The sequence below is a fragment of the Anas platyrhynchos genome, chromosome Z (genome assembly GCF_047663525.1).
Source record: "Anas platyrhynchos isolate ZD024472 breed Pekin duck chromosome Z, IASCAAS_PekinDuck_T2T, whole genome shotgun sequence".
Lineage (NCBI taxonomy): Eukaryota > Metazoa > Chordata > Aves > Anseriformes > Anatidae > Anas > Anas platyrhynchos.
Genome location: NC_092621.1, coordinates 51,306,538 through 51,450,716, shown reverse-complemented (window position 1 = coordinate 51,450,716; position 144,179 = coordinate 51,306,538). Strand labels below are relative to the sequence as shown.

Genomic DNA, 144,179 nt, shown 5'->3' with positions numbered 1-144,179 from the left:
GAATCACCTTTATGAGAACTGTCCCACACTGCGAGCATGGGTGTTGCAGTCAGGCCAGATATGTCCCTTCTACGTCAATACCAAATCTGTCAAGTTAAGAACATGGAATTAATGAAAAGGATCTGAGGTCACTTTTTTTTTTTTTCTAGACCAAGAAGAACCAGCAAAAGTCGGGTGAAAAATGAAATGAAAAATGTTAAGGCCAGGCAGCTTGCTCACTGCAAGTGCTAATCTGAAAGCAGATGGAGTGCATCTTCATACACTCCATCCTGAGACACTCCACTCAACAGGCCAGCCCAGCTGATGAAGTGCATTGCTGTCCTGAAGTTTCATGTGATGGGCTACTTTTAAGTCTCTTGTTTGTGCTGTAGTACTTGAGGTCTATGGCAGGACCACAGCACACTCTTATTTGTCTACCCTTCTTTCTTGATCGTGTGTGGGAAAGAGAGAACGTGCAGAGGCCCTCAGCCACATGTTGCACCTGTCACTCTGTGCAGCTACATCACTGAGCCCAAGTACCAAACTTCATGCTTGTGAAAGGACTTTACACAAACTACAGAAATCTAAAATGAAGCATCCAAACACTTACAGAAGGGTGGGCCCTCTCGATGCACCTCAGCGTGGGATCCACAAGTCCTCACGTGGTTTCATCCAGCACACTTCTCTGTCCCTCCTCGCTACACTTGCTCAGAGGCAGCTGTTACCAAGGTGTCACAGTGACATCATTCAATTCTGTTGCTGAAGTCATCACCGTAGGCCCCTGGCAGCGGCAACACAACACTCTCTGTTGCTAATGCGAATGTCTCAGAAACAAGTAGAGAAGTACCACTCTCCCCAAGCTGACTTGAATTGGAGTAGTTCCAAAATTATTCTCTGCCCCCCTACATCTGGGGAAGGTGTGTGAGAAATCTTTTCCTTAAGAAAGGATTACAAGCCAAAAAAAGCTTGCTTCTGATACGTTCCCCTTCCTTTTAGAGCTGTTCGCCTTTGATTTCCAAGTAAGAAAAAAGAAGGTGAAATCAACAATTCTCCTCCTCCGAGTTGGGAATACGAAATAAGCCCAATTATTTAGGAAGCCTGAAAAAGGAAACTATACATTTCCTTGTTAAACACCTTGTTGCTTCTGAAAACTTTTCCAGTCCTTTGCAGCTGCAGTGCTTTTCGGTGGGTGGGCAGCCGAGCTCCATCACGGCCACTCTCTCCCTCCCCCTCCTCAAAGAGAAAGGGAGAGAAAATACGATGCAAAGGGCTCAAGGGTTGAGACAAGGACAGGGAGATCGCTCAACAAGGATCGTGATGGGCAAAGCAGACTCAGCATAGGGAGACAGGAAGATTTCCGGCCTAACTACTACTACTCCCAGGCTAGACAAGTGAGAACCAAAGGAAAGAAACCAAAACCACCTTCCTTCCCCCCATCTGAGCTCTTCCAGCTCCTCCCCCCGTGCAGCGCAGGGGAACAGGGGGACTGGACTGGGGGTTGTGGTCAGTCTGTAGCACTTCATCTCCACCACTCCTTCTCGGTCCCTCTCTGCCCCTGCTCCACGTGGGCTCCTCTCCACGGGCTGCAGCTCCGGCCCGGGGCCTGCTCCTGCGGGGGCTCTCCATGGGCCGCAGCCTCCTCCAGGCCACATCCACCTGCTCCAGCGGGGGCTCCTCCACCCATGGGGGGGCTGCAGCGTGGAGATCTGCTCCATGGGGGACCCATGGGCTGCAGGGGGACAGCCTGCTCCACCAGGGGCCTCTCCCTGCACAGCCCGCAGGGGAACTGCTGCTGCCTGCCTGCAGCACCTCCTGCCCTCCCGCTGCACTCACCTGGGCGCTGCAGCTCTGGTGCTTTATTTTCTCACTCTTCTCTCCCAGCTGCTGTAGCACAGCAGTTTTTTCCTTTCCTTCAGTCTGCCCTCCCAGAGGCCCACCTAGCATAGCTCCCTGTCTCAGCTCTGGCCAGCAGCAGGTCCCTTTTGGAGCAGCTGGAGCTGGCTCTGGTCCGATGTGGGGCAGCTGCTGGGCTCTGCTCACAGAGACCACCCCTGCAGCTCCCCAGCTACCAAACCCTTGCCAGGTAAACCCAATACACATGTATGGCTGTAGGGCTGTGTTTTGACAATGTAAGTTAAAAAAAAATGTCTACATACATGTATATCTATATATGTCTAGTATTTGATTTGTTCTTGCTACACGCAGAAGTATTTTAGTTTCTTCCTTTCTAATTTAAGTCTAAAATAATGATATTCACTAAAATTGTATCCTCTTCTGTGTAATGAGGGCTTTTATTAGTGTTATTCAACCAAACCATATGCTTCACAGTATAATAATGGAAAGGATTTAGGACCAACACTTTATCAGTATACATGTATAGCAGAGAAGGACATACAGGGGATATGTTCTGACACTAGTTGGAATATCACCAGACAGAAAGTAAAGGCACTTATCTAGACCATGTTTTCCTTCTCTGACTCCTCTTCTTTACCTTGGCATTACAAACAACTACTTGTGTACTTGTGAAAGCACTGGGAATGCTCTTCGTTACATTTAAATAGTCTGTTATTTACTAATAATCAGTCCATGTTACTATACTATACAATGCTGCAGTAGAAAAAAGAACATGTAATGTAGAGAAGGAAGGCGTGTGCTGCTTTGGATTGACATGATCTAGCACTTTTTTCTGTCTTTTTTTATTCGCTCCAGCATGTAACTTTGCAACAAAATTTTGTGTCTTAGAAAGCAGGCATAGTTTCTTAAACTGTGTGGTATACTACAGTGGTTTAAAAGTCAGAGAGTTTTGAAGACAGAAGAACAGTACAAAACATCACAACGCCGGATGGAATTCTTCTGACTAAAGATTAAAATGACAGTCTGTGTTCATTGCTTTTAAAGGTACAGTTGGATTGCATGTCATGTTCCTACCTAATAATGGCTCAGGATATTTTCCTTTTTCTTTTTGTAAAGGACCTCAGTTAAGTCTATGTCCCATGGTTATGAACGCTTCCTTTACATTGACAATCCCCCCCCCCCTTTTTTTTTACAGTAATTTTTTGATGGTTTGTGAATTTTTTCAACCATTGTGCTTAGCCAGTTAGTTACACAAGAGTTACCAGGGGAGGTGGAAGAATACCAAGTTTTCTGTCATAAAGAATGAAGGAGGTGCTTTCAAGATAAAAAATTAAAAGTAAATAAATATATTTTAAAAAGAGCTAAGAATTGGTTCTATTTTTAAGTTATCTTGTATTTAGGGTATTCTGAGGCTTGGCAGTTGATTCAAAGTGAAACATGAATTTTGTTCTACACCAAAAATTAAAAATAATTTTTAAAAAAGACTTTTTATTTCCTCCTGGTTGTTTCTATGCACTATATTTCTCTTCCATAATGTTATTAGATATTGTCATACAGAGGAAGATGTCATGTTTTGCAACAACATATTTAGTAGAAATGAAAGTCACAAAAAGAAAGCTAGATTCTGAAAAGAAGAACAGGGTAGAAAGCAATGTATTTTGTTTTTAGGACTCTAGCCCAGATCTGTGGAGAGGTTATCTTGTGGGTTAACCATTTTCAAGTTGTATGCAAATTTTCAGAACTAGATAATCTCTTCAAGATGTTGACGCAATTATTGGCTCAATGCCTGAAAGAATTACTCAGATGTCTTTGAACTTTTTGAACCAGATGAGCAACTATTTGAACCTTCAAGAAATTTGGAAGAGAAAGGGGTTCTTAGAGTTTGCAAATGTAGTTCTAGAAATGCACCAGAGTTTTATTTTGCAGGCAGCATATCAATATCTTAGCAACTACCTTACTGGCATTATACTACTTTATAAGAACCAATTGGAAGCAAAGTGGTTTTTTTGTTTGTTTGTTTGTTTTGTGTTGTTTCTTTTTTTTAAGTCATTGTTATAAAAAGCTGTTTACTTTCCCATTCACAGGCTATTACAACACATCACAACTTTTATTCATTCAAGATTTCTTTCTAACTCTAAAATATTTTTTATCAGTAAGAGAATGTTAACTCAATACTTATGAAGTATTTTGTAGTATTATTTGAAGTATTATGAAGTATTACTCTTCAGCTCTTTGCGATGTTTAGTTCTATTTTCTGTTTCAATAATGCTTCAAGAGAAGTATGCAGTGTTTACTTCTGCAAATGAGTGCAGAATCAGGTAAGAACCTTTTATCGAATCTTGTCCTCTGCTGAGCAGAGCAGATTCCACTAAAGTCGGTGTGGATGAGCAGCCATTTATCTCTGGATGGAATTTGGCCCTTTGGCCATTTGGAATTAATACAAAAATCTCTTAAACCGTGAGGAGCTAAGCTTTAGGATTGCAAAAATTCTTCATGTGCCAGGCAGCCGATGAATGTAAAAAAATTTTACACTGATTCAAATAAAACTATTGCCCAAGAAAATGAAGAGTACCTGAAACTTAGGATGGCATGACTTAAAAACACTTGCTACTTGTCTAACCTGCTTGGAGAAATTTCTAAATGTAATGTAATTCTAAATGCAATTTCTAATGAGTAAGCAGGGAGCTTTGTAGTGTTAGGTGAACAGCTTTTGAATATGACTCAGAGACGCCTGTACATGCAAAAATGAAACTAATTTGGGGAAATTAGTTCAAACGGTGCCTACACATCTGGGATCACTAAGATTGAAATTCTTCATGACGCACACATAGATCATGATATTCGTAAGTTCAGTCTCTCATTTGATAAGAAGTAAAGTAAAGGAACACGAATGTATAAGCATACTTTTTTTTTTGAAATAGCATTCCTTGAAAGCAGTTGGTAGTTATAAAATGAAAAAAGAAATCCTATAAAGAACAAAAAGTCCTATACTTGGTCAGTCCCTTGTTAATTTAGCAACTAATGGGAGCGGTAGATGGCTTCTTCTGGGAACAAAATGGAGGCCCATAACCTTGGAAATCCCACTCAAAGCACGATGATCTTCAGGAGAAACCAGAACTTTCAAGAGGCAGCAGCTCTTCCTGGGACACACTGGGTACTGGGAGGCTGTCTTAGCGCACCTGGAAGCAGCACTGCATGGTGATGCATTCCCATCCCATCCCATCCCATCCCAGGTATTGCCACCCCTGAGATGGTGATGTCAGGTTGATCCAGAAGAGGTAGAGAGTGATTGACAATCATGCTCATCTACTCCTCTTTATTGCTAACAACTCCTGGCCTACAGCCCTTAGGCACAGCTGCATAAACCTCAGTGCTTGCAGCTTCGGATCTGACCTTTGGCTTCAGCCAGCACAGCTGTGAGTTCGCGAGCTGCTGGGGCTGTCTGGGAGCTCGGCGTTGTGGTAGGATGTAGTCCCCAAGAGAGGGGCATACGTGCACATAGACAGGTCAGATTTGTGTTGTTAATTTGTGGTTTGCTTCATCTTAATTATTCTTACCCCTCATTCATGCTGGGTTAATGAGCTAACTTTAATAGAACTTGCTTCCTGCACACTAGAGGCAAAAGCAATACATGATTTCAGTCACTGAAGCCAAATGGAAATAAGCAATACTTAATTTTCTGCAGTTTACTTCAGACATTCTTGCATCATATAGTGTAAATGTCAATGAACTGGTGGTCGGCCTCTTCTCACAGGTAACTAGTGACAGGACTGGAGGGAATGGCCTCGAGTTGCACCAGGGGAAGTTCAGGTTGGAAATGAGGAAACATTTCAGAACAGTCAGGCACTGGGACAGGTTGCCCAGGGAGGTGGTGGCATCACCATCCCTGGGGGTGTTTAAGGACAGGTTGGACGTGTCGCTTGGGGATATGGTTTATGGTTGACACTGGTGGTTGGACCAGATGGTCTTGGAGGTCTTTTCCAGCCTTAATGATTCTGTGATTCTATGAATGAAGGGAAAACATCAATAATTGTTATTTTATTTTATGAATGTCACTCATCTGTTGTTCCACAGAAGTCAGTTATTAATAAAAATGACAAGGTCAAGTCACTTTTCTTGAAGTACAAAGGATATGCACAATAAAACTCTGCATCCTAGTATGGGTCCTTCTTAACGAATAGTTTGCCCTGTACATATCAGTACAAAGAAAAAAGTGTGTGGTTTTCTAGGAAGTCTCATCAGGAAGAAAGGGCTGGTAAGAGACTCCTTGTACCCTCTTACTTTCTTCTAGCACACACAAAAAAAAAAATGTCTGTAATGACATTGCTGAGAATTTAAAAGGTAAGAACATGCTTGTAATTTCTGCACCTAATTAAAAATATACTTTTACATCCTTCTAGTGCGTGAAATATTAGTTAACTTCAATAGTGAATTCTTGGCCAGAAAGCTATATCACCTATGTACACCTCAATATCAACTTTCTCATCCAATAAACATTGATATGCCCTCATATGTATCAGTGGCTATTTATTGCAAGACATTTTTTACAGTATGACTCTTTGTGTGCACGTAGTGGTGAACGTACATAGGGGAGCAATGACTGCTGAAATCTCTACCAAGATTGCACTGGGTCATGGTAATGATTTCAGAGTGGCAGGGCCTAAGTGGGCTCTGCTCCCATACTTCTGAGAAGATTGCATCTTACCTCTGCTTCCATACAGATAATAAAATCCACTCTGAATGGCTTAGTGCTCCAGTAAGGTACACAACTAACATGCCATGTAGAAACCACAGCTCTGTGAGAATTAAGGGATTTTCTGAACTGCTGAGTTTGGCATTGGTGTTTCAGTAACAGAATTTCTGCATTCCAAGTCCTCTGCTCACATACACACATTGTCTTCACCATTCAAATTTCTACATGCCACAAGATAAATTCTTCTGCATCGCTCTTTCTGCTGGCCTTTATCCACAGGGTTAGAATCTGCATGCAGTTTGAGGTTTTTATCAGAATATAGCTCTACCTATTAATTACAACTATGAGCAGTGTGAAATTAAACAGTACTTCAAGTACCAACCGGTAGAACCTGCTTAGTAGAATCAGCATTTGACTTCTAAAGAATAATGAATAATAAAATAGTAAAATATAGGAATGTTTGTGTCTGCATTGCTTTCATGAAGTAGGAAGAATGCCAGAATGAAATATGGCAACAGTGAAAGAAAATGTAGAGGTCATACGCCATCGTGCCTTAAAGCATCTTTTCTATTTAATTTGGAGAGCTGAAAACATTCTATACTCACTTGTAATTACAGCATGCTATTCACAGAGCTCCAGAAATGAAAACTTAGTAGACAAAAACATGTTGCAACTTCCTACTGGTGTTTTGGTGAATCTTTTCTTTTGCTCTCTGTTGTGGTTTAGTCCAGCAGGCAGCTGGGAACTAAACAGTTGTTAGTTTACTCTCCAACAGTGGGATAAGGGAGACAACTGAATTTAAATTTTTATTTTTATTTTTTAAAAAGAAGTGCAAAAACTTGCATCAAAAAAATGATGCACAATACCATGGTGCCACAGGGTATGGAATATTCCTCTGGTCACAGCTTGGGCCATCTGTCCTGCTGGTGTCGCCTCTTGGCTCATTGTGTACTCCCAACCTCCTTGCTGGCGGGGCAGTGTGAGATGCTGAAAAATCCTTGGCTCTGTGTAAGTACTGCTCTGAAATAACTAAAACATCAGTGTGTCATCAACATTATTTTCATCCTAAATCCACTTTTTTCCTTGTCCAAGAAAGTGGAAATGATTCCACAGACAGAGGTAAAGCAACACTTAAAAATGGAACAGGTTATTATTATCAACTTGAGGAGTCTGGAGCAAGCCTCCCTTTTCTGAATTTTCAGAAGCAAAAAGTCATAAAAAACATAGGAAGCATTTCCATCAGAGAGATTGTTCTATCAAAGAGTATTACACTGCTAAGAAATGAGGTTTACTCTGGATTCTGCCAACTGCAATTGTACCAGTGCAGGAAGTCATAATGGACAGAAACGTACTGTTGCTGTTCTTGCATATGAGTTTATGTGTCTCAGTGTGCTGTATTTACCTCCCTCAATATGAGATCTGGAACATGTAGTACTTCTCTGTACTTCCATGTAGGCTAGAAATACAGGACTTAAGATGAAGTATTGAAAATTATGTTTTCTTGAGGATTTTAAACATGTGATTATCCAAGTATCATACAGTTTTAGTATTATGACGTGCTGTCCTATAATTTAATTTTATTGGATTTACGATTAATGCAATGTCTTAATGGTTGGTCAAAACCACTGACTCATCAAACCTATGTTCTTCAAGCCTTGTAAGACAAAAAAACACAAATGGTGATTTTTTCCATATTTTAACTACAACACTATTGCGGTCCAGCTATGAGTAATTAAAGAGTAATTAAATTGAGATTGTATCAACACACTAACCACACAGACACTAATAAAGAAAATACTAAAAAAAAATGGGGATAATGTTGTGATGTACCAGTGTGACCCCTTTGTTATCTCTTTGGCTGGCTGGATCCTGCTGCTATTGAATATACTGACTTCATCTGGAGCAGATTTGAGTCCTGGGGAAGAAGGAATTTACTGTTTGGTTTTACTTTGAGGGAATATCAGGGTGTTATGGGGTTGTTACTTGTTCACTATTTTTTCCCCCTTTTTGAAAAATGCAAAATGCATAGGAAGCAGACTAATCTTAATTTGCTATGAAATTGTTCTACCATTTACAGTATCTTCCTTGTGCTAGTGCTCCATATCAGAATCCCTTGACATCTGGAGGTAATCAGAGTTCCTAACTCTGAAATACAGTACAGTTCCTATAAGACTTCTTTGTGAATAACATTATTAAAGAAGAACTCTACACCCTAGACAACTTTAAAATGATATTGTCTTGTACTTTATTTTTAAAATGCATAAGGCTTTCACATGCTTCTAAATCTTCAAATGTATAAAGTGAAAACTGGTATTTCCAATGCCTGTATGGAGGCTGCAACACCCTTAGAACAAACACTGACACTCCTTATCTTCCCAGCCACATAAAAGAAGCTATTGGTATAAAACTAAATATAAAGGCATGTCAGCACCTGAAATTTGCTGCAGGTTTATTATATGTTGTGCATTGTCACGCACAGCAACTACTTTAGGAGCAGTCCATATTGTGGGATTTCAGCATTTTCACTGAAGGTCTCTAAAATCACTCTAACCCAGTAACTATCCTAACTACTGTTGTGGAGCCTGGAGCTGTTTCTGTTGGAAGCAAAGAAATCTTAATGCTGTGCATCAGTCTGAGCTGCCCTTCTTGTTCCATCCCATCATCACTGTGCATGAGTTAATGTGTTTGGGTTTTATTGTGGTTTTTCTGTGACCTTGCACTGGTGGGTTTTTTTGTTTGTTTGTTTTGTTTTGTTTTTGATGCTCTGTCAGTACAGAGAGGAGCCAGTCTGGTGAGCAGTGTGATTCATGGTATTAAATAGAGTTGGATATTTCTCCCATGGCTTTTCCAGGTGTTTATTCTCTTGAATAAATGAGCTCTGACTGGTGAGAGGGCAGCATATGTGAGTGAGCAGCAGGCTACTAGAATACATGTACAGTTTTCTGAAATTCAGTACTAAACTTGCTTGGAGATGTGGAACAGATAAACCACATGAGAGTCCACATTAATGCACAGAAACCAGGAAGCTCACTATGCCTACTGTCACCTCTCAGGTACTAATTTAAAGTCAAAGCAAGTGTTTAATTTTGTTTAATTAAGATGTTTAATTTTGCACTAACTCACACTTTTTTTTTTTCTTGACCACTAAAAGGACAACAATATTTTAACTAAAACTTTGAGTTGTGATTGTTCAGTGGAATTCATAATTAGTCTTTGAAACAAAAATAAATAGCTTTATTAAACTGATGACAAAGTCACAGAAGTTGGCAACAATTAATGTGTTCTCTTAGCCATTGTCCTTACTAAGTGAATTGGAGTTGTTCTGTCACCAGCTACAGCAAAGTGCTCTCATGTATTAGAATGGTTGATACCTCTGTAATTTTTCAGCAAAACGTTCTTCCCGAAGACCATTAATTCAGTATAAGCATAAGTCTCCTGTGCTAACTGGCATACTATTAAGCAAGGAGATTCTCTGTAATCTGTATTATAGCTGTTTGCCTGTGTGGAAATGGGATGTTTCTAGTTTTGCACAGAAGTTTTTAAATAGTCCCTAATAAGCTCTCAGCTCAGAGCTCACGTGGAGCTACATATCTTCAGTTCCTGCTTCTCTTTTACCATTTGTAGTTTCTTTCTCTCTGCTTTGGGGTTTTGCAATCACTGTGGGAAGTGACTTCAGCACGGACTAACAGTAATATCACTACATCTCTCCTACGTGGACTTCTATGCAGGGGGGGCGGCAGGTATAGAATATTCCCTGGACATTATCTCAGTCAAAATCAACCACCACCGTGCATTCCTTCCTCTAAACATGCATCACAGGGTGATTTTCTCTGCCTCGAAAACTCTAGGATCTGCTTGAGTAAAGAAAAATGAACAGTGGTGGTGTCAGTAATGGATACTGAGGAGCGCTACACCTCTTGCAACATTCTTTCTGCTTTGGTCTTTCCTGCACTGCTGCTTCAGGCTACATTCCCTTCTCCTCCCCTACCTTCATCAATCTTAGTGTGCCACAAGCATGCAGATGCAGCAAGGCCGCATCCCAAATACCTCTATTCATGCTATTTCAGCTTCTCCTGGAGGATATATATCCCACAGAACACAAAATAGTCTTCAAAAAACTTTCAATGCGATGGCTTCAGCAGAAATGAAAAAATACATATTTTTACCTTAAACAGTAACTGAAAGATTCCCAGAATCTTTATTTTATTTTATTTTATTTTATTTTATTTTATTTTATTTTATTTTATTTTATTTTATTTTATTTTATTTTATTTTATTTTATTTTATTTTATTTTATTTTATTTTATTTTATTTTATTATATTTATTTTTTGCATTTTGTGTATATGCAGGAAATACTGATAGCTCTGTTTGATCTGTTTGAATCCTTATGAGGTACGATTTAAAATTAATAATTTAAAAGTACTTCTTAGGCAAGGCTTTGAGTTATACATGAGGAAACTTATTAAAAGTAATGTAGTCGTACATGAGTTATTACAATACAAAGTAGTAATTAGAAACACATGGACCATGTAGACCTTACAGTTATCTGACTGGCATCACTTTTGCATTATCAAAGCCAAAAAAAAAACAGGGAAGAGTATTACTATTATCCTATCTGCTGATGTGACTAGTCTCCAGATTTTGCTGTCTTTCTAAACATCTGTAAACATACTTATTCCCTGCTTGCCACTTCCTCTTCCCTCCCAACCCCCAACGCTGCAAAGGGAAAATAAAGCAAGATTCTGTTTCAGAGTGTCTGTGTCCCCAGTAGTGGTCTTTAGTCAGCACTATATAGCCAAAGGAATTAACATTTTCATTGACTTGCCAGAATTAAATACAGTAATATTTATGATGCATAAATGATAACACGGGGAGAAAAAAAAAAAGGAATCTGCTGAAAGACAGTCTTTTTAGCACTTTAGTGTAAAGTTAATTGCACTTGGGATCAGGTCCTGATATGCTGTGCATACAAGTACAAAGTACAGGTTTATTTTGTGCTCCAAGGTTGTGAAAATGCTTAGCAAAGTTTCACTTACTTGATACTGACTGTAGCTGACAGGAACAGCCCTTCTAGATCCCTGCTACATCTAGCAGGACTGTAACTATTTTTTCTGTAACTTGTTGTTACAGAAAAATATTGGCATTCAATTTTTGTTGGTTTTGCTGGCTTCTTCAAAGCACAGACTGCAGGATTTACTCAGATGGACTCTTCTGTAGCAGACGTTCCCTGAGTGGTGTGGGAGTAGAAATGTTGTTTTTGCAGAGTTATATTGTTTAGAGGAAAGGAATGTGGTATTGAGATACGCTTACAGTGATAAGAAAGCTTAGCAGGCGACCTTGTAAAATACAAACAGACTCCTTAGAGCAGTTAGGTGAAAATCACAGTGTAAAGTCAAGTCAGACAAGTGAAGAAACATTACCACTTCAAGCAGTAAAAACTTCAAAAAAAAATTGAAATTTAACAGGCCGGCAACTAAAGGCCATGCATTGTTTGTGAAGCATCAGATAGATTGTGAACCTGGATTACCCCCTCAGTGGGGAAACAGGGGAGGGTCCTGTCATCAAAAAGTATATAAACTGTGTTTTGGAACTAGTAGGGGCACTCTCCTGCTCGTGGAGCGCCCGCCATTGCAATCGTGAATAATTTACTACTTCACTGAGATCCTCGTCTGAGTCTAAGTTATTGGCTACGGCGTGTTTCTCACAATTTGGGGGCTGGTCCAAGATCCAGTCACCTGCTGGGGAGCCCCACCGCCGCAGCAGCAGGAAGGCATGCCCCGCTGATTCCTGTGCATCGACGGTGGTGGTTCTGCGGAGAGCTGACAGAGGGCCTGAGACTGATGACAGAGGCAGGATCCGTGAAGTAGTGGGGAAAGGAAGAAGGTAGGCACTACGGGTTTTAAGAATCGATCCGGTCACTCTGTGCACAGACCAAGGTAAGAAATATTAAGTATTGCCTTGGGGGTCGGGTGAGACTCTGTGCAATGTGTGATTGAGACGTACTTTTGCGAGTGTGGAGTTTTACTGATCCGTGGCTCCGTAGCTCTGCAAGGGGCGAGGCCGGAGACAGACAAAGCGTGAGATAAGGGAGAGAAAGGAAGAGTCTCAGGAAATTTGGTGTACAGTAAGCCCTTGCACAGTGAAGTGCTTGGCAGTACACCAGCAAATCTGGTAAACTCAGAGGTGAGTTACCCGTAAAAAGGGTTACTGAAGGTGTTAAAGGTGTGGTATGTGGTGTCTGACAGAGCTGTTCCAAGTTGAATGAACAGGGAAAGAGAATGTAGGCGTTATCTAAGTAACAGTCTAGAAGTTTTGGTGTATTTGCTGTAGTGTTTGGTCAGTTGCCCAAATATCGAGAAAGGCGGGGGTGGGGGAAGACAGCCTGCTCCACCAGGGGCCTCTCCACAGGCTGCAGGGGGGTTTCGGCTCTGGCACCTGGAGCACCTCCTCCCCCTCCTTGGTGTCTGCGGGGAGGTTTCTCGCTCCTCTCTCTCCCAGCTGCTGTTGAGCAGCAGGTTTATGTTTGGTTGGTTGTTTTCGTGGATGTGCTCTCACAGAGGCACGGACTGTGTTGCTCATGGCTTGGCTCTGGGCAGCGGTGGGCGCCTTCGGGGCCGGATGAGATTGTCCCTTGTCTGCCACGGGGAGGCTTCTGAATTTTTCTCGTGGGTGATGGCACTGCAGCCTCTCCCTGCACCCCCTCCACCCCGAACCTTGCCACCGAACCCAATACACTGGGGCATCTAGGTCATTACTGGCTTGTAAAGTATCAGGGATTAAATTAACCAATGAAACCCTCAAAAGTGATGGGGGTAGAAGGGGCTGGGATAACAGTGCCACTTTTGGGGGATACCAAGCTGAGACTAGGGGATAAAATGATCACTGGGCAATTATTGTATGTACCCAAGGCAGGGACTAACTTGTTGGGAAGGGATTTGATGATGAAATTGGGCATTCAAATAGTAAATTGTTAGACTGGAATAACAGTGTTATTAATGGAGTGCTCTCAGGCCCTGAGAGCAAACATATATTCACCTCTAACTGGAAAGACCCTGAAATGGGGGTGGAAGCAACAATACAGGTGGACAGTTTTACCTTGGGTTTACAGGGCTGCCAATTTATTTGGGCAAGTTCTAGAACAGATTTTGGAGCAACGGAAACCTCCTGAGGAGGTGTTACTGTTACAAATATGTGGATGATTTTTTATGGTCAGGACAGGAAAAAAGAGTTGTGAATGAAGCTACTAACATGCTATTCAACTTTCTGGGAGAGCAGGGCTTGGGAGTATTGAAAAATAAACTACAATATGTAGAAAACGAAGTCAAGTATTTACGGCATCTAATGTCTAAGAGAAAACGAAGAATAAATCCAGAGAGGATTCAGGAAATTGTTGAAAACCAAGAAAGAACCAAAAAGTTTTAAGAGAAAGATTTTTTTTTTTAAGGAATCAGTTGCCAGGAAGTCTGAAGGAAAATGGATACTCCCTGATGGGAGAGAAATGCTGAATAAAGCACCAATGAGGCAAATATTAATTGTTTTACCTCAAGAGTCAGTGGGAGGTGCAAGCAACGTGCGATGTTGTGCTAAGAAAGTGTGTCTGTGTATTAATACACACTTTAGCAAAGCAAATATGCCATATATCAAAAGGTAAATAAAAAGGTCATCCGTAACCCACCTAGAGGGGGACGGGAGGCAGGGATCCTACATTTTCAAAGTATACAGGTAGACTTTACTGAATTACTTGTTTGTCCTAAGTGACCACGTGACTGTCTGGGTGTAAGCTTTACTGCAAGGGTTAAAGCAGGCCTTAGAGACTTAGTGGGATTTTCACACCCCCGGCACCCCTCCTCTTTTGGGAAGGTGGAGTGAATGAACCAGACATTAAAGAAGCAATTAACTAAATTAGTGTTAGAAACCCAACTTCCTTGGGCAAAATGCTTATTCCTACAGGTTCAAACAGCACCGAGAAAGGATATAGGAATTTCACCATATGAGATGCTGTTCAGATTGCCCTATCTGGGCAGAAGGGATGAGATACCACAATTCAAAACAAGAGAGTTTCCTTAAGAACTGCATTCTGGGGTTGTCCTCTTCTTTGTCATCTCTCAGAACCTGTGGGCTATTGGCTCTAACCCCACCTTTGGAATTCCCCATTCACCACCACCACCCAGGAAACTGGGTCCTGATTTGGACCTGGAAAGAATCAACTCCTGCCTGAATGGGAAGGACAATTACTGACCACTGAAACAGCCGTAAGAACTGTGGGAAAAGGTTGGACTCACTATACTCGAGTGAAGGCATACGTTGACCCTAGTACCTGGGAAGCTGTTCCTACAGAAGACTTGTTGGAAGTTGAAATCAAAGAGAAAACTCTTATAGTGGACTCTGAGCAGGATAAAAGCTTACAATTGTAAACTAACCTTTTATTTTCACAGGTAACTAATGAGTGTGGCTTGCGAGTGAGAGAAAGGAGTGGCCTATAGCAAATCGAAGTGCTCCCAAGTGGTTTTTGTTCTAATAGTACATATATCTTATTCCTTGTATTGATTATTATTTGGAAACCTAAGGTTTAAAAATAATGACAGGGAAAATTCAACTGTTACTTTTGTTTCTAGTAATTGTAGGCCTTGGAGAAGGCCTTGGTCGATTAGCAATTTGGAAAAGGCATGACCAGATAATAGTAATACGGGATACCCCATCAAAATATGGGTCACCGTGACAGAGGGTTATGTACACAGTCTGTCATGTTTGATGCCTGTGAGGTGTTATCTTGTAGAGATTTAAACGCCCAGCAATAACTGAGCAGAGAGAACAAATAACTGGGAGAGACCCAACAGCCAGATTGAGAACAGCTGTATGGAAACAATCCTCTGTTGCCATCAGAGAAAGGGAAAAACTCAAGGAGAAAACAGGAGGCCCTCTTTGAAATGTGATAGTTCAAACATTTGAGATTGAAACGGGGTATGGGGATGTGAATACCTGGATAGAATGGGTCAAATATACTGTCCAGAGTCTCAACCATAGCTATTGCTATGCTTGTGCCTCAGGATGATCATTTGCCCAGATAGTGCCCTTCCCATGGGGGTGGACCAAGGATTCCCAGGAGATGCAACATATGATTGCATTGTACCAAGAAAAGACAGCCTGGGGAAATGAGGCCTGTAAGTCTCTCTTTGCTGTTCCTTGCGTGATAGCAATATCACAGTTCCCCCTGCATTCTCTACAGCTATAGGTAACCATACAGCTTGCCTCTCACAGCAGGGTGTGGGTGCTACCCAGCATCTGGAAGAATTTGCCTTGTGCTACCAGGGACTTGATGGGAAACTGCTCAAGACTAGAGATCCCCAGGGCAGATCTCTGGTGGTACTGTGGAGGGAAGATCTTACGGTCCACCCTACCATCTAACTGGGGAGGCACTTGTGCACTTGTTCAATTAGCTATACCTTTCACCCTGGCATTTGAGAAACATCACTAATAGTTTATGTAAATTACTTTTAAGAGTTTTTTTTTAAATAGTTTAATAGCTTCCATAAATTACTTTTATGTAAAAAGTTTAGAAATGAAAACTTTGCTGTTAAATGGTGTGTGTTGGAAAGCTGAGACTTTTAAAATGAAAGGAACAAATGCTATATTATCTCAATGAAATATTTTCCTTGTTTAAGGGAGGGAGGTCTCAATGCTGTGTAGTCTGCTGTGTCTGTAAGATATACAGATGCCTGATATATATGATTTATGTTGGCTGTAAACGTATCAGACTGTGACGGTGGTATTTCAAAGCTGTGTCAAAGTTCTTGTTCAGAGATCAGTTCTAAGAGCTGCAAAGCATATCAGAGTTTTAATAAGCTGAAATCATTTTGAGTCAAGTTGTAAGCCACAAGGGTAAACAACATGTTCCTTTGTTTTGCTTGGCTTTGAGGTAGAGAAGACACTCCTGATTCCCTTGGGCAGCAGTCTGTAGGGATGGCAGTGACAATGCTCAGTCCTCTGTGGCTGTCTTGTGCCTCTGAGCAGTGACCCCTCTGGCTGACTTAATAATGGCACCTACCGGCTTCTCCACACAAAGGAAGCATACCACATATGTGGTTTCTATCAGGCCCAAGCTGCCAAGAGCAAAGGAGCAAGAACAATGTCGATATTCAGTTTCACAAGCAAAGTGTCTGACATCAGCCGAGGCATGGTTTACACGCTTTTCTGTTCGTATTTTCTGTCTCAGCCTAGTGGAACAAGATGAATTCAATCACATAAATATCAGGAAGAAATCTCAGGTGTAAGCAAAAGACAGGGAGCTTTAAATGTTTAAATATGTCTTTTTAATCTGGGAGATGAAATGAAAAACTTCCCATAACTCCTTTGGTAAAAGCAATATGCTTCACTTCAAGCACAATAACTGCAAATCAAATATGGGGAGAGTCGTAATATACATCTCTAAAACAGAATGAAAGCTCAGTGATTTAACACCCAGCGCTGTGTTAAATCTGTGAAGCAGACATAACCAAAACCAACGCTAAACACCTGCAGAGGGCTCAGCTTGTACACCAGTAAAGTATTCCAAATTTTACATGTCTCTTGTACTGCCTGTGAATACAGATCCTTTCACTCTAGTGCCAGCTGCAGTGTAAAACTACCTTGGGTCATAATCCTACTTTACTGACAATTTTATGTTGCAGCAGGTGCTATAGACATGAAATTCCTTTTTTTTTTTTTTTTTCTTTTACCAGCTGTTTTCACTCTTCCTAACCAGCTTTGCTGTTTTCCAAAGGGCTGGGAAAGAGAAGGTTGCATTAAAAGGCAGAGGAAAAAGGAAGAGAGAACAATCTGTGTCAACAACAAAGGCACCATGTAGGAAAAAACAGGGACTCCCCGCTGTGGCTAAATTACCTGTACTCATATAAGCCCCTCTGACTGGAATATATATATATATACATATATATATGTGTATATATATATATATATTTTTTTTTTTTTACTTGAGGGGATGCCTTTTAATAGTTGAAATTTGCAAAAATGATTTTGCTAAGGCAAACTGAGCTGAGAATGAATGTCTACGAATGGACATGCAGTCCCCAGCTTCAGATGGGGCCAACCTCATGTCCTGTGGAAAACTACCATTTTTTTAGCCTCTGCTTGTGGCTCCTTATAGCAAGAACCGTGTTAAATGAGGTAAGGGGAAAATCTTAGTGTTTTCCTGCCGTGAAGCCCTTGCTACAGGAGTTTGTGTGAGAAGAGCCACTGGGTTTCGAAGCGATCCTTCGAAGCGTTCGCCGAGTGGCCCTGGTGCGGACTGATTTACGGAGGCACAGCCTAGTTAGCCGTGCTTGTGGAGGGATGTTGCTGATTTGAGGCCATAAAGCGGACTTTCAGCAGTCCCCGCCGCCGGCACCCTGTGGCACCGAGGGAAGGAGCCGGCAGCCGGGGACACGACGCGCGCCCGGGGGAGCCGGGCTGGCAGCAGATCAGGCGCATCCACACGCCGCCACCGAAACCTGGCTGGAGCCGGCTGCGCATAATTACATTTTATTACACTGCGGCTGCCGCAACGCTTGGAGGAGCCGGGGGGGGAGGCAACAAAGGGCGGCGGGGCCGGGCCGGTCCCCTCAGGAGGGGTGAGGGGGAGGGGGCGGGGCGGTGCCTGACAGTTGCGGCCGGCGGCGGGTTTTGAATCGCGGCGGGCGCGCGGCCCGCCTCGGCGCGCCATTGGCTGCGGGCCGGTCACGTGGGCGCCGACGGAGGGTCGGGGGCGCGGGGCTGGGCGGGCGCCGGCCATTTTGCATCGCGGCGCCGAGCCCGGCGCTGCTCCTTGGGAGGGGGGTGTTGCCGGGGGGTACTGCCGCCATCGCCATGTCGTCGTCCGTGCCGCTGAGCCGTCGCTCGCGGGGCAGCGCGGCCGCCGCGCCGCTGAGCCCCACGCGCATCTCGCGGCTGCAGGAGAAGGAGGAGCTGCGGCAGCTGAACGACCGTCTGGCCGCCTACATCGACAAGGTGCGCGGCCTGGAGACGGAGAACAGCACCCTGCAGCTGCAGGCCTCCGAGCGCGAGGAGGTGCGCGGCCGCGAGGTCACCGGCCTGAAGGCGCTGTACGAGACCGAGCTGGCCGACACCCGGCAGGTGCTGGACGACACGGCGAGGGAAAGGGCCCGGCTGCAGATCGAGCTCGGCAAGGTGCGCGCCGAGCACGAGCAGTTGCTGAGCAGGTGAGCGGGGCTGGGGGGGGATGACCCTTCCCTTCCCATCCCTTCCCTTCCCGTCCCTTGCCATCCCTTCCCAGGGCTCCCCCTGCTGCTGTCGCCGTGCCGGGCCGGGCAGGGAATGAATGAGCGGGCGGCAGGAGGAGGCAGCGCCGCCCCGATCCGCCCCGGCGGGAAGCGGCGGCCCGGCCCCGAGGCGGGGCGAGGCATCGTAGCTACACATCCATCCCCCCTCACCCCCCCCCCTCCGATCCCCATCCCTCCAAAAAACCACCTAATGCCATCCCCCTGCCACGGGCAGGGCCGCCTGCCAGCCGGCCGGGTTGCCCGCAGCCCCCTGCAGCCTGCTGCTGGTTTTCCCGTGGCTCGAGGCTCAGCTCCCCGTTAACAAAAGGGAATTTGCTGCTTTTTTTTTTTTTTTTTTTTTTTTTTTTTTTTTTTTTTTTTTTCCTCACCGTTTGGGCGAGCAGGGCGCACCAGATGTCGCCCTGGGTATGCCGTACTTTACCCGTGGATTAATCTCGGAAGAAAAGCGAAGAGCCCTGCTTTTAACCCTGCTCTGCTCTCGTATAATCTGTTAATTTTTATTTTCAGCTGAGTGCAGTCTCTGTTCTAATTTTAATAATGAAAAAAGATACCGCGTGTGTACAGTACTTCCCTGACGTTTTCATCTGTCTGCAGACATCTCTTGCATCGTCTGGGCTCCTAATGTGCCTCACTTTGCATGCTTTATTGTGTGCTGCTAACCAGCAGGTCGTTGTGGTTGCTCTTTGTCAACCCGTGAAAGACTTCTATCACAAACAATATTGGCAGTGGCAGGGAAAGCAAAGTGCGGCTGCAGATGGGCATCAAAATGACTTGAAGGGCTAACCAGGAATTTCCATCTCTTTGTGACTTGATGGGGAAAGATATAATCTTCTCAGAAGCTGACAGATGAATAGGTGTAGGCTTGGGATGAAGACACAATCTATAGGAAAAGCCATTACTGCTGCTTCCCTTTCTGTGGCTGTAATTGAGACATTTTAATGATGTGAGCAGGAGGCTCTTCATTTTCTCATTTGCATTTTCCTGTGCACTGATAACCAGTGTAAAAAGATGACTAAAAATTGTTCTTGTGCTGCTGCTATGGCCTCTTATCAAGAAATATTACACTCATCTTCATATGAGTACCTGTCTGAGATCATCTTGTTGCACTACAAAGCACAACAAGATTTTAGTTCCGGGCTGGAACTACTCGGTAGCTTTGTGAGATGAACACTCGCTGCTGCATAACACTGCCAGATTCTGTGTAAGTGTGTCTGTGGTTATTTGTAGTTTGGCAGATCTTGCTATGGCATGTAGTTTCTTAGGCCATCTTTGGGTATTTTTAAGATGCTTATCTGTGACTCTGTTTCCAAAGTCTTCCAAAGAAAAAGTGATTTTTTTTCTTCCCACATGGAAAATTCCTGTATTTGGACAATACCCCCGATGGCTTCTTCATTACAGCTTTTAAAATGTCTAAAAACTGGCAAAAACACAGATTTCCATTTGCAAAGTGTAGTGAGAATTCACATTCTCTTAACACAAATTTCTTTGTTCTTTCAGAAAGCTGAGTGGAAGCATGGTGCACATGCTGGCTGTGGCTTAAATACTGGGTAATCAGCTGTACTAGTTCTTGCAGAGTATCTAGACCTTTGCAAAATACTCATCCTGGTCATCGGAGTGGGATTTGTCTCACCCCCTTTTGGTTGTGTAAGGTCGTAGATGGACACAAATGAGGTCATTGTGCTGTGTGTTTCTGTGGAAGGAAACAGTGCCTTATCGTCCTACCACCTTCCTATGATTCTGTCCTTTGTCTTGGTTATTCAGTTATTAATCTAGATCATTAAGAATGCAGAAAGTTACTCACTTCTGATGTAGAAAAGTACCAGGGCTGGCATATAGGGTGTTACTGAGGGCGAGGGAGAGGGGCAGGCCATGTGGGACTGTCTCTGCTGCCAGGCTGCAAACCATTCTCTTGGCTTGGGTGTCCTGGCGGCCACATCCTGAGAGTCAGACGAGTGGTGGCTGATTGTTTGGTTTCCTTCAGAGTCACTGGAGATGAATGGTAGAATGAATTCCTCTATTGAGTCATCTTGGGACTGCAGAAAGAGCACAGATGACTGGTTACTTAGTTGGCTGACTTTGGGCAAAATGATTTCATGGCCATCGTGCTCCGTTTGAATATTTCTGTAGGTGGTTATTGTTTCTCCAGATATACGCACAGCTCTGCTTTCTTTAGTTAGTACAAAAGACTTCTGCTGCACTTTTTATTATTCCAGTCCTCTTTCAGCCCCTTGATTTTCTGCCTAATGAGGGCATCAAACTGAATCTTCTGGTTACTTCCAAAGTTCTGCAGCACTTCCACATTTCAAGGCTCATTCACCTATTTGTTTTATTTCTTGTTAGTTGACTTCACTCTCCGATATATGGTGTGATTTCATGAACTCCGTTCTGTTCTCATTTTTAATCCATCAAGAAAAGCTGCATTTTTTCTAAAGTTGATGCAGCTATATATACTGGACTCTTTGCATGCTCTGCTTGCAGAGCTCCTGCCATGCAGTGGGTACTGCTGTAACTAAATGAATATGAAGGCTTCTCTTAACAGTTGAAATATTGAAGAAACGGGGGAAAAATGAGGTGAAGAAAATCAACTTACTCTGTTCTAACAATGGGGAAGGTAAGTTGTTTTCTGAAAAGCAAAGACAGATGTAAAAAGAAGGGAAATAAGCTGAAATAAATCTCCCAACTCAAGACTGTATTGTGGAAAAATCCACGTACTCTTGAGCTTACATGTACAAAACTCTGGGATAGCTCTCATGAGGTGGAAAAAAGGGAAATCTGTTTCTCACTTGTGAAAGAATTGGGAGAAGTTACTGATTTAACAGTATTTCCATTTTTTTTCCTGATTAGGCAAGACTTTACTGTATGCTTTCCTGTTGGTGATAGCTGTTGTAGAGAAATTCCTGCGTTTCCTTCCTTCCTTTAAGTAGAATGCTCAACTGTGATTATTACATCTCTGCATTCATGGGCTGTAGGAAATGTGATCTGTAGTTCAGCAACCTAAGTTCACTGGTAATTAAAACCAGAGTTTTGGGAACTGTGGAATCCTTGTTCTTGCTTCAATAGCCACCCACTTTTTTGTTTCACCCCTGTTAAAACAAATATTAGGTTGGCTATACAGTAAACTGAATTGGGAAGCTCAAAAATTAGCACCAAGCTTTAAGCTCAGAATGACCCTCCCACCACTGGGCAGCCTTGGCTGGGATTTTGGGTTACCACAGGTTTGGGGTGGGTGGAAAGACCTGAGCAGATGAGGCAGGCCAAGCAGGGAAAGAAGAGTTGACGTGAAATATCTAAAGATCATGCAAGTGACAGATAAATGTTGGGCTCCATCATTCCAGCATCCTTCTGACTGGATGAAGTTTCTGCCTTTGGGTGGAAGCGTGTCAGGCTTTCATAGCTTGCAACAGCTGCAAACCAGGGAGTACTGCAGAGCAAAACTTGAGGAAGAAAAGTCCTCGTGTAACTTGATTAATTAACCTGACAGCAGTTTGTGTTGTGAAGTTTGACATGGCTGTGTTACCTGATAATGTTAATAAAATACACGAGGACAGTTCAGTCCTGGGACTCGGTTTTGCTGTATCAAAGATACTGGTAAAGGGTACAATGGATTGTCAGCTGTTACAGAGTACAATAATCTGTAGTGAAGTAGTTGTGGCAAGGAACTAATTTTAAGCATTTTTAATATTAAAGAGGTTACCTCTATCTCTTTTGAGCTGTGTCTCAAGACAGAGAGTATACCCTCTCCATCCTTATTCAGAAGTGAATATTCAAGATGGGATTAGGCTGTAATAGCCTAATAAATATGGGTAATAACTATGTATCATCCTAACTGTTACTGCCATAACTGCTGTGCCAGCAGGCAGCACTGTGCAGCTGGTACCCCAAGCAATTGCTCGGAAGAACCATATTAAGGCAGGCAAAGTTGTAACAGCTGTTCAAGGGTCTCCCATGGTGCGCATGTGGTATGCTGCCATGAGCTAGAGGTGCAGTTTGGGGCAGCTGATTTAACACTTTTCAGTTTTTCTTGTGGTGGGTGGTATTGGGAAGTCGGATGAAGATGGGTGGTGTGGCTTGGGAGCTGCTGAGCTTTAATCAGAAGCCTGTTGCTGTTGTAGTGTCTCCCATAGAGACAGCATCCTGGAAAGGTAAGGAGGGGAGTAATTAATTTGTTGCACAAGAACTTAAAGCCAAATGTAAGCATTTTTCTTGAAGTGTGTCTTCCCTGCAGGGTAGGATGTAACGACATCCTGTGACTTGCTGTGAGGTAGGACATGAGAGCTGAAGGCTTGTTCTCAGATACCCGGACAGGTAATGATAAGTCAGAGAGGTAGATTTGGAAAGTAAGCTCTAGTGATAAATTTCAGCCATGTACAGAAATTGAGATCTACTGCTGTCTAAGATAGTGAAATTATGACAGAACGTTGTTTTATCAAATTCCTGCTGTATGTTGCTACCCTGCTTTAGAGTTGTTTAGACAACTGTCTGCAGCTTGTTCTTCAGCTCTTTTAAAAAGTTTTGATGCTTTTTTATTTTTTACCTTCTAGAGGGTTTTATTACAAACTCTTGACTAAGCAAGTTCTGCAGAAATTTTATGGGTACTACTGTCAGCGAAGAAATAGATTACTTGTAGCGTGGGGGTTTTAGTGAAAATTCAGGGTATGGTTGCACCTTGGAGCTGTAATCTAATCAGCATTTTGAAATACTTTGAATTGTTTACTCATGTTTTAAGATGTACTTGGATAGGATTATGATTGATTATAAATATATATATATTTATAAAAATCTGGCAAAGGGTTCTGCACAACTGTGGGACCTCAGTTTAATTTTGCTGCAGATAATGAGTTCTGTGTTTTAAATCAGAGGAGATTATTTTCGTTCCCACCTTAATCAGTTTTCAAAGGTTCTTGCACCTTCTAACTGGTGCACTCTCTCACAGCAGACCTACTGTTGATTTCTTCCTGCCTTTCTCACCTCAATTATTGAAAAAAGAAAAAATATATGGGAATTTCATATTAATCACATGTTTCACGTGTTCTTTCTAATAAACATGAAGTGCTATAGAAAAAAGACTGGATACCCTGTTCATCTGGAATGGTTAATCATGGGTAAAAGGGCTTCATACCACCCTCGTGGATTCACAGAATTGTAGGGGTTGGAAGGGACCTCAAAAGATCATCGGGTCCAACCCCCCTGCCAAAGCAGGTTCCTTAGAGCAGGCTGCCCAGGTAGGCGTCCAGATGGGCCTTGAATATCTCCAGAGAAGGAGACTCCACAACCTCCCTGTGCAGCCTGTCCCAGTGCTCTGTCACCCTCACCGTGAAGAAGTTCTTTCGCATGTAGGTGCGGAACTTCCTGTGCTCCATTTTGTGGCCATTACCCCTTGTCCTGTCCCCACAAACCACTGAAAAGAGGCTGGCCAAATCCCTCTGTCTCCCACACCTCAGGTATTTATAAACATTGGTAGGATCCCCTCCCAGTCTTCTCCAGGCTGAAGAAACCCAGGTCTGTTCAGTGAACTGGTCATCGGTTGTTGAATTCTGAGTTACCTTATGATTGGGCATATACAGAAAGAAGCTCATTGGATTTTATGAAACAATGTGTGCATATGCTTCTACACTTCTTTTTCAGATCCTGTAAAAATAATGAATTTTGAGCAGTGGCTTGATGCATGCAATACTTGCGTGAAGGCTCTGCCAAGACTGGTGGTTAGAGTAGTTGGATTCACGTGGTCAGCTGAGCTCTTCAAGAAGAGACATGGTTAAGCAGTAAGTGACTGGGGATATGCATTCAGCAGTAGTCTTAAACACTCACAATTTCCAGTCAAATAAACTGGATAAAATGAGAAAGCTGAAACCAAGTTACATACATTAGCTTACAGAAGTGGCAAATGTGTCCTATCACTCTTATTGGCATGTTGATATGTTTACAAAATCATTAATGCTTTCAGACAGGTATCTCTTACGTTTTTGTAAATTGTATCCTTGCAAAACACAGCTTTGTTTCCTCTCCTTTAGGGAAGAAGGAAAAAAACCACCACCACACACACACACAAAACAAACAAACAAAAAAAAAAACACAGAAAACAAATGCTTCATATTTTATTTACCTAGCCGTCAATGACTAGATTTGTGCTTTAGTTTTTCAAGTTTTTCCATAATTGGTGGAAAATGAATACAACATGCAATACCATCTAATTTTATAGAGAAGTAAGTATGGTCTGCGTTATCATTAGTTACAACACCTGTGTAGTTGTTTCTTGAATTAGCTGAAAACCAAATTTTTTTTGAGGTTACTGCTGGCAATGCTTTCCTTTGTGATCTAGCTGTCTAAATACAGGCAGAAATGAGTTCAGGGTTGCTGGGAGACTGGAAGGGATCTTCCCTAGGGTGCTTGGTGTCTTGCACACGGTCAGCTTCAAAGGAACTTAAAATCACACCCAAGCTCAGCTTAAGATCTAGCTGCTGACTGAAAGGAGCAGTCTTTCTGCTTCTCTTGTCATTGTGTGGTTTTATCTGACCCTAGGGGTCTATTCATCTTACTAAACTGGTATAAAATTATTTTTATCTGTTTGCAGGGTGGCTTTTCTGCTAGCTTAGTAAGAAATTCAAGGAGATTGCAAAAAGTTCTAGGGTGTTTCATGAACTTCAGAGATGAGGAAAGAGGAAGGGTTACTGCAAGAGCATGAAAAGGGAGCCTTCCTCTTTCATGGAGCTATTCAGTGTCTTGGCCATTCCACTGGTTTGCAAACCGAGTGGTCTAGTTAACTCACCAGAGTGGCAGCATCACCATGGCATTCATATTTCTGAGAGCTTTGAATTAGTCTTAAATGAGATGCCACAGGTGACCAGATACAGCTTAACCACAGTACCTTAGAGTTGTATGAGCTCATCTACATGTATTCTGTTTTACTGGCTACTTTGTGGGAATGGTGGGCAAATCAAACCATCTAGGACTCTGTGCATTGACTAGGCTGCATCTGGTGTGAGAAACTATCTTGTGTAAAGGTGTTGTGGGCAGATGAACTCCAGCATCAGAGTTGCTTGCACTCTAGAGAGTGGCACTGTGGCATGCTTGCTACTGTCAACTTGCTTGGGAGGTTGGAGTGTGCTGGGGAACACACATCGAGTTCTCTTGTAGTATGTGCAGAGCCTTTTCTAAAGCATTCACAGCTGCAGCTCTACTACTGAGAGCAGTGCTGGCAGTATCAGCTGAGAGGCATGCTGCAGAGTCTCTGTGAGTTGAGTGATACAGGTTACATTTTTGAAGTGCAAGTTCTCCCTGAAGTACAGAGAAAATAAAGGGGATCTGGCTTGTTTTTGGTCAGATCTTAGTTCTACGTTATTTTGATATAAATCACATGATTCCTTGGATAAAAAGATCCAACTGCTACAAAAAGAGAAGAGCAGATTTCTTCTTTGAAGAAGAGGCAAGCCAACAATTAATTCTTCACTTTTGTTTCTTTCAAGAGCAGAAGTACCTGAAGGAGCACAGTTCTGAACACTGCAACAAGAAGGTGTTTGGTTTTCTTTTTGTTTTCCATTTTCGTTTGTTTTGTTTTAAAATGCAGCTTCAGCATATCAACAGCTAGCTTTTCTTCCTCTACAGAAAGCTCAAGTTCTTCCTGTTGAAATTACGAAGTGTAAGGGTGAAGCATGTATTGGATACATTTGATCTTTGTTTTGATGATTCAGAGGTTTTTTTCTGATCTTGTTGCCCTTCTTTTCTATATATTTCCCCATGACTGGGATGACACTGCTGAGTTGCTGAGATTTCATCTGGCTTTCAACAAATGAAGTGTTGAGCTTGTTTTCTTCTTGAGAATGTGTTCAGATGAGTTGTCTCATAGTTAGACAACTCATAACACTAATAACTAAACTTTAATTCTTTTTTTCTTAATATGACTTCAGTCATTAAATTACAGGATAGTTTCACAGCCAGTCTTATTACAAACAAGCAAAGGGAGTACTTGATGTAACTGGCAGTGCTTAACTTACTAGTACAGGTAGTGTATTAGGTTGTAATAATTGTTGTTGCTAGTCCACAGTACATACCTTCCTCTGTCTCAGTTGCAAGAACAGAATCACAGAATGCTAGGGATCCTAGGGATCTGAAGGGACCTTGAAAGATCATCTAGTCCAATCCCCCTGCTGGAGCAGGACGCTGTTCTCAGCTGCCTACCAGTTTGTAAGTGATAGAGGTGTTTGCACTGGGGGAGAAAAATACTTTTTCTTAAAAAGTTGTTTAAGGAGTATAGAGAACCTTCCCATTTTGAAGTCCAGAATAATTCAGAGAGGGCCACACTACAGCTCTCAAGGCTGTTCATGTAGCACTTCTAATCTCAGGATCCATCTTGACAGGCTTGACTTCAACATGAAGCCTTGTGAGATAGGCTGAGTAAGAGTTCCTACATTTTTTTGGATAAATGTTATCCATCCATGATCAAACAGTGAGGACCTGGTGTGGGCCCTCATCCATCCCAATAGATGATGGAGAGATTTTTACTGTAGGTGTACACCATAGTAAGACATCTTTTCCTGTTTTTCTCCTCTGCCACACAGCACCCTTGAATGCTGAAGTTATTAGCAGGACTGGGGGAGAGGAATGACAGGGTAGCATTACTCCAATGAGTAACGTAGTTACAAGTAAGAGCCCACATGGCCAAAACCTAAATTCTGTGCTCTGGTCTGACCTATGGACTTAACTGTTAAGAACTGGTGGGTCTAATAAGTGATAGGTAAAGTGCCATTGAGGAACTAGATAGCATTGTTGTACTGGATGGTGCTGAGCAGCAGAAGTGACAATAAGTGCTTGAAAATATGTTGGAGTTTAGAATAGCCTGTGTGTCTCAGGCTTTTGCTGTGTATGACCTCATTGAGTATTGTGTTACCCAGCAGACATGGGATTAGTTAGTACTAAGTCTGTTACATAAAGCCTGCCATCTTGTGGCTGTAATGCCTAAATCATCCCCAAATTACTTTCGTTTGTAAAGATTTTTTTTGCAAGCCTTTGTGCATGCTTTTCTCTTGAGCATGATATTAATTGCATGTACTTATATGTTATTTTGGAAAAGCCTCTTCTAAATTTAGAAGTCTCTCAGTTTTAAAATTGTGGGTTGACTTGACTGGTCTCATTTTGATGATAAGCTTTGCTTTTGTTTCTTGTGTGTTCTGTATCTTGATTTGAAAACTAGTAGATGTATTAATGCTTTAACCCTTTGAATCTAGTTCTTAAGAATCTAGTTCTTAAGAATCTTTACCTATTTTTAGTCTCTGCAGTTTAGTGTTGTGAATACTAGTGTGTGGTGTTTTTATTTTTCAGAGGAGAGTGAAAACTGGACAGAAACCTGCTAGCTGTTGTCCTGATCTGTCCATTCTTGTAAAATGTTCATAGTTTGATTATAAGGATTTATATATGTTACTTCCTTCGCTAGAAAAATCTGGATGTCGCAGAGAGAAAGGAACAAACATTTTAGAATTATTTTACTACTTGGTTGCTTTATTTGCATACATCCTTCTACGGAGTAATTCCCTGAGACACTGTTTGACCAATTGCGTTGACCTGAAAACTTATTTGAATAGTAATTTGGAAACCCTGAGTGCTTGTTTTAAAGGAGAAGACATCCGTACCTCATCACCAGTGCAGTTTCACTGATGGCATGGACTATTGTATAGATGGGTCATGGGTATCTTTTCTCTGATCTGTGGACTTCACCATTACGTGTTGCAAAACAGCTCACTATGCTGCAGCTTCTGCTTACAGCTTTTACATAGTGAACATCAATTTTAATTGAGAAGTTGGTCTGTTGCTTGGAAGAGGGCTATTTGCAGCCCAAACAGTGGATTTTCACAAGTTCCTACATGTATAAAAGACAACAAAGATTATTTGTTTCCACCGTATGGAAAGGGCCACTTGATGTGGGAACTTATTTCTGGTAGGAACTTATTTAAACTAGTAAGGACAGGGCATTTTTGCAGAGGCTTCCTAAAGAGAAAGTGGAAGACTTTTAATAGACACAGTTTCTTCCCCTTTCCATATATGCTTTACTTTTAAGATCCCCCTGACATGCTGTGTTTCCCCTATAATTAGTTTTCTACAGCTCAAGCAAAGTATTTAGCTTATGCTATGTAGAATCATAGAATCATTAAGGTTGGAAAAGACCTGCAAGATCATCTGGTCCAAATGCATCCCTACCACCAATATCGCCTACTGAACCACGTCCCTAAGTACCGCATCCAGCCTTTCCATAAACATCGCCAGGGATGGGATGACAAATCTAAGATCTAAGGAGTTTATTTAAACTGCAGTAATATAAGCCAAGACAGTGTTTGTATTAAGTGTCTGAAGTTTGATATTCAGATTAGACCTTGTTTTATTAGTCACCAGCCTACTTTGGGGCATTTCTGCATTTTCTTACAGCTTTCTCTCCTTTATTCCAGCTATGCAAAAAAGGAGTCTGATTTTAATGGAGTCCAAGTCAAACTTAGAGAGTTGGAAGCAGCACTCCATTCTAAAGAAGCTGCACTTGCTACAGCTCTTGGTGATAAGAGAAGTTTGGAAGGAGAACTTGACGATTTAAGAGATCAGTTGGCACAGGTGAGCAGACATATTTAACTATTAAGCTTCTGTCAGTAGATGAGGTGATTTGTGTATAATACATCTATAGGATAAACAGCATGTCATCGTGGACATGCAACTCTGTAGCCAAAATATAAATAGAAAATTGTCATATGGTCAAAACTAGAAGGAAGTTATATATCAGAATTGGAGAGAGTATTGGATTAGGCGTCTGTGTCCAGTACAGTTTGGTTTATGAACAGCATGAATGGTGAAATAGTGCTTTTAAAACTGCAGACTCTGTGAAATAGCAAGGGATAACAGTTATATTGACAAACAGATCAAGAGCTCAAAATAGACTTGACAAACAGGAGAACATGTTGTGGGGAGAGACTGACTTCACAAAGGTAGGCAATGAATAACTAGTTCAGTACTAGTTTTCCAGAAGGAATATGGAAGTTGCAATAGACAACAAGCTCGTCATAGACAGCATGGTTGTAGTCTTGATCTTCAAGACTACTGCAGTCAGTCGTCTGTGTAAGTCAAAAGCAGACCAAAAAATGTCAGTTTTAAATTGCAGCAAAATTCCTAATAAAGATTAAGAATAGTAGTTTTTCAATAGGAAGGTTGGTGAGGCAGTGAGAGAGTGCTGGAGAAAAGACACTTTAGTTGTTTCTCATAATGGGGAAAGACCAAGAACATGGAGTTGATTTTCCATGGAAGCAGAAGTATCAGTATGGTTTATACTTCATGGTGCCTCCTACCTTTGAGTTTGTGATTCTATGTGCACTCCATGTGGTTCTGCGTGTGGCTGTCTAGGTCCTGGACATCTGATAAAACAAAGAAAAAAGTCTTCTGCTAGTTTCGTTGACCCTTTGAAGCATCTGATTTGCAATTTTAAGCAACACTACCTCATAAGAATGAGTTTAGCAGACATCTGAAACCACGAAACTGGTATTTGCCAAGCAGAAAAAATGAAGGTTTTTAAGGACATTTGATACCTAGCCTTAAAATACAATTTATCAATGTGCAATATCTGGAATTCACTTGTGCAAGCAATCACAAAGGGGGGGAAAATGCACGAGTGCTTTCAGATACTGGATTTGATTGTCATGTTCAGCCTTAAAATGTAGTTAATTAACTGTACATGTTAATGTACAGTTAATGTAGCTGAGGTTATTGTGTTGTGTGAGTTTTGCTCTGTATTTGTAGTGCTAAACGTTTTTTCTTTCTTAAAGCTTGAAGCTTCTTTAGCTGCTGTCAAGAAACAGCTAGCAGATGAAACTTTACTGAAGGTGGATCTTGAAAATCGTTGTCAAAGTCTCATTGAGGATCTGGAATTCCGTAAAAATATGTATGAGGAGGTAAATTACCTTAGTGTGAAGTATTTGTATTTATAAAGGAAAGAAGAAACGGGGGGGGGTAATTCTGGAGTAGTAGAATAATTTGGGTTGTGATGAACCTCATCTGGTTTAAACTCCCACTCAGAGCAGGATTTATTTCTGTTCTAGCTGGAAGATTTCTATCTTTTCAGTATAGAAAAATAATGTCAACTCAGTGCGATTAAAAATGGTAAAATAGCTTCACGTGTTATGTTGTTCTGTGTTTAAATTCTGCCAACAGTATTGCAATGTGCAATCTTTTCATAGTGTAAGAAAGTAAATTAATAATTTCTCACGTTGTGCTTCTATGAGAAATAAAGTGGTGAGTGACACTCAAACACATGCTATGAACTTTTTTTTTTAAATTTCAGAGCTTTCTGATAGGATATGTTTGAAGAGTATAAATAGTTTCTGGGTATTTCTTTTAGAACTCTTCTTGCCACACTTCCTTCCAGTTGTTAGTGCATCAAGGTTTTCAGGAGAAAAACTGAAGTAGTAACAAAAATAACCTAACCCCACTGTATTTCATTCTATGTGCACATTTCCTGCTAGTTCTGTTTTCAGCTTAGTTAGGGTTTAGAATCTTTTTTCTTAGCCATCAAAATCAAGCATACAAATAAATGGGGAAAATGTTGATAGTAAAAGTGACTGTTTAACTTCATAGTACTTTGATTTTGAGCAAGCATGAAAGATAAATAAGAATTGGGGGTTAATTCTAAAATCTGATCATATTGAGGTATATTTGTTGAAAATGTAGGCAGCTCAGAAGGAAATAATGACTTCATGTTCACATCCTAAGTGTTTTCAATTGCAAAATAAGGTGCTTTGCTGGTCAGACATGGAAAAGTGTCCCTGTGAGAAACCTGCAGTAGAAACAGTGTTAAAGTACTCTAAGGAAGACCCACAAGACTAGCTTAAACAATGTATTACTATCTACTCAGTGAATAGTATTCTACAGTTTGTTTTGCCTCATCTATTGAATGGCTATTTTATTTTTCTGGTTTTAGGAAATCAATGAGACAAAACGGAAACATGAAACTCGCCTAGTTGAGGTTGATTCTGGTCGCCAAATTGAATATGAACATAAACTGAGCCAAGCACTTCAGGAAATAAGAGAGCAACATGATGCACAAGTGAAGCTGTACAAAGAAGAGCTTGAACAGACTTATCGCACCAAAGTGAGTCTGATGTTCTTTATTTTCGCTTTGATAAATGGAAGAATCCTAACATTATTACTTGTATTTCAAAGGGTTTAATTCTGAAGCTTGGTTTAAGATCAGTGTTTTTGAAGGTAAATTTTTCAGGTCTTATTTTAGAAGCAGAGTTAAAACTCAAGCAGCACAACAATGTAAGTGTAGAGCACACAGTGTGACTGAATTGTGTGGAAAAAGATTTGTACTGGGATTGCTACAAATTCAAGGAAATTAATGTGTTTATTATAACTATATTGTAACAATCCTGATCAGTAAGATGTCCTGTGTTTTGTACAGAGCTTATTTTGTAAAACAGCTTTCAGAGAAGACAGCATCCTGAGTCCTCAGACCCTATATAAAAATTCTTGTGTGAAAACTACCACACCCAATGGTTCCCACTTCTATAGAAGAGTGAAAGCATACTCAAACTGAAATCAGTTATACTTCATAATTTCCTTCCTCTAAATGATTCAGAATTTCTGTAAGGATGGATCCTGATGTCTCAACTGAACCCAGTTTCTGTGGCTGCTTGTTGCAGTTAGTGTTTTTAAAAACAAGGTGGGGTGACAGCATGCCATTGCCTATCCTCACGGCTTCAATCTGACTTGAAAAAAAATAGAGAAAGAAGGTAATTTAAAATCTAGCAAAAAAATCTTTTGCTGTTTTCTAATCTGAAAAACCTTTCATAATTGATTTTTTTTATTCCTTTTTCTCAGGTGTACTGCTTCTGTGCTTTTAGATTTATCTTAAATAGAAATTATACCATTTGATCTATAAGTTCAATGCAACTTAAGTCTGTTTAGGTAAATAAGTCTGCTTAGGTAGATAAGGTGGTGATCAGCAGAATGTTGTAGCTAGCTTAAATACATAAAAATGTTTGTGTGAAGTAGTGATTAAAATGAAGAAGTAGTGTCACTGTGCACTGAAATCTGAAAGCACGTTCCCAATGTGCTTAACATGGCTGATAATTAGCATCAGCTTGCTTGTTTTTTTTGGTAGAGAACAAGCAATTTTAGTTTAGCTTCTATTTAAGCATACTTTCTTAAGTATTTAAATAGATAAATACTGATCAGCATGAAAACTGAACTTAGCAGTCCAACTTTCAAACTTTTCATTGAAGATGTTACTAATGGGTATTTATTAACGGGTATTTATCCTATTATAAACATTCAGAGGATTCTGATTTCAGATAGAGCAATATGAAATGGTAATTGAATTGCCACATTTAACCCTTAAAGAGAAATGTTTCATTGTGTTAAAGCTGCAGAGAGGAACTTTGCAGCTTAGTGTAGTGTGTGTTTTTGTTTGGTGAATAATTTTTCTTGTCTGAACTTGATCTACTGCAGCTTGACAATGCTAAACTGTCCTCTGAGATGAGCAATTGTACAGCCAAGTCCGTAAGGGAAGAGCTTGATGAAAGTCGCGTGCGAATTGAAACGCTCTCTTCCCTCCTGAGCAGTCTTCAGAAAGAGGTAAAAAGCTATTTGTGATTCTTCAGTCCCACTAATTAGTCTTGATTTTTAATGCAAAAAGACTTATTTCCCTTAACCTTTAATTATGTTCAACTTCATGACTTGGATTTGTCTGTAAGGGTACAAGCACTACCAATTTTCCTATTATGTAGGCAAGTTTGTTTCTGGAAGAGATCAGGTGATGTAATCAGTGTGCGTGAAGTTGCACAAGAAGTGGATTGAGACTTCTCTCTACTTATCTCTTACTCCTGCCTTTACATATCATTGTGTTTCTTCTGGTGGCTCAGTCAATGTGTTTCTGAGGGGATTTTTTTTTTTACTTCTTTCTTAGTTAAATACCAATGTTCTATTGCCTACATTGAGTGGCAGCTAGGTTCAGAAAACTTCCTTCTGAATTTGCAGGGTTATTTCCTGTGAATTTCAAGACTATCAAAATTGCCCTCTGCAAGTTTGACTATAACTGTCCCCCTAAAAAAGATTTTGTTGTTGTGCTTGTTCTAGGGCCAGCAGTGTCAGCAAGTACAAGTTTCTTTTAAGTTTGCTAGCACTGATTTCAGCTAGCTTTCTTCTCTTGGAAGAAAACTCTTACCACTGATGGTAGTTTGGATTACCAGCATTGAACACTGTAGCTGTTTCCACTAGGGTCTTCTGTGTGTCACTTGACTCATTTTCATAAACTCGGTATCAAGTCTTAAGATGGGTAACTAATTACAATGGTACTCTGCATCAGCCTTGCAGGCTGCCTGTTTTCATTGTCTCTGGACTATGATGACTTCCTGAGCAGCATGCCTGTGTAGCAGACGTGGTTACTTAACACCAGGCATGGCGATTCTGGGGCGTTGTTTTTTGTCTGTCCTTTAATTAAAAGATTTTCAGAGACTATTAAACAGAGAAAATATGCTTGGGGAAAGTAAATCTTAAAGATGTCATTATTTAGTTATTCTTTGGTAAGCATTCCATTCTGTGTGTACAATATTATTTGCTTGATGTGATTTTTTTTCAAGTATGTAACAAATTCTCTTTCCTTCTGGACCAATAACCACTAGTTTCAGCAAGTAGGCAGACAGGTTTTCTCATTCACTGAGAACAAACCCTATTCCTTTAGAGAAACTTTCTCGTAGAATTTTGAATTGGCAGTAGTAGGCTGAAGCACAGAACAGACATTTGAAACAACACTTACTTATCACAGGATCAGAAGTTCACTGAGCTGCATTTTCATTCTGTGTTGTCTTGCCCAGCATGTCTTAAACTGATCTAAAGAGTCAGATTCCTTTTCTCAACTGAGTAAGTTCAGCTGTGGCAACATTTTCAGATTTCAGAGAAATTAAGTAGGTAGCTCTCTTCCAGAGTAGGTTGCAAACTTCACTGGGACTTAAGGTGTTACCTTTTTAGAAGGAAACATGGAGAACAGGAGGAAGAATATGGGTGAGTTTGAATTCTGCAAGGGGGTGAAAATGCTTAACCTATTTTTGAGTTTGAGGTTACCTGTAAAGTAGAATGCTTGGAGACTTGGTCTTTAGACCACTGATGTTTTGATGTTTTTTCACTGCTTTCTAGTCTAGAGTATGGCAAGATAAAGTACAAGAGCTTGAGGACACCTTGGTCAGGGAACGGGAAAACTGCCGCAAGATGCTATCTGAGAGAGAGGGGGAAATGGCAGAAATAAGAAGTCAGATGCAGCAGCAGTTGAATGACTATGAACAGCTTCTGGATGTTAAACTGGCACTTGATATGGAAATCAATGCGTACCGGAAACTGCTGGAAGGTGAAGAGGAGAGGTATGAAAGAACATGACAACAGATGTTGGTGTCTCTATATGCTTCACTTCTATTAAAAGGCACATCTGGGAATGCATTAATGAAGTGTCTACTATACACTTAAGTCTTTGTGAGGGCAACCTGCTTGAGTATCAGACCAACAGCTCTCCCAGGGAACAGATATCATTCCACCATCAAGAGTCATCCCTGAGGAAATAGTGAATTGTCATTTGTCAGTCTATTTGGCACCACTGTTAATACTGTTTTTCAGGGGTAATTACAGCATTATTTGTGAGCCACTTGTGAGAGTTGCTAAAATAGTTTTAGTACAGTAATAGCTATTATGATTACTCAGCTTATCAAACAGATATGCTTTTCACATGTGATCCCAGGCTTCAGCAATGCTGAGCAATATTTTTCTTGGCAAGCCACAGCTGTCATTTGAAATTTTTTTGGTATTTCAGTGTTTTTGACTGACATATTACTCATATGGGCTGATACCTCTCAAATGTGGGGATAAAATACAAAATACAAAGAGTTGTGCCATTGGCTTTTTGCATAAATTTCATACAAAAGCCCCTGTAAGACTTTTTCTTTTTTTGTGGTGATGTTAGTTTCTTTGTTTTCTTTTTTGACTTGTTCCAGATACCTAGGAATACAGTCACTAGCAAAGGCATAAAGATACTTAGTAATGTTAACATAATCCTTCAGTATTCTGTGTTCCCACGGCATTAATCACCCACTTGAACAACATTTTATTTAATTTGTTAAAGTACCTATAGCTTCAATTTTTGCTGTAATGTTGTTTGTTTATAGTATTCCTGTACCTTTATCTATATAAATCTTTGGGAAGAGGAGGGGATAGGAAAAAATTATATAATTCAAGGTTTAAAAAAAAAATGTAAAAAGTGTGGTTTGTGTGTGTCTTGTGTCCTTTGATTTAGGCTCAAACTTACTCCAAGTCCGTCCTCTCGAGTGACAGTTTCACGAGCTTCATCAAGCCGTAGTGTACGTACAACCAAAAGAAAGAGGAGGAGGATTGATGTGGAGGAATCTGAAGCCAGCAGTAGTGTCAGCATCTCCCACTCAGCTTCTGCCACTGGAAATGTCTCCATTGAGGAGATAGATGTTGATGGAAAATTTATCCGCTTGAAGAACACCTCTGAACAGGTTAGAAAATGCACATGATGTGACTTTACAGTGGGCTGACAACTAGCGGTGGAAGGCATCCTCCGCAATGGTCAGATCCCAGGCTTCATGTTAATTCTGGAGCTAAATTGGGCTGTATAAGATTTGTCATGAAGAAATCAGTCTATCACAAGATGAGCTTTCATACAGTATTCTGGGTTGATAATGGTTGGTTTTAATGATTTAGTTTTCTTGCTAATTATACCCTAGGTATCCCACTCACCTGAGTGTTGTATTACACTTCAGAGTTTACTTTGCCAAGTGTGATCTGGCTTTACCATTAACGTTGTCACTGATAGCCTAATGTCTGCTTACACCATTTCCTGTCTTAAAAATCTCTCTGAAGTTTGTTTCTGCTTTAAAACGCCCCAGAAGAAATAGATACTGATGGAAAATTAAGGTCTAAATGTAATTGTCAGTGTCCCTTCTATTTCCATATAGCTTCTTTAAATCATAATTTTCCTTACTCCTTGGTTGCATCCACAGTTTCTAGAAGTAGGAGCCCTCATTGCCTGTGCTAAAGCTTCCAGATTATTTTTCTCTGAGTATTTTGAAGTTTGTATCAGTTGGAGAAGCAAGACTATATCTATTTATCAAAGGGTATTTCATTTAAGGACATGTGTTGTTACTCATGTTTTGATCCAAAGGATGTTAACTGTTACATTCAATAATTTGCTCCCTCCCAAGACGCATAAAAACTCTACAAACGATCATTTGTAGATATGATAGGGCTGGACAATGGAGTACAGGGAAGAAAACCTTTGGTATCCGTTTGGGCAGAGGGAGGTTCTTTCCCTCCCTTAGTTTGGGAGAAGAAAAAATGAACATTGCTTCAGTAGGGTGCTGGAATTAAGAGACCTGATTTTTTGTAACCTCAGTTTCAGAGAAGTCTAATTCTTGTTTTCTCGTGTGCTGTCTGCACCTAAACTGTGTTCAGAATTGCTAACTGTTCTTTGTTTTCAGTGTTGCACAGGCTTTGTCTAATGTAGTCAGATCTTTTAGCTTTACCAGAAAGGGAGCTTATCTTGATGTTTTAAATGGCAAAGATTAATCTGGTTGCCAGCATCTAAGTTTTCCCTCTAATTAATGAAGATACTCCCCCTGGTGTTATAAATGAAGTCTCAACTCAATCTGAATTTAGTAATATTTATAAAAGGCAAGTAAACAGTGCTGGGTGCACGGGGAGTCTGTGCTCTACCAACACGCACACATGAACATCAGACTTTCTAAATATACAGAACATTGTTTTACATACTAAACCCGAGTACGCCTATACATATGTACAATCAGAAAAGGTAACAAACAATCCTTTAAGTCTATCACTATTAATGTGCATTACTGGGGGAGCATAGTTGGAGTTGGTAATCCTGGTTGAAGTGTTCCCCTATCTTCCATGACTTCAGTTTCCATTTTCCATTCCTTTTCTTGATTACAAACACCGAAGAATTCCAGAGCAGGAACGATAAAAAACAATTGCTTTAAGTTGTCAAGCAACTCGGCCTTCAGGCCTTATGTATCCTATTCTTCGTGGATCGAAAAAAAACACATATCCATCTCCTTTTCAAGGCCAATAGGGCCTAGGTCAAAAGGCATGTCCAGGTATCTAGGGAGCGTAACAGCAAAGGCCTGAGATGGCTGTAACAGCAGAGGGGCCCATGGTGTAGCAGTCAGATCAGTAAACGAGCCCACAACTCCCTCACTGTCTGGCAAACCACACGTTTCTGACTGTGGTCCCACATGGCTATTTAAGGCCTCAGAGACTGCTAGCTAGGTGCCACCGAGCAATCGCACTGCAACTTTGTCATTTTTAGTTGCAGAGTCCCACACCTTGACCTCAATTTGGTTTCATGTTTCAGGATCATAAATTGTCCGATTGTTAAGAAGGTTACCAGGACAGTCTTTTTTCTAAGGACGTATGATTCCCCATAATGTGCAGCTGCTTACCAGCAAGGGGCAGCTGTGTGCGTGGCTCCGCTTCTCCCAGCTTGAGCTTCTTCCCAGCTCCGGTGTGCCATTTCCAGTGACTTTCTGTATGAGCTTCTTTGAGTGGTTTGCTGAGTTTGGCTGAACCTTCATGAGGTGATCAATGTGCCTGTTCCCATCCTGGTCCCTGTTCTACTAGCCTGTCCCCATTCATTCCTTTTTTCGACTTCTTTATTGATGACATAACTTCATTATATCGCGTTGCCTTTTTTTTCATCTTGAGGACAGGCTCCCTTGTTGTACCCTTTGCCCCACAGCAGCCCTTTTCAAACAACTTTTCATTGGTCAAACAACTTTGCATATAACAGCAACAGCAAACACCCAGCAACTTCCATGCCTTAATGGCTGGAGAACAAGCAACCCTAGATGGCATGGCATCTCCTGAATCACCCTTCTTTGTTCCCTCCAAACTCTTTACATTCCTGATGGCCTCATTGTTAAGAGTCTGATGTTGTCATCAACTATGGGGCTTGTGGACCCCCATGGCCCCACTCCCACATTGCCCCCTTCTTTATTAACATTGACTATCTTGACACGAGTTATTACGCCATATATCACAATTTCACAGAATTTCTAGGTTGGAAGAGACCTCAAGATCATCGAGTCCAACCTCTAACCTAACACTAATTCTTCCTTTTCTTTTGAATGTCATTAATTCGTGTTTTGGCTTTGAATTTGGCCAAGGCCAATTGAACCATAAGAGAGACTCTATCTTCTTGAGGACTTTCTGCTGGGTTTGTGGTAAACTGCATTCCTTGGATTATTATTTTCCATACAAGGAGTGTAGTACAGGGAATTAAGCATGGGAATGTTAATAGTCCTCCACAGACCAGTTCATTACATTTAATGCCTTTGCAATATTCTCTGATACTATCTTATCTCTACTGGAAGTGGTACTCCCCCTGTGGGGTTTTGAGGTCCCCAAATACAAGTTTTAATATACATACAGTTAACATCCAAAGGGTAGCTATGCCCCGATATACTTCAAGTTCTTTTGAGCTTTACTTTCAAATCTACAGGAGGAGACTCAACCTCCCAAGTTCCTGTTATGGGTCACTTTTCTCCTGACCCATCCTGGAACCTTCAAATAAGTTCCGAATCCCCAGAACCCTCCAAGAGGCTCCGAATCCCTGGCTGTGCTTGTGTCTGGAGGTGTCTTGCAAGTGGTTAACCCACCCACGAATTCCTAGACCAATTGCTTCGGTCCTTCACCGGCCAAGTCCCTCACGGGAGATTGGAACTGCAGTTAGAAGACCTCTGCACTCGCTTCAGAATGAAGTTCCGTCTCAGCCACACCCTCACACACAGTCACACAGCTGAATCCCACCCAACCGAATGGTGCAATCACAAATCCTCTTCATTCGGGTCTTTGCACGCAGAATTATGGGTCACAGAGTGAGAGCTCTTGGTTCTTTACTTGCCTCTTGCCTCACAGTGTCAATACATGAATTAATCTTAATTACCTGTCTGGGATAAGACTTACAGGCTGGGTGTGCTCAAAGGACAAAGCCTTAACATTTAGCTGTCTAGACCAAGATAGTTGTCTAGATGTCTTTAATTTACCTGAATTTAGCTTGCTTCTAATGAATCAGGACCAGTTGTTTTTTACCTTTCTGAGTTGTTCTAGTAATCCCCCGTGTCTGTGTGTAATGCAGATTTCCCTCCTATTGTGGGTCACATCTAACCACACATTCATTGCTCCATGAGTGGGCCATTGGTTCAGTTATATACATGTAAGTAGCCACAGATATGATTCATGGTTATTGTACTTTGGCAGCAGTATAGCAGTAGTCTGTAGTGCAGTGTTATAAGCTGTACTTAGAGATGCTCAGAAGTGTTGGACAGAGCAATGTACATGTCTAAGTAGATAGAAAATATTCCATACTCATTTAAAGAGGATTTTATATATTTGTATTTCAATGACCAACTGAATGTCAGAAACCATTAAGGTAAATAAGGTTATTTATTTTTAAATGATTAACTTTCCAGATTCTACTGTTTAATGTTTGGAAGGTGTCGGTTGGGAGAGGGGGGAATTTAGATATCTATACCCATTTTGAAATTGTCATTCTGCAGTGATGACCTGTATATGTTTTCCTATTTGATTTGCCAATGCTTATTACTCCTTTCAATTATTTTTTATCCAACAAAAAGAAGTACATAGTGAGAGGTGTGCATATTTAGAAACATCTTTTTAAGAAGACTAAAAGGAATGATTTGTTTTTCAGAAAATCACTTTATTATTATTGTCTTGTCTTAAATTGTAGTATTTATTTAGACCAAGCTGTAAAGAAAAAAAAAGTAAACGATAAACATTAATTTGAAAAAATGTAACATGAGAATTAAAAAGTAGGCTGTATTGAGCTTTCTCTTGAAATAAGATGTAATATCAATTTGACTAAAACTAGCTATTTACATAATGAAGGTAAATTGATAGTAAATGTTTTCACTGAAAATTCTATGTATGCATTTGTGGCATAATGACCACATGGACACCAGGGCTCTTTTAGGGTCAGTAACTGCTAATGTAACTTCATCTCTCTCTCTCTTATTGAGGGAATAACTTAATCTACCTTATTGAGGACAGGCTACCTGCTTACACCATCTGCCCCACAGCAGTACTTTCCCATTAACTATTCATTGTTCAACCACTTTGCCTGGGAACCAGCCACCACCCAGCAACTTACATGCCTTAGCAGCTAGAGAACAAGCAACCTGAGATGGCATGGTGTCTCCTGAATCACCCTTCTTTGTTCCCTCTAAACTCTTTACATTCCTGATGGTCTCACCCTCAAGAGTGCGATGTTACCGTGCGATGTTACCACCAGCCGTGGGGCTTGTCGACCCCTATGGCCACACTCCCACGTCTCCCTCTTCTTTATTAACATAAAAAGCATGATTAATGCAAATTAAAACACGGAAAAACTACCAGAAAAACTACTTTTTTTCTGGTATTGAGCCCACTCGAGGCAGCCGCCAGGGCCCAGCAGCCCTCATGAGGGAGGCTGACAAGGCGTAGGCAGAGCCAGCAACAACCCCTCCCTGGCCGTTCAGAAGCTGCCCCTAGGGAGCGCAGTGACCAGGACGGGCAAACAGGGCTAAGGGGGTGGTGTCTGGACCAAGGATTTGGGTATTCCGATCTTGGGCAGCCCTTTGAGAAGCTCCTGTGTGGGCTGCTGACCGACTTCAACTCAGCATCACCAGCTGGATAGATGAGGGGAGAGCAGTGGATGTCATCTACCTTGACTTTAGCAAGGCTTTTGGTGCTGTCTCCCTTGACATCCTGATAGCAAAGCTGAGAAAGTGTGGGATAGAGGAGTGGACAGTAAGGTGGGCTGAGAACTCAATGACTGGCTGAGCTCAGAGGGTGGTGATCGGAGGAGCAGAGTCTGACTGGAGGCCTGTGACTAGTGGTGTTCCCCAGGGGTTGGTGCTGGGTCCGGTCTTGTTCAACATCTTTATCGACAACCTTCATGAGGGAACTCTGTCTGCCCTCAGCAAGTACGCTGATGACACAAAGCTGGGAGGAGTGGCTGACATGCCAGAAGGCTGTGCTGCCATTCAGCGAGACCTGGACAGGCTGGAGAGATGGGCGGGAAGTAACCAAATGAAATTTAAGAAGAGCAAGTGTAGAGTCCTGCACCTGGGAAGGAACAACCACATCTATCAGTACAAGCTGGGGGATGACCTGCTGGAGAGCAGCTCTGAGGAGAAGGACCTGGGGGTCCTGGTGGACGACAGGCTGACCATGAGCCAGCAGCGTGCCCTGGTGGCCAAGAGGGCCAATGGGATCCTGGTGTGCATAAAAAGGAGCATGGCCAGCAGGTCAAGGGAGGTGATCATTGCCCTGGCCAGGCCTCTTCCCTGGTCAGGCCTCACCTGGAGTACTGTGTCCAGATCTGGGCTCCCCGATACAAAAAAGACAGGGATCTCCTGGAAAGAGTCCAGCAGAGGGCCACAAGGATGATACAGGGCCTGGAGCATCTTCCCTGTGAGGAAAGGCTGAGAGACCTGGGTCTGTTCAGCCTGGAGAAGAGAAGACTGAGAGGGGATCTCCTCAAAGTGTATAAATACCTGAGGTGTGGGAGATAGAGGGATTTGGCCAGCCTCTTTTCAGTGGTTTGTGGGGACAGGACAAGGGGTAATGGCCATGAGATGGAGCACAGGAAGTTCCACACCTACATGTGAAAGAACTTCTTCACAGCGTGGGTGACAATGCACTGGGGCAGGCTGCCCAGGGAGGTTGTGGAGTCTCCTTCTCTGGAGATACTCAAGGCAACTCTGGATGCCTACCTGGGCAGCCTGCTCTAAGGAACCTGCTTTGGCAGGGGGGTTGGACCCGATGATCTTTCGAGGTCCCTTCCAACCCCTTCAATTCTATGATTCAATTCTATTTCCAGCGACTTTCAGTATGAGCTCCTTTTAGCAGTTTGCTCAAAACTTATCTTAGGAGTCTGATGTTATCAGCAGCCATGGGGCTTATTGACCCCCATGGCCACACTCCTACATCTCCCCCTTCTTTATTAACATAAAAAAGGGTGATTAACACAAATTAAGAAAGCAGAATTAACACAAATTAAAACAGAGGGGAAAAGTACCAGTCTTACTAATTCTATCTTTAATAAACTTGGTAACCACATCCCTTGGAGAGGCAGGCACTGACTGCTGCCCAGCTTGGGGGCGCTGGCTGCCCCTCCAGCTCCTGGAGTCATTGTCTGTGTGTCCTGCATATGCCAGCGGGACCCTCCCTACATTGTTTTTTGTTTGAGCTGGAGACCAAACCATGGAGGAGAGTGCTGTGATCATGTTAAGGCAGATGATGAGACGTCTGGAGGGACCCATCATGCTGACACCCATCTAGGACGGGTTCCTGTTGAAGCACAAGCACAACCTCGGCCCCAGGTTATTAGCGAGTAGGGCCCTTCCCAATGATTGGTGCTTTAATTTTTTACCATGACTTGTGCCACATGTATTGTGTCTTTATATGTAGAATACCCAATGTGTAATAGAATGACTGCTGATGGAAACATTTTTTCTTCTTTTTGTTAGGATCAACCTATGGGAGGTTGGGAGATGATCAGAAAAATTGGAGACACATCTGCTCGTTACAGATATACCTCAAGATATGTACTGAAGGCAGGACAAACTGTTACAGTAAGTTGTCAAGCTTCAGCTGTTCATCTGAAACAGGCTTGAGGCCAATTTGTGTATATCGGTCGGTATATATATCAGTATATCAGTATGGAGGTTTTAATTTTGCTCGTACCATACACATGTTCAGAAAAAAATAACTTCCATTTATATTTGGCATTCTTTGTATCAATTGCTGGGAAAAATAACTCCTTGGTGAAGAGAACTGTATTTTTCAGAAACATGCGTTCTTTATGGAACAATAATTCTGACCATAAATAAAGGCATTTACATATTCAGAAGTCTGTATTAAAAATAAAAGAATATTTTACATTTAAAAAACAAAACAAAACACAAAACAAAAACTTGGAAGTGGCCAGGCAGAGACTTGTATTTTTTTAACTGGAGGATATTCATTGGCGTTACCTAAATGGAATTCATTAACTCAGTAACATGGAAATGCAGTACATAAGACTAACAGATAATGTTCACTTGTGACCTTTAACAGATTTGGGCTGCAAATGCTGGAGTAACTGCTAGCCCACCTACTCACCTCATCTGGAGGAACCAGAATTCTTGGGGCACTGGTGAAGATGTGAAAGTTGTACTGAAAAATTCTCAGGGAGAGGTAAAGTACCTCAGATATATTTAAGCTTTTTTGACTGTTTAGCCATCCCAGTATCTACCCCTATAAAGATGAAGGTAGAACCACTGTAAGAACTTTGCACTTCAATGCACGAGTGTCTAGTAAGATTTTCTGCTGCTGCTTTTCAACCCAGCATACTGTACCTGTCTTAAAATTAATTGCAGTATAGGACTGTGATGTTTGGAAGATTGTAGATTCTTTTATTTCCTCTCTGCCCCCTCCCTGTATGGAGTAGTAGAATGACTTGTTCAGATGTTGCCCAGATGCCAAGAATCAGGCAATGCCTTAAAATATATTTTGAGTTAAAAGATACTAGTAAGCTTTTCTCCTCTTTTAAATTTGTTTTTCGTTAAAACTGTGTTCATGGGGAGTTGGTAAGATTAATTTTGGGTAGATAAGTCACTATGAGCTGTAGCAGTTGAAGTAAATTACAATATATTTTTTTTGTAACAAATTTTGGAAGAACTTGACAAGTGTCTTGTTAGAAAGACTTTTTAATCCTTCAGAGAGTTAAAATTGAAGTGCTAGGAATGCTGTTTATATACTCTTCGTGTACTGCTCTGCATAGACAAACTGTACAAGTAGCTTTCCAACCAGATGGCTCTCCAGTTTCTCAAAATACAAGTAGATTGGCATCAGATCTTTAGGAGAGTCAAGTCTTTAAAATGTAACTCTGTTGCAGGAGGTTGCTCAGAGAAGCACTGTCTTTAAAACAACTATACATGAGGGGGAAGAGGAGAATGAAGATGAAGAAGAAATAATTGTTGAGGAAGAAGACCAGCAGGTACATGTTAACTGTTGTCCTACAGAGGTTATTTAGATAGTAAAAATCAGATACATGAGGAATGGATTTTTGCAGTTATGTCTGTGTGGTGGGTGTTCTTTTGTTTTGATAAATTGCTAAATTTAAATTTTGTTAATTGTAACATATGAAAGAGGTTGTATTACAGCTTTATGGCATTCTGACTCTTGGCTAGACGATACCAGGCTAATATATTTTTAATATATTAAAAATATGCAGTATATTATTTTGAGTTGCTAATCCTTTCACTAATGGATTTTTTTTCCAAACCTGTCTTCTTCTGTTGACAACAGGGAGGCCCAACAGCATCTAACAAAAATTGTATGGTCATGTAAACTCCTCCGGCCAGCCAGGTTCTTCAAATAATGGTAACTCTTGTCTACAGAACAGAGCCTTCTCAGAAGCACAACATATTTTTGTATTTCCTTTATGTGAATTTTTAATCTGAGAGTGATGGCCTTAATTTCCTTTGTCACTGAAAAGGAAGTTATGTAATAGAAACTATCTGTAACTTTCTTGCAGGATGTGAATTGTTGATTCTGAACAGTGTACTGTTTGAAAAATGAAACTCCTACCCAGTTTTATATGCCAGGTTTTTTTGTAATAGAAACCTTGCTGGAAGGGTAATACACCACTGCTTATTGGGGATTGATATTCTTAGACTGTACACCTCTAGCCATGTACTGTTGACCTCTATATTTAGGTGCTGTTGGGGAAGGGAAAGGTGTTTTCGATACTATGAACTCTTTTTTTACTGAAGACTTGGTCTTTTTCTACAGCACAATCAAGGTTATGAAAGTTTCTTATAGAAAAGAACAGCTTTTTGTTGTTGTTGTTGCTTGTTTTAAAAAAAAAAAAAGTTTAAAGAAAGCATAGATCATGTGAGCACTCAGCTGATGAAGGATGCAGTACAATTTTCCATTGGTACTCTTTTATTTGCTTAGATTTCTTATTCTGAAAGGGGATACATGTTATATGCATTAGTTGTGTTGTTAAGATAGTGTAACCAGCTTAAATTTGCTTACGTGATTTTTTTAACAAAAGTAGGTTTTAATATGGAATGCCTTGCTTGTTTATAGTTTTTAGGAACAAAACCAAATCTTTTAGAGATGTAGTCTACATTTGTATGGAAAACAATTGTAATTTTGTCATTGTTGAAAGTTTTTGTCCTTTTTGCCTTTACTTGATGTCGAAAGCTTTGAATAAAAAGTATCTCTGTATAGACACTTCTGATAAAGCTTTTGGGATTTGTTTTGTGATAGAACTCGGCTGAAGTTGAATGATTTCTGAATATTTAGAAATTGATAAGCTTTGAAGCTGGAAAAACTTCTCTGTGAATGGAATAGTGGCACTTGACTTGTAAAGATTTCTTTTAAAATAATGGGTAATATAGCTTGACATGTGGAAAATGAATTATTTAGAGCTTTATTCAGACTGCATTTTGTGCAGTTATCTTCTTAATCTGGAAGTATTTTTGAAAGCATGGATAGAATCATTGTAGTCATTGGAGCTTTTTTTCTATCATTAGTTCTGTGACAGACTTGACTTTTTTTTTAACATGTCTTCCATGTTAGATCCATTTCCTATTCTGGTGAACTAACTAATGGCATTTCAAATCTGTGGCAGTACAAGGTGATGAAGGCGGACAAGGGTTATATGGATGGAGATTGTAGTGCAGTACGGAGTGATACTGCTTATTTTGACAGTAAAGGTGGCTTAAACAATTTCATTAAGCCTCAAAGTAAAAGTTGATTTAATTCGCTATTCACATGTAAGTGTTCTTACATAGTATAAACATCTTCATAGATTTTCAGTATCATTTTTCATATCCTGTAATGTTCTGAATACTTCTAAATTTGATTTGTAGGAACGGTGGCTTTCTCTTCATTAGTCTTGGGTATCTCCAGGCATTGCTCCTATAAACATTTAAGTTGTGGGAAACTTTATTCTAATCCTTGGATGTTATTTTCAAAACTAATAGAAAAGTCTAGCAGCAGTCAATGCCAACAAAGACAGCTGGGTCAGTTAAATAGGTTTGTTACTGCTCTTCACCACAGATGAGAAAGATTATTTTGCATGTAGCCATTGGTTGCTATCTTATTTCATGCTAGGAACCTGCCAGTATAAGTGTTTTTGGCTCTAGCTTTTTATAGTCTGTCTTTTATCACCACAGAATATTGAACAGTGCTGTAACTCTTACCTGGGCATGCTACTTGAGGCTTTTGTATAAAGAGCTTTTAGATGAGTCTTTACAATATTCAGGTAAATCAGCACTCTTGTGATAGATGGCAGTGGGAGAGATGCTGGTTTTTAGAAAGATGGTTTTACTTCCAGAAGTACTTTACTTAGTACATTACCTGGCATAAAGAATGTTAGGAAATGTAAATTTCTTTCTGCTGTGTATTGGTAACTTTTAGAATGAAACATTCTGCCACCAGATGGAGATCTTGTTATTGAAATACATACTCTTTTTTTTTTTTGGGGGGAGTGGGTGGGGCACAACAAAATTTCCTGCACTATCCTGCAAAGTACCACGTTAACTTTAGACGGTTTCTGCTTTACTGGACAGAGCAAGTTCTCCCACCTCCTCCCTACCTTTCCCACTCTGAAGTCGGGTGGACCTTCAATTACTGTATTGAAAAAACAAACACAATCTTGAAAGAGGTATTGCACATGTCGTAAATGTAAATATGATTTTATGTCAATACTAATTCCCATCCGCCCCGCTAACATGAAACAAGAGTTTTCATGTTAGTCTGGAACTGGGTTAAAATACACTACCTGGATTATTGTAGTTACTGCCATAATTACACCAGCCCAGGTGAGAGAAGGCAGACTGACAGATTTGGTAAATGTAGCATAACGCGGAAAAATGAGCTTATTAGCTCTATTATTTTATCACATATTTATTTGTGATAGCTTTATTAGCTGTTGTCTAAACTGTATTTGTGTTCTTTGTGCTTCCTGCTCTACTCTGCGCTGGTGCAGCCTCACCTCGAGCACTGTGTGCAGTTTTGGGCACCTCAGTACAAAATGGATGTAAAACTGTTGGAGAGCCTCCAGAGGAGGGCTGCTAAGATGGTGAAGGGCCTAGAAGGGAAGATGCATGAGGAGCGGCTGAGGGCACTGGGCCTGTTCAGCCTGGAGAAGAGGAGGCTGAGGGGGGACCTCATCATGGTCTACAATTTCCTCGTGAGGGGGAGTGGAGGGGAAGGTGCTGACCCTTTAGTGACCAGTGATAGGACCCGAGGGAATGGTGTCAAGCTGTGACAAGGGAGGTTCAGGCTGGACATCAGGAAGAGGTTCTTCACCGAGGGGGTGGTCATACACTGGAACAGGCTCCCCAGGGACACAGTCACTGCACCAAGCCTGTTGGAGTTTAAGAAGTGTTTGGACTGTGCATGTCATCATATGGTCTGAATTTTTGGGCAGACCTGTGTGGTGCCAGGAGTTGGACTTGATGATCCTTGTTGGGTCCCTTGCAACTTGAGATATTCTATGATTCTCTGGCTCATAAGCTAGTTTATGACCTTTAGAAAGTAAGCAAACAATGTCCTAGTTAGCTCTACAGACATTTTCGTCACTACTTTCATAGCAGTACTTAAAGAATATTTTTATGCACATTGTTTCTTCTAGAGTTGATAGCAGATACAAATTACCAAGATGTGATACGGATCAGTTATAGTTCACAGGAGATGCATATTGTGTCCTCCTGGCACATAAAAGCTGCTAGGGATTTCCTGCATGCAACTAGAAAAACTTTGCTAGAAATCTGTCTGCTAAAATGGATTAATTCCTGTAAAAAAAAAAAACAAAAACAAACAAAAAACAGCAAAAGAAGATTTTAAGAAACAAGTAGTTTAATTTTTACAGCACTAGTGGTGTATGATAGTGGTTTTACCCATCTGGGCAGCTGAGCTCCACCACAACTGCTCTTTCACTCCCACTTCTCAAAGGGGAAAGGGGAGGAAATATGATTGAAAGGTCTCAAGGGTTGAGATAAGGACAGGAAGATCACTCAATTATTATGGTCGTGGGCAGAACAGCCTCAGTGTAGGGAGATAAATGAAATTTATTATCTATTACTGGTAAGCTAGAGAACAGAGAAACTCAAAGCAAACTACAAACATCTCCCCTCCATCCACCCTTTCCCACCTCTTTCCCCCAAACAGCAAAAGAGAACAGGGAATGGGAGTTGCAGTCAATCCCTGATGCTTCATCTCTGCCGCTCCCCCTACTCCCTGTGGGGTCCCTCCCATGGATGCCGTCCTTCCCCAGCTGAGCCTGCGGGGGCTGCCCATAGGCAGCAGCTCTCCAAGCACTGCTCCCATACGGCTTCGTCCCATGGGGTCCATCCATCCCCCAGGAGCAAACTGCTCCAGCACGGGTCCCCCACGGGTGGGGGCAGCTCCCCCCAGACCCCTGCTCCTGCGGGGGCTCCTCTCCATGGGGAAGATTCCTTAAATCTCTTCTCCCAAAGGCCCAACTAACCTCACTTATTGGCCCATCTCTGGCCAGCAGCAGGTCCCTTTTGGAGCTGTGTGGAGCTGGCTCTGCTCTGCACATGAGGCAGCTGCTGGGCTCTGCTCATAGAGGCCATCCCTGCAGCTCCCTGGCTACCAAAACCTTGCCAGGTAAACCGAACACAGCGATGAACATTCCTGAGGGAAGGTGTTCATTCCTGTCATTTGTTTCTATTTCTATAGACATCTCATTTTCAGACTTCTCTTAGCAAAAGCAGTAAAATTTTAGATTGCTTTGTTTGTTTATAGTAAACAAGTTCATTACTAAACCCCAGTGTAATAAACTGTAGCTGTATGCTACAACTTATCTTGTGTTTTATCTGACTTCTTTATCCCTGCTCTATGTGATAGGATGAGGAAATGGTCTCAAGTTGCACCAGGGGCGCTTTAGATTGGGTACTAGAAAGATCTTCATGGAGAGTAAGGTTGGTCAAGCATTGGAAAGGTCTACCCAGGGAAGTGGTGAAGTCCCCATCCCTGGAGGGATTTAAGAGGCGTAGTAGTGGCACTAAAGGATGAGATTCACTACATCAGGCTGGTGGCTAGACTTGACAATCTCTAAGGTCTTTTCCAACCTAGATCACAGAATCATAGAATGGCTTGGGTTGGAAGAGACTTCAAAGACCATCCAGTTCCACCCCCCCCTGCCATGGGCAGGGATGCCTCCCACTACATCAGGTTGTCCAGAGCCTCGTCTAACCTCCTCTTGAACACCTCCAGTGATGGGGCATCCGCAACCTCTCTGGGCAACCCGTGCCAGTGCCTCACCACCCTCTGAGTGAAGAATTTCCTCCTAACCTCTAATCTAAATCTCCCTTTTTTAGTTTAAAACCATACCCTCTTGTCCTATTGAGGTTTAGTTTAAAACCATTCCCCCTCATCCTTGATAGTTCTATGGTTCTATAGTCCAACAAAATGTTTGTGCAAACAGGGAGTAAAATACACAAAAATACAGTAAAATACATTTGTCTACCTTTGTAAAAGAGGAAGTTTTAATGCTGTTCTTAACATCTCACAGATAAATTTAACTGTCTTTAACTAGTGTATTGTTTTGATGCTAATTTGAGTGTTTCCAGAGTGAAAAGGGGGTTCTTATGGAAAATCTTCAAGTCTGGAAACAGTGTCTTTAAAATCTATGCAGCACTGTAAGTAGTGTAGGTTCTTCTGCTTGATAAAAATGACTTTGTCTTGAAGAAAAGGCTACAACAGCCAACTATAAATAGTTTTTGCCAAAAAGTACTTTTCGTCAAAAAAGGTATGTTGTTGATGGGAATAAAACCTTACAAAACTCTTGTCTGAAGTATCACAGAATGGTCTAGGTTGGCAGAGACCTCAAGATCACTGAGTCCAACCTCTGACCTAACACTTACCGGTCCTCCACTAAACCATATCCCTAAGCTCTACATCTAAACGTGTTTTAAAGACCTCCAGGGATGGTGACTCCACCACTTCCCTGGGCAGCCCATTCCAATGCCTCACAACCCTCCCAGTAAAGAAGTTCTTCCTAATATCCCCTGGTGCAACTTTAGCCCGTTCCCCCTTGTCCTGTCACCAGGCACGTGGGAGAACAGACCAACCCCCACCTCACTACAGCCTCCTTTAAGGTACCTGTAGAGAGCGATAAGGTCGCCCCTGAGCCTCCTTTTCTCCAGGCTGAACAAGCCCAGCTCCCTCAGCCGTTCCTCGTAGGACTTGTTCTCCAGGCCCCTCACCAGCTTCATCGCTCTTCTCTGGACCTGCTCAAGCACCACGATGTCATTCTTGTAGCGAGGGGCCCAAAACTGAACACAGTACTCGAGGTGCGGCCTCACCAGAGCCGAGTACAAGGGGACGATCACCTCCCTAGCCCTGCTGGCCACACTGTTTCTGATACAAGCCAGGATGCTGTTGGCCTTCTTGGCCACCTGAGCACACTGCTGGCTCATATCCAGCCGACTATCAACCATCACTCCCAGGTCCTTCTCTGCCTGGCAGCTCTCCAACCACTCATCTCCCAGCCTGTAGCTCTGCTTGGGGTTATTGTGCCCCAGGTGCAGGACCCGGCACTTGGCCTTGTTGAACTTCATGCAGTTGGCCTCAGCCCATCAGTCCAGCCTATCCAGATCCTCCTGCAGAGCCTTCCTACCCTCGAGCAGATCGACACACGCGCCTAACTTGGTGTCATCTGCAAACTTACTGAGGGTGCACTCAATGCCCTCATCCAGATCATCGATGAAGATGTTGAAGAGGACCGGCCCCAGCACCGAGCCCTGGGGGACGCCACTAGTGACTGGCCTCCAACTGGATTTGTCTCCATTCACCATGACTCTTTGGGCCCGGCTAGTACTAACTGATGATTTTATAAAGGGAACAGGCTGTATACAATGGATTTCAATGCTTATTTAGGCTTTCCCTTTTTATGACAGGTAATATCACTGAAACATTGGGACATTTAATTTGTAATACTCAAGTAGATACATCCCAGGATTACAGCAAAAGTTAGCTACTACTTACCTTTGTTTTCGCTTAGTGTATAGTTACTGTTCTGAGTTCTTTGCTGCTTCTCTCCAGTTTCCTTTCATGTGTTTGCATAAATACAGAACTTGTTCCCTGTAAGATTAAATCTGGAGAAAGAAAACTTAAATTTAGTGGTATCAATAAGGGTACATTCCAGCTTAGACTGATTGTATGGTAGGTTATTTTCATTTAGCTACCAATTAAATATTGGATGTGAGTTTTCAAAGCTAATGTCACTGTTGCATTTTATGAACAGGAAAGATTATTGGCAATAAAGTCCTGACTTTCTCTTTAAGCCTGAAAAAAAAAAAATTACATCAGTTTTCTGTGCAACTGCAGCATCTTTTTTTTTTTTTCCCAGAAGGTGGTGTGTTTTGCTCTTTGTAATGGGGTTTTGTAGAGAGTGTATCAGCACTGACTACGTATACTTAAATTCTGCTGTGAAACTATTTTGTACACTTAGGATACAGTTGAGGGAAAAGTTGTAATCAGTTCTATAACCTTGTGACATCAAAAGGAGGGAAAAAAGGTCTGTAGCATTGCCACTGTCAGGTGTAAGAGGCAGTCAGTAAAAATTTGATAAGAACTAAAAGCAGTCACAAGTGCTAACAGACTTGGCAGCTGTTGGGATGTAGCCCTTGATCTTGAAAAAGCTAATTCTCCTACTGCTACGTGTGGGAAAGAAGTAGTATATATACATAGTGAGAGAATAACAATAATGAATTGGCATGCAGTGTAGCGTCATCATCAGTTACGGTGCACACTACACTACATATGCAGACTTTGTTTTACAGGCCTACTAGGTATTTATGAAAGTGGGGGTCTCTGTTGTGTGTATTGGTTTGTCTAAGAGCTTTAGAATTACTTTGAACGCCCCAAATCACCATTAGGCAGTAAATAGGCATGCCTTAATTCTTATGTTTGTCATAGAATGGCTTGGGTTGGAGGGGACCTTAAAGATAAAGATCAGCTCATTCCATATCCCCTGCCATAGGCAGGGATGCCACTCTGGTTTGCAGGGCCTTGTCCAGCACCTCCAGGGATGGGGCATCCACAGCTTCTATGGGCAACCTGTTCCACAGCCTCACTACCCTTACAGTGAAGAATTTCCTCCTAACATCTAATCTGCACCTTCCCTCTTTTAGTTTAAAACCATTCTCCCTTGTCCTGTCATTGTCTACCTGAGCAAAAAGTCATTCTGCTTCTTTTTTATGCCCCCTTTAAGGGCTGAAAAGCTGCAGTGAGGTCTACCCCATGAGACTTCTCTTCTTTAGTATGAACATCCCCAGCTCTCTCAGCCTTTCTTCAGGGGAGAGGTGCTCCAGCCCTTTAATCAACTTTGTGGCCCTCCTCTGGACCCAGTCTAACAGCTCTTATTATGTTATTATTATTTCTTTTAATGGTCTTTTCTTAATTTTTCCTCAATAAAATGTCTGGGAGACCATTGCTAGTTGCTTCGCCAGTTAGTTCTGCTGTACTTGCTGGTGTGGCACAGAAACTAGAGCAGCAATTTAAATACATTGCTAAACTGGACTTAACTTTCTGTTTGTCTGCTTCAGGTTGCCGCCTTCTGCCTAAATGGTATGTCTTGAAACCAGAAATGGAACTTGAACTAACACAGACCAGCTGGCTGAAGTCATTATGTTGTTCTGTGTGCAGATGATCTGCAGCTTGATTTGAACGATCATTTTCCTTGTTACTTTGGGAATTCGGTATCATCTCAATTTTTTGTTTTATAAAATAAGAATACCTCTGACTTCACATTTCTTTCATGGGGCAGCTTTTTGGGATATTGTCCAAAGAAGCAGAAGCAGCAACTTAATTTTAAAGAAATCTTACATACAGAAAATCTGTATGTATTAAAATCTTGGTTGTCCTAGTGTGGCGGCGTTGTGATCCAGCTAGGCTTCCTTTATTTCTCTGCCTGTGGCCAGCAGGTTTCTTTTTAACCTGAAACACTCTGCTTATGTGATTTTTCAGTCCTCTGTCCAGAGTTACTCTGAAAAGATGGTAACAGAGCAGTAAACACATTAGGCAATCACAGTTTGATACACGTTTCCTCAGAATTTTGTGAATTTTTCCCTGTTTTATACTGGAAGAGAGGCAGGTGTTTGATACCAAACATATGAACGACTCTAGACCTTACCATCACACTAATGATTACAGACCTGTAGGTTCATGACTTCTTTAGACATAAGTTGATTTTTGCTTGCTGTGATACTGCAGTTTTATCTCTGAATAAAACTGTCATTACAGTGTTACGTAGATGGTTGATTCCTTTACCCCTATGAAAATTGCAAATATTGCTAAATAGCTTCTTTATACTATTATTTGGACACTTCTAGGTTCGGTCATGTTAACAGATTTGTCTTGGTGTACAAAGCCTTCCCTCCTCTAGAAGAGAGCATTAAATAAATTCTGTGGGTGAATACCCATATTACCTTGATCTGTCCAGATTATGTAAATCATTATCCTTTTTGCTGTCTGTTCCTTTTATTATTAGTTGCTGCAGAGTTTGGAAAATAATGCATATGGTGGCATTACCATCTACAGATACTTCTAAACCAAACACACAAAAACACATTCAAATAAGCTATGTATCACTTGCTAATTCTACTAGAATTTGTTGATGGCATAGTTTTGTAAAAATAAATAAATAAATAATATATATATATATATATATATCTCCACATAAATGTTATGTCTCATTTAAGAATAAAGAATTCTTGAATGATTTGGGAAAAAGCCAATGGGGAAATAGATAATGCCATCCAGGAATCAAGTCTAGTATTTAGATTGCAAATTCAGTTCAGTCACCACTGTAGGTTGTGTTCTACATTTTTTAAAAAAAGCCCTAGTCTCAATGCTACAAAGAGAGGTCAGGGTTTACATACACTGCTAAATCTACCTGTCAAGCTGAAAATTCTGCAGCTTTAAAGGAATGTTAATAATTATGCAAGACAACTTCCTGCTCCCTAAAATATGTCTAATGATCTCATTCATTATGTATGCAGGGTTTGCCTTACAAAATAAATTTATACAATTAGGGTTAAATTCAACTTGGTGTAAACGCAAAGTAAATTTACACCAGCAGAACTTCAGTGCAGGATGTGATGCCTAATTTTTTGCTTCTGAGTGGAAACAGTGCAATTTTTTTGTTCCCTGAGTGTTACTTAATAGAATACTTTCAAGTAAGAAGATTATTGCAATTTGTGTCACTTCTTTCTTTCACATATTCCAAATTTATTCATGAAGAATTTTCCTTTCAGAACTTCTCTGTCAAACAAGAAACAGAAGATCATCTTCCAATCACTTCATAGTGTTTAAATAATATGCCAATTTGTAGAAGTCATCACACACAAAAAAAGTATTTTAACAATCCAAAGTGCTAGTATAAAATCCTTCAAATAAAATCTGTTGGGGAAAAAAAGCCATCTGCGATATTGTTAATGTGATTCAGAAAAACAAAATACAGCACTGGTTACTATCCATCTACCTGAAGACACAGAACTATGGGAACAGAAACAAAAAACAAAACAAAACAAACAAACAAACAAAAAAGCACTCTTTACACCTGTTTTGCATTGTTAATTATCATAGTTTAATATTTTTAAACAATAGAAAAGTTTGCATCACTTGTTGATGCAAGTATTAACACGAGCTTCCATATAGTATCTGCTAAATAAACACGTTTGGCAGCTTAGCAAATATCATATGATTGCAGCATCCATGATTTGAATTCAGACAGTGATTTCTTCCTCTGTGAAGAGTTTGTAAATCAGAACAGCACACTAGTGGGTTCTGGACGGTGTCTGAGCCCGAAGAGTTTGAGGAAAATATTTTTAGTGCATGGACCCAGTGCAGAAATCCCCAGATCAGACGATTGTCTCCTTTGAGTTCCTTTTGACTGATGGCAGGCCCAGCAGGGACTGCTGGTTGGAAGGAACATTGGCAGACTTCGGGATTAGGAGTATCACCCGCTGATTGGTCCGACGCCATTCGTTGTATAATCTGCAATGATATCTAAATGATACCTGCAGGGAGAAAAGAGGTGTAGTGCACTTAGAATCACTTCATTCCTCTAAGGAATCAATTAGAGTTGCAGGGGGGAAACCTTCAAGTGGGACAAAACACCTATAAGGAGCCTTGTTGGATGGAATAAAATTGAACACACAAGTGGTTGGCAAAGATCAGACCTAACATTCAGATGGCAGGTTCCACACATATCCAGGGCAAAAGAGAAAAGCAGCTTATGTCCTACCTTCTGCTGTTGCCCACCACTCGTTCCCTTTTTACAAAATTAAAAGTTGGACATCCTGCCAGTATTTCCCAAGAACTGGAATTACTGGTAGCCATTTACAACCAGATGAATTTGGGTTTGAGTTGTTAAACTGACAAAAAATGGAGCTGGCTGGATGGTGAAGACGTGCAGGTAGCTAAGGTGTGCATAGGCTATACAAGGCTATATGTTCTACCTTGTAATGGCTTTACTGCTGTATGCATCGAGCTCAGGGTTGCTCAGAGACATGTGAGCCATCTTCTCACTGTCTTAGAATTAATGTCCCAGCTGAGGTTGTCTTTTGAGTTTAATCAGATAAGCCTCGATGTGGTTCTGCTAACAGCGGAAGAGAAATGACTGCTATGCAAGATATACAAGATAGCTTGGTCCTGTACATTTTTTTTTCTTTTAAATAGTTTACTGCTTATTTTAGTGACAGTCAAGTGCAGTGAGTTAAGTCTGTGTAAGATGCTGTACATTCACAGCTTTGTTAAAAGCTGTTAGCAGTCTTGGTACCTTTTGGGTGAAACATGCCAAATGACAATTACAACGTTACTGAGCTGTGGGCAGAAGAGACCCAAGCAGTGAGCACAGAAGGAACCTTGTCTTGTTAGCTATTCTGTTTCCATGCGCAGCCTGTTATTTGTCATTAATTTTTATGCACCTGTGCCACTTCTGTGGGTTGCTGCTATTCAGAAGGTAGAAGGTGCCATGCAGATGCTGTATCTGGAGGTAACATGCTTGGCTTACACAGCCAGATGGAAGATGCTGCTGTTTGCAGTGAAGCATTTGCTTCCAACCAGTGCCTTTGTCAAAGGGGCTGTGCTGCTCGGTTCCCTACCCTCTGCAGCAGTGCCGGTGAGGTGTGGAGTGACTGCAAAGCCTGGTGCTTTTGTGTTAGGTACCAACATGCCTATGAATATACCCTTCAAAACCCTTTCTTAGTGCAAAGGGGTGCTTTTAGCTAAATAAATGATTTACCATTCTATAAAATCCTACTAGCGACAGGAAAAAAAAAAAAAAAGCTTTTTTTTTTTTTTTTTTTTTAGATCTTTATCCAGTTGTCTGCTGTTAACGAGGGAAACCCACAGAGCTTTTGTTCAATAAGCGGTTGCCCAAAGACAGCTCTTCCAACAGATGAATACATTCCCCACCTTTCGATCTCCTCTGCTTCCCCCGAAGGTAAAGCAGCCTGCATCTTCATTTCTGTGGAACATCCTATATGTAAGGACATGAGAAATCCCTTTTAAGACAGACCTGCAGCATCAGCAGAATTCATGTGGTAGTTAAAAAAAAAGAGAGAGAGAGAGAGAGAAAACTGCACAGACGAATGCCATGCAAAATGCTGTGACTGCTTCAGAGAAGCAAGCTGGAGTTTAGGATGGGTTTTCCAGTAGCATCACACCAGAGTCTTTGAGAAACAGCTACATTGTTAATCCAGGCTTTAATTGTTTGTTTGTTTAAGGCATTTTCACAGGATATCCCAGTTAAGTTTGACAGCTTGTTTACAATGGGTTCTTGCCTGAAGGCAGTTTCCAAGTGATGTCAGCTACCCGATTTCATCGAGAGCCAGCGTTTCTCACCCTAAACACTTGTACTGGATGGGAAACTCGAGATGCTGAACAAACGCCTGTTTTTACACTGGTCCTTGCCACACTGAAGTTCTTTGTTCACCTATTCAATAGGATAGCAAGGGGAGATGTCTGTCTTTCTAATTTAGATTCATTTAGGCTAGCCTTTTTTTGTTAAACATAACCAGCAGTTATGTTATACTGGAAGCTACATGGCCAAATCCTATTGCACCCCAATCCCTACTGATCTTATAGAAGTCAAGATTACCTAGGTGTGAGAAAGCAGAATGTGGCCCTGAATTCTTAAATAGAATTTTGTCTGAAGCTTTCATCTTGGGCATAGCAGGATATAAATATATATACATATATATGGTGGTATATCAGTTACAGTTATCAAATACATTGGAAAAGTAACAGTATTTTTATGGAGAACTTGGCTGTTTTAGGGGAAGGGATAAAATAGCTTCTTGGATGCTAAAAACTGCATCACTCCCATTTTCACTGGGCTACTGTGGTGTGCAAATAATCCATATGCCAGCTTTTGCCTCCAGAGAAAATAAGCTGATTTATTGTAAGTAAAATGAAGCTTTAGTTTTCTTAATTTTCCCAGGTCCTAGAGGAGCATTATATCATATGTTGTGTGTAATTTACCCAACAGCACTCAGTATATTCCCTGTACAGCCTTAACTAAGCAAGTAGTACAGGATTCACCCATCTGCTAAGGGAAAAAAAAAAAAAAAAAGTAGGGAATAAAAAAAAAAAAAAAGGCTGAATCCCTCGATGGGGTTAGCCCTTGTGCTGGCAGGTCACCCCTTGCTGCAGAGTGAGGGCAGTGTGGTGCTTCCCAGAGGTAAATGCAGGCTGGGGCTTTCCTGTGTGACTGGTGCATCCCAGGCTGCTGAGCAGAGTGTAGAGTGCTCAGTGCTGTTTGTAAATTTGTATTAAACCTCTTCCTTGCCTTTATAGCCCTGCCTTCTGATGAAGCATGTGAGAATATGCTGGCACCTGAGCCTGTTGTGTTATTTTACAGATGTACATAAGCCTCTGCTAAACTCTTTCATCCAGCGCTAATGCTGGGAGAGAAATGAGGGCACCTTCTGTACTGAGCAGAGCCTGAGCATCCTTCCCACCACATCTCCCTCTGCTCTACACACTGAATTAACTCCACGCTGAACAGGGCATTTACTGTGTCCTGCAAGGCCTCCTGCCTTGCTCTTGCCTGATGGACAGAGCGCTTCATTAGCCCATCCGCCTCCTGCTGGGCTGAATGGCAGGTTACAAGCTGGGCATTGAGGATACTGTATTTCAATTAAACCAACCGAGGTATGCGTTTACATCAAGCTTACTATCAACACGTTCTCCGAGTGCCAAATAACCTTAAGGTTAATAAAGGGCATACAGATTTCTCGCTAAACTTCTGAAGGGGTGAAAGTTATCAAGTAAACAGAGGTCATTTTTACCTCTCCCAGTGCAATAGCAATAAATGCTGATGGTGATTACGGCTGAAATGCTGCAGAAGTCTTAATGAGCAAGGTTGGATGTGTCCACATGTCACAAGTAATTTAACCAAGCAGATCAGCCAAACTGCCATTTCCAACTTAAAACCATTCTGATGTTGGTGATTTAGATACATATATATATATAAAACAAAAAACAACACACACACACACAAAGCAAAACAAACAACAACAAAAAAATAACACCAAAACTGGGCAGCATTTGGATTTCTAAGGCAGTCGTGCTAAGGCAATTTCAGCAACCTCAGCTTGGGAAATTTGCTGAAAATTTCCTTTTCCTTTGGGAAATGTCTACACACAGTGCGGCCGGAAACCCAAGTGCCCTGTTACTGCTGGAGTCACTGCTTTCCTGTCAAAGGGCAGAGCTGCTGCTTTATGGGGAAAGGAAGCAGAAGCAAAGAAAAGTGAAACTGCAGGACGCTGAGGCAAAACTCTGAGATTTCTCTACTATTGTGTTAAAATTAGCCTGAACTCCTCTGTGGATGAGCTGAGGTTTTACTGTTCTGAATGAAGTAAAAGAGCTGTTACCTTTCATAGTGTTCTTGGAGTTCCTCATTAGTTATTGTGGGAGGGAGGGGGGATGTTTATTTGCTTGTTTCTTCCTTCTCTTTTTTGAGCTTACCATTGATACCAATGCATAGTTAACTCTCTTATGTGTGAAAGAGATAAAAAAAATGTACTTTGAGGAAAGGGCAAGATAACCCAGGCCTTGGAGATGTCTAAAGGATGATTAACGGAGGAACTGCTCATCAGGAAGACCATTACATTGACATTCTTGGGGGAAACATCCTGATGTATGCCCTTGAATCAAGGTAACATGAATAGTTCTACCACAGCATCATAGTTGGCAGAAAAACAAAGATTAGGAGTATTCTGATGTCAACTATCAGTGAATTATTCTCATTATAAAGTAAAAATCATGCCTCTAGGCTGGGAGACCTTGACCCAGCAAGGGTCTCTTCCTCTCTGAGGATGCACAGAATGACACTGTGGTGTCAGCAGTGTGTTAATGATGCAACCACTCGGGGGCTATGGGCTCCTACAAACGGGTAAGTGTAGTGATAAGGGACTGTATAAAGAGCAGTGTGGAAAATTCTTAGGTGTGCCAGATTTGTGGGAAACCAGCTGGTACCTAGACTTGCACAATTCTTCCTCTCTCCCTCTTGCTATCCTCTCCAGTGTCTGGGATTTGGGAATTACTGATCTGAAATGTACAGCATCTTTCTAGCTTTCCACAGAACTTAACATCTATGTAACCATGAGATTTCTTGTAGTTGTATATTTATACCAGCGCTAAGCGTAAGTGATACTTCATACAATAGTCTACCCACTCTGCAGCACTCTGTGGCAGAGGTGCAATTTATTTTCTCATTTACTCTTTCCCTCACTCCTGTGAGTTGAATAGGAAACCAATACTTACTAGGGTCCAAAAGAGGTAAATAGTGAAGAGTGCGACAGTGAGTGCAATGAGGCCAACAGCTTCTAGCCTACTACTAAAGTGCAGGTGGTCCACAGCTCCTCGTAGACACAGCCAGCCAGAGATGGTCGCCAGTGGCGTTATGAACAAGAAGCACACCATGTCTCCAAAGAGAGTCCGTTTCTCATGCTGGGGGCCTGGGTTCCTCAGCCACTGCAGGCAAAACGCAGACAGAGCAAGTGTCAGCAAGGGGAGCACGCGTGGCACGAGACGAGCTGCTTGCTTGTGAAACGTGGGCCTGCCCCTCTCAGAAGGGCAAACAGAGACCACACGCAGGACAGGGCCTTGGCTGTCCCTAGAGAGCTCCCACCTGAAGTTGTCCCTCTTGCTGAGGCACACCTCCCGCCATACCTACCCACAGCATCATTTGTTCACCTGTAGAAAAGCTGACCTGAGAAGGGGACACGTGTCACTGAAATGTGTTGGCAAAGTGCTGCCCATGGCATTTGGCTGCTGGAATGTCTCAGAAACTCCCTTCTCAATGCAGAAAGAATCACACGCTCTTCTGATAACTCCAGAGCACAGACACTGTTTGTTAGTGCTTTGTATCCTACTTTATTTTAATTCTACCAGTAATATCGCCAAAGCCATTTTTAACTTGCTTTCAGGAACCTACATGCAAACAGAGTTGGATTCACACAAGGTTACTTTTACTAAGAGGACATTAATCTTGCAGAACAGAGTGCCTGAAAGTCAGCTGCTGGAGTGAACGCTGATTGAACAGCTATCAATCCTGCATGCCCCTGTTTCTATAAACAGGATTTCAGGTCACAGAGGTGAAGGAAGTTCAGCCTACAACAGCACACTGAGCTCTTTTAATATAAAAACCTCATCACTTAAGTCAATCTTTAAACAGGATGACTACCAAGCCATGCAACTTTTTGCTGCGGAAAGGTGAAGGATTTGGACAGATCATCACACTCCTGCCAGCAGTGCTCCTGTTCTTTGCTGTCAGTGCAACAAAAAAACCATGTTGGCTGCAGCAAGTATGCTCACCTAGGCATCCCACCTGTTCTTTTCAAACCCTGCTTCATCTTTTCCTGCTTTGCCTGCTCCAGGAAAACAAATGCAGCACTTCTCTCTCCATCTTAATACAGGGTAAAACCACAGTCAGGAAATCGATTACAACCAGGAGCAGGAAGCCATTGGCACTAGACCAGCACTATCAGGACAGGTCCAAATCAGAAGACAAGTTTGCCTCGGCCTCACAGTCTCTCAGATGGAAATACACAGTAACTATTTCACAAAATTTTTGTGAGGTTTCACTGCAACACAGTAACACAGTAGCCTGCATTCATTTTCAATTATGACTCAGGAATTCAGGAGAACATAAAAATACATTTTAAAAAATAGTAACTATTTTTTTTTTCTTGAGTTGCCTTTTAAAATCCTAACAAAGTGGGAAGTGCTTCATAACTACTTCGTACGACTATAAGCCACTTCTGCAAGCAGGTGCAAAAGAGGGAGGCTGAATGATGATCCTTCCTTTCCAAGCAGGGTCTAAACCTGAAGATAAATGAGAACACCCAAACACCAGGATCAGGGGACTGATGCCAACCAGCAGCAGAACACCCACCCATCCACTCACACATTCCCCCGCAGCAGGATGGAGCAGAGGGCAGGGGTCTTGCATGCAGAGCTTGCCTCAGCAGGGCTTGCACAAAGTGAGGAGACTTAGCTTTACACTCGAACAGGTTGTCATTTTACTGTAAATTTACAGAGAAAACCATAAAGTCACGTGTGAAAGGCTTGCAGCCACCTTCCTCGGCATCTTCATTCCATTTACTGAAAAACACTCCCCGGGGCGTATACTTCACTGTTCCAGGTTATATTTGGATGCTTCTAGACATGACTGATTGCAACCTTCACCTTGTTCAATTTCCATGAATCCCCGTAATGAGAAACCACCAGGAAAATGAGAGGAACTGAAAGCGCCTGGCAGTGGGGATTCTGCTTTTAAAGGCGACTGCCAAAAGGGTTTGCGAGACTTATTTGTTTAAAAGGTGACCTGCCAGAGAACTGCTGAGCACCTGCACTTCTCCTTCACCTCAGTGGGAACTGCAGGTGTTCGCTGCTTTCCCAGGGCAGGCCTTAAAAAGCCAGCAGCTCCACAGCTCAGCACCATGTGTCCCAGCAGCTGGGCGGAGAAGAAGGCAGGGCCACGTCCCCGAGCCCTTCTAGTGCAGGTGACACCCTTGGACAGTCTGTGCCCTGAGGTACACAGGTGGCTCAGCTAGAGAAGAAACACTGCACATTGACCTGAGAGACACCAAAGAACACCCAAGAACAAGCATACTCAAGGAATAATGCACGAGGGCGTTGTTGTCATCTCCCACTCCATGACTTTCACAAGATACAGTAGAAGGCATTGGAAGTATTTTATGGTGTTCCGATTACTGTGATCAAAAGCTTAAGCAGATAAAAAACAGCCTGCGCACGCTTCACAGGCTGATGTCTCCAGGCGCTGTTTCTGTCTTGTCTGACCCACATGAACAAAGAATTAAACCTAAGCGATTCAGATATTAGATGAGGCCAGAACAGACAAAAGTAGTATTAAATAATAAATTAAAAAATAAAATAAAATTTTTACAGTCTAACCTTAAAAGCTGGTGTAATTTCACTAGCTATTTCTGAAATGGAAGTCAAAAGCAATGAATAAGTAATTTCAATGGCTATATGGATTTCAGTCACAGCATGTATTTTTCTCCTGAAGTAGCATACACGTGTTTCTAAATATGCTCCTGTTTAGATTCTAGGTTTCAGTTTTCTGTTTTGGAAATGTGCACTGTCAAGTTACTTTATAGCTAAGAAGCCAAGTCAGCAAATCCTTTTGTGAAACTGAAACTCAGACAATGATTCCAGCAAAGTGCTGAGCTGATTAATTAGTGTGGCAGTGCAGGAGGGACTACCGTGCTGGCAAAGAATAAGATGTAAGGCCAGATGCCACTGTCAGACCTGCACTATGATACTCTGAAATGTATTATATTAAGATGTGTCAATGTACTCAATTACTTCTGCAATAAATTGAGACCATGAGCAATAATTCCATTTTTGAAAAAAAAAAAAAAAAGGCAGCTCATAAAAAGGGTCACATTTGAAAAAAAAAAATTGGCCAAGCTGGCAAAGCATTTTTTCATCAAATGCCATCTTAAAGTGAACATTGATTACTGTTCCAGATACACAGGCAGAAAAACATGCGGAGGTTTTGCTGAAATGACCCAAGATCATTTGTCCCTGCGGAGGTTTTGCTGAAATGACCCAAGATCATTTGTCCCAACTCTGGGGAAAGGGCCCTTCCTGCAGGGGAGCAGCAGCAAATAGCCTGGGAAAGGCCACGACTTCAGCCATGCAGCTCCTTGCTACGGGGAAGTAGCAAGGAAGCTCCCCCAAGATGCACTGGTGATGGTCTCCTGTGCTCAAGAAAGAATCACTTCAGCTGGTACAGAGAAGGGACACCAAGAAAACTGGGAGCCCATTTTACAAGGGCAGACTTTAAAAGTTTGACTCATTTACTCCAGCAAGATCATGATCTCTAAGTGCACCTTGGGGACGGCCAGAAAATGGGAGAACAGATGGGGGACATCAGTGAAGGAGAAGTGCTACTTAAGCTAATAGACAATGCTGGCTTAAGAACAAATGGCTAATAATTGGCCATAAATAAATTTAGGGTAAGAGTCAGAATAAAATTCCCAGCCTTCATAGGATCCAGCTCTGGAAGAGCCCCTCTAAGAGTGGTATAGGCTAAAACTCCACAGTTAATGAAAGAACTTTTGAAAAGGATGCTCGATGTACTGTGTTTGGAATAGGAAACACCACTAGCACATCCAAGGCACCTTCAACTCACACTCTGACATGTGTAGTACACTTAGAAGGATCTGTTGCAGTTACATCGCAAAGCAGTGTTGAATTTAAATGATTACCTACTCCAGAAAGATAAAACAGCGCTCCCGACCTTCATCAGAGGGTCTCTGCGCTTCTTCCAACTGAATGGCAGCTACAGCTCTGGGGAACTTTATATGGATTTTCAGCAGTCCCTGGCAGACTTTTGGTCTGTGTGCCAATTACTGGCTTCCAAAATTTCACCTGAGATTTAAAACTGCACACAAAGCCAGATCTGTCCCCAAACCCCTTTCAACACGAATATACTGAGATGTTTACTTGACATTGTCAAACAATTTGAAACTTCAGGCCCCTGAGATGAGCAAATGGGCTCAGTTTCTTTTTAACCGCTTTATTTCATCATGTCTAAGCAAACATAACAAACCGGGGAAATGCTTATCTGAGACGTGAGACAGGCTGAGGCATGTGTGCAATGTGACAGAAAAGTGAAGTCTTCCATTTGAAGAAGGAAATAATCAGAACAAGCAGCAACTGAGGACCAGACACTTTTGAGAGGCTCTGGCTCATGAAAATGAGTTGCCAGCAGGAAGCTGCTCCAAAACACCTCCAGAAGTCTGAGCTATTTCACCACTGCCATAGGCCAAATTCTAGAAGCGCTCAACTCATAGATATAACTTCAATTAAATGACTCACAGAAACCAAGTGAATTACGTGCACAGTGTTTTCTGGATCAGATCCTAAGGCTACAATCAGTTTCTACTGAGAAGCCCTTTTTAGTTCAATATGTTCTGTTTGGAAAATTGATTTTACATAAATACTGCTTGAATTATACCAGCAACAAAGGAGATTCTGCAGAATATGAAGAAAATCCATCACACTGCTTTTTAGTTAAAGGTATTTAAATTGTTATCACAGATGAAGCGGGGGGGGGGGGGGGGGGGGGGGGGGAGACAGGAAGGAATTGTCTTCCCTAAATGTGTTTCCCTTTGAACTAAAAATAGCTTATTACACATCAAACATGTCACTTCATTTCATTCTTTTCATGCTGATAGCCCTGCAGTGAATCTCGACAAAAGCAGCCTGTAAACAAGCAAAACTGCCAGTAATTATTGTCATTTCTGGTTTCATTCCTGCAATGACCAATAGGAGCATTTTCCTTTAGGCTTTAGGCCAAGAAAGACTGATATTGCCTGTTTTTTTGAGAGCATTTCTCTTGGATTAAGGACGTTTTTAAAGACCAAGAGGACCACTTATTGACCAAAAATATATATATATAATAATAACATCTGAACAGGTAGTTTTGTTCAAATATTTACTTGAAAAAATCTCTTTTAAGATTATTTTATTATTATTTTTTTTAATGTTTTGAAACTAAGCTTACTGGAATGTAACTCAAAATAAAGTCTCTCAGAACAGAATGGTATGTATGTTCAATTCCAGTGCAATGAAATACTTTGGTTAACTCAAAACTTTTCTAGGTTAATATTTTGCCAAGGAAAACAAATATATGACTGCTACTTTTTCATTGCAAAACAAACAAAACAAAACAAAAACACTTAAATTTCAGTTTTGAGTTTTCCTGCTTAGATCAAATAAGCTGCTTTTGTCAGTGAGCTGCTTTTGGAAAGGTCATAGTGATAACTGATGGAAATGCTCCTTTAGTCCCAGAGTCTAGACTTTCTAGATTTCTGACAGGTAGAAACTAAAGATCTGAGCTCTGTTATCTTTGCTATGTTAGTGCTATGGCCTCTTCAGAACTGAGTCTGCACTTAATCCTCATATTAAATGAGGGTTAAAGTTCCAGGGAGTATTTTCATTGTTGATGTCCAAATGAGCCAAAGCTACTATGTGAAATACCAAAATAATTTCATTTTCATGTTTTTTAAGTGGAGAGAGTAGAGTGTTTATTATAAAGAAGGTATAGGATACATTTTTGTTGTTGCTGTTGTTTTGAAAAAAATAATATGCCACAGTGCAGACAAGAACCAACCCTAGGCTGAAAGTAAGTGAGCAGAGTACTGCAGGTTGTTGCTCTTACACTACAACAATCTGTCATCTAGACCTTGGGTAGCCGGCAAACTGAAAAGCAGGCGTTTGATACACAGTGCTCCACCGAGCTATGGAGGTGGCAGTGGCTGGTAAACATGGTGTTCGGTTTCTGGATTATACAACATTAATATCTAAAAACATGATTAGTAACTATATGATAGTGAAAACAAAGAACAGAGCTTGCTATGTTGCAAAAAATCTATGAAACTTCTTGCAGGTCCAATTAAATGATATTGAATCCTTTAACACTAGTCTGGCTTCCTGCTGGTCAGTTTTCCTATTACCCACTTCTAGTTCATATTTCAGGTGATACTTCTAACAGGTAAAAGTTTTCAAGATACGTCAAGAAAAAAGATTTTGTGGAACTCTGGGAGAAGCAGTTATTTCCTTTTATCTGTATGTTTTGCAAAGCCACCATTCTATTTTTGGATGAATGTCTTCCCAATTAACCAAACAAATGTATGCAGTCAAGAAAAAATCAATCAACAAAAATCACCTTTTTGCATTTTAAATACAAAGCAAGGCAGATTTGCTATCTGCAACACAAAGTTCAATACACTACAAATACCTTGATCTACAAGGTCAAATATATGGAAACTAATGATCCAATAAAAGCTTGTTATCCCTCACAAAATTCAGACACACTGAAATTTTTCATCTTAGCAATTTTTTCACTAGAAGAAGCAGCCTCTTGGCTGGCTCCTGTTGGTGGTTGGATATGCTACCTGCAGGACAGAGATGATAACCCCGCAGCCTAGAACTGCATCAGAGAATCACAATGTCCACACAGAAATCACCAGTACCATAATGTGACACACAAAGAGCTCTACCTTTAAAAAATCACAGTATCTTCCCTCATTTTAACTATTCCTGAAAGAAGCGTTTGGCCTTTTCCATGGCACCTATTTCCTCTCTGAGTGTCCATTTACTTTCTCCTGGGAACTTTCCTCAACCCTTGATCATTGCTCCTTTAAATTTAGCAAAGAGCAGTTACAGATGTGACCCATGATATGCTTGCTGGTAAATAATTTTTACTTTTCTTCCTCAAGGTTTGGGTTTTGTTTTCTTTTGTGTTTGGCAGGGGAGTTGCTTTTGTCTGCATTCTTGTTCCCAGAACTATGAGAGAGATTTGTGCTTGAGAAAAGTGAAGCATTGTTGCCAAACTTTTCTGTAACGAACGTAAAATAACTACTTTGCTTCTCTTTATTAGACTTATGAAGCTTTATGCAGCTTGTCTTGGTCTCTGGACTTTTCCCCACTAGGAAAGAATACAGAAGGGTATTCTAGGTGCAAAAAGTCGTTCTTGAACAGCTCAGGTTTTAAAAACTGCATGTGTCATCGGGTTTACTGTTACTTCTTTTTGTAATACTTTAACTCAAACACATTTCTGCTAGAAATCTACAAGGCTGCTTCAAATTCCTCCCATGTGAATTGGATCTCAAGGGGTCCGTTTTTGCAGTTGAGGACTGTGAGGTACAAAAGCATCTTCACCACCTAGCTCTTTTTGGGTTAAGACAAGAGGTGAGATGTATATACATATGTATGCTAGTCAGTTAGTCCCCTGCAACACCCTCTGGATCTTCTGTGACTCTCTTTTCCAAAGTGCTAGTGCTGTCCCAGTGCCCATTTGTTTAAGGTTAGTTGATGTAATTTGCTTTTTTTTTTTTTTTTTTCTGGCTAGCCTCTCTTTCCAATTTCTATTTTTTTTTTTTTTAGTTGCTCATGGGCACTTTCCCTGTTGCCAGTGCTTCTGTGTTCCTTCCCCAGCTTTGCAATGTGCTCCAGCGATCCCGAGTGCATCCTCTATTCCCTTCAGAAGCACCTACCTGCTCCTGGCATGAACATGCTGCACAGACTGCCACAGCTCCTCTGTGCTCTGAGATTTATGGAAGACATCCCTGTTGGTGACTACGCCAAGTCACCATTTTTCTTCTGGCTTTGAGAGCAACCCTTCTACAAACTATGTGCAGCAAATCTGGTGTGTCTTCATCATTATTTAATGTAATCGATTGTTAACGACGTGCTTCACTGAGTAGTGGAGGGAAAAGTAAGTGAAAAGAAACCCAACAGATAAAAAGAGCATGACTCAGAGCCTTGCACGAAAAGTAAATTCAGATTTCAGCGTACAGCTTCTGGAAGTTTTAAATTATAATGCAAGCTCTTCTTAACCACTTCCCCTCTTTCGTTTTCTTTTCTAGTATGAGTTCCAGAGGCAGAAATAGATTAGGGAAAAACCTGTAGTTAATTTCTTCTCTTTATTGTGATGTTTATCCTGACTATTCATTCTTTCATGCTGTTTTGCTGAAGAGTTTTACATTGTTAATGAAATGCTTGTTTGCTTGGAAAAAAAAAAAAAGGAAAAAGAAATAAAGAACCACTAGATACCAAATGGATTGGCCTTATTGAAAGAATAATGTAAAAGTGAAAGGTCTATAAAATCACTAACTGAAACTGCTGTAATTTGATTTCAGTGTGTTTCTTTTGACATCCTTCTAAGTGTGTCATAAGGAACATCAGGTCTACCCATATCAATCCCAGTATTAGACTTTCCTCCAGCATCTGGAGTTTCTGCTACTTTATCCTAGGTGCTCTGTGCCAAATGTGCTAGGCTCCCACTGTCACTGAGGAGACAAGGACACTGGGGAAAAGTAGGGCTACTCATCAGTAGCTGCTTTTTGTTCTGAAATTCATCATCCCCAGGCACATGTCAAACATGAGACTTTCACGTGCGCAAGCTGACATGCTGTAGACCTCTTGTTTCCAGCAGACTGCACAGGCAGGGGTGCAGCACATCTAGTATGTGGTAGAATAGGTGGAATCAGATCTTTCCTGTAACAAGCTGTACGTTTTGAATTGAATTTTGCAGTATCACAAGGGACTGAGGGGAATGTGCATGTACTGGAAATGTGTAAATTGACAATGTATGTTGGATTACCAGCAAATAGACTGTAGTGCAGTGGATGACTCCAAACAATCTAAAAGGAGTTCTGAAATCAAGAGAAATGCCTAGACTTGCTATATTGATGCTTGTCAAGTGCCTGAACAGCAGCAAGTGGTCTAGCAAAAACATGACTAAATGGCAACTCCAAAGATGCTACAGAAAGTTTGTGCTCCAGCAGATTACCCCTGCTTGATGTTGGCATTTTCTCAGTGCTAGAGCTTGCTGGGTGCCCTCTCCAGAAGGGAGATGAACAAAATAACTCAGTGACTTTCAGCCTGAAAAAGTGCTTTTTCTATTACACTCCATTTCCTACTCCATTTTAACAATGTACCAGGTTCTCCAATGTACTAAGAACTTAACATTTTAACAACGTGCCGAGAACTGAAGGAGTTATGCTTCTTTGACTTGGTGAAGATCAATACACAGAGAGCTTCCACCCAATGCAGCAGGGGGTAAAAGACAAAAACAAGAGGGTGGCAAAGAGGTATCAAAACCAATTCATTTGTTTTCCTCCTGTTTTAGTCCATTTGTCCCAGCGTCAGAGAAAGAGAAAGGACCAGCAGAAGGATGCTACTACCCAGAATCATGACATGATGACTCATGACACAAAAGGTGGGTGGCAAAGAACAAATTGCTCTCCTTGGATACTATAAGTGCAGCCAATCCTTACTATAAATCTAGATTAATTGTTCAGAAACACATTTCTTCTGGCAAAAAAGAATATGGGTTAAAATAAGAAGAGATCCAGGAATGCCCGAAACTTCACAAAGAGAAGGTTGGATGGATCAGTCTGACACTGTGCTACTGGTTTCTGCCTCTCTGTTGAGGCTCTGGGCTTTGGCTGATAATACACCTACACTTTGGCAGATACTTCTCCCCTAGACAACAGAAGCACGCTCTATGTCACAGATAAAGGAATGTCTCCCATGAGAAGTGCATAGTCTGAAACTTAGCTGACCAAAAAGAAGCTTGTGATGAAGAAAAGATACAACAGATAAAATAGGAAATGGATGTCAAAATCAAAGCTATTTTACCTATGCTTTTCTTTGCAACAAAAAGCCAGGGAAAAACAACAGCAACAAAAACAACAAAACAACAAAACAGGCTGCTGCCCATAATGTAAGTTGAGGAGAGAAAGCAAAGCTGGATCCCTGCATTTTTGCATCCTGTGCATGAAGTATGCAGGAGGCAGGATACAGTTGTAGAGATCTCTCCCTTCTATCTGAGCTAAAGATCTCCAGTTTGAGCACATGGGCCCACATCCTTAGAGTGAACATGGGCAATTGCTTAAAAGAAGGCAAAACGCCATCTTGCAATAAATTTTCATGGAGTACTTGGTCTTGTTTCATAATGAACTAATGACAAACTGACAGCATGGGTGAGGGAGAAATGGAATGGGTTCACTAACCTGCTCTGACCAAGTCATTAAGCGCAGCAAGAAATTCTCTGCTGCTTCCGTAATAATGTACACAGGGGAGGGAGGAATATGGCTGAACAAGCAGCCCTGCCACTTACTGCTCACTTCATTTCAAGCCCACTACTGATGCAGCATCTCTTGGGTGCTAACAGCATGAATGCCTGTCAGATATGACATTTCTGGATAAAGCCAGTAAAGTAGCTCAATTTGGTCCCACCGAGATTTCCTTCACACTCATGGCTAAGCCCCATAGGAGGTAGTGATCAAGCCAATTAAAGGGGTAAGGAGAAATAATAGCATGTTTTTGTTGTTGTTGTTTTTGTTTTGTTTTGTTTCCCCCCTTTAAGAAAGTGAGTAGTATTTATTTGAACATGCAGAAGTATCTTTTTTTTTTCCTTTTTTTTTCTTTTTTTTTTTCTTTTTTTTTTCTTCTTTTTTTTTTTTTCCTGATGGAAAAATTCTAAATCTCCAGCAGAAAACACAAATATGATGATTGATTGCTTCAGGCATTTTTATACTACTTGTCACTGACCAATGGGTGGGATACAGTGTCTGCATGAGATATGACCTGCTGAGGAATTACAGGATAAGCATGTGTTGGCTACGCTCTACAAATGGCTTTATGAGTATAATAGCCCCTCTTGACCTCCCAAAATGCATTGGTAAACTCATCTTTCACCTCCACTGAAAGGACCATTTACCATTTCCATTATCTAGTTGAGAGGAACATTTGGAGAACTAATTATCTTACTAAATGAAGAGAACTTTGACTCTGGTATTGCCTCACACAGTCAGCTGTGCCAGCACCTCACGGGAGGGGAACAGCTCTAGGGAGCTGATGATACTTGCCTGATTTGTCATCCCCTCAGACAAACACAACTCTTTATCTGCACTTGATGGAGTTAGAAGCAGGTGGTCACTCTGACTTCTCCCTAGTCCAAACATTACAGCAGGTTTTTGTGAAAATTGATCCTGCTGCATCTGGTAATCCTCCCTCCACGTCCCGCTACCCTAGGTGATACAGGAAGATAGACAGGACAGTGCTCTTAGGGCACAGGCAGTGACATAATCTGGCAACTTGCATCTCATTTAGTTGCACTTTGGGAACTTCCAGATTCACTGTAAATATCTGCATGGGGAGGTTTGGGGATTTCAAAGCACTGTGCATTAAATTTGTACAAACTTTAAGTACAAACCTAAATTATAGCAATAGAATCAAAAAGTTTGGCTGATGTCTTTCTGCTTAGATTTGTCCCATTACTCTTTATCTCTGCTGCTCTCAGCATTACAAGTATAAATCCAATTCCCTTCTAAATCAAAAATGTACTCCTACAAGACAGCAAAAGACTTTAAAAGAGTGAGCTGCTGTCATATTACAAGCTTTTCTGCAACAGCACGTAATTGTTATCGACTGTGTTAAAATACTGTGGATGTGGTAGCTGAAAAGCAAGAAAAGGTTAGGTAGTAAAGAGAAAAACAATTAACAATGAGTACCACGTTTCAGAAATGTTTCTGCACCTGCTCCTCATTTGTCCTCAACTGAGAAACAACAGGCAGTTTTTAGTTATTGTTTTTATATATATACACATAATATATAAATCATATAATGTATATAATATACAGTATAGAAAGTACATTGTATCACATTATAATAATATTATTGCTCTTTTGGCAAAAGAGAGTCTTGCTTCAGCAGGGAGAGATCAAGCAACCGGACGCCCTCAGTCTGGGCAGGGTTGGCTTTGCCTTCAACATCTTCAGTCCCCATTAGCCCAGAGAAATGTCACACCCCATCTGTGCAGAGGAAACCTCATGAGCAGCCCTTGTGAGGGCATAGCCTGAAGAAGGCAGAATCCAAAATCAAACCGCTCTGCACTGTTTCAGCATTGCTCGTTTTGCAGTCAGTATTATCCTGTATCCTCCGACCTGTGAGTGAAGGCAAAACATGACACCCTCTCTCCTTTATTTTTAATAGCGTGTCTCCTTCAACAGCTCTGCTACAGGTTACAGGAATGATGAAGGAGGCTTAGCATGAGCACCTGTGTCACCAACTGCTACAGCAAGGTACTTCTCATTACTTCTGAAAAATGTAAAAAATCTTTTTAATTCATTTTTAATTCCAACACAAACCATAAATTTTACCTTTTTTTTTTTTTTCTTTTTTTTTTCCCCAAAGAAAAATAAAGAAGAGAAAGATCATTAACAGTGCAAAGATCATGATCTTGGCTTCTATTTCTTTTTTTTTTTTCCTTTTTTTTTTTTTTTTCCTGGGGGTACAGAAAAAAAGCTGGCAAATTTCATGCAGCCACTAAAGCTTCTACAATTGGCCCATAACTGAATTTTAATTGATAAGGGAGAAACAATTGCCCAATTCACTGTCTGGTCTGTTACACAGGCAAGAGGAGGCCAAAAGGTCGTTCAAGAACGGCTGGAGATGCCAGACACTGAGCAAAACCAATTCCTTCTTGTGGGCTTGACACAGAACCTAGGTTTATAAGGCTCTTTGGTTTGTTTTCTCTCTCTCAAAAGCAAACAAAGTAAAACAAAAAATAGTTCCTGGCCTATATTAAATATTCTAAATAAAGCTGCTGTTGAGCAGTAACTACTGCTTTGTAGTGACACACCTCTCCTCCATCCTCTATCAAGCTCCTGCTGTACTATGTATCCCCTGCACACTGCTCCCCAGACCTCTGCTTCTGTTTACAATGAAGCAAAAACATCATTCCTGTTCTTTTTGCTTGTTTCGATTTTGTTTGAAACATGGCTTTTGCTGTTCCTGACCTTTCCTTGAGCTCCCGCCGCTGCCTTGCAAAGCCCCAAGCTGACAGCCTGCCCTTGTTTGGCGGAGGCTTCGTGATGCCTATGTAAAAGCAGACGGGGCTCACTCGCTGAGCTCTGGGGGACGTGCCCCGAGTACTGACCTCTACCAGCGGCCTGGGTTTGCGCTCCACTGCAAACCTGAAGTGGCAGAGCTCACAGTAGCTGGTGTTGGAGGATGACAGCCAGTGCTCCAGGCAGCTTCGGTGGATAGTCCCCAGGGTCCCCGTGCACTCGCAGGGGGAGAGCAGGTCTTCCTGGCTGCTGCCCTCGTGGCAGATCCTGCACATTGGCCGGTCATTGAAGGGGCTGCTGGAGGAGAAGGGAGAAACCACTGGTCAGCACGCAGGGCCATGTCCCTCTTCCTGCGTGCGTCACCGACTCACAACGCAGGAAACTTCTGTGGCATGTGTGCTGTGCTCTCTAGTCGGCACAGCAGGCTGCTAGGCTAGAGACCAAAGGCACTCTGATACGCTTGTTTAAAGCACCCCCTCGGTGGGGCTCAAAACGTGGAAGAAGAAAAGAGGAAAAAAAAGGAAAAACAAAAACAAACAAACAAAAAAACACTCAGGAGCGGGCAGGTGAGTGCGGGATGCCCCTGTACCGCCGCATTTCTCACCTCCTTGCAACAGCAGAGGAGCTTCAGGAAACCCCCAAACCCACCAGGTAAGTTCCACACCTGCCTCCAGCGGGCCGCCGATGGATCCGCACCACCTCCTCGGGGCCAGCCGACCCCAGGCACCACAAGCAGCCAGCACCAAGGGCCTGGGGGGCCGGGGCGGGCGGCACGGCGCCCTGCGCCCCCCGAGCAGCGCGGGGACAGCCTCGCACCCCTCTGCGGGACAGCCCCCGACGGCTGCGGGGGGGATAAGGGAGGGGGCGGCGCGGAGCCGCGCCCCGGGGGCGCGCACGGAGGCTGGGAGGGGGCTCGAAAAGTTGCTGCCGGCTCCGCCAGCGACCCCGCTCGCCGCCCGTGGGGCCGGGGCCGCGCACCCCGCGACCCGTCCCCGCACCCCCCTCCTCCCGCTTTGCCCCCCACCCTTACCTGTGCGCGGCCAGGCTCCGCACGGCGGAGGAGAGCAGCAGCTGCCCGTCCTTGGCCGACACCTGCATGACATGCCGCGGGGGGCCGCCGCCGCCGCGGGGCTCGGCGGGGCTCGGCGGGGGGGCGGCGGGCGGGCGGCTGCCGCTGCTGCTCGTCATGGCGGCCCCCGCCCGCGGAGGGGGGCGGCGGGCGGGGGCGACGGGCGGGGGCTCGGCTCCGCTTCGCCCCGAGGGCCCCCGGCGCCGGGAGGCAGCGGGGAGGCCGGGCTGCCCCCGCCCGCCGACCCCTCGCCGAGCGCCGCCGGGGGGCTGCGGGACCCCCCATGCGCTGCCCGCACACGGACGGGGCCGGGCGGCGGGGGCTCGGCGCGGCTCGGGAGGGAGCCCGGAGCAGGCTCGAGTCACGCAGAGCCGCCTCCTCCCTGCGTGCGGACACAACTTGTGCCGGGAGGGAGCTGAGCTGGAGATCTCCGCTCGCCTGCGGTGCTCTTCGGGGGCACCAGCTGCGGCAGCGGGAGCAACAGGCGGCGTGCCCCCGGGACCCCTTCCCAGCCCGCAAAGCCCCGCACAGCACGGGTAAAACCCTGCCCGAGGGGCACGCGTGGCCGCGGTCACGCGTGAGTGCCGTGCGCTGCCTCCGCGGTGCTCTCGGACCCACGGCAGGCGTGTTTCTGTCCGCACCGCGCTTAAACCCCCCTCCCGGAAAGCCTGGGGCACCACAGCACCAGGAGGACTACCACAGGAAGAAACGTCTCCAAAAACTACGCAGAGCCCCCTCTCTGAGCAGAGGTGTTTAAAAGAAATCTCGCAATGCGAGCAAGTGGCGCTGCCCTGGAGGATGCTGAGTGGGTGTCGGTGAGACTTTGGAGCCCTGCAAGGCTGTGATGGGGACGCTGGACCGCTTGTACGACTTCACGTGGGGACTTGGATTCTTAAAAGGTGTCTAAAATAGGAAAAGGCCTGGGAATGTGTTCATTTTGTGGCGTTGCTCTGGCTATTTTCGGACTATGAATACCCCAGAGAGCAAACTGGAGGCTGATGAGCCATCTTACAGTGCATGTAACACTGAGAGAACAGGGAAGGAAGGAAGCCAGACTCTGGCCCTCATTTAAAATGAAAATGAGGCAAATGGCTGATTTCAAAACCATTAAACCATAAAAGATGCAGACTTCATAAGAGCCATGGACTCTCCAAGGAGCAGGGAGGGACATGAATATCAGCAACGTCTTCATTTTAAAATCCATGCTGAGACTGTTCAACAAGAATATTCAGCAGCTGAGTAGCTGCTTCATTAAGCCTAAAAAGCCCAGGCATCACCATGCTTACAGACCCATGCTACAGCTTTCTGTGTCTTCTTTGGATGCTTCACTGACCTCATTAAGTGTAACAGCGGGTTTACCATTGCGTATAAAGTGACCATCCGAGCCTTTACAAACACATCCATCAGCCCCTTGATGAGTTCAAGGGCATTTGCTGAAGCATCAGATGATGCAACTAAATGCAGAGCTTTGTAGCACATGTAATGTCACCATGTGGCAGCAATAAAGTTAATTCAAATTTCTGGGTACAGAACTGCATTGATATCCCACTTTGGTAGAGCAAATACATATGACCCCCTTCCAGATAACATTCTTAACAAGAAAGTTGGAGTCTATACATTTTTTTCCTCATTTCAGAAGAATGCAATGTTAAATGGTGTGAGCCAGAATATCAGGCGTTATTTCAGATGCCAGAAAATTCAGAGAAAAGTGGTTGGATATGGTGTGATGGATGCATGTTTGAAGAAATGTGTTGCTGCACCCACTCCTCTTGCACATCTCTCGTCTATCCAAAATCTATTTTAAGACTACCTTACGACTGCAATATTTAGCCCAGATCTTTTCCCTGTTCTAGTTTTTCTGCTTTGCCTTCACTGCCAGTTTCTAATTTCCCCTTCTCACCTCCAGGACATGAGATCTTGTGATGGGAGGTGGCAAAGTCTAGCTGTCTTTTAGAGTGGCCCTCCCACTCCAGTACTCTCTTCCAGCCATCACTGATAAACGTACATACGGTTCACTATGTGCTTCTTCCCTTCATCTTCTTGTGCTATTACTTTGATCAGCTATACAAAAATCTCATTTTCAGCGTTCATCGTTAAGATCACAAATTGAGAAGTGCTGAGTTAAGACCAAATTATTTTTTTAATGTGTTATATATATATACACACAAACTTATATATATATGTGTGTAAAGATGCTGCATGCATTTTGTTTGTACCATAAGTGTGAAGTTTAGCAAGAAAAAAAATAAAATGCTGTTAATTCTTGGAGCTGTTCTATGTCCTCAGAAATTTCAAATTTCTGGTCTGAAAAAAATCAGTGGATGTTTTCCTGATGGAAGGACATAATGGAAAAGCACTCTACTAGTCACTGACTAAAATATCCTAGCTGTGATTTATTCGATCCACTTTGTTCCATAACTCCACAGCTTATGGACTAAATATCAGCAAACACTGAAAGTTTCACATATGTTCCTGCTACTTTTGTATTCAGTCCTCTGGTTTGCATATGTGAAAAGTGCAAGTCTCAGAATAACAAGTCCACTCCCTTATTTAATTTACATGGTTACAGATGCAAATGGTTGCAGTAGTTTGCAGTTGTTTATGCTATTTCCTAAAAAAAAAAAAAAAAAAAAAAAAGCCAACACAACAACAACAACAAAAAAAAACACCTGCTCCCTCCTCCCCCAAACTCTTCAGGCAGTACACATACAGTCAGTAAATTAAACCTAACCATCACTGCAAAGCTAGAAACTACAGCAGGAAACTGAGATGCAGTATGCCCAAGCAAATTACCTGAGGTCGTGGTGGAGCTGGGTAGAAGACACAAGTGCAAACTACATCTTTCTCCATGGAATAATTTATAGGATGTGATTCCAGAAGTTGTTCGTGATTCCTTAGAGTCTCTCCTCTCTCCTGATCTGCTGGGAGCCACCCCCAGTGCTAAAAGACAGGTCAACATCTTTCTCTCTTGCCCCATTCTGCCTTTCCCACCCTTCCACCCGCACCCCGCTGCTTTTACAAAAATCATTCCAAACTCCTGTTCTCAAGGGTTGCAGTACCTATTACAAGATACCTGGGAGTATTTTTCTTCTTGACATTGTGTGAAGAAATGCAAATATGCTGGAGAAGAGGCTCAGCCCCACAAACAAATGCCAGCAAACACTTGCAGTCTTTGTTTCCCAGGCAAGATAGTTCTGGGCTTTGTCACCTGCTGATTATTGCAACCAGTATGCCCCCACTGAGCTCAGCAACTGTTTCTTTATATGCTGTAATGTATTTCCAGCATATCTTCTTTCACATCCTTTTAAAGAGATTTATGACTTCTGTATCATGAGAAACTGTGAGACTCAACAAATGTCAGTGAGTGAGGCACTGCTACTGCTTTTGAATTACGCTCAAATACAAAATGTTGAAAATGAGCATTGCTACCTTGGAAAGGAATTTAAAGAAGAAAACATCTGCACTTACAATAAACACCTACAACTGTAATCCTTGCTGCACTTTAGCCTACTGTGAGCGAACAGACCTCATTTCTTAAAGCATTATCATGCTGATGAGTTAAATTATCATAATAGATTTCTTTAAGTGGTGGAGATTTTCTGCTGAAACCATAAGTGGTTTTGATTTTCATGAGGCAAAAAGGTACTGCACTTCAAGCAATAGGATACAAAAGTTAAACAAATATTCACACAGAGCTCTTGAGTGAATTGCCTGCTTTTCCCTTCTGCAGCACCTTTACTAAGAATAACACATAATACATCTCTCCTAGTCATACAGCTCCAAACTCGGAAATCCATTCACCTTTCTTGTTCTGTGTTCCCATGAGTCACCCTGTTAGTTTAAAGACATGCAACCCAAGCATGCATCAATCAGCTTCAAAACTTAAAAACACATGTGGAAAAAACACTGCCTTCTTATCTGGAGAAAATTGTCCCAAGAAATACTGCATTATTAAAATAATCACAGCCCTTTTATTTTATTGTTTAATGGCTTTTGGAGATGTATTTCTATTTCCTATTTATGCACTTTCACATGCCAGAGGAACATTTCCCTTTCCAGTCTATCCAAAGCCCAGTGTTCACTATTAAAATCACTATCCAGTATCAAGGAGAAATGGCAAACTAATTGTGCTAAAGGCCAGGAGTGGAACCAAGGCACATGCTGACTTTGTGTGACTTGGTGTGGCCATATCTCCTACACAGGCCCATGATCATGCCTCTATTTACCTAACCAATTCTGCAGGTACAAATCTATGCACTTTGCACAGATCACTGATCTGAGCACCAGAGGAGGCTGGTGCTGAGAGAACAGTGACCTATGCTCACAGGAAGATCCTGGTTTCAGGACACGTGAGCTGACTTCGATGACAGATGCAATTCTTCATTATACTGCAATCTGGAAGAAAGGTGCAGTTTTTGGAGAAACATCTGCCTTTATTTCACCTAACAGTCCTATTAATTACCTAGGAGTGAAAATTGTTGCATTCTTATAAAAAGCATTGTTTCAGTTGTGATGCAGTGTGTTAGACAGTGTGTGACAATGTTGTTCTCCATTGGCTTCAAACTTATCAATCAAGTATTACAATATACATGTATACATCACTTTGCTTTTGAAGTGGAGAGTAAGGGTTCGTCTTTCCCTCATTGAACTTTAGGCAAAATTTTTATGCCATCCTGCTTCTTAAGACAGTTTCCTCACCCTCCCCCCGTCCCTTCCTGTGTGTGTGTGTGTATAGTTTCTCAGAAAAGGACACATACCTCTTCAAGTTATCCTTATTTTGCATGATTCCTGTAGAGATGGACCAGTACTGCACAAAAAAAAAAAAACCCTCTGCTTTAATTAAACTACTGTTACGGTTTTAGATACAGCAAGATATGAGTCAAGACTAGCTGGGAAATCTCTGAGAAGCTAAATACTTCAACAAGTTAAGCTAGTTGTGATTAAGCTCCATCCCATTGCAGCTACATTAAGATGCTCCAGAGACTAAACTAGGCTTTGCAGTGACTAGTTGACTTGCTCTTGAGCCTGGATGTGTCGATTTGTTTCTCAGAGTCACCTTCCCACTGGAAAACAAAGCAAAACAAAACAAACAAAAAGAAAACATAAAAGAAACAGAATTCTCATCCTCAGAGTACTGTAAAACTTATTTTTTTATTATTTTATACTTATTAATTTTTACCTGTTAAGAAATAATACCGGAGTACCATGAAGGTGGCATGGCCAGAAAGTCTCTAAAATTGCAGGACATGCTGAGGTGCCTCATACTCTGACTTTAATAATTCTGCCAGTCTTATTAGGGAGTTTTCTGCACATCATTTCCAAGGTATTCATAGTTAGAATTGTTTCACATGTACCTTGGCTCTTCCCTCCAAACTCCACCATACAGAGTTGCATGGATACCCTCCTGGTTTCAACCCCACTGAGGTTTAGTGAGAAAAGAAACAAACTAAGTACCACTCATAACCCAAGACGCTGTCATCCAACATGTGGGTATATCTGTACTTCTTTCAGCTGGCAGTCATCAGTTTAGGAACAAAAGACTTGGGAACCTCATGCCATGGGAGATACCAGAAGGGCTCACACAGACCAGGCTCCCAACCAGCCCCTCCTGTCCTTTGTGGTGTGCCATTGGCCATACCTCCTCTCTCTTCATCCCTCCAAGATCCCAGCCCATCAGCTACTACTGCTTTTTGCTTCTGGACTCCGTTTCAGCCCTGTTGAGTGATCCTGTGTGCACCAGGGTTGTTTTTCCAAGTAACTAAGCCTACACCAGTACCAAGACCAGGTTGTGTAACGGGAAAGGCCTGCTGCCCTATGGCCTCAGTAGATGCAGGTATCATTACAACTGGTACACTTTACCATGTTTGTTATGAAACAATAATAATAATTATAATAAAAAGTACAGGAATTTTCATCAAAAACATATGAATCCCACAGAAGTTGCACCAAATACTCAACTAAAAGTTGAAAGTTAATTTCTACAGCTTGAGACAATGAAGCAACTCCTACCACTGACATTCATGTTGCTTAGAGGAGGGGAGGACGCTCCTCTAAACTTTTCACTGCACTGGTGCAAAACACTCACTGGACTCCAGCTATCACTGTGGATGTCTGGGAGTGCATTACTGTACACAGCAGTTCTGGGACACAATGACAGTGAAATGATGTTGAAGAACAATAATTACAGCCTTCCAACAGCATTCATTTTGTAACAATTGCAATAACAACAACAACAACAACAACAAATCCAATGAGCTCTGAGAGACAACTGAGAGCATTGCAAGAGGAAGGTGCAATACTTGTTTACCAGTTGAAGAGGATGGTAAACTTTATGCTCCTTGCAAGATTTTACTTTAAGGTATGCCAACAAATAGTAAGCAGTGCAATACTGAATTTCACTGATACTAGAAAATTTCAGGTTGACTGTTTCAGCACACAGTTTGCTAATTCTTCATGCTGTAGATAACATTTTCTGCTCAGTTGGTCTGATGGCACAGGGCTCCAGGGCCTCTTAAAAACAGCCATGCAGTAGGCTGCATGTAAAGTGTAATTCTATAAACAGGCACATCAAAGAAGTGTGTGGTAGTCTCAGGCAGTGGCACAAAGCAATTCAGCATGAATAGTCCTTAAGAGTCTTCTTTAATAATCTTTGCCTGCCCATAAATCAATTATTTTTTTGTTATGTACTGAACCTTGAACCACTTTTCATGAGAGAAACGGACTATGTTTTGGGCACCGTGGAACTTAATGAATTGTTTTATATGTCTGTACAGATGCTAACTGAAGTCTTTTGTTTCAATTTGTCTTTTCTTGCTAGCTGTCAAAATGGAGGATGTCGCAAGCGCAGGAAATCTCATAAAATTTGCTAGCTGAAGCGTTTAAGAAAGCATGATAATATATGACAGAAGTAATCATTTTACTGGCATTTTAATCTTGCATTAATAACAATTAAAAAAAAAAAAAGAGAGAGTGATACAAGCATAGTTTACAACTCATCTGGAAATAGTAATGATACCTTCTTTAAAAGTATAGGGAAAGACGCAGATTTTCTTTTCCATTAGCCTTTTCTAGTGATGTCTTTCCTCATACCAGTTGGAATGCAAGACCCGTCTGTTTCATTTTCCTAGAAGACATTTTGGATTACTAGGCAAACAAGAGGAAGCTGTGATTCAGCGTAACTGCTAGGTGCTGCAAGCAGATTTCCCAGCACCAGCCGTGCACTTCCCAAGCTGAGCAAGCTGCTTCCAGGCTCCCCGAAGCAATGTGGGTTGCAAAAAACCCGTATTTCCACAGCTGTCCTTCGCTTGAAAGGGCTCCCTGTGCTTGTGGAGACTGGTAGAACATGGGCACAAATGGAATAGCCTAATGTGCCTAATTGCACTCTTACTAAACATAATCTAGGAAATAAACTAGTGTTTCTGTATATGCATTTTGCATTTGTAAATTCCTGGCAACAAGTGGCTGTTGCAAGCCAGACTCCAAAGCCACCCACTTAATGGCCACTTGCCAATGGCACACACCAGCCGCATGCAGGAGCCCTGCTGCAGGCTGTCCTCTGCCTACACGGCACTCCTTGCAGCACTCTTACTGGTTCCCCAACCCACATGGCCAGGAGATGTGGGGTCAAGCCCAGGTGCCATTTGCTAACATAGATTCTTTTGGTCAAATGTTTTCCGAAGAGCTCATTTCCCTGTAGTGGGATTTGTACTGTCTCCTGAAAGCTGGGTGATATGCCTGCCTGTGCAGTGCCCAGTTTGTCAGGAAAGGAGGACAGGAGCGTGAACAGAAACACCAATATTCAGCAACAGAATTAGTACATAGTTATACTCTGAAAGCTCACAACTTATAGGTCTGGAAGTTCATTTTTCCACTAAAAAGTATATACTAGATTTTCTTTCATTTTCCTAAATTAGGTTACTTCATACAGCTGTGAAAAGCAGAATTTGAAACCTAACGCCAGAGATGCATGTTTAATTCCTGGCCTAAAACCTGCAAGGTGATGCCTGCACCAGGACATTTCTTTTGTCTGCAACAAAGGTCAAAGGACAAAGCATCACATCAGCCCTTTGAAATCAAAATTCCTCTTTAAAAGTGACTCAGTGACTATTGGTTGATCTGATAACCTCAGTAAATTTTGTGCAATATATATTGCTAACACTATTTCTTTAACACAGGAACCGTGAAATGTTCAATTATCCCTCTCTCTGCAAGTACTTAACACTTCATCAGAAAGCTTTTCTATTGCAATTTACAACAGCAGCAGTTTTAGTTGGATCAGCCAGATTCTCTAGACTCTGTCTGGATTCTACTCCACAGATACTTCATTTCTGGTGCTCTTTTTACCAGGAAAAGTATAATCTGAGAATGCAGGGTGCTCCCTCTACACAGCATACATCATGTTATGTTCATGTTTTCAGGCCAAGTGGAAAAAATACTACATCTGCACACTTTGGGACAGCTGAAAAATATACACAGATTGCACCTACTATGCCTGGAGATTTAAAGCTCGTTGTTTTTTAGCCTTGCAGTGAGACTGTGAGACCAATGCCTCCTTGTTAAGTACACAGTTTTGAAGAGAACAAGTCAAATCAGACCTGATCAAAATGTGGCTCCACTTGATGAAAAAGTTACTGCTGACCTCTCCGAGCTTTATGTTGGACTTGTAGTTCCTGTTCATCATCTGTAAGCTGAATATTAAGGGAAAATGGTCAAAATTAAACCTTCATGTATGAACAAGTCCATGTTTTCCCCAGGAAACATTCAAAAATATCTCTCACCATTTCTATCGCAAGGCTGAAAGGAGGACTGCTAACATCACACACCTACAGCCCTGTCCCACATATTAACTTCCTAACCACAATTCATTCTCCACTCACACAGGTAAACATCAGCTGAGCTCAACTGATTTCCCCTGACTGGGTGAGATTATGCTAAAAATGACTTGTGTAAGCTGCAAATGATGTACATATTGCTTAACTTCATGCCCATGTTTTAGTAACAAATTCTTGTTTGTGTGAAGCTTGTGTAAATGCATGTTCCGGCAAACTGGAGCAGTCTGAAACCTGCTTTTTATATGGCTTACAGTGGCCTATTCAGCATAACTCCTGAGATGTTGATGCTCCATGCAGTAGCGTGCAGGATGGAGAATATGGGCAGCACTGTTTAGCAAAGGAGTTGGGCATTTGAAAACTTCAGGACTGGTACAGCCTGAAATCGATACCAAAAAGCAAAGCATTTTTAATTATTAAAGGAGAGTACTTGGAGCAATACGGTCACAGAATTTCTACAGATAGCTTAACTGTTAATTCTTTTGTTTGTTGTTGTTGTTAATTCAATTATGCCCATTTGGGCTTAATATGCCATTTTGGGCTTATTTGATTTGTCAAGCTAGAGCTCTTGCAATCATGATTGTATTCAAATATGATCTCATATTAAAATCATCACTTTTCGAGTCCTGACCATTGATGGAAAAAGTTGAACATATGGAAATTAAAAAATATATTTTGCAGACACTTCCAAGTAAAAAAATATCTAGAAAATTAAAAACATTTCTCTTTTCAATAGCTTTACATTTTAATGCTAGACTTTAGTTATACTGTGTCAGTCTTCCACTTGCTAACAAAGACTTCATTGGAAGCTCAATGAATATGGTTTCTCTTTAAGACTTTAGTTTTGAAATAAAGATGATCTTACATTGAGTACTACTATTTTGTTGCACTGTAATTTGTCTTGAAATCATTCAATTACCTTTATATTCATTTTTCCCCAGACTTCATCTGCAGAAATGTTTAATTTTAACGTTTATTTCCTGTATTGATCACTTCTGTCCTCCTTATCCAATGCATCCAAAAAAATATTATCTAAAGCCTTTCAGTAGTGTTGTATGCAAGACACCTGCATTAGTAAAACCATCATATGGTACTGCTAATGAAGCTTATGTGCATTAAGTACCATGGATACTTAAGCTGAAGGAAGAGACAGCTTCCACCTCTTCTGCCCTATATATTGTGTTTGTCAGTACTACAGTGACACTGAAAACTACTTGTGGTATATTGAAGTCTTCCAATATTTTATTCAGTGACGAACCAACTGATGACACTTTGTAAATCCATGAAACTTAGCTTGTTTGTGATGCTTGCCAAGCACACTCCAGACAATCATATTTATATGCAAAATTTATGCTTCCTCTTATTTGAAGACTGTGTGATCACCCCATGTGTTTCTGAAGGTGCAATCTAACAAGCCCTTCTCCTTCACTAAAAAGAACTTACTTTGTATTATTTTATCTTGTAGTGTTTTAATTGTCAGTAGCTGAGCTTTTGATGCTTACTGGAGGGAATTAGTCTTCCAAAAATATTGTTTTAAAAAAACATTCTTTAAAGAAAAGTGACTCAAAATTCAACTCTTTTCCTTTTCCCTTTCCTATTCTTACCCTCCAGACGAAAGCAGCTAAAAATACTCCCACTGCATTTTCCTCCACACAGGAAGATACACTAATATGAGAACAAGAGGAGTTTATTCTTCTCAGCAGGAATAAAATGTAGGCTCAGTGGTCTCCTAGTATGTTTACATGAAGATTTCCCTCTGAACTTGAATTCTGGGGGTAAAGTCTTTCATCAAACTATGTACATTGTACTCTAGAGATCACTCCAGATGCAACAAGCACATAGGAATACTGCAAGAAAATTTAAAAAGTGATCCTTTCCTACACTAACTAGTTTTACAAGTATATGTTTTAATGCTGAGTAAAACTAAATGCTGAAGTGACTGGGCAGTCCTATTCCTTTTTCCGGCAACAAGCACGCCAGTAATGCTTTTAGTGACTGTCAGACTAACTTGATATTGCTCAAATAAATCAGGCCTGACATAGACCTGGGAATGAAAAATAATTGCTGTAAATAAGTAAATAAAATCCAGTTTCTACTCAATAACTTTCAAGCAAATTACTAAGATACTGCAGTAGTGCATGAAAACCAGAGGACAGAACTTAATTGAAACAACATAAATACAATTTAACTGGACAACATTGTTCTCTTTATCCAAAGCCAAAAGAAATACCAACATGTAAAAATAATAAGAACAAGAGTTAAAAGTTAGATATCAGCCCTAGTATTATGAGAAATAAAAACAACACAAGTGTGGGGCTTGTGCTGGTGTCAATTGTGATTTTGATCTCTGTGTTATTTTGTCTTCTGCACTGAAATCAACCTTGAGATGCATATTTTTGTGTGTGACTATTATAAACTTGGTACAGGACTGTGACAATGAAACAGCTTGATGATTGCACCTCAGCTTATCCTAGTGCTGCTAGAATTTCTCAGCAGTCTAATAACTGCTGTCTAAGTTGCAGTATTGCCATCCATTTCTCTAGAAGACTACATATGCACCATGGTTTCCTGATGATAACACTATATAGCTCTTTTAACTGATTAAATTCCTGGATAGCCATTGAAGTCAGATTCTGGCTCCCTATCACTAAGATGATTTAAGCTGTGATCTTCATCTAATGGCTACAAATGCAGGAGTTTGAAGTGGACACTTGCTAACCTAGGAAACTGCATCCAACAGTAACAAGCCCTTGAGAAGACTTTCATCACAGGCAATTCTAAAAAAACCAACAACAAAACAAAAACAAAAACAAAAACAAAAACAAAACAAAACAAAACAATCAACCAACCAACCAAGCAAAAAAAAGCACAAGAAATATTTAGTTCTTCATTCTGAATGTCCATTCAATACCTCTTAAAATAAAAGTATGTTCACATTTCACAGGAATAGAATCATAGAATCAGAGAGTCATAGAGTCATTTGGGTTCTAAAAGGCTTCCAAGATCATCTTGTCCAACCATCACCCTACTACCAATGTCACCCACTAAACCACGTCCAACCTTTCCTTGAACAACCCTGTACAACCCTGAACAACCCTTGGTGTATTAGGCACATCAAGCCTAATACATGTGGGGACAGAGAATAGTATTAGAAACAAGTGGGCCATACTTCTCCAGCATACATGTACTCTGGTTTGGAGTTCCTTCTACACGTATAATGAAGTATATATATATATAAGTATAATGAAGGGACTCTGGCCAAATTCCATTAAAAGGACAAATCCCATTAGGTCTGAGGATGTGATCATTATGAAATTCCTTCAGCTAACCTTTTAAAGCATTATCTTAGTATAGATTCACTTATGGCTCATCAAAAAGTATGCACATGTACCGTTCTGCATATAGTAAAACATCACTGATGCCACAGAAAACATGGAAGCATGGATGGCTGGAACTTAGCAAAGCATGTTGGTTCTTTTGCAGGTCAGCCTGCATGAAGAAAAGTTAATCACTGCCAATGGGCAAAATAACTAAAGAGCTTGAAGTTTTGCCTCATTGCCTGGGGTTTATGGAAAGGTTATAAACAGCTAGAAGTAAAATAAATTATCTGACTTCAGCAATGCCTTATGCCAACTTACTTCAATACACAAAGCATTATCCATTCTTAAAACAAAACAAAAAAAACAAACAAACAAAACCAACCAATGACAAGTAATTAAAAATGTTCCCATGTAGCTTCTGAGCAGGAAAGTACTATGCTTCTGTTGTTGCTTGTCATTGAGGTAGGTAAGGAGAAACACCCTGGTGGAGGTTTGGGATGCAGGATTTCCATAAACTGTTGATTAACTTCCATGTTCCACAAAGCAGGATTTTGTGTATCCTTGTCCACTCCACTTCCTCTAGACAACAACTTATTCTCATCCATTCTTGCCACTTTAAGACTGTGGTATCTTCTGTGATGCCTATGGCCCCATGGCTACATACAACAGTTAAGCTGAGTGTAGTTAGAGACAATTACCAATGAAACCTAAAAATGGAAACGTTAAAAGTCCTAAATTATAGCCCTAGTGAGCCTTTGAGGTATTCTTGTTGTGTCTCTTAATGGAAACCCATTTCTAGTTACATAGCCCATGAAATGTGTGGTTTGAAGATCTGGCTTCAGAGGGGCTGTATATAACTGGACAGCATTTAGAAAGAATAAACATGCATACAACATTTTCCAAGAAGGGCATTTTCCTTGGTTAAATTTATGCTCAGGCTTAAGCTTTTAAAGCACATTCAACAATAATCCAAACACAGCTAGCAAACAAACAGGATCAAGTGACTAGTTTCCAATTCTTTCTGCTTATTTTGTAGATGATGTGCATTGAATCTGCTCTGAGCTACAGAAAGAAAAAGACACTTCTTGTCCCAGGAGGCTTCCACACAGAGATGTCTCAAACTCATGAGTAAATTGATTACACAGATGATTCAGCTGGTTCTGGCATACAGGAAAAAAAAACCAAGAGACTATTTTTAGCTTAGTATTTCATTATCAGTTTAATGGCATCCTGAGGTTTATCAGTCTGTCAGGTCAGGAAGAAAGTACACCTTCTTAGGGGGAAGCACTGAAACAAATTTCCTCATTAAGTACCATGTCTCCTAGTTTTTCTCTAATGCCAGAAGGATCATTTTTTACATTGCAAGTTTGGTAACCGTAAGCCAAATCGTTATCTGTTGGCTATCTCCATCACTTTTACCTATTTTGTCTTTGGCTACTGCATTTTAAAGTGAATGCTTCTGGGTCTTGATATAGTCTCCATACATATTTTATAATAACACTGATACTGACATAGGGAAACTGATCGCTGTGTATATATGAACATCTTACTATTCTAATGCATCTCGGTGGATTTTTGTCTCATCTTTCTAAGACTGTTGCATTGCCAAAGGTTAATTACATTTCCCATGCCATCTGGGCATTGTTCTCAGTTAATCATACTTATCATTACATTTTTTCAGTCTTCCAACATGAGCATCCCCAGTGTTTTTATTAGAAAGCTTATATCCTCCAACAAATCTCCTTCCTTCCTAGTTCCTGGTTTATCTCTTACCACAGCTGTGGATGCAGAATAAATTCCTGGTATCACATCATTCAAGAAAATTCATCTTAATGATCTGGCACACTTGTTGACATACTTGTCTCTATAATACCCTCCAGGCATACAATTTATCTGTAACCCTAATAAAGAAAACCGATTAAAAAGAGTAACAAAAATCAGCTGAAAGTAAGCCAAAGACTTGTTCAGACCCCTCCTCATTGCAGCTCTTCTCCAAAGTCAAACAGTCCCATCCTTACATTAATTAAACATATGTGCATATAATGTTTGTGAGATCAGCCCTTTCTGACAGCCAGTATCTGCTTCACGCACGTTACATTCCTGGCTGCCGATACAGTCAGTGGATGGACTAATTATGGGTAGGTATTTGTGACAAGTGTTCCCGGAACCTAAATACAGATTATCTGTCTCATTGCGTATATCCATCAGCTCATAACTGTCAGGCAGAGCTGAAAAAGCAAAACAGAGGAATAAAATTCCCTTTTTCAGTCCCCTAACACTTAACAAGCTCGGCACCCACCAGAGCTCAGGTATATCATCCAAAAGCAAACCACAGTAGCCTAATGGCCAAAGTAGGTAGGTAAGTAATGGCAACAGGCCAGTGCAGGAAGATATGAGGGAGCCCAGATGGTGGCAAATTTAACCTGTTTATTTTTTTATGCTAGTGCAAGGTAGTACCTGACTCATTGCCATTTGAGACTTTTGGGAGAAGATGTACTTGCTTATGATTCTGAACATGCTCTGTTTCTACACAACTGTGAACAAGAAAATGGTGACAGTCCACCAGCCACTACTCTTAGGAGTTTCTATGAAGATGTCTTTGAATCATCTCTTTTTAAAAAAGACATACACAAAATCTTGTGCAATAGTCAGTCAGGTTTGTAATTTTTCATTACTCTTTTTTGATTTATTTAAGAGAAGCTTTCAAGTGAAACTAAGTGGATAAAACATTGTCTGAAACCTATATAAATGAGTGAGAATATGAAAAAGTGGGTGAGACAGTGAAACCAAGCAAGAGCAACATGGAACCATAGAAACATAGAACAGTTTGGACTGGATGGGATCTTAAAGCTCACCTGGTTTCAACCCCCCTGAATGGGCAGGGACACCTCCGACTAGATCAGCTTGCCCGAGGCCTCATCCAACCTGGTCTTGGACACTTCTAGGGATGGGGCATACACAGCTTCTCTGGACAAACTGTTCGAGTGCCTCACTGCCCTCTGAGTGAAGAATTTCTTCTTAACCTCTAATCCAAATTTCTCCTCTTTTAGTTTAAAACCATTCCCCCTTGTTCTGTCATTCTCACTTGTCCTGTCTGACTGAGAAAAAAAAATAAAAATGTTCTCCATCTTTTTTATAGAGTTTCTTCAAGGACTGGAAAGCTGCAATGAAGTCTCCCGCAAGACCTCTTCTTTAGTCTGAACATCCCCAGCTCTCTCAGCCTTTCTTCATAGGAGAGGTGGTCCAGCCCTCTGATCAACTTTGTGACCCTCCTCAGGACCCATTCTAACAGACCGATATCCTTCTGATACTGGGGGCCCCAGACCGGGACATCCACTCTAGGTGGGGCCTCACAAGGGCAGAGTAGAGGGGGACAACCATATTCCTCCACCTGCTGGTCACATCTCTTTTGATGCAGCCCAATATGCAGTTGGCCTTCTGGGCTGCAAGCACACACTGCTGGCTCATGTCGAGCCATTTGTCCACCAGAACCCCCAAGTCTTTCTCTGCAGGGCTGCTCTCAGTGAGCTCATCTCCCTGTCTGTACTCATGCCTGGGATTGCCCTGATCTAGGTTCAGCACCATGCACATGGCCATGTTGAACCTCATTAGCTTCAGGTAGGCTCATTTCTCCAGCCTGTTCAGGTCCCTTTGGATGGGATCCCTTCCTTCTTTGGTATCAACTGCACCACTCAGCTTGGTGTTGTCTGCAAACATGCTGAGGGTGCAATTGATCCCATGGTCTGTGGTATTGATAAAGACAGTAAAAAGCATTGGGCCCAAGACAGATCACCAAGAGACACCACTCACCACCAGCCTTTCCTGGGCATAGAGCCATTGACCATCACTCTCTGGGTGTGACTTTCAAGCCAGTTCCTTATACACTGAATGCTCCACCCTTCAAATTCACATCTTTCCATTTCAGACATCAGGATGTCATGTGGGATCATGCTGAAGACCTTACAGAATCCCAGGTAGATGTCATCAGTTGGTCTTCCCTTGTTGACTGATGCAGTCACTCCATCATAACAGGCTACCAAATTGGTCAGGCATGATTTGCCCTTGGTGAAGCCATGCTGCTGTCTTGGATCACCTCATTGTCCTGCATGTGCATTGACGTTGCTTTCAGGAGGATCTGCTTCATAATATTCCCAGGTGCAGAGGTGAAGCTCATTGGTATGTAGTTCCCCAGATCCTCCTTTCTATCCTTTTTAAAAATGGGAGTGATGTTTCCCTTTTCCTAGTCACTGGGGACTTCACCTGACTGCTCAGACTTTTCAAACACGATGGAGAAAGGTTTGGCAACTATATCAACCAGTTCCCTCAGGACCCTGGGATGCATGTCATCAGGACCCATAGACTTGTACTGTTCCATTCCATCAGGTGGTCTCAAGTTTGCTCTTCACTTACAGTGGGAAATACTTTGCTCCCCATTCCCGTCTACAGTTCAGGGAAACAAGAGATGTGGGAAGCCTGACTGGCAGTATAGACTGAGGCAAAAAAGTTACTGAGTACCTCAGCCTTCTCCATGTCTGTCATTACCAGTTCTCCCTTCTTGTTTATCGGAGGAGGTACACTCTCCTTCCAATGTACCTATAGAGTCTCTTTTTTTACTCTTTTCATCCTTTGCCAAGCTCAGTTCCACTTGTGCCTTGGTTTTCCTGATCCCATCCCTGTACATCTGGGCAGCATCCCTGTGCTCTTTCCAGGCCACATGTCCCTGCTTCCACTGTCTGTGCATTTCCTTCTTGTGTCTCAGTTTGACCAGCAGCTCCTTGCTCAGCCATCCCAGTTTTCTGCCCTCCCTGTTTGCTTTCTTACACAGGCAAAAGGAGAGTTTTGTGTTTTCATTTTTCAGTGAAAACATCCTTAACGAGTTGTCAGCTCTGTTCAGCTCCTTTGTCCCTAAGGACAGTGTTCCAGGGGATCTCTGAACCCATCCACTAGGTCTTTAAATAGCTTGAATTTCGCTCTTTGGAAGTTCAGAGTCCTGATTTTGCTCTTTGCCAGGCTCGTGTTCCTTGAGATCAGAAACTCAGCCAGGGCTTGGTAACTGCAACCCAGACTGCCTCCAATCTTAACTTTTTAAATGAGCTTGTCTGCATTGGTAAGCACAAGGTCCAGTAATATTTGTCCTCTGCTTAGTATTACATAGACCAGGAGGTTATCCTCATGCACTCCAGGAGTCTCCTAGATTGCTCACAGCCTGCTGTGTAGTTTTCCCAGCAGACATCCAGGTGGTTGAAGTCCACCTGAAGTGGATGAGAACACGCAAGCATGACATTTCTTGTAGGTGAAGCAAGAAGGCCTCATCCACAGGGTCCCCTTGATCACGTGGCCTGTAATAATCCCTGACCACAAGGTATCCTTCATTGGTGTGATCCTTAACTTTCACCCACAAGCTCTCAGCCTGTCCTTTTCCTCAGAGGCAGCTCTTCTCAAACAGTCCCTTCCCTGACATAGATAGCAACACCCCTGCCCCTCTTTCCTGCCTATTTCTTCTGAAGAGCTTGTAGCCCCCTATTCCAGTGCTCCAGTTATGTGATCCATCCCACCATGTTTCTGTGAAAGCAATCAGGTCATATTTGTCTAATTGCATCACGGTTTCCAACTCCTCCTGCTTGTTTCCCATGCTGTGTGCGTGGGAAACATGCATATGTACAAAATATCTCAAAGGACTGTGACTGTTGCCTGTTGATTTCTAAACCTCAGTGGTAGCAGAGCATGATTACAACGGTAATGTTAAATGAAGTACTTCCATTTCTTCTCCCCTGCTGCACTTTTTGTGGTACACATAAAATGCTGGCTGTTCACATGGGTAGCACTGAAACATCAGGCAGCCACACAGCACTTAGGCATTAAGTTTGTATTGTAGGTCATGCCTGAAAGCCCACACTACCCTTGCAGCTAACAATTACTTCCAGACCAAAATGTGTCCTTAAAAGCAGTATTATCATACCTTTACAACACAACCCTACAGTCACAATGAATGACTGACTGACCGCTCCCCATGTGATGAAGTCAGTTTACAACTTCCAAGTTAGCTTTAAGGGCTTTATTATGGATCAGTTCCTACTACGTTATTGAAAATACTTTGATCTATCAGGTTTTAGCACAGCCTAAATTTAAAATGAGCTTCTATAAGAGAAGCCCTCCTTTCATGCTGCAGTTGAGCTGCATGAATTGTGAGGTTGCAGGCACAATGAAGAGAAAAGTAGGAACAGGAAGATTGGCTACTACATTCATCTTCCTCTCTGCCTTGGAAGAGACCCATGCAGTAAGTCAGAGAAACTACAACTCCAGCAGTCATGAAAAAGTGTCTTCCCATTTTGCTGGAGGGGCAGAAGGAAGAAATAGGATTCAGTTTCCAACTTCTTAAAATTTGATCATCTTCATGAGCTGGTCTTAGAAGACAAAATTTATTCCCTGTCAGTGATACTCCCATTCACACTAAGTAGTTCTCCTCCCCTTGCTGCACCAGTCTCCCTCAGATGTGATTTAAGCTGTAATAATAGAAATTGATATTCCTTATGCATACTTAAAAAGTGAACACCATAAATACGCTAGGCGAGGGACACTAGTCTGTTTTAGAGCACATTTCTCTGACTGTGCCAGGCTCTGAGCTGACTCCTCAGCTCAGGACAGCAGCCTGTGCAGAGGTCTGGGCTCAAATCAAGGCTTAACATGGCCCTTCATGAAGCATCCAGAGAGATAACCTCCCAGAAAGCTTCCCGTGCCCATGGCCATGCTCAGCAGCTGCTGTCCCCTGAATGTCCATGACCTCCACCACCCAAGTGGAGGCCTCACTCAGGATGGTCTCCATCAGCTGAGCATTGGCACCAGCAGCTGCTTCAGCCCCTGCTTACCTCAGCTTGCATAAAGTCTGAGGATTTCTGTACTAGTTGGCAAGGTCTCCAACAGCATCTGCAAAAGTCACTTTACTCAGTTTCACAGAGACCTGAGCTCAGAGAGAATCAGGCCTTAAAGATGAATTTAATGGTTCAAGCAGCCCAAAGGGTGAGGCTGTAATACTGTTCTCCTTGTGATTATGACTGTGTGAATACTGAAAAGCTTAAGCAAGCCCTGTATATTTACTAACTCTAGATACAAACATGAACTGTTGAAGCTCTTTATTTCTAAACATTTTATAAATAAAAGCATTTGATGCTTCTCATGGACAGCCTAGAGCAGAGAAGCAAAAAACTAACACTGACCTTGTGTCAGTGTTATGATTTCATTTTTTAAACCCTCAGAAAATCAATTGCCTAAAATGTAACCTACTTAGGACAAGACAAATCTTTCAGTCTTCAGTCCAGTGAGGTTTATAAAGCATCTGGCTGTTGGGGAAAAGGATTGTTCTCAAGTACACTGATGTGAAAACCACAGACCGAGTTCTTTTTGATTCTGTCACTCCAACCCTGGCAAAACTTAACTACTAAACTCCACCAATTAAACCTCCACCAGTCGTTCAGAGTTGCTATTGGAGTGTGATGGAAGAGCAGGAACAAAGAGTATTTGCACTGCACTTTGCATTTTCAAAGAATTTTGCAAATGCTAGTGAATGATGAGTCAGATTCTTGATTTAGGTTATCAAGATTATTCATCATCAGCCAAGGCATATTTTTTTTGCATAAGAAAGAGGAAAAAAACAAACCAAACCAAACCAAAATTTAAAAAGCCTCAATATAATGCCAAGGTGATGAAAACATTCCTCTGTGGCTCATGCACTGATAGGAAGTATTATGTGGATGCTGCAGACTAGCACATGTCTGACCTCACCTCACACTGCTGTCTTTCCTGAGATGAAGCACTGGTCAGCTGTACTGAGAACTAAGATACCACAGCTCAGGTCTGATGACAAAAGAAGAAGAAGGTCTCTTGCACTTCAGCTGCAATCCAAGCATCTTGGAGTATTTTCTCTCCCTTTTCTGCATTTGTGGTGACTTAATGGAAGAATTAAAGACATTTGCCTCATTTCCAACAAGGAACACCAAGCCACAGGTAGGCACCACGCACTGTCTCAAGAAACAGTCACCATTACTGAGTACACAATTAAAAACCCTCTACTGGGTAACTCTCTCAATAACACACTAGCCTGTAAGAATTCCACTGAAAGATTCTGATTGGATATCTAAGTTAAAAAAACAAAACTAAAAAACAAAATTAAATCAAAAACAAAACCAACCAAACAAAAAACATCAAAAGGAGAATTGACTTTGTCTCTGCAGCTGCATCACATTCTTTACTATCCTCAGACTTCATCCCTAGGAGTTGTTCTCCCCAGAAGTTTCACCCCACTGTCCATGGAGAAGTTTGTTGCCCAGTACCAAAAGAATTAGCTCTTTGGTTTCTCCTCCAGAGGGATTTCTGTTGGAAGTGAAAGGAATGATAAGATAACTCCAATGAAAATCATCTGTCACTACATGGTGCTACATCCTGATTGTTGAATGAGGTTAAAAAGTAGAATGAAATCCCCTTAAAGGGCTGGAATATGGTATGCCTTTTTCTGTACTAGCTTTTTATAGAGTAACAAAACTAAAATACTTCAGACTGCCTGGGTTGTAACAGCTTCATAACAGAGTCGATTCATTTGTGTTTACTGTCATATCCTAATAAATATTGCAGTCAATAAAGGTTTTATGCCAGTTACCTGTATCCTTTGGCTCACCTTCTGCAGAGCTTGTGTATTTATCATGACTGTCACAGTTAAGCCAGAAAGCAGTCACTCTTGCTTAATTTTTCACCATAGGTATTTCTATGCAGACACCACATTTACAATTTTTATGTGTTAACTTCTTAATATGTGCCAAGTGGTTTTACCACAACTGCTGCAAGGCTTGGATACATTGAAAAAAATATAACAGAACACTGAAAAGAACAATCATCAACTGAATCGAATGGAGCTCTTCCCCTGCTCTCAAAGGGGATCTGTGCATGGCCCTTTCTTAGGTCATGAGCTTGAAAGCTGGGCAAAGTGACACCAGCTGCCATCACCACTACCACCTCCCTCCGGGAAGGAAAGTGCAGCTTCTACTTAAAGCTATTCCTCCTAAAAATATACACAACATTTCAGCAACAGCTTTTTCGAGTACTCTGGCAACCTGCATGACCCACAGTTTTATTTCACGTCTCTGACTGTTTTTCTACCTTCTAGCAATCTTTGGTCTCATACAGACTGCCACAGGCCATGACATATCTCTCCATCTCCCACAGAACAGCCAACAACAACAAAAAAAAAAAATTGGTAAAATTAAGTAAAAGTAAAAGAGTTCCTGAGACCTCTATACAAAGCTCTTTGCCTCTCTACCTGTAGCCATCATGGCCAGACAAGGATATTTGTTTCCTAAAATGCAGCAATTTTGTGTAGCAAACCAGATTCATGCAATCTTAAAAAAGATATATGTGTTTTTTAAAGAAGGTGCTTACTTAGCTTCCATAATTTACTCCAAGTACGTGAACCCAGAAAAAATAAGACAGTCTTCACAAGATTATCCTGAAAGTGGTTTGTAGGTTTTAAGAGTCATTCAGTCTGCAGCAGACATAAATAGAGCATTAAGTAGCTGGCAATTCCACAGCAACAGCAGTATTTGTTGCATGAGCTGTGGGAAATAGCATGTGAGTATGCCATAGCCAGAAAGATCATTACATAAATCATTCAGAGCATTATTCTGAAAAACAAATATGAGAGTGAAAAGTTATGGATGAGGATAATACGTAATGACAGGATAATATCACAGCTAATTTCTCTTGTGCACAAGTCGTTGAGTTTCTAAGTTCCCTAGCAATGTTGATAAGTAAAAATTGAGTAAAAAGGATTCTGACTTAAGCATTTTGAGATTTTTTTACAAAATGTTGGACTGAATATTTTTTCTTGCTTCTGTTTCATCAGTACCAGCAATGATTAATCACCACTAAATACTGTTCAATAATTAAACCAGATGATATTTCTGTTCTCATTATTTTATCTCTCTCTTGCTAAGTTTTTCTTTAAAACAAATGTCCCCCAGTCAGATAATTAATGTTCACTTTTCTAGGGTCTGTTCGGAATAGGAATACATGTACACTAACTCTTCAGGTAAAAATAATTTACAGACTGTACTATCCTAAGTTATTTTCTATTATTTTGTCCTTGGCAGAGCAGTGTTGCAATGACAACCAACAAATTAGCACAGGTTATGTTAACAAGATTGTATATTTCCTGAGTTCTGCTGAAAAAAAAAAAAAAAAAAAAGTCAAAACTCTATTAAACTGAATATCAACTTTATTACCAACATTCTTTCACAAAGAACTGACACTACTGATAACCAAATCCTCAGTTCAGTGAGCTTTTAATTATTGTAAAGAATGAATCCCAGATTCATGAAACTTATTCTCTGTATTGTATTTCTTCTAATGATAGTGCTATGAAAGAATTTGTTTCTGAGTAAGCCTGGGAGGGCATTTCAGACACTGGTAAAGTAGCTTCCCTGCTACATAGCCTTGGAGAAGCATTTACAGAGAAAAAGGTTGGCTGACTTACATAAAACCTAATGTTTGGGTCTAATCTGATAGTCTTTTGCCCATTTAATGCATGAGTTTGGGAATCACTTCACTTTGTCCAAGTTGCTTGTGTACATTATCCCATGCTTACATTGCTGTTGTGTGCAATGACCTGCAGACAGGACTTCAGTATAGCTAATAGGATTTGCACACAGACAATCTGTAGCTGTTTTCACAACACAGGAACATTTGTTTCCATAATACACTGATTGGTGGAAATTAACATTCTATTTAATTAAATGAGTAGTATAGAAAGAAAGATAATTTTCTCAAGCCAAACTGAGTTTTATGCTTCATTTTCAGTACTTTTTAGAAACACAGTTTAATTTAAAACAAGCAAACAAACAAACAAACAAAAACATGACACAAAACTAGAACCTTTTGTCATGCTAAAGTGATGCCTGTATTCATGTTATTTTTTTTTAAAGATGGGTTTACCTGAAAAACTCGGGTTAATCTAGAGAGCTGGAGATGTTGAGTGCCGTATCGAGTTACTAATTCACTCCCATTTTAGAAGACCTTCCTGGAATCTCTATATTTGAGGTTTTATGAAAGCATAAAGCATTTGATGTTTGGATACATTTCTGCATATGTAAAAAGAAGATAAAATAGCTAAATTAACTTGGACTTTAACATAGCACATACTTCTTTTCCTTCTTTTTCCTTCTCATAAGGTGGTATTAGCTTTACTCCATCACTGGTAAGTGTTGTAGTTTAGTGCTTTACTTAAGAAGTATTACATATTATTAACAATATTAATATTTTTTGCAATCTAATTCCTCTGAACATTTTGGGAAGCTTTCAGTATACCACATGAGAAGTTTTGTGTTAATTAGAGAGTACTGTAAGTAACCTGAGCTTTGGCTCTGGGCATTGGCTGCATGTTTTGCACGATCATCGATCTCTTTCACCCTAAATGCTTGGTAAGGTTTTGTAGCAGACTAGTCTTAGTGCCGTATCAAACAGAACTCTATTGTTTAACCTGTGTCTAGTGTAAGCCAATGCTTTTTTCATTTTGATAAGTATTAAGCTTTTATTTATTTTATCCACTTCTTTAAAAAACAGATGTATGTATTTTTTTTTAAGAACAGTATTTGACCTGATTGCATATGTGAGTATTTACTTATTTTCCACAACAGATGAAGTAAACAAAAAGAATTCTATTTTTAATTTCAGACTTTAAGATTTTAAATAATTGCATCCCTAGGCACAATAAAACTAAATGTAATGTAGAACAACTGCTATGTTTATTTCCAAAGTTTATTGGAATTGTGTAGAGCCCAGCAGCTTGGACATAGTGTTGGAGTGGCCCAAGAACAGCATGAGGCAAATAACACCTGAAAACAATGTCAGCTTTTTTAGAACTCCAGACTGGGGAAAAAACAAACAAACAAACAAACAACAACAACAACAACAAAAACAGACTTTTGTAAAGTATGTGGCAGGAATAAGCCATAGCTGCAGACAGCGAGGTGTGCTCAGCAGGAGAGGTCAGGCACAATTCCATTGAGGTAATGTAGACAGAAGAAAGGAACAAAAAAACCCTTCCTTTCCTGCATACAAAGTCTAGGTATTTCACCAGAACCCTTCCATTACTTCCAGTAACATTTGGGATTGCTCTTCCCTGCAGGGTTGTGGTATAGACACCAGAGGCAGTAAGCTGCTGACCATTTGCTTTCCTAATTTAAGGAACACTAATACATTAATACATTAATACAATAAGCCCATCCATTACTCTTTGGCATGTCTGCCATCATGCGCTTCTGAAATGACAACTCTCCTAGCAAAAATGTTTGCTGTTTACTGTTTACTGTTTGTTTGCAGCCCTGTAATTAAGGTGATGGACTGGGCTCTGCTCTCCCTCCAGACTAAGAATGTGGGACCCAGAGAGGTATTCAACGATTTTTGGTGTGACACTCATTGACATACAACTTCAATGTTCTCCAGCAGTAAGTGAAGAAAGGTTTCACCATGACGCACCGTTTCAGTTTTCATATAATCACATAGTACTGCTCCACATGAAGTGAAGCTGTATCCTGATTGAAGGCTGTCAGTTCCCCATCCTTCCTCTAGATCTGACTACTGAGATGGTACCTAATTTTCAGTGCCTTTTCCTACAAAACACCTCTTTTTCCTAGAACTCTCATTAATTAATCATCTCATGATCTTATATCATCAAGTTCCCTTCTCTTGAAATACGTAGAAAACACCAGCTCTGAATGGGAACCTAACACTGAACTCTGGATCTACTGATTTTAAGGAGAGATTAGCCATGAACCACCACAGGGACAAGATTTCCTTGCTGTTAAGCAAGGTCTCATTACATGGGCCACCATCATCTTATAGTTTCCTAGTAGGGCCACATCAGCAAAATCAGTTATTTTGGATACTTGCAGAACAGGCTTGGAAACCCATTTTACAAAATTGATCATTAGAAATCATGATGATACTAAAAAATAGAATGCACAAAATTTAAATGTTGCTCCTTTGTGCCAGTTGGCAAAATTAATATTACGATATGTCTGATTCTTCACTTGGCATTCAGTTATTTTGTGTCAACAAATATTTAGTGGTTAGCTTTGCTATAATTGTCTCAAGCTTTAGAAATTCCAAATCAGCCAGAAATGGGTTATGTCAGTTGTAAATCAGATTGAACAGTTTTTTCCACAGTTTAAGTGGGGTTAAAGAACGCCAAAATTAATGTTATGCTACATCCAAAGTACAGATTAGTTGTTGCAGACCTTCAGTTCAGAGATTTGCAACAACAATTTAGCTACTAATGGTACAGAAAAATTTGTCAAATTCAGCTTTTTGTTCCTTTTGCTCTGCAATCATTTCAATAGTATTTGCATATAGGTGAGCTAGAAGCAGAGGCTGAAAATGCATCTGATTAATGAAATAATTAAAAAACACCTGGAAAGGTAGGAATCTAATGTTGGTCAAAAGTCAGTCGCCTGCCAGTCAAGAATCATAGAATCATTAAGCTTGGAAAAGAATTCGAAGATCATCTGGTTCAACATTTAAGTTGGCATTTACCATACCGATATTTCTACATTTGCTAGTGAAATTTATCACTGCTTAAATTGTGCACTCACAAAAATAAAGAACTGCACATGTTCTCAAAATGTTGGTGTTAATTAATCATAATGTTTCTAAGACTGATAGAGCTGATATTTATGACATAGAAAATATGTCTGTGACATTGTCTTAGCTGTTCAATTCGTAAGTATCCAAACTTCCCATTTCAAGATTAGGCACTTATACCCAAGATAGAAAAATGCCAGGGAGACGATATTGTTCTTCAGTGTTTCTGGCAGTACTCTGCCCTCAGAAGACAGTACACTTGCTTTTTAAAAGATCTTAATCACCAAAAGCCACCTTGCATCTGTGTGAGCTTAAAATGAAAGCATCCACTTTCTATGCAAAGTCATCTTCAGCCTCTCAGCAGACATTGCCTCTCCTTGGGACAGAATAAACAGATCCAGTTCTTGATGGAGTCAGAGCAACCTTTACAGAGGCATGATGTCTCTGAGGACAGATGGCAAAGATCTGGTTACTCGTTGAGGTACCTCTGATTGGGCTCAGCTAGATGTTTTAAAAAAAAAACTAAATTGGTGAGGAAAAGATGAGTTGTTTTATTACAGAAGTAGGTGAAGAACTTCTCCACAGTGAGACTCTCTTCTGACCCTAAGTCTTTCTTGGGTTGGGTTAAGTTGGGTTGGGTTTAGCCTGCAGAAAGGCTAAAATGTGGAGGGTCCAGCAATGTTTACAGAGATATACTTGAAGTTAGGGGCTCTTAAACAGCTCAAATAAGCACACGGCAAGATGTATTGGCAGCTCATTATAAAATGCTTTTCAAAGAAGGAGCACTGACTACCAGTGGGTTATTATCATGGGGTTTTATTTGCCTCCATTGCTCAAAACTTTTAAATGAGGACTGGATCGCTTGAATCCAAAATAATATTAATTGAAAGTCTTGGCATTCACTTATGTAACTGGGAAAAAATAATTTCTTCCTCATGGCAAGGCTTTATGACACAACCTTCTGCATGTACTTAAACCTCCATTCTGCACCAGTTCCACAACCTTTGCCCTACAATGCTGGAGGGAAAGAAAAGGAAAAGGAAAAGAAGAAACTGAAAGAGGGAAAAAAAATCAAAAAACACACACACACAAAAGAGAAATGTCACAGTCTTGCAGTTATTTTACAAAGTTACAAAGTGCTCTGAATGTATGAAGGAAATGGATCATAATGTCAGTAATACAGGGGATAAAATTTCAAGGTTTTGGGAATGAATGTTTTGTTATAGCTTAACGTATCATTAGACCAGCAGATGGAAGAACAGATTTCTATGTGATGCATTACCCTAACGCTCTTAAAGTGAGTAGCTAAACAAGTAGCTGTAAAAAGAGATTTTTTGATCAGCTCACTACTCTTTTTCTATTAAAATTTGAATACAAGAAAAGGTGACATACAAATTAGAGTCAGAATCATAGAATCATCTGGGTTGGAAAAGGCCTTCAAGATCATCAAGTCCAACCATCAGCCTGACTTACTGAGTCCCATTCATCCCTGCCAATTTTGTTTACAAATTTTGATGCAGTTCCACACTAGCATTGGCAAATCACGAACTGTTTTGTTGCTTAGCCATTGCTCGTTGAAAAGGCCAGAGATGACCAATTTATCAGTATCTCCCTTTAAGAATGCATTCTGCTTTTCTGAGATATCCCAAGTCAGTTCTGTTGAAGTGCATTCAATTGTCTGACACAAAAGAAAGCACCAAGTACTTGTAACCCATTTGCTTAAGCCTGTCCATGATAAGTGGCTTTTCTGTACCCACAGTATTAAAGTCAAAAGAAAATTTGTTGAGCATTTCCACTTACTGAATTACAAACAGTTTCACAAAGCTTTAAGCAGGTCAGTAGTATAACACTTACCTGTTCAAGAAAAAACAGGACAGTGTGCCCAGTAGACCCTTCCAACAAGCCCAAACAAACACTGAATTTTTGTCTGTGCATCTGCTCATGACTTTACAGCCATATGCCTGTACTAACATTGCACAAAGCCTCCTTCACATGGTTCTGTATAATTTTGCACTCCCAAAATATTGTTTTCACAAGGTTATTATAGGGTCAAATATAATGAAATAAATATAATGAGAGTTCCCCCACACAGGTGAATGCTCACTGTAAAAAAATTAAAACAGATCCCCTCTTACTTTCAAGTACTATTTCCTACTGGTAGAGAATCTAATATTCTCATCTGTCTGATTCTTTAGACTCGTGCCTTCTCAAGTCCTTTCACATTGGCTTAAGAAAGGTGCCAGAACAGAAGATCTTTGTAACTCAGAGCAGATGAGGTGGTTACCAAGCACCAGATGACAAAAAAAAACACCTCAAAACTGGAAGCTGATATTGTGAAATTTAGTTTAACCTTTTAATTAACACCTGTTCTTAAAATGTTCCTGCCCCTATTAAATAGAAACAAAAGGAAAACACATACAACTTTGCAGAGACTCTGAAGTAAAAAAAAAGCAAACATGATGAGTTTCTTTCTCTACCTACCCTCCCAAATTTTGATCATCTAAGAAATGTTAATTTCACAGTTATACATACTGCATGAGCAGATGCTGTATAATGGAGCCTTAAGTAAAACAGACAATAATTAGATGATTTATACATAGACAGATTTGCTTAGTTTTATACATCACTATTATTTCTCTGTCTCATCTTCAACTTTGACTTTTTAAATCCTGCAGTTATTAATAATTGTGATTTCTGTCTTAAAACAAAACAAAACAAAACAAAACAACAACAACAATAACAAAACACTAGATTTACTTCAACAGAATCTCAACAGTCCTAGAATGAAAACTGTGCCTAGAGATTTCAAAGTTTTGTTTGCCTAAAAACAAACGGCACTCTCAGAATGAGCTCTTGTTCTCTCCCAGATATCTTGGTAGACTGTGTATCACGCATTTTCTTTCATATACTGAATTTTTAAAAGAACAAGTACAGTAGATTGAAATACTTTGTTCTCTGAACCACAATCCCATCCTTTGTATCTGAAAAGCAATGTATGCAAAACAAAACCAAGCACACGTCAGTCTGGATTTAGTTTCCTTCCTTTCCTCTAAATCCAGCTTAACAATTCCTGTGCTACTGCTCCTTGGGTAACTTTGGATGCTAGCAGTTCAAAAACAAACATATGCTTCCCTGAAAACTGTCCTTTCTTTTTTTTTTTTCTTTTTTTTCTTTTTTTTTTTTCTTTTTTTTTTCTTTTTTTAACATCCTGTATGGTGTTTTATAAATTAAGTACCTTAAAAACTTAGGAATATGTACCTGTGAATCACCTGCAATGACTAATTGTGCCTACAGACTGTAAAGCATGTAAACGTACTCCCAAAAGAGTTTTCAAATGGAGAGAAATTAATTCACTGTGAATTGTATCACCCTTCTGAATAACTCAGAAACTTTTCTATCACTTCTAGCTCACAGATGTTTTAACTAACAGCTTGGTGAATTTGGTTATGATTTGCCTTAGAAAGGACAGTACTGATGAAAAGAGTACTGTCTCCAGGTGGGAGAACTTTGTGTATGTTGTTTCTGTTAATATTTAAAAAAAAAAAAAAAAAAGGAAAAAATGGAAAAAAGATTAACTGAAGACCTCTGTGCTGTGTCCATATATACAGGAAAAGAAGTTAGCTGCAACCTTGTCCTATTTGATTAAACACTTAAAATTTGTATTATTTTTTTCCTTCTTTACAGGCTTTTCACCCTTTTAGTAGAGCACCTGAGCATTTAAAGCTGCCTACCCCTACATTCTTAAGGCCCTTTTTGTTTCTCAGCAAGTTTACAAATGACACCAAGCTGAGAGGTGAGGTTGATACCAAAGAAAGAAGAGATGCAATCCAAAGAGGCCTGGACAGACTGGAGAAGTGGGCCAACTTAAACCCAACAAGGTTCACCATGGCCATGTGCAAAGTGCTGTATGTGGATCATGGCAATCCCAGACAGGAGCACAGACTGGGAGAAGAACTCATTGAGAGCAGCTCTGTGGAGAAGGACTTGGGGGTTATGGTGGATGAAACCCTTGACATGAGCCAGCATTGTGTGCTTGCAGCCCAGAAGGTCAACTGCATCCTGGGCTGCATCAAAATAGGTGAGACCAGCACATTGAGGGAGGTGCTCTGCTGTCATTAGACCCCACCTAGTGTGCTGCCAGGGCCCCACTCTGGGGCCCCCAGCACAAGAAAAATATGGGTCTGATAGAGCAAGTCCAGAGGAGGGCCACAAAGATGATCAGAGGGCTGGAACACCCTATGAAGAAAGGCTGAGAGAGCTGGGGATGTTCAGCCTGAAGAAGAAAAGGCTTGAGGAAGACCTCATTGATGGAGAAGGACTTCTTACTGAGGTAGAAAAGGACAGAACAAGGGGAATTGTCTTAAACTAAAAGAAAATAGATTTATATTAGACACTGTGAAGAAATTCTTCACTGTAAGGGTAGCAAGGCAATGGCACAGGTTGCCCAGAAAAGCTGTGGATGCCCCATCCCTGTAGGTGTTCAAGGCCAGTCTGGATGGGGCCTTGGCCAACCTGATCTAGTGGGTGCCATCCCTGCCTATGGCAGGGGGTTCGAACTAGATGATTTTTAAGGTCCCTTCTAACTCAACCCATTCTATGATTCTGTGATTCTTGTGTGTGCCAAGACCCATCTCCTTGTCACTCATCAATGCCACAGCTGAAAGGGTTAGAGTCCCTCCTCAGCTTTTCTGTAGGCCCTCCTTAGGCACTGGAAGGCCACTGTAAGGTCTGCCTGGAGCCTTCTCTTCTCCAGGCTGAACAACCCCAATCCCTCAGCCTGTCTTTGTAGGAGAGGTGCTCCAGACCCTTCATCATCTCTGTGGCCTACTCTGGACTCATTCTAAAACACTAATGTCCTTCTTGTGCTGGAGGCCCCAGAGCTGAATGCAGTGAATATAACACACAGATGGCTGCATGACAGCTAAGTTACTGACTTCTAAAAGAGGTGCAATGTTTCAAATTGTTCAACTTTTTTTTTTTTCTTTTTCTTTTTTTTTTTTTTCCAAAAGATTGCAAAACCTTTCTTCTTTTAACTAATGCCATAGAAGATGCATTCCAACTAATGGAGAGACTTGTCCCGCACTGTACAGAGCCTATCCACTGTACATAAATCACAGAATCACAAAATCATAGAATTGAAGGGGTTGGAAGGGACCTCGAAAGATCATTGGATCCGACCCCCTTGACAAAGTAGGTTCCTTAGAGCAGGCTGCCCAAGTAGGCATCCAGATGGGCCTTGAATATCTCCAGAGAAGGAGACTCCACAACCTCCCTGTGAAGCCTGTCCCAGTGTTCTGTCACCCTCACCATGAAGAAGTTCTTTCGCAGGTTGGTGTGGAACTTCCTGTGCTCCATTTTGTGGCCGTTACTCCTTGTCCTGTCCCCACAAACCACTTGATTTTGCCAAAAGAGGTTGGCAAAATCCCTCTGTCTCCCACACCTCAGGTATTTATTCACATTGATGAGATCCCCTCTCAGTCTTCTCTTCTCCAGGCTAAACAGACCCAGGTGTCTCAGCCTTTCCTCACAGGGAAGATGCTCCAGGCCCCGTATCATCTTTGTGGCCCTCCGCTGGACTCTTTCCCGGAGATCCCTGTCTTTTTTGTACTGGGGAGCCCAGAACTGGACACAGTGGTGAGGCCTGACCAGGGCAGAATAGAGGGGGAGGATCATCTCCCTTGACCTGCTGGCCACGCTCCTTTTTATGCACACCAGCATCCCATTGGCCCTCTTGGCCACCAGGGCACAGTGCTGGCTCATGGTCACCCTGTCATCCACCAGGACCCCCAGATCCTCCTTCTCAGAGCTCCTCTCCAGCAGGTCATCCCCCAGCCTGTACTGATAGATGTGGTTGTTCCTTCCCAGGTGCAGGACTCTACACTTGCTCTTCTTCACGCTTCGTTGGGTTAAAAACTGGCTGGATAGCCGGGTCCAAAGAGTCGTGGTAAATGGAGTCAAGTCCAGTTGGAGACCAGTCACTAGTGGCGTCCCCCAGGGCTCGGTGCTGGGGCCGGTCCTCTTCAACATCTTCATCGATGATCTGGATGAGGGCATTGAGTGCACCCTCAGTAAGTTTGCAGATGACACCAAGTTAGGTGCGTGTGTCGATCTGCTCGAGGGTAGGAAGGCTCTGCAGGAGGATCTGGATAGGCTACACCGATGGGCTGAGGTCAACCGCATGAAGTTTAACAAGGCCAAGTGCCGGGTCCTGCACCTGGGGAGCAATAACTCCAAGCAGAGCTACAGGCTGGGAGATGAGTGGTTGGAGAGCTGCCAGGATGAGAAGGACCTGGGAGTGATGGTGGACAGTCGGCTGAATATGAGCCAGCAGTGTGCTCAGGTGGCCAAGAAGGCCAACGGCATCCTGGCTTGTATCAGAAACAGCGTGACCAGCAGGGCTAGGGAGGTGATCATCCCCCTGTACTCAGCTCTGGTGAGGCTGCACCTCGAATACTGTGTTCAGTTTTGGGCCCCTCGCTACAAGAAGGACATCGAGGTGCTTGAGCGGGTCCAAAGAAGGGCGACGAAGCTGGTGAGGGGCCTGGAGAACAAGTCCTACGAGGAGCGGCTGAGGGAGCTGGGCTTGTTCAGCCTGGAGAAGAGGAGGCTCAGGGGCGACCTTATCGCTCTCTACAGATACCTTAAAGGAGGCTGTAGAAAGGTGGTGGTTGGCCTGTTCTCCCACGTGCCTGGTGACAGGACGAGGGGGAACGGGCTAAAGTTGCGCCAGGGGAGTTTTAGGTTAGATGTTAGGAAGAGCTTCTTTACTGAAAGGGTTGTGAGGCATTGGAACAGGCTGCCCAGGGAGGTGGTGGAGTCACCATCCCTGGAAGTCTTCAAAAGACGTTTAGATGTAGAGCTTAGGGATATGGTTTAGTGGGGACTGTTAGTGTTAGGTTAGAGGTTGGACTCGATGATCTTGAGGTCTCTTCCAACCTAGAAATTCTGTGATTCTGTGATTCTTAAATCTCATTTGGTTACTTCCCGCCCATCTCTCCAGCCTGTCCAGGTCTTGCTGAATGGCAGCACAGCCTTCTGGCTTGTCAGCCACTCCTCCCAGCTTTGTGTCATCAGCGTACTTGCTGAGGGCAGACACTGTTCCCTCATGAAGGTCGTTGATAAAGATGTTGAACAAGACCGGACCCAGCACCGACCCCCAGGGAACACCATTAGTCTCAGGTCTCCAGCCAGACTCTGTGCCAGCGATCACCACCCTCTGAGCTCAGCCAGTCATTGAGTTCTCAACCCACCTTACTGTCCACTCCTCTATCCCACACTTTCTCAGCTTTGCTATCAGGATGTCAAGGGAGACAGTATCAAAAGCCTTGCTAAAGTCAAGGTAGATGACATCTACTGCTCTCTCCTCATCTACCTAGCTGGTGATGCCATCATAGAAGGCAACGAGGTTTGTCGAGCATGACTTCCCCTTGGTGAATCCATGTTGACTACTCCTCATAACCTTCTTCTCTTCCAATTGCTTGGAGATGGCATCCAGAATAAACTGTTCCAACACCTTTCCAGGGACAGAGGTGAGACTGACTGGCCTGTAGTTTCATATGTCAACATAAGTTCCAGTACCAGATAAGCAACAGCAGAAAATGCTTTTATGTATTAGGACTTCATTTACTGCCTCATTTTCTATTTTCTGTGTAATCTAGCCAGCGTATGTGGTGGCAACACTATACATAAAGCACAGACAGCTGTGTGACTTGGAGACCAACCTCAAAAGTGTATTTTCCAGCAAATAAATGAATCTGTGCTGTCTCATGTCTTGTGACCATATCGTAGCACTAGGATATACAGATAACTTCAGCTGTTAACAGCCTGATTTTAATCACTTTCATAAATTTACACATGCAGGAGGTGATGTATGGTGGTGGGAATGATGGGAATTTGGCCAGAATAAATCAATTTGTCACATCACTTGTCACCTAACAACAAACACTCTTACAAGGCGGTAAGTTGTAACTACTCATGGCCAAAGACATTTTTTTTTCTATATGAACAGCTTGTTAACCTTCATGTTATGTTATGTTATGTTATGTTATGTTATTATTTTATTTTATTTTATTTTATTTTATTTTATTTTATTTTATTTTATTTTATTTTATTTTATTTTATTTTATTTTATTTTATTTTATTTTATTTTATTTATTTGGTTTAGTTTAGTTTAGTTTAGACGGCAGGTTTCACTTGCTGTATTCTACCTTCATGACTACAGTGTGTATAGCACTCTTAATCATTTCCTAACCTGCAACATTAAGTAGTGCAAAAGCTACACAAGAGAGAATACCTGGAGATGGCTATTTATTAAAAAATAAATAAAAAGTTCAGATGAAAAGTTACTAGGTATACCTATAAGAAGACTATACCACAATACAAATTAGAAATCCTACTGGTTCTTATTTAATTATTCTTTGCCTTTTACTTCTTTGAAAGAAGGAGAGAAAAATCCCAGATACAAGGCAACAAAACTTGGTTCTTTTAAAGTACACTAGCCATGCACAATGTTTTTCCTCCTGATTTTGATAGGCCAGCACCTGGTAAATGTCAAAACCTAGTTCAAAGGGACATTGAGATACAGTTGCACTGCACAACATCCCCACCCAGCAGATAAGCAGAAATATAATGATGAAGTTTCCCCTTTTCTGGAGAGGATCTCTTTGAGCATTGTTGTACTTCAACATTTCACAAAACACACAGGCAGGGGAAGGTGCTTGCAAACAACTGCAAGTACTACCAAGACAATTGCACGAGGACTACTGAATACTAGGACCACTGAATGACCTGGGGACCACTGAGTGATCCTCATTTCCTGTAAGCCTGGAGTAAGCTTGTGAAACAGCTAGATCATCTGTTCATGTTCCCTGCTCTTCATTTAAAGGACAAAAAAAAACTTAAAAGAATTCCAAATTTAAAGGTTTGTACCTCGTTGAACAACATAGTGTAAGACTTTTTTTGTTTTTAAATTCAGAGACAGATGTGTAACTTACTCGATCATCTTGGTATTTCTCACTCCTACTCCTGCTGGCCATATATATATATATTTTAGTGGCTTTTCCCCCAATTTAATTCAGTATGTTTCATGCTTTTCCCTTATATTTTTCCCTTTCGTACCCTCTTTTCCCTGTTCATCCCTCTCTCTCAAGCTTTCACTTTGCCTGTCTGTGTTGTGATCCTGTTTTGCAGGGTATATATTCTTCCCCCCTTATCCACAGCCAGTTATTCTCTCGTTCCATTTCACATACATGCCTTACACAGAAGAGCTACAAGCAGTGGCAGCTAATAACAAAGGGGCTCAATCAGCTCAGAGGTATGTAAACATTTGTAAAGCTGAGCCTCTTTCCCACCATCTAGCTTTAGGAAAAGAGCAAGATACAAGGTAATCAGTTAATGTATAATTCAGTTAGGTATCCATAGATTATTTTATTTTATTTTAAATTTTGAAATCTTTCTCATAAACCGTCATCTAGAAAGGAAAGTTTTCTAGGAAAAATTAAATCTACATCATAATATGACTGCTGAAACACAGACCATTTCCTTCATTCTCCACCTTTCCTCTTCCATCACATAATTTTCTGGTGGCCAGAAGGAGTACAGGTCTTCACTTTGATGCTTTCTCCTAAGCTGCTTTAAACCATTATTCCTTGTGAATGACCAGAAACAACTAGAAACTTGCATTTTCTTCTGATTTAAGTTCAGCTTAATGGCAGCTTCACACTGGTGGTGTTAGAGGAGGACGCAATGAGCTGGAGGGACAGGCAGGAGAATGACTGATCTCTCCTCAGGCTACAAGCTGCCGTCATGTTTCTAAAAACTCCAGCAAGTCTTTATTGCTTTAGTACCTTACAGAGACACGGGGAAGGTGTGAGCTGGATTTGGAAAGGTGTAATTCCTTGATCTCGTCACACAGGAAAAGCAGTCTTTGCAGACTAATGAAGAATTATGATAAATTTATGTTAAAAAGTTATCTCCCTCCCTCTCTTTCTTCCTCCCTCCTTCCCTCTCTCCCTCCCTCCCTTCTTCCCTCCTTCCTTCCCTCCCATACAAGCACTTTTATTCTTCAGAAGCTAAATGTGAAAGTCAGGAGACTTTTAACACAACTGAAAAATTCTGCCCCTTGCTACTATAACGAAAAACGTTAGTGTTTCCATGGAAAACAGACTAAAGGCAAGACTGAAATTGCCCAGACTTAGGGCTGACATGCAAGGCTGATGGCATAGATTTGAGCCCATAAAAAAAGATTCATAAATGACAGGACAATGTGTTGATGCACTCTCAGTGTCTCTCTTCATGTAGGAAAAAAAAAAAAAGTTTTGTCACCGTTAAAGTTTTTTTATCACTGCTTTCAGAAATATTAGACATTTGACTTCTCTGCTTCTGAATCAGGAATCCTCATAGAACTAAAGAAATTAGCTTGATTATAATGTCTTTATAAGTGAACCCAAACAAATAAGAGGGGAAAGGATGTTAAACAGTAGTTTGGACATCTTAAATAGCTTCTAAAAGGAAATAAAGTGCACAGAGAACTGTGTGAAAGACTTCCTTGTAAGCAAAGGCTGACCAAACTCTTACTCCAGCTGATAAATATTTCAGTGACAACTCAGTAAAAATGGGAGAGGGAGAGGGAGAGGGAGAGGGAGAGGGAGAGGGAGAGGGAGAGGGAGAGGGAGAGGGAGAGGGAGAGGGAGAGGGAGAGGGAGAGGGAGAGGGAGAGGGAGAGGGAGAGGGAGAGGGAGAGCTGGTCTGGGCTGTGTCACTCACACTGCTTGCTCAGGCTGGTAATAACCCACAATAAGACTGGTAAAACAGGAAAAAATGTCCTTTCTCAGGCCACAGCTGCTAACAGGGATCCAGAAACTTGCCAGAAATAAGGCTGCTGATTCTACAGTCTGGTACCAAGATGTAGCCATATCACACTGCTTCCAGATTTAAGATAAACTATTTTATAAAAGGCATAAAAAGATGAAGCACAGACCACTGTTGATATTGACTACTGATTTCATTCTTTATCTAAGGTTATATGCTTAAAATAAAAATAAAAAAGCACAATAGGAACAATAAAAAAAAAAGAGGTATTAAGAGGTATTAATATACCTAGATATTTAATCTCAAAACACAAGAGAAAGTATTTACAATTTCAATTTTGAGTAGTGTTCAAAAAGAAAAAAAAAATCACACTGCTTAAAGGTGTTCTGTTAAATTATTCATATCCCTGTTGCTACTTTATAAACAAACACTGGACTAGAGCCACCAGTGATACTTCTCTGCATAATTACTTATGTGAGAAGTAGGTGTAACATACTGCCATTTAGCGCTTGTCAGAATGATTGTGAAGATGCAGGCAGTCTGTGAATTAAGTCTCATACCTCTATTTGGAGGTACTTTCCTCAATTTCATGTATCTGTTTTTAGCACGTTTACCTCCTTTCTTAACTTAGATCAGAAAACATCATACAAATAAAATAATCCACAAATGCTAAATGCTAAAATGTAAACATACATTGTGATTATTTTCTCTAACTCTGACAAAAACTGTCATGTTTTTCTTCAAAGTTATTTTTAAAAATAAACATATTACAAAAGACATTTACAATATGCCACATTCCATAATATGCCACATTTGATCCACGTTCCTATCTCACTGATTTTTTGACAGTAGCAGTTTGATGGAGACATGGAAGTGCAAGATATTGCTTAAGGGAGTGATATTTTTTTTTTCCCTAGCTTACAAGTGAGACCATCTTACCAAAGACAAGGAAAATGAGATTTCTTAACAAGACAAGTCAAGCAGAAGTTCAAAAATCTGTTTAAGTCCCTCACAAAAGTAGAAAACACCCACAGTCATGGAGTAGATCCATGTTCAGACATTATCTAAGATACAGGTGATATTAAGGTTCAAGACTTTGCTTTGGGCCCTTTTCTTTTTTTTTTCTTTTCATATTTATATCAGCATATATACTGAAGATCTGCTGCTGCTGTGAATATCAGTAAATGACTGCTTGCTAAATACTGTAAATCATACCTGCAAAAAAACTGAACAAACCAACACTGCAATAGTTGTGGTTTGGCACAGCTTCATTTTGGCAGCTTCTTTTGGATGGAGCACAGGGTTTGGAGAGCTGCCAGTAGCACCAATAAAGTGAACCAAGCCATAAAATGTAACACACAAGGGAAGATGAAAATTATTTTGGCAAGAAAATGTTCACATCAACAACACAGCATCCTCACATACAATTTTAAACATCCCTATATTACTGCATAACACTTTAAAAATCTTTAATACGGTATAAAATTGTCTACCTTAAATAACAAAAATTAACAGCTGACAGCTTTTTCCATTATTGCTTCTTTCCCCCATATTCATTAGTGCTGTCTTACATTCCTTGTTAAGTACATTCCCCAGAGTGACAAATGTGTCTAGCAGTGTGCGTGCTTAATACACTAAGCTAGCATAACTCTCCTTAGGTTTCTCCATGTACTAACTACCATCTCAAATTGATTTATAACTTCTGCCAGTGGTGTTTTATTCATGCTATGTGGAATACAGAGAAGCTGTGTATTTAACTTCCCATGAAAACATGAACAGTTCTAGAAAAAATATTTGCTAAGCATTAAAGAGGAGTTCTGGTTCTGCATCCGGCACCTACAGTGTAATGAAATGGCTTTTTTCCTGCTACCAAGCCAGGACAGTCAATACATGCATGCAATTATTTTTACCTCCACATATGGTGCAAGGCTATTTTATCCACCTTTGGCTCTTTATAGATCTACTACAAACTTCCAGTCAGAGGTCCATAATCAGATGTAACCAAGCATCATGCCATACATCCTATTGCTTATGTCTTATAATTACAATTCTAAAACCTAGGATTTATGAATGTTATTATTGTTCCTGTATACAACTCAAAGCCCCTTCCAAATAGAATTCCTATCTCCCTGTTGGCAGTCAGTCGTATGCTTCAACAATTTGTGTTGAGTGACCATTGGCCAAGCTGGATCAGAGTGCAGTAGTACCCAAAATACTTTGTCTTGTATCTGCTGGAGCAGGCGATTCTGCTTGTGTCCTCTGATATGCATCATTACGTCAATACAAGGTAAGAGGGGAGAAATATGAAGATGAGATTTGGTAACCAGATAATTACTTGAAAATCATTTTATATCTGTTTATTTTCAAAATGCAGTGAGAAAATACTGAGCCTCAAAAACATGTCAAATATTGCTTTTATACCACAATCTTTCTCTGTACTATCCAATGGGATAATAAATTCAATGACATGTCCATCTTGAATTCACCTTACACATGTGCTGAGAGGAAATAAAGAAACCTACAAATTAGAACCAAATGTCTAACTATTCCATATAGGAATTTAATGTCCATGACAGCCTTAGAGGAGTGTTATTACTTCCTTACCTGCACTGTTCCTTCCTTCAAGTAAAAAGCCCCACATATCTAACCGTAGTTCTGGAGTCTACCAGGAGGTCAGGGCAGACCTAGCATGTCAAGTAGTTGCCCAGGTACACAACCCTCTTTACAGAAGAAGGACTGCCAAGAGAATTCCTGTTTGTTTGAGGGCTTCCCCTTTAGCTGACCAAATCCCTGCTGTGTGATGGCACAGTTTCTCCTGGTGTCACTACATAGTAGTGAGTCCTGTGTGGACGACTGCCTGGATCCATGAACACATTGGAATATAAAAAACATCATGTTCATGTTTCTACTCCTCAGTCTGGAAAGGCACACAGATTCATTGCTGTATTTCATCAGAAGCAGAGAGCTATATATAATATATATTTTTTTTTTTTCTTTTCAGCTGGGTAATGAAATAAATTCTTTTTACTGCAGTCTTTGCAACAGGATGAGGTTCTTCTATATTCTACAGAAAAAGATTTACTCATCAGCCTTGCAGTGTTCCAGAACTGCTTGCCATCTTGCCAGCCTGTTCTTGCAGAGTGTGTACAATGAACTCAAGAAACACATCAATACCTTCTGTAAGCATATTTAGCTCTTCAAGGAGCAGAACAAACCTACCTTTCTTGGATACTCATTGACAGATTTGCCTCAACTTGCAGAGATCTTTTGTTGCTTTTCAGCTAAACAAGAGAGAGAAATGGTGAGTTCTTACAATTTACATTTTATTTTATTTTATTTTATTTTATTTTATTTTATTTTATTTTATTTTATTTTATTTTATTTTATTTTATTTTATTTTATTTTATTATTTTATTTTATTTTATTTTATTTTATTTTATTTTATTTTATTTTATTTTATTTTATTTTATTTTATTTTATTTTATTTTATTATTACTTTTCTGTGTGTAATCGGAACAGGCTTTGTATATTGCTAAAGAGCTCTGCCTGTGAAAGTTTGAGACATTAAGACCACATCGCTATCTCCTGTTATTTATGGTATACGTAGTTGACATTACGGGTGAGTGCCATGTTCATCTGAAGAACCTCTTTGTCAGCATGAAAAATGCAGTGCGAAGTCTCTGCAGGCAGCCTTTCCCTCCAGTGCTCGCCTAGCCAACATGAATTACTGGAGTCAGAAGTGAGAGATGCTGGTAACATCTCATGCTAAGAAGCCTTGAGGGATGGGAATGAGGAGACCAGCAAGGACAGGAGAGAATAGAAAAAGCAGGAGAGGAAGAAGGTCATGAAACAAGGCAGATAAATGAAAACGAAGACAACAAAAAGGTAGTTAACCAACAGTAACACAACAAAAATAAACCAGATCTGGAGAAAAAGTAAAAACATGCTTTTTCTAGAGAAAAGAATACATTTATATGACTATAACAATAAACTGAGACCTCATGAAGTTCAGAAAATCAAGTACTATTATGCTATTACACTATTATCTTTGATAATGATCCTTTCAAATTCATTTCTAAAATGAAGCTTTGATCACAATAATTTTCGGAAGAAGGCTGAAGTAGCAGAGCATTGTTGTGGAGGAATAAACTGCACAACTGTATCAGCACAGGAAAGTAAATTGCAAAGCTAGAGGAAAGAAGAATGACCACTTCCTTTGGCTGTCATCAAGGAAAATCTAGTGATTGGTGACCACTGGCAACCAGATGTGCCATGCAGGCTATCTGAAGGAAATTAGCATACCTGTTTTGACTTCTGAAAGATATCCTATAGGATGCTGATCCTTCAGCCCAGCCACGACAGACAAACAATATTGCTTAGTTTACTGACATTATATGTAGCGTGAAAATTGACCATTCCTTTATAAGAAAGGATGTAATTTCTAATATACTACTCAAATAATCATTTCAAGGCAATAATTTTTATTTTATAAATAATAAAGCAGGTGGAAAGAAATACTGCCTAGCTTCTTTCTGTGTGCCCAGAGACTGAATGGCAGAGGCAGGAACAGGGAGTCCTGGCTGCCAAGTTCCCTGTGTTCACTGCTGGACTGCACTTGCTCTCTCCATGAGCTACGCTGCCACAGCAGCAATACTTGGTACAAATGAAGTTTAAAAATAAATCAGATTACATAGTTGCAGGGCTCTGTCAAATTGCAAAGATGATTTGTCACCAGTTATGCTGGCTGCACTTCAGATCACCATGTACTTACTATACATGTGTGCTGCACTCCATATGTCCAAGCATCATAACCCAGTGCTAGCATAGCACTGCCCAAATCTTGCACGATCACGTACCCTTCAGGACAAGGCTGTATTTTAATCTCAGCTGTTCTCCTTGGCAAAATAGCAGGGAGGTTGACTGTTGATGATCAATCATCTATACCCATATGGCAAAGATGTCACAAAGATATCAAAAACTGTTCAGTGAATTGACTGTAAAACACTTACCAGTGCTACACAATGAAAGACACCGAGAACCCCAAATAAAAGCTTCATGCAGTGAGAGGAAACAGCTAAAAGTGCCTAAAAGCAGCATGCAAAAAAAATCAGAACTAAGATTTTGTCATCAAGCCCCAGAAATCTCAAATATTTCTAGTGCATTTCAGGCGGCTTTATCTCTGTGTCTTTGCTGAATCAAGAAGCAAGTGAGAAAGCATACATTTTGTTTAAGTCAGAGAACACAGTGTCAATATTTACAAAGATATTAGTTTAAGAGAGAAGAAAGGACATGTGAGGACAAAAGTCCAAAGAGAAAGTATCTGGTACCTTAAATATATATCTGCATTAAGAAACATGAATGTAGACAAATTACTAGAATCCCAAATGTCTCCTTCCTAGCAAGTATCAAAGCAAGCAGCAGGTTTAAATGCTCATCCACATCTCTTCTACATTGCCAAATGTAATAATGCATAAAGTGCTTCTTGGAAAGAGTGGATCTGACTTGCACAGAGATCCAAAGTAAAACAAGTGTTACAAGATCACCTCCAAAGTATCTATAGATAAGGCCTTGCTTTCCATTTGGAATTTCACTGTGCACTGTTCATGTCAACTGCTGCTAAGGTTAAACACCAGTCTCCATGCCAGTCTGCTCTTACCTGCTTCCTCCACTGTTTTGGGATGAAGCCACGTGTCTGATATCTGAAGCCTTATTTTTTCACCTTGAAACTTTAGTTTCAGAACTGAAAGAGGCTAGGAAAGGAACAATACCCAGCATTTTGCTTTGCACATTGGAAAGAAATTTGCAAGGGCTCACATTCAGTCCCAGCAATTTCCTTTGTCATTTGAAGAGGAAAGGAGAGGGGGCTGGCAATATTCATACGCCACTGTTCAGGGCAGAAATGCTTACCTTCTGCTGTTTCCCACATTTATCTATAAAGCCATGATAAATTGATGTTAAGATCAGAGAGAATCAGAATTTAATCTCTCCTAAAAGAACAGCATGCTTTTGTTCACAGGATCTCTTATACTAATTAACAGTTTTCTGAAAGTCTTTTCTGATCATGATTTCCTATCCCCCTTCAAAAGCCTGCACTGCCTCCAGTGCTAGGCTCTGTGATGGCTGTTCCAGCAGGAAGCACAAAAATGAACAGACATGAAAGGGGAGGAGTTACAGTTGTTGCTTAATAGACCATCTGGATCACATAACATACCAAACTGCTCATTTAATGAGGCGGAACATATTGGACTATTTGTATTGTAACTTGCAGCTGCTATGACAGTAAATCCTATGTATCTGCCTCTCTGGCCACAAACCATTTTTTTTTGTTTTACACAGGTGCAAGAACGCTGAGGTTGAGGGCTTGTTGCTGAGATTCTTGTAGATTTTTTAATTGTTGCTATACAGTCAACCGTGTGGCTGAAATAGAACTGTCTTGTTTTCAAATGACCAGAAAACCCCTGATCCCTTCTTGATGACACTTTGATAACATTCTCTTTAAAGGTCCAGCTCTAAAAGTTGCCCAGGATTGATGGTTCAAATCAAAGAATCTTACAAGTATTCTTTACCATTACTCCTGCCACTGAGAAATACACTGAATCCTAAGACTAGTACTAACATTTTGTCCCAAAGGATTTCCTTTCTAAAACTAATTTAGTGACAAACAGCATCAGGCCAAAGCTATTTTTAGGTCTACCAGTAACTACAGAAAGGAAGGGAAATGGGTAATGATTTCATTTTTTCATTATAGTAAGCAAGGAATAAAAGATAAAAGAAAGGAAGAGGGAGAACAGGGAAGGGAGAAGGGAGAAGGGAGAAGGGAAAAGGGAAAAAACAGAGAAAAGGAGAAAGGGAAAAGAAAAACTGCATTCACTTGTTTACAGATCACTACATACATTTATTCTACAGAATATGTATGTAATAGAGAACATACATATTACAACCAATTCCCTACAGACAACATCAGGCTATATTCACTCCCTCAGTGAAACATTAGCTACTCAGCCTTTTCCAGTGCAACTACTAAACACAGGCTGCAGGGAAGCTAAGAGTTGAAAAGCCTTTAAAGTTGTATTTCACAGAAATGCAATGTTTCTGTTGTTACATGTTGCTAAATTCTGAATATTAAAGGCAATAATTGGCAGTCCAGAGGGAATTCAGTCATCTCTTTTCCAGGTTAAATGATAACACAGTATACTATCCAAAACATTAGGCACCTAGGGTAGGGGATAAGCATTAATACGAGCTCCCTCTTCCCAAACCATATCCTCCTTTACTTCATTTTTTCCTCAGCAACTTTTCAAATTTCTAGACAGAAAGAGGAAACTACCCATGGCAGAACTGCCCATCATCCTTTGTTAGCTTTGACATTCCTCCCGGTAACATATGAAGTCAAGGTCTCAAAATACTCAGTTGGTTTGAAGCAGTTTAATATCTGACAGTGTAATGAGTAACAGTGCACGTGCAAACCTTCAGTCTTGATTAGCTCTGGTTTTGTTTTGGCTTTCCAGAACCTGTCAGCTTGTGATAACAAGTACATCACATGCAAAATTACAACAGAAATCCCGTGGAACGCCACATCTACTAATTCTGCATTAATAGTGGCATTACAATCAAAGATGATTTGCTTTTTGTTTGTTATGGGTTGTGCTAATGTATGAAGCACTTCTGGAACAGTAAAAATAGGTGAACTCCTTGTCCTAAAGCATTTATAATCCACATCCAAAAAAGCAACAGACTAGCTAGGGAAGAACAAGAAAAGTTATTTATGTAAAAGGTGCTCACATCTAGTTAATTCACCTCTTATATTGCTGCAGTGATTATTAACGAGAGAGACCTGTTACTTAATTACAGTGGAGTGCCAGCTCTAAAGATATACAGTTAATGCTGAAAACTACTGCACAAATGGTCAAGGATAGCTCTTGCAAGTGAAATATATAAATTCCTTTCAATTTCCTTTCCTATATCATTAACAGTCAGTAAGTTTTCTTACAGGCACTGTGGTAAGCATGTGTCTTCCAGAAGTGTCTGGGGTAGGGAAAACAAGAACATCCTGAGGACGCTGCCATGAAGACTGTCCCACACACGGGAACACGAATGAAAACACAGAACTGGCCAGAAGACACTCAGTCAAATTTCCCACTGAAAAAGTGGGAAAAAAAATGAAGCCATTGATGTAGATTAAAGAGATGTCAGTTGGACATCTCCCTGGTCAGATAGATTCCTCAGTAAGGCAGATCACATTAGTCACTCTTTCATTGCAGCCTCTTATTAAGTACATGAATTAAGGCTCTGGTGTTTGTTTGACGGGAATCAAAACATGAGTTGACTAGATAGCCACAGTTACTCCAAGTTGCTGCATTCTTTGTAAATAATACGTGTCACTGTGGTACACAGCAAAGGGATAACAGTTATTCTTCATTAGGAAACACATACATACACTATGTAGGATACCATTCAAATTAACACACACATTATTTGTCATCCATTTACATCAATTTACAGAACAGAAACAGGACAGGAGTAGCTTGTGTTTTCTGGCAGCACTTTGACCAAAGGAAAACAAAGCTTTGTTTCACACCCAGGTGATGTTGAGGCTAGCAAGATCCAAGGCTGCATTGGATTGCAACATAGGACTCGAAGAAACCCAGTGCAATTCCTATGCCCCCAAGCTAATGACTTACATCTCTGCACTCAAAGGAAGAATAAAGAGCCTTCTACCTTAGCTGGACTAAATGATCACCTTCTCTCCTGTTAGGAAAAAATGCAATCAGAGAGTGGTGTCTTCCTGAGTGACCAAACCAAGGCTGCCATTCTCCAGTTCCTCTGTACAACGCTGCAGTGGAATCACCTTGGCTAGCAGCCAGGCACTGGGGCATTCGGCTCGCTTGATCCCCAACCCAACTGTAAACAGCAGGACAGCAAAGAGACCAGGAAGAACAAAGGCAAGAAAGCATGTGGATTGAGATAAAGACAGTTTAACAGGTTAAGAAAAGGGGAAAACCAGAACCAATGCAAAGGCAGCCATCATTCACCTTCCCACAGGCAGACTGATGTCCAGCAGCAGCCACCTTAGAAGAATACACCCTCACCCCATCCTCTATCCCATTTTTATTGCTGGGCATGATGATTTATGCTATGGAAAAACCCTTTGGCCAGCTCAGGTCAGCCATTCCCCCAGCAGCCTCCTCACTGAGGGGTCAGAATGCTGGGGGTGGGGGGGAAGAGAGGAAGCCTCAGGACTGTACAGGCACTGTTCAGTAATTGTCAGACTGTTTCAGCCACAGTCCCAAAACACATACATAAGCATACATAAGAAAGCATCATATGGGCTACTATGAAGAAAGGTAATTCCAGATTAATATAAATAAGGTAATACCAGATTAATGCAAATACATAGCAAAATCCCACTGCTGTACAGTGACTACCAAAACATTTTAACAGTCCCAAAATAACTATATTACTCGGGGAGGGAGGGAATTCCAGGTCACACCTATAGACTTGACAAAGATTATGGATTAACTGAAGGGTCACTTTCTCTGGGAAGCTTCCCTGAAAAGTCCCCTGAATGCTTCTTTCAAAAGGACATGAGAGACTAATTTGAATCCTGTTGTCTAGAGTTAGAAGAGTTTAATCAATAGAACTGCCCCTGAAAATGTGAGCCTAGAAGTTTCTGCAAATTGTTGCAGCAACCATCTGTGCAGTGTACCCTATATTTATAAGCTTAGGTTATTTCTGTTCTGGACTTTCTGTGAGTGAATGAATACTTGCTCTCATGACAGATTCAAATTCAATCATCGCTGCACGACTCTGTCTTCTCATCCAAATAACCCCAGGCTTTTTGGGCATGTATTCAACCACTTAATCTAGCATGAGGGGATGGTTTTTGTCAGTACCCAAAGCTAGGATTCAGTCTGGCACCAGCAAATATAGTAGCTCTTAAGCAGACTGGATGTAGAAAAGATTTCTGTTCTGTTCTAAGATGTTGTTTAAGTTAATATTAAGCTCATTTATTTTTCTTTATATTTTGTAAGAATTAAAGTTTTCAAATATAAACTGTTTTTGTTTGTTTGCTTTTAATTTTTGTCCCTACCTATACAGGTTTGAGGATTACATGAATTTGTAAAAATGTGTCTTTTGCCTCTTTTTGTTCTGGCTCACAGGTCAATTTGCAATGCATTATGGAAATTGCACATGGAAAGTATTTTTTAGCAAGCTTTTTATTCAAGAGATTCATACATCTTAAGGCTGAATAGTCATGGGATTCTCTGATTAAACAGTGAGCAAATAAAACACTGACAAATTATTTGTAGCTAACATGTTCAAATTAAATACATGAGCTATGTATTTGGAATGGGCAATAGAAGACTAACAGCTAAGCAAAACAGTATGTCAAGCAACCTGGGATTTACATAAAAGATGCAAGTATTTTTTCTCTTGATAGCACATTCCTTACTTATTTAATCAATATTAATCAATAGATTAAATTTAAACAGGGGCAGAGAATTATGTCAGGCAATGCTGTGCATTTCAATAACGTGTTGACTTCCATGCATTCCCTAATCCTTCCTGAACGTGTTCTCAGATAGGAATAGTAAGGCTCAGCTATTTCACAAGTAAGCAGAGGCGGGGATGAAAGGACTTACACAACACCAGAGAAGAAACTAAAATTTTGAGTGATGAAGTCTTTTTTCTTAAGGCTTTTTCTTAGGCCTGCTATTCCTTCATTCAGGGATATGTTTTTAATATATATGTATTTTTTTTACAGTATTGCTTTTTCATACCTACGCTTAATGCTTAATGCCTACCCAATACTGCTGCAGTAGGGAGTTGGACAGCAGTGAACAAATCTAGACACCTTTTCTCATTATGGAACTGAGTAGTCTGTAGGCAATGGGGAATGACAAAATAGAAGTTCTTCCTAAAGCTGTTAAGCTGAGAAACTTAGCTCATGCAGCCTCTCAGTTATGCACAACAAAGATATGCACAACAGACAATAGCACAGAGTGGCAAGATGTACTGGTTTGGCTTATAAGAGCTGTGACATTTCCTGTCTCATGTTACACTACTGAGTAACCTCCTTGTTCAGTTTTTACATGGGATTTTCAAAGCTTAAAGCTCAGATCTGAAATTTGAAAACTGTATTTTACATTTCTCTGCTTCTTGGCCAGAAACATACTATGACTAATGTCCACAAAATTTTCATCTGAGATAATTGAAGTGCTCTTGAATGTTGCTTCTGAATTATTAAAACTTTGAAGATATAAATCTTAATAATTGTATCATTTTTTATTTCCAGTGTTTTCAGAGCTTTCTTTTTAAACACATGCCTGATCTTTGGCTCTAAATCTTATGAGAGGAAAACACCTCTTCCGTGACAAAATTTTTCAATAGCAGAAAAAAAAATACCAAAAAGACATTTTCTTCAACTTATTATTCATATTTCTTCCATGATTTATATAGAAACCAATTAGCTTTAATCTCCATTCAATTTTATAGAATGCCTCCACAAGAGCTTTTAACACAAAGCTAAGTCTCAAGCAAGCACAGTGTGAAGAAGATGAAACTCTGCTAATATTATCCTCACAGAGATAGCAGAATTGCAATTTTCATGTGTTTTTGATTAAAAAGCATTGTGGGCACAATGTTCAAAACTGCACTAAAATTGCTCCTTGGGTTTACATTAGCCAAGGCTGCACAAAAGCAAACTTCCTCACACAGACAAAGGAAATATAGACAACAAAATTCAATCCAAAGGGATATAATTACAAAGAAAAGGACTAGATACAAGCCTGAAAAACAAGATGAAAAGATTAAAAACTAATTTTAATTAATCACTGAGATTAAAAGACTCCATTAAATGCTAATACTTTTTATCAGAGATATTTGAAGAACTGTAGTTTAGAAATCTCCATCCCCTTGTTTTAAATACCTGGGTGAATATAAGTTACCTTTCTGTAGACTCAATAAATTAGATGGATTACTTATCTGCCAAAACTTACTCAAAATTTTGGTTTGTTGCCAGCTTTCATCCTCAGACCTTAAGACAGCTGAAAACAGGCTACTTCACTATGAATGAACAACAATACCGTGCTTTGCAAGTCATTGCTATTCGTGAACAAATGCATTCCCAAAACTTCATGCTCTGAAATCTTCAAAACAGATGGAAGCAGCTTGCAGTTTACCTATTTAACTGTATTTCAAAAACCCTATGGTGACTTCAGCCATAAAGCAGCTGCTCTGATGAATCATAGAAGAGCTTTCAAAGCACACAGCTCACACACAGGAAAACACATGCCCAGCTCTGGATTTAGCAGAGCGTCACTGATACTCAGAAGCATTTCACATATGTATGTGTAGCCATTATGGAGTCTTTCTAATTGCAACTGCTTCTGCTACACATTTTCTATAATCCCATGCTGCTTCCCACCCACACAGCCTGTGGAGTGAAAACGATTTCCTATTAAACTTTACAGGGAAAACTTACCAGATATGATAATGCAGACATGCGTGTGGAGGCTGAAGTCAGCTTCAGTTTTTTTTTTTTTTCTTAGCTGTGCTCCACTATCTGTCTTTTCTCAATAGAAAAACACATTTTAAAGCTGATTACATAACATATATTTAAGGATGCCTATATAAATTAAACCAAATTCTAATACCCTTGGTTAAACCATTTCTGATATGATAGTTGGATAAACATAAATCATGAAAAGATAGAAGTTTGCCTTCTGCATAACACAAAGTATTCATAGTTAAGATAATCAACCATAAGTTTTCCTCTCATGTTCAGTGTTCCCAGAATTATGATTTTAATGAAGAAGAGGATGTTACCTAAACTACTCTGACAGACATGATAAGAAACACATACCATCATTTTTGGCAACACACTCAAGAACCTGTGGAGAAGTGAAAATACTCCTCTTGTCAAGATACAGAAAAATGTGCGGCTATTCTCAGGCTCAAAAGCTGGACTCAGCCTGCTAGTTATCATGGAACAAAAGGGTATAAACTAAATTTGCGCGCCTGGAAGAACAATGTTTCAAAAGGAATAATTTCCATTCTTAAAATAAAAACAAAAACAGTTTTACCTTGTTAAAATGAATGGAGATACTATTAAAATTATTATAGATACCTTGTTTTGCTGATAGCTTCGGTGTTCAGGCCTGAATATGGTTTTACTGAAAAACTGCAGAAGATTACAGATGAGTCAAAAGACTTGCAAGTATTCACATACCAAGTGTGCACATACCAAGTGGCAGCTATCAGGACCAGATTTATTCATAACATCCATGTATGGAAATAATGAATATAATGTCTAACAAATTGTAGACACTTTTGCCATCACCTTTTTTTCAAGTATGCCTTGCTTTCTTTGTCAGTCCACAATGCCTACAAAATGTTTGGCAATAACGTATTTTCTAAGTAGCCCCCTCATCCTTCCCATTTAATTTGGGATGTCATGATGCAGTGTTAAGCACTGTGTCTCACCAGCAGGAATTGGTCTGATACTGTGAACGATGGCCTGCAGAATAAGGAAACCAAACTGAGTGACAACATGAAGGTTGTTCAGGAAACAGACATGTTAGTAAGCAGTACTTCCCAGAACAAAATATAACAAATGCATTGCTATTAGGTGGGAACCTGTTGCAACACCTTTGTATCAAGTAGCATTAACACAGTGGTGGCCAGTTTAAAATTTAGCTTGTAAGAACCTGCCTGACAGCAGCACACCAACAATACCACGATGAAATAACCTGAGGAAGAGACCAAAACCAGAGCAATTTACTTGCACTGGGGCAGGGAGCAGAAAAACATGCTTGCCTGGGTCAAGATTTTGTCCTGCCTTGCTCCCAAGGCACTGCAGCCTCTGCCATCACGTAGTGGAACCCTCTCCCAAAAATCTGATGGTTGCAATGACAACTGCAAAACTCTGATATTTCAGAGTTGCATCTGTATGTGCACATCACTGGGCTTGCCACGGCTTTTGCTTTAAAGATCTGGGATGTGAAAATGATGTTTTGGTTAGAGGTAAAATGGTCACTTCTGGCTATGGTCAGGGCTGTCTTTCACACCGTCCCTTTACTGCACGATCCATTGGTTCAGCTGGGGGTGACAGCAGGTCTGCAGGGTTTCACGCTCACCACAGGGTAATCACCCTGCAGCTTGCAGCTGTAGGCTGGTCTTCAGGGGCACCATTTGCACACGCAGTTGCAGGCAGAGGAAACTCAATCCACCTAATCCTCCCAGCCAAGCCACAACCATTTGACCGCTTTTTGGCACACAAGTGAATATGAGGTAATAATGACTCTAGGTCAGCCCGGATTAAAGAGAAAACGATTTTACCCCTACCTGCAAAAAACTCCTAAAACATTCCCAGAAGGACAGGACTCACCACCCTGGGCAGGGCTGCAGGCTGGTGCAGCTGTACAGCTTCTGGAGGAGTTGCTGACCCCCAGCTCTGAGCACGGGGAAAGCCAGCAGATATATGCCTGTCTCCACCAAGGACCACATGAGGCTCACGAACAGGCTGTACTTGCACGAGTCCTCAAGCAACCTGTGGTTTTCATCAACAAATAAACACTATTTCCAATCCTATCAAGACAAAATCCAGCTGTCACAAAGAGCAATTCAAGAGCTCAAGTACACCACAGTTGCTTAAGGCCTAACCCCAAACCTTGCCTCAGCTGGCCCAACCTTATTAAATTGCTACGTTTTGTAGAGCTCAGCAAATTCCACATCCAAGCTATGAGGCTGCCACCTCTCTGCCTTGCTTTCTGTGGCAAACAAGAAGCGGCAAGGCTCGTTAAGATCAAACAGCCACGCCTTTAGCTGTCTTGTTCATGAACACCATGTGGACAATGTTATTAGCCACTGCTTTGCTCTGGGCAATATGGATTTGAGAACAGACTTCCTACCTGTCAGCATGCTGCGACTCACTTCTAAATAACGTCACTTCCAAGAGGAGAACAAAACAAAACAAAGAAAGAATAAGCAGCCATAGCCAGTGATCAAAGCGTTAAGGTCCCAGAAGACAGAAATTTTCCAAGTGACATCCAGCAGTCACTTGGGCCATAGGCCTCTTATTAAAGCCAATTCACAGCATGCTACAGCTACAGTCCTTCCCTTCCCCTTACAATCCTGGTAGTGGCTTATGCTCTTTCCCTATCAATGGTAACTTACAGTGATCCAACTGGATGCTAAATTAGCTGCAAACCAGTCCCACCAGAGGAAAAAAACAGCAGCTTTTTGGTGCACCTCCACGAGTCGCCTCAACACAGAGCCGTCTGAGCACCAGCCTTGTCCCCAAGGCACTCCCTTGTATTTTCTCATTCACCCTGTGGCAGGACCACAGCACCATGGATCAGGCTGGTTTAGACCAACATGGACCTGCATGCTAAGTTTCAGCCTTTGCCTGTCATACACAGCATAGGGACAAATGGCATTTCTCTCCCTCGTGGTCTGAATCTTTCCAGCACTGTAAGTTTTCTGAAGGTCTTAATTACAATGGGAATGGGGCCCTTCAACAACTGCGTGCTTATAGGGCTAGTCTATATCACATGCTGTCCGTAATGCTCACCATGACAATCAGAATATTTGGGCTGTCAGTAATTATCTCTTGGCTGCCCCAGCTGATCCAAATTTCAGAGAAATGCTGACCAATTGCTTGGTCACTGGAGAATGACTGAGAAGAGGCACAACCCCACAGCAAAAGTAAATGACTTTTGCTATGGGGAACCTTTGCCCAATGTGCAACAGGCTCCAGCACTGGCTGCCCAGCACTGAGTGGAAGAGGCCTGACCACAGGGAGGCCAGGCAAGCACCTCTGGCTTCATTTCTCCAGGGGAGCTTCTCTGACAAGCTCCTTGCCATGTACAAGGGGCTTCTTGTAAGTAATGCTCCTTGTAAGCAATGCTCCCAGACCTCTTGGCAGGGACACTAGCCTCTGCGAAGCCTGTCACAGCCTTGGACACAGCAGTGTTGTTTCACTTCCACTGAGCACCTGGCCAAAAGGTTGGAGGGTCCTGTTCTGGATGGCTGTGGTGAAGTATTCCCTACCAGGACACTGTTTGAAAGCTCACCTTCTTCAAGGGGTAAAGAGACATGCACAGAGCCTGGACCTGAGTTTGGTGCACACACCCTATTCAAATTCCCACAAGGCTTCAAAACTGGCTCCATCTGAGCAAAGTAAGGAGTTTTTGAGGAACCAGCTAAGGAACAGCCCTAGACTTCTCTCATGGTGTGGTTATCTTCCCCTAGTTTCTCCACCGGCTTACATCCAGTATACGCTCACCCTACAACTCAGGCAAGCAGCCCTCATGCACAGACAGTGTGGGAGGCCTGCTTCCCACCATGCCTGTTGTACTGTGGAAAACACTTCAGCCTGTCCATGATGCTTGATTATTTCTTTCCTGTCGTATAAGTACAAATTTCTTGGGAATTGAAAAGTTCTTTATGTGATTCAGTAGTCCCAAGCACAAGAAGGTCTGTGTAATAACTCTGTTTGCTATTTGCCAATGTAATAAAAGTTTTTCTTTATTTTGTTTTTATATAAAGCATGCTGCTGAGAAAGGAACACAATTCAAAACAAACAGCAAATGAGGGAAAAAAATAGAGAACATGTGGAAGTTCATATCAATTTTATTAAATCTCCCTGACACAGTCAGAGCTACCACCACACTTATTACAGTAGCACATGCAGTTGGCTAATTATGAAGCTCTACCACACCAAGCACTCCACAAACACAGAGGAAATGCTGAAGTCGTTGTCCCACATTGGTTATAGAGTACAGACAGACAATGAGCAGAAAGAGCAAAACACAAAATCAGAATGATGATTTCAGCAAAGATATCAGCTCTACCATCTACATTTTGGTAAGGGAAGAAAAAGTGGAAGGCAAATACTGGCCACATGGAAAAATAAAAGCGCATGACATGCAGGCAGAAGAAGGGTGAAGTGTGTAAGGATGCTAAGGTAGCAAGACTGTGGACACAGACATATTCCAGGTCAGAAAGACATACCTGAGACAGACTTAACATGTGGTTTTCTTACAATTCAGCATTGTGTGGGTGTTACCATCACACTTTAAAATGCTGTTCTTGAGATTTTTTCAATGGGAAAGCAAGGCCTGGCAAAACCATTTTGAACAAATGATTTTCATGTCGAAAACAGAGTGTTTTTAAAATGACATTCTCCCACAGGATCCCACATCTTTTTGACACATCCTTGTATTGGGAAAAAAACAAGGCATTTTGTCTTGGGTCTTTTTAAACTGAATCTAAGCATGTAGTTTCTGGGAGCCAACAATCTGTGGGCACCTAAGCTCTGAACCCCCTGTTATCCTGCTTGTGAGAGTAGAGCAAGGGTTTTCAAAGAGCCTGTTGGGCTGAGATGGATTTGTTTTTTATGGATGGATAGACGGACGGACGGACGGACGGACGGATGGATGGATGGATGGATGGATGAGTGGGTGGGTGGATTTAATTTGTACCAAAGACCTTAACTTCAGGATGGAAACAAGTGTCAAGATAACTGAATTTTTAATAAAACTAGAAGTCCTCTTTGGAGAGTTTGCACAGGACAGATAAGCAGAGACATGCTAGTCTTCAGGAAGAAACAGATAGCTCTTTCCTCTCTCCTTCCCACCTCCTCCCCCCAAAACCCAACAAAATGCCAGCAACTTAGACTCTCACCAGACTAGTGAGAGTTTTATACTAAATAATTGTCTGCAGCCACCCCAGGATATTCAGCTGAATTAAGTCAAAGAGACTGCTGGTAGGCTTAAAAAACAGATGTGTTTAAAAGCTTTGCTGTTGCAGTAAAAATAAATAAATAAATAAATAAATAAATAAAATGAAGAGGCCTCAACCTGGAATTAAAAATATCATCAATATCTTCAAGACAGAAAATATAATTGGAATTAATTCAGGTCTATAGTGCTTTGCATGGAGCTTAACTGAGAGCAAAGTGAGAGTCACTACCTCTTTTTCCTTCCTGTTATTTTACATTTATGCAAAAGCAGGTTCAGTAATGCAAAGAAAGATAGATTCAATACTCTGCATGGTGGGAAGGGCTATATCATAATAAGGGAAGGGAGGAATAACTGCTGTACTCAGTGGACTGACACAGCGAGGATGACATACAGGTGAAGCTTGAATTCCTTGATAAGTGTTCTACTTTGTATTGCCACTTTGCTGATTTTCAGCACTTCGATTTTGTGACAAGCCTTCCTGCACAGTGTCATTAATATTCTTCCTCCCCCTAAAACGGTGACAGTAAGCAGCAGCCGTATTTCTTCCTGCCAGCTTTCAGAAGGAAAGGAAGACAGCCCCTCTGCAGAGGAAATCTGTTGTGCCTACCTTTCTAATGCTCTCACACACTTTTCCTCAGCATATAATCTATGTTCTATTTTAAACAAAGGATGCCCACAATGGTTCTTCTGGGCTTGCTCTGGTTAGCTGGAATCATCTTTAGGGTAATATATCATTCAATCAATAATGGTCTGAGGATAAATCTGTTCAAAAGGTTGGCAAAAACAACCCCTTTAAGGCTTGCATCAAGGGACCTGGGGAAAAACTAATTGCAAAGAGCATTCTATGCAGCTGCTAGCTGTGTTTTCAAATGTAGACGAAGTTCCAATATTATGCACACCTCTCAAAGAGTTTATATCTACTGCAGAGATGCAAGAAGTAATACTCTATACAAATTCAGAAAGGTGTTTTAAGAGAGAGGGCAGCAAGTGTATCCATTTTCTTTTTAGAAAAAACATGTTTCATTAGCATCATCCCTGTGTTTCCTCTTTCCTGCTTTTCCTTCTGATGCTCTTCAGTGCAGCTCTACCTTGCAGTGTCATGCAATGTACACATTACAACTAGTGTTATGAGCGTTGGCTTTGGCATCAGAAACACACATAGCCACGTAAATACAGAAGATAGATAAGCACGTGTGAAGATTCATGTCACCATGATAAAAGCACGGCCAGTACCTGAGCTTGCCCATCTGTAGCCAGTGCTGCAGCCAGAGGTTCAGCAAAGCAGGATGGGCTTTTTCTCTCCATGAGGTCCTATGTCATTTACATGCCACTCTGGTCTCCTGCTGTGGGGAAGAGCAACTGAACAAGTTTGAAAATTGCTTCTCTGTCTTCCTCTTTATTTTCAATGTTTTTTTCCTCTTGTTTGTCACACAGACAGGGGGCTACCCCCTACCTAGGGCAGTGTAACACTAGCTGTAGTACTTTTGGCATGGCTCTGCTAGAGGTCCTTGTTATATAGCTCCTGTTACCTCCTTAATCTTCACCTGCATATGAGACAGTTGAAGATAATCCATCTCTATCAGTGCCAAAAGAGGATGCAACAAAAAGAGCATTTCCCTCTAACACCCAGCCATCCAAATGCAGACAGACTCATCTTGGGCAGGGACCTTATGGTCAGCATCTCAGTATCTGCACCTAAGCAGTGGTGGAAGGAGGAATTTTAGAAGTAAATTTGCTGCTACAACACAGAATGTGCTACGTTACCTGCATCAGTTAGCTGTGCTATCACTGAAGGGGCTCTCTTGCATACCACAACTCTCATTGCCATATGCCATGTTGAAATGCTCCCAAAGTCTAAATTAGCTGCTCACACAGCCTGGCTACTTTGATGCATGCTCTATGGCAAGGTTCATCCAAGAGGGAAAAGCAGAACCATATGACAAACTGAATCACAGGGGAAGCCCCAGTGGCCACCAGCACTCCACCAGGTACCACTTTTCCAGCCCTGTGTGGGGCTGAGGAGACCCAGACATCAGACCCAAAGTATTTTCTCTGATTGCTGCTGAAAGCAGTAGCAGGTCAAGGCAGGTGACCCACAGCAGACAAATTCAGGAAAGCAGAAGAAACAAGAAGAATCAAAGATATCCTTCGTGCACCACTGCTCAGAGAGAGCAAAGTACTTTCCAACAGCAAAATCCAAAGTCGCTTCAAGAAGTCCCATCTACATCATTAGCAGACAATGTTTCACCTTCATGGTAAGAGGAGGAGGAGGCTTTGCTGGTACCTGCTCCACAAGAATTGTAATTACCCTTGTGTTTTGGTAAGGGGTATATGCAAAATTTGGATAGCCCAAAATAGCTCTCATTGTGATTACTGATAATTTAAGTAGTAGATATTACATGGCCATTTGGAGCTTAAGCCTGTGATCTGCTAGGCAGTTCTGAAAACACTTGAACACCTTCTTTGAATGGAGCCTGTCCTTAATGGTGAGTGAAGACCACACAAAAGTTATGGGCTTGGTACAGAATTTATTCATGAAATCCTGTGGCCTGAATTAAGCAGAAGATGAAGGCAGAAGACAAACAAAAGTTCCTCTTAGGCTTAGAAATCTGTCAACTTGCTCATCCTGATGTTCCAAACCAAGGTTATTACCTGAGTAAGCCTGTAACCACTGCATGCACGCAGCCCACCACCTGACAGTTTCAAAGCAGGCATCGCACACCCCAGGTACCTTCAACACAGAAGGACACCTCGCAGGTCAGTCACTTCATCAGCCTAAGGGGCAGCAACAGACTAAGCCATTGCCAATTATTAAAAGGTCAATGACATTTTAAACCCTACAAAACTCACATCTTGGACTATCTGTAACACAGGAATAAACCAAGACCCAACCCCAAGAGTGGTTGTCAGATAACCCCTCCCCTCACCCTTAAAGGCACTTCCAATAGGTAGGTGTCCTCTGCTTTTGCTGGTTTCAGGGCTTTGAAGTGGCTGGATCACTCTGTACAGCCTGAATTAGAGATCACCCTGCATACCTCCTGCACACATTACTAAGAGCCCACGTTGAAACATGAATGCAACAGAGGGTTAAAATGAAGTTCAGGAATCTGTGGACATGGAAAGCTAGACTCCCCCCCACACTGCAGATGGTACTGTGCAGTTTCATAAGCCCTTATATCTGCAACAGCCACACAAACCCTGGCTACTTAGAAAATAAGTAAATAAATAAAGGCAGAAGGAGGCTGAACCTAAGGCCACTGAGTGGTGCGGCCAGCATTCACCTCCCTGTGGCTGGGCTCAGGTGGCCAGGCCATGTCTCCAGCTGCTGCTCCCCACCTCTGGCTCCTACTACTCCACCGATGGGCACCCTGTCGGCAGCCGGGCCCTTGCATGGCCCCTGCTGTAGCCTGCCCTGGAGCAAGGGGGAGCCCCGAGGTACTGGTGCAGCTGTGGACCTTGGTGCGAAAGGGAGTGGTGCCAGGCCCAGGCTTGGGTCAGCTTCTCGTTGCAAAAAAGTTAAAACCTCAAAACCTCTGCTCTCAGTGGTCTTACAGGTCTTACAGCTTTTTCTGAGGCCAGCTGCATCTCTATGCCTATGAAGTGGGTGTTGATGTCAAGGAAGACACCCAAGTAATAAAAAAAATAATCTAAAGCTGCATCTAAAATGATGATTATGAATTCTGAGACAGCAAACTTGAAAACCTAAAAGAAACCTGAAAAAAAAATTACATGCTCCAAACTTTCTTTCTTTCTTTCTTTCTTTCTTTCTTTCTTTCTTTCTTTCTTTCTTTCTTTCTTTCTTTCTTTCTTTCTTTCTTTCTTTCTTTCTTTCTTTCTTTCTTTCTTTCTTTCTTTCTTTCTTTCTTTCTTTCTTTCTTTCTTTCTTTCTTTCTTTCTTTCTTTCTTTCTTTCTTTCTTTCTTTCTTTCTTTCTTTCTTTCTTTCTTTCTTTCTTTCTTTCTTTCTTTCTTTCTTTCTTTCTTTCTTTCTTTCTTTCTTTCTTTCTTTCTTTCTTTCTTTTTAAATTATAGACCTCCATTTGTAAACTTTCCTTTAAAAACAAACCAACATTGCAGTGCTGATGTAATAATTGTTGTGTTCTTTTAATCACAGAATGGGTTGGGTTGGAAAAGACCTTACAGACTGTCTAATTCCAACCCCCCTGCCATGGGCAGGGACACCTCCCACCACACCAGGTTGCCCAAAGCCCCATCCAGCCTGGCCTTGAGCACCTCCAGGGGTGGGGCATCCACAGCTTCCCTGGGCAATCTGTGCCAGTGCCTCACCGCCCTCAGAGTAAAGAATTTCTTCCAAATAATTTTAAAATCATTACACTTGTCGTATCCCTATACCCCCTGTCAAAGAGTTCCTCCCCAGCTTTCTTGTCATCTCCTTTAGGTACTGGAAGGCCACTATAAGGTCTCTCCAGAGCCTTTTTTTCTCCAAGCTGAACCCCAGCTCCCTCAGTCAGTCTTCATAGGAGAAGTGCTCCAGCCTTCTGATCATCCTTGTGGCCCTCCTCTGGACTCATGCTAATATGTCCATGTCCCTCCTGCGCTGGGGGCCTCAGAGCTGAATGCAGTGCTCTCACAGGTGGGGTCTTATAAGAGCAGAGCAGAGGGGGAGAATCACCTCCCTCACCCTGCTGGCCACTCTGCTTTTGATACAGCCTAGGACACGGTTGGAAAAAAACACAACCCTTAACAAACAAACAAGCAAAAACCAGCTATCTTTGCACCCGGCTGTGTGTTCCCCTCCAATGACACAGGTGTTCTTCCAGGTGGAAATGTAAGCTGCATACAGGTGCTATTTGTATACTGAAATAAGAGGATAGGACCTGACAGTGGTTTTGGAGTCATTCAGCCTTGGTGGAACGCAGGTGAATTAAATGAAGCAGAACTGTAGATGTTCACTGGAGTGTGAACATTAATAAAATCACTGAGTACCCAGTCTTGCAGACAGATGTGATGAGTCACGGCAGAGCCACTGTTGAAATGGATGCCTCACCTGCTAGGGTAGAAGCTTAAATCTATAGACCCATTAAATCTATGTGTATAAATGTGGTCCCTGCTCACATTTTTGAGCCTCTGAATTTTACAGTGGTTCTCTTCAAGCACTTGTTTTCAACTAAACAGGCTGATTCGTGAAAAACAGAACTACTTAATGAAGCTGGTTACCAGCAGGTTGGTGTCCTCTGTCCCACAAACCTCCTTCCACCACAGCAGTACAGTTCCATGGCCTATTTGCTATGATATGCTTTCTGGATAAGAGATGTCAAATTTCACGGTCAGTGTAGAGGTCAGAATGATTTTCCCCCAGTGGGGGGCATTGACGTAGAGATTACTGTCACTTTCCAGAAAGCAGATCTTCAGGAAACTTGTAGGAATGTAATGTAATAGTTGAATAAAATTCTGTTGGATCACTTTATCAAACCGGTCCATGGGCTAAACATTCCTGAAAAGAGACAGAGAGGAAAGGGAGAAGAGAAGGAAAAGAGCTGGGCTGATACATGATTATGTGCTCTAAATCTCATTTCTTAATGGGATTATCACTTAAGTGACAAGCTAAAACCATGTGGTATGAAGTAAGTCCCAGAACTAAAGCTGACGGTTCTAGACACGCGCATCACCATAGAATGTAGGTGCTTTCCAGTAATGCATATCGTATGTTGTTCTGGCATCTTCTCCCTAGAAATGAATGTAGCTGTGTCTCATTTCAGTAAGGTTTGTGTTTAACTGGAAGTGTTTTATTTTATATTCTGTGTAGTTTTGATCAATTGTATATACTCCAGAAAAGAAAAATGTGGAGCACCCTCAGTTTCTGCAGTTCATTCCATAGGCAAAACAGACACCTGAGAATATTTGCCTCCTCAAAAAACTCAATTTACCTTTTGAGATATCTTGGGCATGTGCCATGTAACACCTGAAGATAAAGATGAGGAACAAGAATATGATTTGAAATGCTATGAGAAGTGGGGATCAGAGGAGAGGACGGTTTTGTTTTTCTTACCATGCTTTTTGCCAAGGAGGCACAAGTCAGTATCCAGCTGGAGTACTGTTCCCTAACTGCTGAATCTTTCTTGTTCAGGTGTATCTCACAGCTCCAGTCTTGCCCAGAAGCAACTCAGGTTTGGATATTCAAGGTCCAATAACTTCTCAAGAATAGGACAGAACCTTCTTGCCAGCAAGATGATATAAAAGCAGATGATACAGTATAGGGCAAAACTCACTAGAAACTTATGCTCTCACTGAACAAAGAAAGGAGCTAACACTATCTTGCCAACATGTGCACATGTACCTGTTTGCTTCTGCACATTGCTGCACTTGTAATTAATACAGATTGCCATGACTAGATTTCAGTCTTGCATACACAGAACTTAATGACTAGGGAGTTAGACACTAATAGCAGTGTGAGAAACACACTATAGACTAGAATGATACTTTATTGAAAGTTTTCTTTGAGCAGACAGGAGGGAAAGCCGGGATTATGTATCACGTATGTGGGACGACACTGTCCTAGAACTGCTTTACTTAGAGAAATGAGACAATCCCTTCTATGGGCCATGTGTAATTTGAAGACACAAATAAAGAGTCAGTAGAACATAAAACAAGTGAGCCTGGTGGGTATTTGTTATTTATAGTTACTGGAGGAAGATGGGACATTGTGTATGTCCTTTTCAATTGGCCAGAAACGGGAAGTAAGTTCATCTCTTTTTACATTGCAGGGCTAGTGCATTATGGAGCTTTGCATTCCTGCCAATGTTCACTGTCAAGAGCGAATTGCTAGTTTTCACAAAGTTGCATATGCCTCCATAAACACATATTCAGCAGGGGCATATGCCTTCTCATTTTGAAGTTACATTTCAACACATTTGACTAAGAGAGACGCATGTGCTGGGAGCCTACTGCTTTTATTATGTATGAAACAGAGGAAAACAAGTTTATATATGATTTGTACTTTCTTGTATTTGGAAGATGGAAGTGACAGACCCACTAGTCATGCAAAGTCACACAAGCACTTAGTCAGTCTCCTTGCATGCCAAAGGAAGTGGGAAATAGTTAACCATTTGAGGCAAAACTCTGATCCTCGTGAGGTTCTCCCACTTAGGGAGAATAGTGAAGACAACAGAGGAGGGAGTAACATCTGCAACCTTGACACAACCTAAATTTGCAATCAGAATCCTGCAGTAGAACCTGTGGTCTAAAACTTACTCCCAGACTCTTGTTCATCTGCTTGTCCTTCAGGGCTTTTACCTGGCAATGACTATAGCTCAGCTCCTTGTCTGCTACCAGTGCTTTATATTCATACGTTCCCAATTCCTGTCTTTATGCCCAAACTGATGAGAAGAGGGATACCGCTCCCTTGAAACAGCAGAATAGCAGTGTCTTCTCAGATACTGCTGGAATGTTTGGGAATTATATCCTTGTTTTGACTTTGGAAGGCTATGATGGGATTTTAAGACCCACGGTTGGAAGCGATCTTTCCACACCACAGAACATCCACCCAGATGTCTGGGCCTGTTGCTCGCACATAGGTCTACAATGACCTTTCTCACAGACTTGTATTGAAAAAGAAAATTGATGAGGCACACACAATACATGGTTGTGCTTGATTTTAAACAGAAAGAAGAGTTGGAAGAGGCAGTCACCCCTTGTCTCTACATTATACACAGCACCTACAGCCAAAATAGAAAACTTCTGTCTCACTGATAAAGTCTACGCCACGAACAAAAGCTATTATAGAAATCCTGTTATCATTCATGTTACAAAATAAAGAGGAAAAAAAAAAATCTGAGTGACTACAGAAGAAAACCTCCACAGTCCAAATGAATAAAATGAATAAGGAACAAAAGATTCATCACCTAGTATATGATTAAGAAGTTTGCTTTTGACCTCTTTTTTTTTTTTTTTTTTTTTTTTTTTTTTCCCCAAAGCAGACCACATTAAAAATAAAGGAAAATTGCTCTATGATGGCTATTCCAGCCACTGTCAGTGATGTATATTAGGAAATGGGGCAAGTCCACATGACCTCTGTTCTCTTTATCTTTGAGATAATAATGGTGTATTTTAGAAGAGTGCTTGATGTATGCCTGAAAAGCACTATATGCTGGTCATTTTATTACAAAATCTCAGCAAGGAAGAACCAGCCAGAGCCCTCTGAAACCATCTCATATTATAGAAAGAAATAAAATGGCATTTGCTTGCTGATACAGATAAAATTCACACACATTATTTAACAGTAACTTGTGGTTAACTTAGAAATTTAACTGCAGCATTATATACTGCATAAAGTACATGTTTTTTTCCCTTTACATTTAATACTTTGTTGTGTTACTGGGGTTCAGTCACTTACTCCTGAGAAGTTTCAGCTTGTTTTTTAAGTCTCCACAACTCACTATTCATCTTCAATGTAAACGATGACACCAGGGTAAAAGAACAGGATCTAGAGGTAAAGTAAGGTTACAGAAAGTATAAAATGGTTACGTAAAGGAAAAATTGGCTATAATTTCAGTTTTGGACCAAACATTTAATCAGAGTTGCTGATAAAAAGTTGAAACAGGTTTAATGAGATGCTTAAACTTCTAAGCTGGCTCTTGAGTTCTTGCAAATCTAGTAAATCCACCACAGGACTGATGCTTTTCTCTTTCCGCAGTCTTCTTGAAGAGAAGGAATTACTATGAAATGAAGTTTTCTGAAGTCCTCTGAAGCAAATCTCAGGGTGTAGTTAGATGATGTTCCTGAACTATGCTCTATGAAGGGCACAGATCTCTGTTCTGGCAACACTCAGACATTTTCATACCCCTTGCAAAGTAGATTCAAGCTGCTGAACTGGAAGAAAGTTTTAATTTCTGCCCCTCCCGCAAAATTTGATCTTGCAAAATTCATCCTCATTGGCTGAAGATGCCGGATGGGACCATTTGCCTACTTTCACAATAGAAGATCAGCTCATTTCTTATTGAACCATACCCTATAAGCTTAAGCCTGTAGTGAATCCCAGTGAATTTCAATCTGCTGTCCTAACCAGGTTTTGTGTCTGGATTTTTCTCCCTGTGAAGACTACATCTATTAAAATTGTTTAAATTCTTAATAAGTAGAGAAGAATGAATATTACAATGACAGAAAGAATAGAAATGCAGCAGGTGTAGATTAGCTTCTGTTTAGGAGGTTCTATTAAGTAGAGCTGAAGTAGGCCTTTCTTCGGTGTATATTACAGGCTATTCAGCTTAGAACAGTTGACTTAATTTGCCTTTCTTCTGCTCCTGAAATTTAACTTAGGCATTCTGTATGTCCACAACACATTTTTTCATCACCAATAATGTACTAACAGAACCCCTCCATAAAAGAATGTTGTTGCCAAATGATAAATGGATTTGCAGTTGTGTTGCAGAGTGTAACTAAATGTGATTCCTTTCTGTCAGAAAACATAAAGACTGGACTGAATTACCACAGAACTCTAGCCCAGAGGCCCAACCACTGTTCCCATAACACAATTAGAGAAACAAGTTTTCTCTGCTCACTGGGTTTGTAATGATGGAGAATCATGCCACAAGCATCCCTAAGCAGAGCAGAAGATAGTGTATTAGCATGGCTTTTGTTTTAGAATGTAATTGGAATGTAAGGGAGAATTCCCATTGCCTTTGTGTTGTTTTTGTGTTGATTGCTTGGAAAATTTTGAAGAAACTCTCTGGGTTTCTTGCTTCCATTTTATAGTCTGAAATCGGTGGCGCTAGTAGAAATTGGTTTGGAGCTAATAAATGTTGTTTCCATTACAGATTTTCTTCTTTTGGCTCTATTACACTTTTTTTTTTTTTTTCTTATTTCTTTCTCAGAAGTGACTGGGAGTAGTTCAAATACTAAGACAAAAGCTTGCTGTAGTAGATACAATAGCCTTAAGCGCAACACATTCATCCCATGAGAAGAAAAAAAATCCACTTGGTGTTCACATATGAGTAACAGCTATATCAAATTGTGCTGATTGTTCTAGAGGTATGACTGTTTCACTGAGAGTGTGCTGTCCTTAATCAAGTGTCCTTTTCATTTACAGTGCATTTACAGACCTCTTCCCCATTTCAAAATCAGCATTTAGGATACACTCCTCAATTTCTTCATGTCTCTTAAAGACTTGCAACTTACATGTACTAACAATCTCAATGCATATTTCATTTTATCTGCTGCTAGGGAGCAACATTTTTTTTTGTCAATGAAAAGCCAGTCCAGGATAACAATAGATGCAGTAGGCACAGCAAAGGCTGCTTGTGGGGCTATGTGTATGGTTGACTAATACAAAATAAAATATAAGTCACTCTATTTTTTTAGGACAGGGGTACCGTAAGTTCCAATAAAAGTAAGGCCAGATAATGAACACTGTTTTTTTTCATGCCATTTATTTTGCACAGTCCTTTCAGAATCATATGAGAACAGTTGCATTTTCTTCAATGGTTTCTGTCATTATGCAACTCCAGCTTTGAAAGCTGCTCCTCAAACTTTTGAATGTCTACTCGATGCTTCATTAGGAACTTTCCATTTAAATGGAAAACAGGTATGTCATATTTGTACTTATCATACCATGCAGAGTTCTCTGGAAGGGTAATATCCACTTCCTGCAAAATAAACTGTCACAGAAAAGAAGTATGTTAGTACATACTAAACACTGAAAAACAATATCTGATTGTCTTTTAATCAAGTTTCTTCCTCAGAAATGCAATGTTTTCATTGTGCTTTTGGATTTATTTTTCCAAGTCACAGATAATTGCTCATTTTGTGGATACAAAAAATAAGCAGCCACTGTCTTTGGCTGGGTATCTGCAAACAACTCTTGCTTTAGTCCAGCAAGGTATTTTTGAATCTCTGTGCAGAACCACTCTCCTTTGAGCATCAGCTACAACAAATATACAGCTGGAAACACAATAGCTTCATGTTAAGCTGCAGAGTGCAACACCTCTTTAATGTTGCTACTAACAATTTCTTCTTTCAAGAAAGACATCAAATCTTTGTTGAAGAACAGCAAAAACTGTTCAAATATTTGAACTATATTTGGTAGCCCTGCATCAATACCAGTATCCTTCCCAAATTATATCATTTCTTGCCTCATAAGAGTTGCAAACTCCTCTACCAGCAAGAAAAATAGTATCTATAAACACAGTGGTTCTAAAAACTTTTGCAATTACGTGTATGTTGGTTTAGTTTGCCAATAGATATTAGAGTAGCCTTGTTGCAAAATGTTTTTGGATAATGAGTTTTATGGAAATCAGTGCTGAAATTGTCTTGAAGAGGTCACCCATGAAAGAATACTGGATGCAAATAAATCCAAGCAATTTTCTTTCCCAAATAAAGAATCCTGATTAGCTATTCTTTCTCTATATAAACTGTACAGTATTACGTTACCCTTCTCTTATATGGCTCGAGCACTTCTTTTGCTTCATCACACAGAGGGCAAGGTTTCTAAAGGAAAACATTCAGACTATCTTAAAGCATGCAGTAAAACACACAGATCATTTATAGCATCAAGTGACATAACAGACAGGAGTGGTCATTACTGTAAATGTGGGTTCCCTCTCCCATTTCTCTCCTACATCTTATTGCTTCTAAATCTTTACTGTTGCAGAATGGATGAAATGAAAAACTACTCTTGCTTCCCTCACAAAATTTATACATTTGCTGTTATTTTTCTCATGGTACAAACAAACAGTTTTCAACTGCTATTCTAAAAGTAAAGGGCACAGTTTAGGTGTTTTATCCTTCCCCCCCCCCCCCCCCCCCCCAAGTATATTTCAGCTGTAATGGGTATTAAAAGTGTTGCCATCTCCAGCTGGAAACAACTGCTGGTACTGCTTTTGTCAGAAGGGGAATGAGGGAGTCAACATGATCAACTCCTAGTCTACTTCAGATCAAGTCACTGGGGGCAGTTCAAACAGGGAAAAAAAAAAAAAAAAAAAAAAAAAAAAAAAAAAAAAAAAGGTAAGTTAAAATAACATGGCTGAGTTTGGCTCATAGGAATTAAGTACAATTGCTTCCTTCCAACCTGCACAGCTGGGAGGATAGTGAACCTCCATCAAGGTGAAATGGAACACAGCTTCGACCTGTGATGGGGTCAGATTTTCCAATAAAACCTCTCCTTTTTGAAAATTTCCTAGTCTTCCACTACAGTTATACAGCTGTCTTTTGCTGATCATGCATCATGATTGTTAGAGCAATGCATATCTGAAGAACATGAAGGCATGTTGCTTCAGCATTCAGTAGTAGCATTTGGCCTATAACTCACATAACAAAGTAGACAGCAGCAAATATGGTGGCTCCATCCCTCTGCCATGAAATACCACTCACAGCTGGGAAGTATTTACTTCTCTCCCTTCAACTTAAAATCTTCTTTACACACAGAGTTAATCTGAAATAAGAAATAACTATTTCCTGTGTGTGAATTAATTTGGATTAAATACTCTACTTTTAATTCACATCTGATCTAAACTGTCTTTCATACAGACAAATCCTTATACTCTGAAAACCTATGCAACCTGCTAAAGGTCAACAGTCCTGTATGAGGAGCTAGTTCTTGATGCTTTTGCATGGAGAGACATACTAAAGACTCAAAGGTATGTATCAGTAATGGAGACAAATGTTCCTGAATCCTATTTTGCAAAGTCTCAGGCTCCTTACAGTGGGAGTAGGATGTACACAGTTCTGTGGAAAGCATTCTAACAGTCACACAAAAGTATTTAAAAAATTAAGCTGATTCTTTGCAAAGAATATGCTTTTACTCTTGCCCTGTTGACAACCTTTACCACTACATGGCACTAATAAGATTGGAGCTGGTTTAAAATCAGACTGTAAACTATTTCAGTGAACAGTGACATTTGCTTAAAGGTCCATTTATATTCTAGCATATTTTCAGTACAAGTGTGCCCTAAAGTAGGTCTCTGCCGTGACTTTATCTTTGTAAAGGGCTGCCCGGATGAAGCTGAGAAAATCTCCCATCTGAGAGGTACGTTACTGTGGCAAGCAGGACTCCTATTGCTGAGGTAGCAATACTAAATACCTTACTAAAGTGACCAATGTTAGGCTGTTAGCTAAATCTGTTAGAATGTACACGTGGTGGAAGACAGTTTTATTTCCGCAGATAATTCTCATTTATGCTGCATACTTAGACTGAAGTTTTGTGCTCATTTTAAGCTGGCACTGATGGTGAACGAAGCAGGCCCATCTTCCTGCCAGCGCTTCTTTTGTGCTGGCATAAGTACTCATAAAGCTGCAAGAAAAGCTAGACAGCAGAACTGATCTGACTTACAGTAATCTTGAGGAAAAAAAAAAAAAAGTGTTCTTTTTTCCTTAATCCTGGAGCAGTTGTTATATGAATACATGTGTGTTGGCATAAATGGAGCCTGTGAGGGAGAAAACCATTTGGCAGTGCTAGCATCTACCAGTTTGAAGAGGTCACAGAAGCCATAACTCTCTCCTGCCTTTTCCTCCTTATACTTAAAAATACAAAGGAAGGAAAAATGTAGTTAAGTAGCATTAACTAAGAGTGCTGACTAAATTTAAAGCAGTCTGTATTCTGCTTTGCATCTGCCAGTAATATCAGACACAAAAAACATTTTACATTAAAAACATGTTCAACCAAAGCGGCCAGTTAGAGAACTACTTGAACCCTGCTCCCAGAAAACTTGATTTCATACAGTTTTACTAGTTAAAATTTTATGACACAAAATGATACAGAAGAGCTTTTTTCCAATTATTAACCCAAAGCTAAGCTCATTATTCCCTACTTTATCACATCCTGACTGTGAGTGAACTGATGCTGAATCAGGCAGGGAGAGAAGAGACTTTTAACTTTAAAGTATAGTACATCTTAAAGAATGTATTCCACTGATTAAGAAACAACTGGTACTTTTTTTTTTTTTAAATCTATTCCTACATTCCACAGTTTAAACATTCCTTTATGGGTAGGGATGGAATGAACAAACATTGTGCAGGAGAAGGAAATCATTTTAATCAAATCCCTCATCAACAAATACCTCCATACTGATTTCAACATTCTCAGTGCTTTGCACTTTTTAGCTTTTCTCCTCTCAGAGACCTCAACGGCTACGTGAACCATACAAATGCAGCACAGACTGCAGTGTGCCGTCCTGACTAAAAGTGGAGAAGATCTCTGCAGACAATGTAGGCCCTTAATCACAATTTGTGGAAGGTGACAGTTCACAGATGACCATTCCTGCTCATCACGTATGCTTAAGAATAACTGCTCATGCCACAGACAAAGCTTTTTCTGCATTTTATTCCTGTTAGCTTTACAGAGCCAATAAAGCAAAAGGGAGTGAAGCAGAATTTTCTTTTTCTTCATACACTATCAATACTGCTTTGATATATTTTCAGTCTCACAGTTTGCACTGAAATTAAACGTGAGTGCTTTGGAGAGCCTCCTTTGACTGCTCATGCTTGTCCAGAGCAGATTAGGTATGAAAACTCATCTTTGATGTCCATTTCCAGGATAAAACACTGGTAGTCACAGAATAATTTTCCACTAGAAAATGGACCATAGTGCCAGTGAGATTCAGCAGTCTTGAAGTCTCCATTTGTTGCTTGTAACTACTTCTTTGTGAGAGGAGTGTGCTGTAAAGCCTAGAATCTAAAGACATCCCCAAAGCAGAATACCCAATACTACACAAAAAGCCGAGCTGCTTCATCTGGGATTCACATATATCAAAACTGATATATATGCAGTCTTGCCTAGCTTTACATTGTAAACTACTTTTACCTTGGTGAACAAAGTCAACACTGGCTTATTTGCACTGGCTGAACACAGTTGTCTTCCCAGTAGACGGGATGAATATCTTGCTAGATGCATGGCTCTGCTTAGAAAACACAGCACCATAATCCTGCTAAGGCAAAAATAAAATGTGTAGTTTAATTGTTTTGTGATAAGTTAAAACTTATGAAATTTAA

The 144,179-nt window shown here is 41.0% G+C and overlaps 3 protein-coding genes and 2 long non-coding RNA genes across 13 annotated transcripts in view; 2 read left to right on the top strand and 3 right to left on the bottom strand.

The window, feature by feature from the left end:
- The window catches only part of LOC140000830 (uncharacterized), a 1,407-nt gene extending 317 nt beyond the window's left edge, over window positions 1-1,090 (bottom strand). The window contains exons 1-2 of the long non-coding RNA XR_011806062.1: window positions 590-1,090; window positions 1-86 (exon numbers count right to left, since the gene is read on the bottom strand). The exon at window positions 1-86 is cut by the window's left edge and continues 38 nt beyond it. This is a non-coding gene — a long non-coding RNA (uncharacterized lncRNA). The remainder of the gene's footprint in view (window positions 87-589) is intronic.
- Window positions 1,091-18,270: 17,180 nt separating this feature from the next.
- Window positions 18,271-46,129, top strand: LMNB1 (lamin B1). The gene is made up of 11 exons (XM_027446557.3): window positions 18,271-18,718; window positions 29,233-29,389; window positions 30,589-30,714; window positions 31,740-31,910; window positions 33,272-33,397; window positions 34,955-35,175; window positions 36,099-36,324; window positions 43,375-43,479; window positions 43,964-44,083; window positions 44,784-44,885; window positions 45,197-46,129. The coding sequence occupies exons 1-11, from the start codon at window positions 18,366-18,368 to the stop codon at window positions 45,236-45,238; spliced, it is 1,749 nt and encodes a 582-aa protein (XP_027302358.2). The 5' UTR covers window positions 18,271-18,365; the 3' UTR covers window positions 45,239-46,129.
- A 9,127-nt stretch (window positions 46,130-55,256) lies between these two features.
- MARCHF3 (membrane associated ring-CH-type finger 3) lies at window positions 55,257-124,687 on the bottom strand. 9 transcript variants are annotated; one of them, XM_038170933.2, is made up of 8 exons: window positions 123,979-124,057; window positions 114,714-114,775; window positions 83,509-83,601; window positions 81,930-82,037; window positions 79,672-79,721; window positions 73,935-74,142; window positions 60,710-60,919; window positions 55,262-55,956 (listed from the first exon to the last, which is right to left on the bottom strand). In XM_038170933.2, the coding sequence occupies exons 5-8, from the start codon at window positions 79,695-79,697 to the stop codon at window positions 55,798-55,800; spliced, it is 603 nt and encodes a 200-aa protein (XP_038026861.2). In that variant the 5' UTR covers window positions 79,698-79,721; window positions 81,930-82,037; window positions 83,509-83,601; window positions 114,714-114,775; window positions 123,979-124,057; the 3' UTR covers window positions 55,262-55,797. The 9 variants fall into 9 exon arrangements, with proteins under 9 accessions (XP_038026860.1, XP_038026864.2, XP_071887308.1 ...); XM_038170934.2 differs by lacking the exon at window positions 123,979-124,057 and adding an exon at window positions 123,494-123,644; XM_038170935.2 differs by lacking the exon at window positions 114,714-114,775 and having other exon boundaries at window positions 123,979-124,068.
- On the top strand, window positions 70,112-73,078 carry LOC140000678 (uncharacterized). The gene is made up of 2 exons (XR_011805807.1): window positions 70,112-70,208; window positions 72,989-73,078. It is a non-coding gene; the product is annotated as an uncharacterized lncRNA (long non-coding RNA).
- A 14,908-nt stretch (window positions 124,688-139,595) lies between the features above and the next one.
- Window positions 139,596-144,179, bottom strand: part of CZH5orf63 (chromosome Z C5orf63 homolog) — a 9,707-nt gene continuing 5,123 nt past the window's right edge. The window contains exons 2-4 of the mRNA XM_038171078.2: window positions 143,992-144,112; window positions 140,625-140,681; window positions 139,596-139,852 (exon numbers count right to left, since the gene is read on the bottom strand). Coding sequence (XP_038027006.1) covers window positions 139,673-139,852; window positions 140,625-140,681; window positions 143,992-144,108 — 354 coding nt within the window. The 5' untranslated portion in view covers window positions 144,109-144,112 and the 3' untranslated portion in view covers window positions 139,596-139,672. The remainder of the gene's footprint in view (window positions 139,853-140,624; window positions 140,682-143,991; window positions 144,113-144,179) is intronic.

Excerpts from the sequence above, each read along its gene's own strand:
- LMNB1 (XM_027446557.3), top strand. The coding sequence starts at position 18,366 with ATGTCGTCGTCCGTGCCGCTGAGCCGTCGCTCGCGGGGCAGCGCGGCC. Across the intron at positions 29,390-30,588 it reads TAAGAGATCAGTTGGCACAG|CTTGAAGCTTCTTTAGCTGC; the intron begins GTGAGCAGACAT and ends TCTTTCTTAAAG. Across the intron at positions 36,325-43,374 it reads TGAAGAACACCTCTGAACAG|GATCAACCTATGGGAGGTTG; the intron begins GTTAGAAAATGC and ends TCTTTTTGTTAG.
- MARCHF3 (XM_038170931.2), bottom strand. The coding sequence starts at position 75,033 with ATGACGAGCAGCAGCGGCAGCCGCCCGCCCGCCGCCCCCCCGCCGAGC. Across the intron at positions 74,143-74,875 it reads CGGAGCCTGGCCGCGCACAG|CAGCCCCTTCAATGACCGGC; the intron begins GTAAGGGTGGGG and ends CTTCTCCTCCAG. Across the intron at positions 60,920-73,934 it reads AACCCAGGCCGCTGGTAGAG|TGGCTGAGGAACCCAGGCCC; the intron begins GTCAGTACTCGG and ends TTTTGCCTGCAG.